The sequence below is a fragment of the Helicoverpa zea genome, chromosome 6 (assembly GCF_022581195.2).
Source record: "Helicoverpa zea isolate HzStark_Cry1AcR chromosome 6, ilHelZeax1.1, whole genome shotgun sequence".
NCBI lineage: Eukaryota > Metazoa > Arthropoda > Insecta > Lepidoptera > Noctuidae > Helicoverpa > Helicoverpa zea.
The window spans coordinates 7,458,514-7,594,221 of record NC_061457.1 but is presented as its reverse complement, the minus strand read 5'-3'; the positions used below and the strand labels follow the sequence as shown (position 1 = coordinate 7,594,221).

The following is a 135,708-nucleotide window of genomic DNA, read 5'->3' as shown; positions in this document are numbered from 1 at the left end:
TTCCTTAGGGACACTGATGAAGCCGCGTGTCACAGATAGTAATGCATCAATGTAGTAAGTAGTACAGTTGCACTGTTTCATGGTATGTACTGTAGAGCATTGTTTTATTTTTGTTACAATGTTATTAGCTCTTCAGTTTCCCTGTCTGCGCATGTACTGATAAGATCAAACTCTGGAGTGGGCGGTTTCAGATAATAAAGATGTTGACGATGACGAGTCATAGCAACGTCGTAGTCATAGCCGCACAACTTTGCACATGTTCTATTCAGAACGATGAATAATAATTGGTCACATCCGGCGTTTAAATATTTAAGTCTAGCCGAAGTCTAGCCGAGACTTTGTGCTAACAAATATTTCGGACTCATTCCAAAAACAGTGGGGTGGATGTGATAATAATGAACTTCAATTATGTAACAAATGTAGAGTGTGTTGTTATTTTTATGAAATGCACTTAAATTATAACAGATAATTGTATATGGTGATGTGTTATAAACACGTGTAAGTTTATTGCGGAGCAGGGTGCACGCGCGACCTTGCAGCATGCGCTCGCGCAGCGCCGGGGCCGGGGCGCGGAGTGCGGGCCGCGAGAAATGTGTGGCCGCAGCGGTGACGTGCCGCCTCCTTATCAGCGGATGCCGCTTATCGCAAGGTTGCAGCGTCCACGTGTTGCTGACCATTTTGTACGTTGCGCCTTCTTTTTAACTACCTTAACAACCTTGCAATTTAACAACGCATGTACCTCGGCGGACGAGGAAAATCTGTTCATAATCATTTTTCATGACTTCATTAAAAGTCTTAAGTACTTAATTGTTAAAAAGGAAGAAATTGTTCTCAACTTTATCTGATTAAGTGCATGTACGTTATCAGGGTATGACTCGTTGTTATACAAAGTTGTTAGGGGATGACCCTATGCACTTAATGAGCAACCACTTTGAACACAACAAAGGTCGGAAACGAAGTAGTACCGTTTATTTTCTGCCAATGGTTAACCTAAGCAACAAATAGCTCTTAGATATCTTCGGGTGTAACGATTTACAGCAGGTGTATTTTCTTGTGTGACCAATCTTGCATATTGAAGCTTTGGGTAAGTCTTCTTGAAGTTCTATGCGAGATATATTATCTCCTAAATTACTTAAATTTCGTATAAGCCTACAGGCATGACTAACCAAAAAGCTCGACCGAATGTACCTACAAAGGAGGTAATTACGAAAGCGCTCGTTGTCGTTCTTCGAGAGCGGCTGCATGCAGGGCTTACGGAGTCAAAACTAATTCTGAAGCCTAACAAACCCGGCGTAGTAGGTATATAAGGGAGAAGCTATATCTTACATTTTTAACATAATCTATGCTTCTAAATATGAAATTATATATTTTCAATAAAAAAAAGGTATGTTCATTGTTTTTTCATGACAATGGGTCCTACATTTTTGTATCAAGGATTCCACTGAATGATTGCAACACGTGTAACAGTTTTATTAACATAATGCGCATTTTGTACATACGTGTATAATACCTTAGCAATAAAAACAATATTATTATTATAATAATCGTGAGGAGGACCGTGCGTCCTATATCGGTGGCCTTCTATTCTTGCTATTTTAAAATATATTTTTATTATTTTATATTTAAATTTAAATAAGATAATAAAATACATAAATGACGGTAATAAAACAGTAATGTATTTGTGGCTTGACATAAACTGAATTGTGATTCCATAATTACAATAATTGTGTTGCTGGGGAGTTTGATCCACCAATTCTCCTTTCCAGCAAAAACACATAGGAAGTGGTGAAAAACGGCCGTTTTCGGGGCTTATAGTTTGTCTTTTGTAAATTTTACCTTCAAAAAGTGCTGATTTTCAGCCTACTTTGAATAAATTACTTTTAATCTTTTTAATAAATAGATAATAGTTATATTTTGTATGATTAAAACTGCGTTCTGAAAATGATGTTGAAAATTAAAATATCTGCGTTTATTTAAGCATGCAGTAAGAGTGCATGTTTGAAAATTCCATGTTTGAAGTTTCCATGAAAATTTTAAGCCAGCAACATCCAATAGTTTCAAATGCCTTGTAGATATACCTAGATGTGCTATGGATTAAAAAAAAGCTTTTTTTATGGTTATTATATAAAAGTTTTGTATTCAATAAGTATTAATTAGTAACGGCTGAGACGATTTGTCATTAATTGATTGAATATTATGAATATATTCCTGCTACCGTGTGACTATTCGTGCGTATACATATGAACTTATTTATATAAAGAAATATTCAATATGCACTTGGTGTTAAAGTCCATGACGCAAGTGAAGTGAAATAAATGCAAGTAAAATGTACACGCATTTTACTAAGTATATGTAGTGTACTGTAATGGTGTAAATATATGTATTTAATAACATGTTTATTTAGTCTTATCAAGCTCTTATGTGAAAGTAAACATGTAGAAATCATAACAAATAAATAAAATACAAAGTTGTAAAAAAGTAGATACCTACCTACATTGACATATTCTAGTCATATTTAAATCGCATACTGCAACTTTTACTCGAGCGATAGATTGTTCGGGCTCATTAATCAGAATGGAGATGAATGGAATTGCGCAAATTACAACGACCAACTGTCGACCGACTCTTTAGTCTGAGCTTAAATACATGTTTTTAAAATATTTTTATGACTTAAGAAATAATGAGTAGTATTTGTTTCCTTTGTCAAATAACACTGAATGAATCACAAGATAATTTTGACATCTAGAAGAAAGAATTGCAGCAATTCTACGAACAACGTGGGGTGTTTATTGTGATTCATATGAAGCTGTTTTTGTATTTGTCATTTCCACTTGTAATTAGTAATGTTAATAATGGCTTATTGTGTTGATTATGTTAGCAACCGGAGCGGTAGGAGCTGTTCAAGTGTCGTGTCGTTAGTTCGCATAGCGGCGAGGGCGGGCGCTGCCGCGGTCGTCTCAAGATCAAGGTCGCGCGGCAGACGTGCGGCAAGGTCACCTGCCCCCCCCCCCGCCGCCCCGCCACCCTGCCGCGCGTTCGCCTCCCGTGCCTCTCACGCGCGCAAATATTTGCGACCGTCTGTCCTCCGCGACCGATACGCCGAGGTCAGCCCGTCAACAGACCTTGAAGTAATATTATCCGACCTCTCCAGCTTGAAAGACGAGATCGTATTTTTATCGGTCACTTTAATAAACCCATACATTATTCCGTGTGAGGTATGTGTTCTTATTACCTTTACATTCTGGGAAAATTAATTTTCGTATTCAGAATAATGAAATGGGTAAAACATCCAATCCTACTGTCCTTTATGAATGTTTATTTGTTCCTCCCTCAAGAAACCAAAATAACTGGATGCTTTTGATGAAGCTAGATAGCTTAAATAAGCTTAGATAAACTTTTCAGTAAATCAGAATAATTTTTATCCAGGTACGACACATATTTCCCTCAGGAAGCGGGTGAAACCGCTGGCTGAAACTAGTACACATATCAATTATCTGGAATTTCGAATATATTCCGATGTAGGTAGTCTTCTACTCAGATTTTTTTATTATCATATTATGGTATCCCTGAGTACTATGTATGAATGATGATGCAGAAGATGTCTACATCGTATATGCAAAGATTTTTACATAAACACTGTACGTGTTTTATTATCAGCTTCAGAAGTCCCTTTGTATGCCAGTTAAGTGGTGGGGACAGTATTGGACAACAAAGAAAGAAAAATATGAATGAACTGAATAAATTAAGCAATGATTCGTCCGATGGCCTTATACAGCGACACAGCAACTGGTTATTAATTAATAAGTGCAATTTTAAAGTTGTTCCTTTTTGTTCGGTTTAAATCAGCTTGGGTCGAATGACGCGGATGTGTGTGTGGCCGTCTGCTCTCTGACTCATGCCTAAATTCAACGAATTTTATTTCCAGCTAACAAAGTACTAGGCGACAAATATTGTCATCTAATAAAAAAAATGCACATCTTTTAACCAATTGTAACGTTAATACAACGAGAATAATATTTACCTGGTAAACTGCCAAAAACAAAACGCGTCATGTTTTTTAACTTGTTTGTGCAATGATTGCATGTTTTGCCTATGTGTAACGCTTTTCATATGGTATCAGGTTTATAATTAGTTGTGAACAACAGTCCCATTCCGAGTGATCTAGATGAAAACAGGCTTAAGGCGCAGCGGAGCAATCCACGTGGAGCAATCGATGTCATTAATCTCCTTGCACTCGTATAGCGAAGCGCACAAGTTACACTGACTGAAACAATGAAAATTAAACGCTAATTAAAGTACAATAAAATAAAGTGTCGATAGGCACTTAACAAGGAACAGTTTTTCAGTTTGTTAACTATAGTCCATAGAGCCTTGAAAATGTATTTTAAATTCAGATTTGTTTGCATAAATGTATACTTTTAAGGACACCTTTCATTATTCACAAGGATTTTAAAGAAAAAAAGACAATGAATGTCCATAGGCAAAGGTCGCGTTTAAGAATATTGAGTACATTCGCTTAAGTTCACCTTGATCTACGTAAGATTTAGGTAGACACATTGTTTGTTTTCTCGCTAATATCATTTGCATAATTAGTATATAATTTTCACTATATATTTTTTAAAGGCTTATTAAATACAAAAAATATTCCAAAATGAATATTGCGTAATAAATATACATATTATTAACTTTTATTTATATTAAAAGAACTTTGTAAGCTTGCAGGCAAGCGGGGTTTTGAATCTATATTGAATTATCTGCTAGATAGTATGAGTAACTACGTATTAAGTAATACGGTTGATGATGCGTGTCGGTGGCAGTCGTAACTTTTTCATGATTGGTCTGGTCGCGTAGACCTGATGAGGCTCGCATACGCAGCATTGGGGCCAAGGTTCCTATGAATTATGTAGTATATGGTATTATTCGGCCGGGATGTGTGTCAGTGCTCCGATTTCGCGGTCATAACGTTAATAATAGCAGCTGAAGGTTCCATTCGACAAGAGAAGGTCACTTCTTCTGTGCCTGTTTCCGGATTATTCATTGTTATTCTAATTTAGCTTACACTGGCGGAATTGTTTTTAACTGCTGATAACTGTTTGTCCAGTGACACTTATAGTTTGAAGGATTATTCCATAGCCAACTGTTATTTCTTGATAGTGGAGGACAAGACTAGTTGAAGATATTTTTTACTTACGACCATTTACCATAGAAGAAAATTCTGAGTGTTTTATAATATTCAGTTTAACTGGACTTATTAATTATCTCATTGGTGCACCTTATTACGTGTTTTTCTAATTTAACATTATTTATTACATAATATCTATTTACTTGTATTATTTTATTTACTATTGAGAAAATTAAATCAAGTCAACCAATTTTATCCAATTAGTTTAATGTTACAAAAATGATAGCAAATTAATTAAAATGGTGAATACAAAGCAGCATGCATCCAACGTGTTGTCTTCGGAATGTTAACAAAGAACAGTAATTGTAGAACAGTGGCAAACTAGGACATAATATTTATATGAAAGGCGGCGAGCGCGGCGAACAGTGTCGGCAGTCGGCTGTCGGTTCCCAAATGAGGTCAGTGGAACACGAGGCATTACACTTGACCTCTTTCTGACGAGTCCTTACCTCCGCCAGACCTTCACACTTTTTAAAACGCTTTTACGAGCTATGTCGGGCCAATTAAGTTTCGTCGAATGGTCGCATTTAACAATGACGCCCCCGTTCCGACAGCATTGGGGCAGATGCAATGTGCGGCCACGCGGCCCGCGACCCTACGCGCTTCGCTCGTACACACTTGACACACATTCGCATTTCAATGACTATTGGTAGGTATTTGTTTTTTGTTGACTCACAACAGTCTTCACTTAGTTCATGAATTATAAAACATGGCTTCTACTATGACACAGACTTATTTCTTCTTTACGTACAAGATTATGAAATGACGCAATTTTATTGCTAATATAGGTACGTTCGTAGATAATATGCAAACTTCCGCGATATTACGACGTATTTGCTAACGTTATACCATGTTTAATAAAAATATGATATGTCATAAGTACTCTATATGAGTCCTGTTCCAAGGTACCTGTATAGGAATTGCAAACAGCAAGCCACGTGCGACTTGGCCGGCTTGCCTGGTATTGTTTACACTTCTAAACTTAACGAGTATACCCGGTGACGTCTGAGAACAAAATATATGTAAGCAAGGTCATTACAGCCTTGAGTTAATGCGTATTTTTATTATTTTTGCAATAACAGAATTACAAACACAAACAAGGAAGAAGTCGGGTGATCAACGTCACGATTACTATGAGGTAGATATATGTAGATTGTAGCATATTTACTCATTTGTTCATAATCTATATGTCTTCAGGGCCGACAGTGTCACTTTGTTATACACATAACTTCATACTTACCATTTTAAGTAGGTATTATTTTGAAATGGTTTGTAAAACAACTGCGCAGGCGCATTTTTTAGTACGACTATTACTACATATATGCAGACAGTGTTAATTTCTTTAGAATTTGACTTACCTAATGTAGAGTTAATGGTTCCTTCCTAAGTAGATTAGAAAGTGTGAAACTATTGTCATAGATATAATACCAGTGATAGTAAGATGCAAACATTGTATTTTTGGCACTGTTATTGCCAACTGACACTTTTATGTTATTTTTTTAAGTACACAAAGAACCTTTATCTATCAAATAAGGTTTTTGATATGGTTATCTATATAGGTAGTGCGAATTTCGGATTCACAGAAAATAACTGGGCCAGTGCTGCACCTGATAAATAATATAAATAAATATGTGGAAAACTTGTGACAAAGAACTCGTACAATATCTTCCTAGAACAACACTTTGTTTGTACATGACACAAAAAGCTCTTTCATAGATACAGCCAGTGGGCGTCGCGTCGGTTGGCGACACATATTATCGCTTAAACAAATATTTTTATTGTTTTCTGAGTAATATGGTGTTAACATTGTATTAAATTGGAGGAAAAGAGTTTCGTTTACTGATAGTTTCCTAAATTATGAACGGTTTGAATTGAAGTATTATAATATTACTTATAAGCTTTTATAGCAGGCATAAGTGTACCTCATGCATCTCGCCAGCCAAGGAAAATTTCCATCCTTGTCATGAAGGCTATGTGTATTCAAGAGTCAGTTGCAACGGTTTAAACATGAACATAGAATTTCTTATCAGCAACTAAAAATGCCCATATGAAATCGATTCGATTGATCATATCCTATCATTCCACTGCTGGGCACAGGCCTCTCACATAGACAAGGATTGGCACTTAATCACCACGCTTGCTCAATGCGGGTTGGTGATTACAGATTTTACTGTCCAGATTTCGTCAAGATGTTTTTTTTTTTCACTTTTAATTAGTCATTGTCGTTCAAAATATACTTAGGAAGAACATAAAAACTTAGAAAAGTTAAATTGATAAATGCCTGACCGACCTGGAATCGAAACCACACACTCATACTTGGAAGGTTGGTCTTTTGTCCACCAGGCTACCACGACATCGACTATATCCTACATCAATCGATGAATTCTCCATATTAGCGGAGGCGTTTTATAAGGTGAAGTGTCAACCCTGATGCAGAAGGGTAAAGTGTCGGCGAAAGTCAACAAGCATTAGATAAGGCGAGTGGACGGCGGCGTTGTGCCGGGGCAGTGTCCACAGCCGCGGTCGCTCTATCGTTCAAGATTAAGGTCGTTTCATCCACTGTCGCCACCTCTGCTCTGCGGCTATCACTGTCTACTGTTTACACTAGGATTTTAACGAGTCATGTTTGTTTCGCTTTAAGTGCAACTAGCCTGATACAATGATAAATAATTGGAACATTCTAATTGCGCAACAATAACACTAGTTTACAGTACATTTGTTGCCGGGATTTTTTAAGCTGTTGTTGACTACTCATATTTAACCATATTTAAAACTATTAGTAGTTTTTTTTTATCAGCTCTAGTTTTTGAGATTCAGCTAAGTGCGGTTTAAAGAGAAAAAACGTGGATTTACCTTAAAGAATATTTGTTTAAAAATTATATTAATTGTTAAGTTCCAAAAAACTTGGCTTTAAAGCTCTTCTCTTATGTGTAGACTTTGGGAAATGGCGTATCAGAGACCAGCAATAGTCAGACATCATATTTACATCCCAGAAACCCTGATAACGTTCTTCCATGACACGTTAATCTTGATGCATACGTTCTCCCCTGCTCTTCGCTCATATCTCCTAAATTTTCTGGAAAATCTGTCCAGATGACTGAAGAGGAAGTGAGTTTATGCTCAAATTGCATCCCATACCTCTTATTTGTAAAAGCAGGTCTTCGACAAGTTCAACATAATTTTCATTATAATTTTTCAAAATTCAATATAATTTTTATTCTCTGAAAGTTCAGGTGAATGCTGCACTGGTCGCTAAACACATGTTCTACTTCGGTTTTGCCATTTAGCTCGATTTTTGGTGTTTAAGCTGTTTATGTTCACGCTACAAAAGTAAGAGTCGTCGAGATGATTTTTCGATTCTTTCCAAATAGTTGGTGTTTTAAGTTGAAAAGTACTTCTTTTACCACTTTTCCATAATCTTAAATATTCAACGCACGATTTACAAACACAATCAGGAGCCCAAGATTTGTCATTTTTATCTAACAACATTCCAAAATATAAAAAATAAGTATTTTTAAGCGTCTCTGGTGACATTTCTACTCTTCTCAAACACATATTCTCCACGTAAGTAACAAACATGGTTTGGATTGTTCAAACACCGCCTCCTTGAACTACTCGTGTTGTAAAAACTTCACATATTTGTATAATTACAATAAAATACGTACTTCAGCGACTGAAAAAGGTTCAGAAAAGAGAAAGTCAATAACAAGTAAAGTCGAGCTACAAAAAAATTTTTGCGGGTGTAATTAATAAAAACTAAACATAAGTGAATGTTACCAGCCATTAAATCCACGGCAACAGGCAAAAAGTTTGATTTTGTAAACTAGTGTAATTCATGCAGTATACTCCATTCTCAAATCAATATCAAAGTAATTTTAATTCGTTTAAAGGCTTGGTATTACTGTAAGTTGTATTAAATTAGACTTATAGGTAAGCAGTAAATCAGCAAATGGTTATTGCTTCCCTAAGGTTAAATATTATTACTCCTTATTTAACATGAGTTGGCGCGCTGTCAATAAACACCTTCTGAACGGTCGCGAGTACGCGGAGTGTACACTCGTTTGAGCCTGTTTATGTAGTAAAAGAAAACAATTGAGGGCTACCTTGCGAATGTTTAACAAACGATGTTGCGCAACAAAAGGCGAACAATGGTAGTAGGGGTGAAATATTGCCATAATATCGAACCACAATCGAGATCGGCTGGCAGCGCTCTCACATGGCCTGCACTTGCGTAAATAATTACCGCAGCTTGATTAGATCACGCCGCCGTCATTTGCCTATCGACCTTACCTACGGAGCTCATAAGCAGTCATGAAGTTATTTGCGACTACAGCCTTAATTTCGTGAAAAAGAACTGAGCCAGAAAGGTAGACTGGTTACGAACCCAAATGCATTCAAATTCAAATTCAAATAGCCTTTATACCCAAATGCATACATAGGTTGATAACTAGTTTGCGTCGCAAACTCTGACACAAAATGACCAGTTCTCAAAAATAATACAGGTAGCAAATAGACCCATTCTGAGAAAGAAACATGATTTCATAAAGTTTAATTTCGTTACATGTCCCGGACTCAAACGGTCCTTCCTTAAACAAGCATATTAATTCCTTTCGTCAGAAATACTATTGATCCTGTCCTAATCCTGATGACTGTTTGGTTGAAAACCGGAAAGAGTAGCTTTCATCAAAATGGAAAAAGAAATTCTTCCTTTCCGAACTTAGGTTCTCCCAGTTTCACCGGCTAATATTATTATTATATGGGGTAAACATTTCTTATTATTATTATCTTGTATGTCTCTACCAGACCTCGGGACTACAGAGTCCCGGATTTTTGGGAGGCGAACGTGGGGCCGAAGCCAACACGCTGAAGCCCTTTTGAGACAACTTTAATGAAATGGTGACACAAAACCGACGATTATCCCTGTATACACTATAGAAATGTACCCAAGGACAATCCCCGGTTCTGTGCTAAACTATTGCTAACTATGGATGAAAACTACTTGGGCTATTGTGATGGGATGCTAGTGGACTAGGAATGGGGGAACTACGGGAACTATAGCACCTGCCGATAACAATGTAATAAATACACGTAAAAATGGCAGGTGGAGACTCGCCAACTCACTTACTGGGCCCCCGGGAATCAGTCGCTAAATCGTAACAAGGGGGCAACAGGTACATGAGCGGCTGAAGGGTGAGGATACCTCGGCGGACTTTAAACGCAGATCACGCGCTCCCTGTGGGTCCAGCATCACCGGCCCACTCGCCACTTACCACGAGGTACCTACCCTCCGAGCGGGCTGCTAACCCTACTCTAGCGACTCCACTCTGACCGGCCGGTGAAGGCAAGCCAAGAGGCGGAAGACCTATCCCCCGTCATGCTTCACTCCGGCAAGCCGGAGATGGGGGATAGTATACTCTCCCTGGAGCACTCGGATATATAGCCCCGCGGGGTCGCTACTCCCCGTCATCCGCCTCAGATGCCCTGCGGGGCTTATTATTATTATTATTACTAGCCTATAATGTCCCACTGCTGGGCAAAGGCCTCCCCATCCCGCTTCCACACTTCTCGATCCTTCGATCGAGTCCACCAGTCTCGACAGTAGGCGTCCAGTTCGTCACGCCATCTCTTCCGGGGTCTACCCCGCCTGCGGTGTCCATCCTGGGGTGTCCACTGGGTGACAATAGTGGCCCATCTTTCCGGATGCATACGGCTGACGTGTCCGGCCCAGTTCCATTTCAGTGTTGCCGCCTTTCGGCCCACATCAGCGACTCCTGTTCTGGAACGTATAACGGTATTCCGGATGCGATCCGTCCGTTTAATGCCTAAAAGGCTACGCTCCATTGCTCTCTGGCAAACCTTGAGTTTGGACTTCTGACACTCCGTGAGAGACCAAGTTTGTGCACCGTAGGTTAGGACGGGCAAGATACACATGTCGACTAATTTTCGCTTGAGTGAAAGGAGAAGGTCCCCTTTCATGTACTGCTTCATGGACCAGTAGCTTTTCCAGGCGTTCTCTATGCGGCGATCGATCTCCTTTTCCTGCCTGTTGTCGAAAGAAACTAACTGGCCCAAGTAGATGTACTCGTCGACATAGTGTAGAGCTTGTCCATCTACCTCGACCCTACGTTTCGTGCTGTTGGTCATTGTGTGTGTCTTGCTCATGTTCATTTGAAGTCCAACCTCTCGGCTTGCCCCGCTCAGATCTTGGAGCATGTCTTGGAGCTCTGCTGATGTAGGCGCAAAAAGAACTATGTCGTCAGCAAACCGCAGATTGGTCAGCCTTTTGTTTTCGATGACGATACCCTTGGATGTCCACGGCACAGTGAGTTTCTTGAAAACCTCCTCCAATGTGCAGGTGAATAGATTAGGAGACAGCGGGTCTCCCTGTTTGACGCCTTTTTCTATGGAAAATGATGGACCTGGGGAAAGTAGTTTTATGGATGCTGTGCTGGCTCTGTAGACTAATTCCAATAGCTTTATATAAGTCTCATTTACTTCTTGAGAGCGTAATGATGTGAAAATCGCTGTGTGATTGAGACTATCAAAAGCCTTAGAATAATCCACAAAAGCCAGGTATAGCGGTTTATGGTACTCGTTGTATTTTTCTATTATTTGGTTGAGTGTAAACAAATGGTCGGTTGTGGAGAAGGAAGGACGAAATCCGGCTTGCTCGACTGGAATATTAGCACTTGCTAATATCAGGAAATATCGTCTTTGAAAAAGCCTTAGAGAGCCTTAAAAAAGCCTTAAAGACGATATTTCCTGATATACTTGCTAATATCAGGAAATATCGTCTTTGAACAAGCAAGCAAACAAACAAACTCTTTACATTTTAAGTAAGTAGATAAAAAGATTCTAGCCTTCCACTCATTTTGTGCGATTACCTGGTTATATATTTTTTCCTATATTTGGGTATAAATTAATGAGCGGTTTTCGTGTAGGCGTCACCTCTTTGGCTTATATTGTTCTTGGTATTTCATTAATAAATTCATGGAGTGCTACTTCCTGGATATCAGAGTGGCGAGTTTCAAGTGTTCTCAGTTAGAGCATGCCAGTGTAATACTCAGAAACTATTCGAGTGCTATCGTCATGTCTTGATTAAAGTAATGAAGTGTTTGTCTGTCTGTCCCCGATGAGTCAAGGGATCACGTGGAACACATCCTAATACGACTCTGACAAGTTATAATATAACATGATGAATTTATTGTTTTATTTCGTCATATATTTCCGCGTCTGATATTTTAGTTAAACACATATGAGTGTCGTAAATTAAACCGTCGTTTATACCAGTATACGCCACAAACATCTGCATATGGCCTTCAATCTTTTCCGCAATTCGTAATCTTGTTGTGAAGATGTTCTGGTTGTTTGCTAAGTATGTTTCATAAAATCTTGTTGTTATTGTTAATACCAGAAATCGTAGTTCCTCAAATTATATAACGTAACCTTTTTGCTACTGATTCTGAGTAATGTACATGAAAAGGCGGGCAGCACATCGACCGGACCGCGAGAGGGGGACCAGTGGGAGAAGTGTGTGTGTGTGCGTCGCTGTCGAATAATATTTTTTCGCACACACAAGGTCGAGGTCGGACTGCTTGACTTCCTAGCTAGGCAGCGACCGACCTCGCGCGCACAGCCGCACTCGCCACGCGCCGCCTTCCGCCACCCGGCTATGGCTCCTCCGCCCGCCCTTAACTCTAAGGATAATCTCATTTTTCACAATAAAATCTTACTTTATTCTAGTTTTTTTCTATTGTTGGATGAATAAATTAGATTTAATTAACATATTGCAACATTCCAATTTCATAACAATATGTCCCTACTAAGACGTCACTACGTTTTATCCTTCAATAAATATTTCGATTCGACAAATGTATTACGTAAAATCGTTTATCTTTATTTTTTTATCTGATAGGTTTATATGATTTGGCAGTTCCTCATCACGTAGCTCCAGTCTACACAACACTCGCGAAATGTGTATGCGGATAAAAATATCCAGGGTCAGGCTCAAGGTCTCGCTGCTTTACTGATTAGACGATAAGAAAAAACAATGTCACTGCGATTTGGAACTTTTGTGTTAGTCAATACGTTACAATTTAGTTTACGCAAGTAATATCTAAATAAAAAAAAACAATAACGGTATTTACTGATATTTTTTCTTGTACAAGGTTATACCTAAAGCTTAGGTACCTACATGTATGAAAAAAATGTGTATATGTATGTATGTATGTATAGTAAGTATGCTATCTGCCTTGTGACAAAGTTTTATTACAGATTATGAAATCGTAACAATTTCAACCTTCAAATTTTTTGCAGTGTTTCAATAACTAGCAGCTATTCCTACCTGTTCTACTAGAGTAGACACTAAATATGTACTTATTGTTAAATGTCCGCGTTGTGTTACAAGGAACTGCAGTAAATCATATTACAATGTCGAGATTGGCAGCGCGGCAGAGCGACAAGGATGAGGTCAATGTAGCTCGTCGGAGAGATAGCGCCCGGCGCACACCTTGGGACCAAGGAAATCCTAGGAGACAGGCCGTCTTTCTACACTAGTACTTTGAATTTGTTATAGTCTGGTTAGAAGCAACGAGGTTGGTGTGTGGTAAGTTGGCCTGGCGAGGTCCATGCGGCTAGGCTGAACAGCTTGGTGGTCGGCTCCGGGCCGTTTGCGGGTGACGACACAGGCCAATGTCAGGCGACCTTGTCATATGACATTGGCGCGACACGGACGCTTCCTGTTATCTCATTTACGATACTTCGCCACTCGCGACCGGCATTAATCATTATTGGAACAAAGAATGACCACTCACGGTAATTGTAATTAACACGCGTTGACCTTGACGGACTCATTATCTCGGCCACCTCGGTCACCATACTGTCTACGTCACAAAGGACTTTATTAACTATGTACCTACGTAAACAGGAATGTTTTCCTCGATCATTGTTTTTACTATGTAGGTATCTTGAAGTTGAAGTCAGACAACTAGGAAGTTATTTTTATTCATTAAAGGCAGCCATATAAATATATAGTCACATAATAAGAGATCATTGCTGGTTGTTGTGACAGAATACAAACATTTATTATTTAGCGCATTGTTAATACAGCTTCATTCACACTTACTGCGAAAATCTAACTTTTCTTCTCATTATGAAACCCGCATTAAATAAAATTATACTAAATACATAACTCAAAAATCAAACATTTATCTTAACATTGTTTCACCATTATGTCTGATTCTAAATTGAGTTTATTTGACAAGATAATAAATTAGAAGAGATTTATATGAGCATTCAATATACATCTAGCCTTGAACGATGGTATGTCGTACAGCACCATAAACGTTAGTCTCGGTTGAACTGAAGGCCAGATAGAAATCCAATTGGAGTGCCACGTGCCCGAAGGTAACGGAATAAACCGGGGAATAAAACAAATGCAGTATAGGGCAAGATGACACGTCACAGCAATAAAGAGTGCGCAGTGAGCACTGCGCAAACATGTTTACCGGCGCGTTCTCAAAGTTCAAGGCCCTGCTAATGACCAATGAGAAACATTGTACTTTCATGTGAAGGTTTCTTCGAGGACAACAGTCGCTTTTTTTAATTCCTCTCATTGCATTAAAGATTGGGCAATCTAGGCATAAAGTATGGCACCTATCTAAACAAGCCGTAGAGGGCTACATCATATGAAATATTTTATTTAGACGCAAATAAACATGAACAGACGGAGAGCGAAGTCTTAGTAATATGGATCCCTTTTGCCCTTTGGTTGCGGAATCCTAAAAAGAAAACCACATTTTCGTCAAAACTATAAATTAAAGTGATATTATTTTAAGATGCTTTACCAAAAGAATATGAAAGCGGATTTTAATTTGGGGTATTCAACTACCCAATTGTACATACACTTACATTGCAAAAGCATTACTTTCTGAACAAAACAGTTGCGTGAAATCCGCAGGTGCGGTTTGCACCAGCTGGAGCCGACTTTCAACTGTAGCTCGTTACGGAGAACTCTGATAAACGACTTCCAGGTGTAAGGCGAATCTGAAACGCCAGCTTATTATATCATGTGCGCGATCACGTGGTTAGCTTGCCGACTGAACAACTGTTCAACGTTTCACTTGCTTGCCTATTTAGATCACGTGATGTACGAATTAAATGCTACCACGATTTGCCAAATGACACTCGCTAAACACGTTGGTGGTTTCCGATTCATGTACGAAACAAGAGAATAGTATATACTTACAGTTTAGGCGTTACTGCCGAGTGGTGCTGCTGAAACGGGCACGTGTTCAACTTAGGTTATACAGATGTACTTACTTAATTATAATAAAAATGTATGACAATCAAATATGTTTTGTATTTTCGTTTTATGTATCTACTTACTTTCTTCCAAAAGCTCTATGTGGGATGTCATTCAATATGACGTAACATAAATTGAATGTTAAAAATGTTCTTGACGTGTTCGCATAAAGAGGTTCACAATATTGAAGTAAAAAATCCTTTAGCAACCGAATGTTTTCCGCTGGTCCATCCTTATTGTGTATTTCTAAAATGAATTCGTGAAAAAAATTGAAGGTCAAATGAACATTAACACTGGCCTTGGTTTCATTTCAAAGTCTAGAGGTGATCTCAGACTCGACTTACAACAGCTTATTTAAATTACAATGGGTTTATGTTCTAAAACATCTACATGTGAATAAATACGAAATATTATCCCAACGAATTACAGAATAGATAAATGATATAAAATAAGTGAATATTGCTTAAAAATATAATATCAGATCATTAGTTAAATAACAAATCTACTTCTGTCAATAGAAACAAACATTAATTCATCAATTTCAATACTTCTTCACAGGCATTAGCTTTAAATTACAAGTCACATTATAAGCATTCAACTAATGCATTTGGTCAACTTTGAAATTAATACACAACCTTAAGCACATGGTTAAAATATTGAATGTAATTGAGCTCCTGACATTGTATGGGCTTCCTGTCTATTTACTTCACTATAGGTTACCTTCACACAAGCGGGTTGAGGTCAGAAGAACTCACCGCAGCTACAAGAACGCAGTCGTCGCTGTATTGACGTATTTTGTGAATTGATTTATGAAAAATAATATCGTAGTGGTACGATGCTTACGTTTGTACCGAGACAATGGACAGTTATGTTAAATAGCTCACATTTGTAGATAAAACCATTACTTTGTATGTGAACGTAAGGGCGAAGATATCGTAGGTTTTTACCCTGTCGAAGAACGGTAATTGTTGAATAGGAATTGTAGGCGTCAAAAAATTGGAGGGTAGCTGTCGCATTACGTTACGGAAACCCGACACCGTGGCGTCCCGCATGAGGTGCGCGGGCGCGGGTGACGGGCGCCGCTGACCCTGACTCTTGAAATAGTCTTCCGCATTAACGCCGAGAGCAAAAATATCGCATGATGCTGCTTCCAAGGTTGCCGATACGCCAACACCCCCGCCGCGCCTTACAAGGATTTAAAACTACCATATAAAGCAAAGAAGTCGACAACGTAGGTGAGGTTATTGTCACAATCGTATCGTATTAAAATATATTCATATCTACTATATCATTCATTAAAAGTTTCCTATTGCTGTTCTAAATACTGCAAGGTCTATGCAAATAATGCAGCAGAACAAACAAGTGAATGTCGGCTTCAATCCGTAGATTTGCACGGACCGTAGAGCTAGTTTAATTTAGATATCCGAATCTAATTGAATTGATTATGGTTTCGTTGTAAAGATTCAACAAACTGCCGATGAATAGTCTACACACACCCACACATACGCTTGGGTGTGACGTAATATTGGATAAATACTGTGTTGAGCGACGAGCTATGTACATATATTTGCCTTATTACGAGCAGGGTGAAAATCTCGATTAAAAGAAAAAAACATCGTTTACAAAAAAAAATTGCGCGGCTTATAAGACACAATTTAAATACTCTTGACCAAATTTGCAAATAGGTGTACAACTCTGTCGTACATGTAACGGCAAGGGATATGAATATTAAACTTATTTACGCTAACAATATTTACTTACTCTATCATCAACTTTTATAATGATATAAATGATAGTGTTAAGCAGTACAAACTGCGAATGCCACGTTAAGACCTTCATGTGACTCTGACTAAACCTTCGTGGGACCTTTCTAAATAAATCTACGAACAGTGCGACGTTTATCGTTATATCGGGCGGCATTTATTTTCAACGACTAATTTATATTTAACAAGCAATTAGTTACGTGTATTGAAGGTTACAGTTCCGTTACCTGAAAGTCGTAGGTACAATTGAATGTATAGTATCTAATAATAACCTTTTTGCCGATAGCTCTGAAATAGTTATCGCATTAGCTAATTAGTTGTTAATGTACGTTAACATTTCCAACGAAATACGTCAAGACCTTGTGTTCTATTACATACAATGCTGCGTATGTTCAGTTGTAAATCACTTGTAGATCGCAGCTGTAAACAGACTGCCCACTCGTTGCAAAAAGCAAATGTTCCTAAAAAGTGCGCCTTGAAAAAATAATGACCTTGTCGAAAAATAACTTTGTAAAACTTTTCAGTGCCAAAACCAAGATCAAATACCGACGTCTCTCCGATAATGGACAATTCGTTAAAGTATCCCGGAAATAAAACTTTTGATAGTTTATCTCAATTTATCTCTACTCAGTAACATCCAATTCAGAATTGTATTTGTGGAACTTTAAGGTCTTACATAATATAAGTAGAGCGGCATGCTTTTTTGAAGACACTATATTAAAATTTAAAATCATAACAATGATATTTAAGTGCGTAAAATAAATGAGTTTTAAGAAATGAAACACATGTGTCAGTTCAACTGCTTGTGCACTATAATATGTCCTGCAAAGCTGCCTTAGAGTGGCCGACAATCGGTCTGGACTCCAATACATATTTACAACTAGCTTCTGCCCGCGACTTCGTACGCGGATCCTGTCCCTTATGCCAGCGACTACGGGGTCAGCAAAATCAAAGATCTGAATAGTCGCAATAGACGTGAACATAGGGATAAAAGTAGTGATTCTAATTAGTCCGCATTTAAGTTGTGTGTGGCAAAAATATTACGTAAATAAACATTAAATAGATGACAAAGTCGTGGTGACTTAGTGGAATTCGTGGTGGTTTAGTGGGTAGAGAACCAATCTCTTAAGTATGAGCGTGCGTCTTTGATTCCAGGTCTGGTAAGTGCCTGCCAATGCAACTTTTCTAAGTTCGCATGTACTTTCTACGTATATTTTGGATACCAATGACCGTTATTTGGAGGGGATGTTAAACTGTAGGTTCCGGCTGTCATTGAACATTCTTGGCAGTCGTTATGGGTAGTCAGAAGCCAGTAAGTCTTACCAAGGGGTGTTGGTTTGAGCGGGTAACCGGGTTGTGGAGGTCAGATGGGCAGTCGCTCCTTGTAAAATACTGGTACTCAGTTGCATCGTGACTGGAAGTCGACCCTAACATAATTGGGACAAAGGCTCTTGAGATAATAACGACAATAATAATGAGATATAGGCACCGCAGGACATCTGAGGCTGATGACGGGGAGTAGCGACCCCGCGGGGCTATATATACTGAGTTCTCCAGGGAGTGTATACTGTCCCCCATCTCCGGCCGGTCTGAGTGAACCATGACGGGGGTAGATCTCACGCCTCTGGCTTGGCTTGGTCGTCCAGAGTGGAGCCGTCGCTAGAGCAGGATTAGTAGCCTTGCTCGGAGGGTAGGTGCCTCATGGTAAGCACAGGGAGCGCGTAATCTACGTTTAAAGTCCGCCGAGGTATCCTCACCCTTCAGCCGCTCATATCCCTGTTGCCCTCTTGTTGCTATTCAGTGACTGGTTCCCGGGGGCCCAGTAAGTGAGGTGGCGAGTCTCCACCTGCCGTTTTTACATGTACCTAATACATTGTCATCTACTAACATCCCATCACAATAGCCCAAGTAGTTTTCCTCCATAGTTAGCACAGAACCGGGGATTGTCTTTTTTTTTAACGACGTCCACCGAGGATTGTCCTTGGATTCAATTCTATAGTGTATGAAGGGATAATCGTCGGTTTTGTGTCACCATTTCATTAAAGTTGTCTCAAAAGGACAATTATGTAAAATTTGTACTAAGCAGTGACTTAACACGAAATTCAAGCGTTGTTTTATCTTCGTTATTATTTGTTTGTGTGAGAGAGAAAAGAAAAATGCGTCAATAGAGAGTGCTTATCAGATTGAACAACTTTTGCTAAAACGTCATACCTCTATATGCTATAGTCTAGCTGGGCCCCTGGAGTTCCACATCAGATGTTTTAGATCTTCAATTTGTATAAGTCAATAGAAAGTGCTTATCAAATTGAACAACTTTTGCTAAAACGTCATACCTGTATATGGTACAGAGAAGCTGGGCTCTTGGGGTTCCACATCAGGTGTTCCAGATCTTAAAATTTATTATCTCAGCTGAAAATGCTCATCAAATGAAACAATTTTTGCCACGGCACCATATTTGTATCTCTTATAGTTTTATTGGTCTGTTGGAGTTCTGCATCAGGTCTTCAAGTTTCGAAGATAAATTATAGCCTATATGTTGACCAGGCTTAATACTGATACAACAAAGAAAAAATCATTGAAATCCGTTCAGTAGTTCGGAAGATTAGCGTGTACAAACAAACAGACATACAGACATACAGACATACAGACATACAGACAAATTTTTTTTTTTGGATTTGTGCTCCATTGCTGTTTCTAAACCCCACCCAATTATTATTTTTTTAATATATTCAATGTACAGACACAGTTTTTTTACAGATTTATTATATGTATATAGATGAACAAAATTATCGCAATTTTTTTGAAAAAAGTTATACTTCATGTTCAAGTTTTTCATTGGTGATGGTACAAAAATACTATTTCACAAGTATTATATTGTAACACTAACCGAGTGCTTGACACGTGATGTCTTATGAAGGTTGAATTTTAGCACTGAACTAAGTAATTTTATCAAAATGATGATTTTTTGTCTAACGCAGAATCTTTCACGGTCAGTGTAACGAGACCGATAGCATTATCACTTCACGTTAGTGAAATCGTGACATCTTATCTGTGTTATAGAAGGTCTGGGTCGTTTTTTTTGCGAAATCATGTATTAAATTCCTATATACACATAAGTAAGTGTTTGTCATAATTAGAAAAAAAATATGGAAAATACGGATTTCATACTGCATGTTCTGCTACCCAAATTACAAACGAAACGCTTCATATGTGAGTTATTAAAATTAAACTAGTGCTAGGCGATCTTAAATTTAACATTAAGAACGATTTCAGCGGGACATAGAATTAAGTGGACTAGCAGAAACTTTAATCCACGCGTTAATCTATTTAACAGAGTGGCGACGAGTAATACGGATGCAATTTCGGAGGTCATGGCGATGAGTACTGTAACTCCGCTAATTATTTTTATCTTTGGTTACAAAGACATTCGTCGTAAGAAATTGCTGAAAACCGTTAGTTTTTCCTGGTCAAACTGTTGAATGATAATTTATTATGGGTAATCTAATATTTTACAAGCTTAATCATTAACTTGCAGAAGTGATTATAATCACTATCTTTAATTCCACTAATTTGGTAAAACTGGTACAACTGGTGTAATGATTTGAAGTTGTGATGTGGAACGAATGCAACTTAATGCTCTTAACATACTTCGTTTCTTAAAGAAGATCTCTATTAAGACATGATCAGTTGTAGGTGTTCTCAGAAGATAGGACTAAAACTGAACTAAATAGTACATAATTCATTTTACTTTCCGTTTTGAGTCACTTTTATCAGGTTGAATTCGCTAGTTGACTAAAATGCACTTAGATAGTACTTAGATACATAGTGGAGCACAATTAAAAGTATATGCAGACACGCAAGTACAATAATAAATATGTAAATACACTAATTGATTTACACGCAATTTACACCAATTTCCAATTCAGGATAAGATAAACAATCATTATTTTTGGCAACTTGTTTAGTGTCGTGTCAGCCGCATTATTATCTCTCGTGTGAAGATAATGAAATGTTATAATATGGCTTGTTGGGTATGAAACAGATGGGAATGGGGCTTTTGTTTTCTTATGTTAGGAATTTTTCATTACATATTTTACCTATTCGTGGAGTGGATCTCATGATTGCAGCGATCACGTTGCGGCGACATGGCGAGCGCACGCAGATCGCCACGTGTTCCTGCGATAACCGTTTCTGCGACGCAATCAACACGCTTCGTTTACAAACTATGTCTTTACCCTTTGCTAAGTGCTCAATTACGTAAATATGTTTATTATTTAGACTAAGCTAAAACATTGTTATTTGACCTACGCTGACCGAACGATGTCTACAAACTTTTACAAACAAAAACGTTGGTTTTTCAACTTTCTTGAAAAGTATGCTTCACTGTGGAACACAAAGCGTAACAAACAAAATGTGCGTGAAGCCCTAAAAATACGTTTGCATCACTATACTCAAATAAAAAACTTTTGTTTTTCTAACAGGTTGCTGAAATCTTGAGAAATGTCGACGTTAAAGACGACAGGGCTTACATTTTCAGGAGAATGTTTTAATTTATTATTTAGCGGGATATAAATTGTCTGCTGAAATATAAGCCCAAGTTTTTAATCGTTCTGTTTAAAAATATAATTCACATTTCTAAATTCTGACGTAGGTAAATGGGGTCGTTGCGCCCGCGGTTGTTTCAGATCGAATTTGCCTTTTGTTATAAAAATAATATAAAAAGTGACGAGTAAAGTAAGGCAATAAATTGTAAAGATTCGAGTGTCATGTACAAGCGTGAAATGCGGGTCGCCGACCGCGAAAAAACACCTCACTGAGTTTCATATTGCGCTGAAACGTTACAAACTGTAGTTTTGATACACGAGCACCAGAAATGGGGTCATAGAATTATTCATCATAGAATCGGTCATACAAATCAACGAAACAAAAAAAAATCACATTATATAGGTTCATGAAAAGTTTTAGGTTATTTTTATTTAGGTAAGTATGACCTTAATATAAAATCATTATAAAATGGGTTTAGTTCGAAACGTGACCATTTGAAAAAAGAATTAATGTGGCGAAGTAACGGTTAATCTACAAAATTGTTTCATTGAACAGTAGATATTTGACATGTGTGGAATTTTCGCTCAGTGTGGGTGCTTCGAATGACATTTTAGTGTTTTTGCTGACGCTGCAGAATGAGTTTGAACGAAATTGCTTGCAGGCAGGTCAACCTCGGTTTTCAATAACCGATCTATCCGTTGTTTTGCGATCAGAGATTGAAATTTGGCAAATGTTGAATTATCTACGAGTGCCTATGGCGTACGCACGCACTAAATACTCAGGGGTGAAAGTAGAATATTGGTACAATATTGGTTTAATTCATTCTGTGCAGCACTATTACAAAACTTTGTACTTAATCAACAGTACGAATATCTTAATAAAATAATAACAATCACTGAAAAAAAATTGACTAATTGCAGTCGTAAAATATGTGTTATTAATTACTATACTTTCAGGCTGGAGAAACTAATTTCCAATTAAGCGACACTTTATGAGCGCTAAACGCGTGAGCGGCGATGCGTGGCCGCGCGGCCCACTGGCCTGCTCTACATTTGTGATGATTGTATGTAGATTTTGTAAGTCATAAGTCAAGCCGCGAGAGTACGATGACAGCATCCATCCGTTTTCTCCGCCCATTGTACGACGGCGCGGGCGCACGCGGACTTGCCGCGCCCTGCCACGCGCCGCACTCAGAGAAATTGAGGCGATATCACTTATAATACGACCACATGTACTTTCTGTCCTAGTGGCCAACAAAGATGGTAACTACAAACCCGTTTACCGACTCTCTGCCGTTTATCGATATAATATTTGAAATTATTATCATTTCGGTTTTCAAACCTCATAATCAGGAAGGGATGCAGGTTTCTTATCACAATTAAGTTATAATTACAAACTGAAAGAATATAAACATATCGAGGTTCTTTTATTACATTAAATAAACCGTATGAAGGTTAATAATTCTTCATTCATATATTCCTACATACATTCAGATTATCACAAAATGTGTGTCCTTAGTTTTCCATACCGTGCATAATATTGGAATTTAGCGTAAATACTTAAGTCAGTCTATAATGTAGTACAATTTTATTAAAAAGGAAGAGGTCCTTTCTCTTGATATCAGTTCGGCCCCAGCGTGAGACGCGGCCGTGTTTGGCTGCTAGAAAGATTTCTCTCGCGTGCCCGTATTTGGATTCAGGTCATGTTAACTCACCCAAACCATAGAACTCTTGTTCTATGTTCAATTCTCAGTTTATTTAACGTAAACGATTTTTATACTTTTAGTTTAATTTAGGAAAATGAGCTTGAGAAAATAGATTTCACAGTTTATTTAAAACGATAATGCGTGGGCGTGAAAAACTATTAGAATGTAATAAGACTATATTACTGGATTAGAACAAAGAAAATTATCAATGTAAGCACTCAATTGTATAAATTATCAATGTAAGCACTCAATTGTATAAATCAGAGTAGTTCTTTTACGTAGTAAGTATGCTAACTTTGCAAATATGTATATGTACGAGTAACGAGTAGTGCATATTTTTTGCCTACTTTTAGTACAAAAGCACGTGTTCGAACATGAAGTGGCCACGCTGTTTAGTTTTGTTATCAAATAAACCTTACAGCCACGCTGTACTAACTTTCTCGCGCCATAGAAATAAACCATGTTTTCGTTAAGCATCAAGTAAAGAAATAAATATATATATTTTTGTAAGTGAAGTACTATTAAGTAGGTACTATATGGTACTTCTATGTGGATCCTTTAGACATTGGAACCCTCTTTGGATTTTTCAGTGTGGGAAATTACCCATTAATAAAATTCTTTCATATCCTACTAAGAACAATTGTAAAGACGCATGTCTGATATGTAGAGCCCAAAGCATGAGTGCTGATTAAACGTAATGAATAACATTAACGTTTCAGATTGAAGACTATTTACGTCTCTCAAACATGGTGTTTACAAAGTATAAAGGTACTTACACTCGTACATACATGTACGTATGTATATTCATACATTAAATTAGCGCGTGACCTCGGGACGTGAGGCGTGGTTAATGTTAACCGCTGCTTCCTGGTTAGCAACTCAAAGATCGGGAAATCGTTAGAATGTCAAGTTGATATTTTTGCACGACCATGAACACACAAGGTCGCCACAATATTTTTGCGGACGGCAACGATAATCGCGTAGAAAGTGATTCCGATCGACCGACACTTTTTTGGCTTTATTCCAAACTAACATACATAGATCGCAAGCTGAGAAATCCCTATGTTCGTAGTCCATATAATATACATTTTTTTTCTTGATTATTGGAAGACTATATTTTTTGCAAATTCAAGTAATTGAAAATTAATTAAATTTCACTCTTTTATAACATTTACTTCTCAAGTTTTTTTTTCCATTTCCAAAAGAACGATAGCTTATAATGACCCCACAGTCAAACCATTACAATGGTTTTGTGGGGCTTAGCACATAAGATGGCTACCTTTGTGATATAAGATAAATAAATATAGGCGCTGTCCGTCTGTCACCAGGCTGTATCTCATGAGACCGAATCGCACTGAAAATCTGTTATGTGTGTTAATTAGAGGTTTTACTTTTAAATATGCCTTATCCACACTACACATCTACAGTGGTTTGAAACATATTCATCGCTGCTTTACTCTTCATCATTATCAAAAAATATGTATAAATAAAAGGATCTTCATCAAAGTAAAATTAGAGGTATCTAAGTAGATACCTTTCTTGAATGTTATTTTTTACATCAGATGGTACTGTTATGAAGACGTGAAGGCACGGTGGTCGCATGGTGGTCGCAGTATGGTACGCGGAAGTATCGTACCGGTCGCATGGCGGCGGCGCGGCGTGTGCGCTCGCGACTCGCCACTATCGGTCGCTACCGGTATCTGGCCGCGTTATCTCGCGGGCACCTCCGTGGAGGTCACTCGCTAACGTCACGCTGATAACGATTTGCGCGGTGACCTTGTCGCGCGCGCCGAATCTCAAGGTCGCTGCTATTTGTACAGTCAGATAGACGAGCACCGCCCGCGCCCGCGCCGCCTGCCGCGCTCAACCATCTGCGCCACCCGGACTTGCCACTTTATTGACTATTATTTGCGGATTGCGGAGGCCACCCGGTCGGTTCTTCGTTCTTTAACTACATTTGTTACTTTTGACATTTTCGTAATGTCTGTTTTATGCCTTTAGGTAAAAAAGTGCCCACACGTCTAAATAAACAGACCGCTTCAATTAACTAATATTGATTAATGGACTTGCTCTTGACACTAATATTTTTAATAGTCAATGTCGCCCCTGCCTTGACATCTTTGTCAAATTTATTTGCTCGCATTTCTGGGACGTCGACACGTGTTTACGCATATTAGTGTTTTTTTATATAGGTATTGTTTTATATTGACGACGGAAACCTCTAGTGTCCCGCGTGTAGACTAGGTAGGAAAAAATTATAAATATTATTAATACAATATAGAAGGGTGACCCGTGACACGTCGCGGAAGCGTCCACTTGCAAATTAGTATACACTCAAGGACTACACGGACATCAATGAGATCCAATTAACGATTGTTATAGGTGACGCGGCGCATAATCATAAGTAACACATTGTGGTTTCGTCCTGTACCAGGAAAATGTTGCAATATGGTTTGGATTAGGTATCAGAATGTGGATTAGTCATTGTCATGAAAAAGTCACACACATGACGTAAAATGTAGATAGGAATATCATAAGACACCAACTATATCTATTGATTATGTCAACAAGGGAAAATGTTTTGTTGTGCCTACTTATCTTTACCATAAGCCTATTTCCTGGTTGAGTTTTTGTTTGTGCTAAATACGTGAATATTTTATGATGTTTAATTCGGCGGGGCACGGGCGAGCGAGGGCGACCGCGGCCGATCGCGACCACTCGCCGGAGCCCTGACGGCGGCCAATGTCAATGTCATTGTCGAAATCACGCCACGTGCTGTTGTAACTTGTCAACAACACCCAATTCTGATTGCATTGCATCATTCTACTTTTACTTTTAATAGCCTGCACCTTTATACGACAACGATTTCACTGACTGATAGAAGTAGTCATTCAAACCTATTCTCCCCTAAACTTTTTGCAACAATGCGTGTATTTTTGTTGTTTTTCCCAATTATTTGGGTTCATACTACGAGTACTTTTGCTGAAATATTAATATTAAGCCATATTTTTTGCACCCTGTTGAGAGGGTTGGATTTTTGAAAAAGTATGTTTAAAGCACATTTTCAAGAACCGGGATATATCAGAGTTTTCCCACTTATTGCGTTTGATTCGAATAGTGGAAGCATAGCGTGTTAGACGTAGGTACCAAGTCGGTATCTACATTAATATATTTTTAGTATTGATTTAACCTTGTGCGTGAAAGCGCTTGGAAGCGTGCGTGTAATTATTGCGTAACACTTAAATTTATCTAGAAAAGATAAAGTATATTGGTTTATTCGCGTCGGTAGAAGTGAACTCGTCGCTCGAACTTGCGGTGTGGTTACGCAACTCGTGCGCCGCCGCGTGAAGTGTGAAGTTCAATGTCACACCCGCACACAGGCACACACGGCTCGTGTACATTACGCGAACTAGATATATATAAACCCGCAGTAGTGTGAGTGCCGTAATATGTGAATAACAACAGCCAACCCGTTACTCGCCTCTATCAGCACTTCCCGGAATAATTCGCGAAAATACGATTTTCCTTAGCGCTGTATGCAACATTGATATCGATAAATATAGCTTTGTGCAAGGTTATGGCAAAGTCACACTGCTATTTTCACTTGTTATTCTTTGACAATCGTCACAGTTCCAAACTCTCTGCAGCTATCTGCATTCCTGAAACTGGCAGTCCAGATTGCATCATTACACATTGAACTATTGTTATAACAAAATTGTAACTAGTATTAACTGTATTACATCCTTGAACTTTAAAATAAATTCCTACAGTTAACAAAAGAGTTTCTATGTAATAACAACAAATATAAGTACCAAATATTATATTTCTTCAAAAGGTGTATCACTATTTTCAAATTAATAAAACCAAACCACCAACGTACCTACCACCTACTCTCATAAACAAAAGAGTCCCTAGTCCCTAGGCTGTGAAGGTTAAAATTCTTGTAAATCAAAAACCAGCCAACCAGCCATAGCGTTCAGTACCTATGTCAATATTGTATGTATCATAGCGAAGATTGCAACTGTGCACAAGTTATCTAACCTAAAATGTGTATGCACACGTGTTCATCGAGACAATTGACGCAAGAAAATACTACGAAAGAAAGTATGCTCTGTACAAAACATTACAAAACATTAAAATGTATAAATAATGTAAAGGCTCGGAAACTACTGAACCGATGTGAAAAGTTCTGTCACTGGAAAGCTACCCCCGAGTTAAATCCCAAGAGACGCGAGTGAAACCGCGGTAAAACAGCTATAATTAATCACATTAACTAACCCAAACCGTTTCAAACAGAAATCTTAATTACTCTAACTTATTTTATATGTATAGATATATGGAGTGTAAATCGGTGAGGGAAAATGTCACAATTAAAGAGCACCGCGGTAAACTTACTGCGGTTACACTTGGATCGAAATAATTAATTTAATAGCTCAACACAAATGAAGACCCATGACCTTCCTACTCATTGTTTTTCAACTACCTACACCTAGTCAGTAACATCAAACCGCAAGTAATTTATTAAATATCGAGTAAAATTTATGGTGATTTTTCCTTCATTTAAAACTAATTGGGGAAATCACGACTAGGCCACTGAAAGGCCCCATTATTTTTAAAATGCCATTTTCCGGTTTTATGCCACTCCAACTAGAAAACGTAGACATTGTTTACAGTTACATGGAAACGAAAATACATGACTAGGCTCGAAAAGGCCGTGCCTAACGATATTTGGCAGAGCGGCGCTGAGGGCGACATGAAGGGCGCCTAGGTCAAGGGCGATGGGTCTCACTGACCTACATCCTCGCTAATATGCCCTTACAAGGTCACTCCGCCCAACAGGCCTACATGCCTAGTCAACCGATTTAATTTTACTACTTTCAACAAAGGGAACTTTATTAGAGTGATGTACAAGTGGGCTTAGTCTACTTACTATATTATACCTTGTTACGTGTAAACAAAGGGCACCTTGTTGTGCCTTCAGGACTTTAGGTTATATGCTGAACGCTGGTTAATAAATAACAATATATGTTCATAATGTTCTTTTACGCATAGGTTTCATGTAAACGCTAAATAATAGAACAATTTATGTGTTTTACTGTTTTCCTGATGAAATAATGCGTATTTCCCCATTTATGGCACATATATTATATTATGTGTTAATATGATAAATAGTGGTATAATTGACTATACAAAATAACAATATATTTTTAGCAATATTTAATGCTTTACTTTCGATATTTGTGTGTAGACTACTCATTACATGATGAGTAAGATAAACCCGAAGCATTTTATTAAATAGTTTCCATTTCAACTTTAGTATTACCCTGATTTAATGCTTTCTCACGAAGCCAGTAGTGTGTTGCTCTATTATAAGATATTGCGACATTCAATGTTTACAAACAAACCATAAATCATCGGTTTGACATGTGTTCGCAACATTGTCGTGGCGTCAACGTGGATGACTCTCTAAATACGAGTATGTATGTATACTTGTCGTACACGCGGAAGAGAAAAGCTTAACATTGTTAATATCTCGGAAATTGCAGATGTTACTCCTAACTCATTGAAACAAAACATGTTTGAAACTTTGTACTTACTTGCTTGTTCCTCATGAGACGTTAGGCCACGCTTCCTTGACGTAACTGACGTATCTGTTTTACTTATACTTCGGCCGTTCAGAGAATGCGTTCCTGACACCTATCAGTTAGTCACGACTAGTGATGGGCACAACATAACACTGAGTTCGTTACCGTTCCTTCAAAATGAACCGCCGCATTATTTTAAGATTATTTTCGTTTTAAATTGGCGGAATCATTTGTTTTATATTTTAGTTATTTAAGTGGAAACCAAAAAAAGGTAATATTCATATAATAAAATTGTTTTATTTATTCTTTGTTACAAGTACATTGAATTGAATGTGCGAACAGAATATTAATCAGACTCCGATTTGCTTGAGGAGGTGGTGTCTTCATCATCATCTTCGCCTACATGTATAATTATATTATTATCAATAACAGAATCAATCCTGATATCTCGGTCTAACAAAAGCCGGGTAATCAAATAAAAACAGATCGAAAACACTTGAAAAACGTGGTCTATGCGCACGAAACGACAACGGACGACTGTTTTAGCGTCACAAAATGGCGGCCCATAACGCCATTTGGGGTTACCATTTTTAATCTAAGTATAAAAATGCGGTTTGGTCATAGTTTTATTTTTATATTTCATAAAAGTTATAATTAAGTCTTATAGTCCATTATTTTCCAATTCTTAAAAAGAAAATCAAAACGTATTATTTTATATTATAACTGTATAAGAACAGATTACGATACTTGCCTGTTATTTTTAGCACAGCACTACAAAATATAAACCGCTGACATAACCTTGTAATAGCGCAGTATAGATTTAGAAAAATATTGTTTACCAAGTTATTTGACACTCAGTTTGGCACAAAATTATAACATTCATTGATTATTGATATAATAATGTTGTTTTAATGCTCCTCAATTGTTAAAACGGTAAACAACCAGCAAACATATTTTTATCGTAACTGCAACGCCATTGCAAAGTTACGTCGTCAGTTCAATCGCGACGTGTCAGGAACGCATTCTCTGAATGGCCGAACTATAGTACACCTCATTATTTTAAAAAACAAGACACGAGACGTGGAATGATTTATTTGGACATGGTCTAATTTAATACAGGTTTAAAAATGCAAATGCTTTTTCATTTAACATTTATTATTACTTAAAATAGAGGAAGTACAAAAGAATCAATAAGATTAAAATACTTTCTATAGTAAACTATTTCTAATATTAGTCAAACAGAACCTCGTTCCAAACGTAGGTTTAAATTAGACGTGACGTCACCCCAGTCACGGCAAATCTTCGAAACGGTAGAAAATGAGTCTCGCTTCGTAACACTACGTAGAAAACGAACGCGCGGTGCATCAATGACCAAATTGATTACGTGACTTGTACGTCACTGTTGCGTTCGACTTGCTAACAATATACGTATTTTATGCACTTATGCATTAAAATAATCGTAGATTCCACACGGTTACTCTAAGAGCAGTTAATGTAATGATTGATGACATACTGGCGTTTCATTGACTTGCGTAACACTTTCGATAAATCAAATCAATCATGTTTCGTGATAAAATTAATTCATTAAGCACAGTGTAAACGAGATGTTTTTGGATACTTCTAAAATAAATGACTTCTTTCCGATCTAAGTAATTGGTTTGTCTCAATCAAAGTGTATAGAGAGGAGATTCAACTTTTTCATTCACTGTTTTACGATTATGAGTAATTTTTACGATAACTCTTACAGCCCACATTTTTATTTAGCTTTAAGTAAGGTTAAAAGGTTAGACGAGTTTAAAACTTAAAACCAAAACCTACATTACCAAAAAATACTTAAAGGGACTCACCGATGTAACGTGCCCGCCATGCCTAACTAGGCTGTTTCTCAGCCGTCTCCGACTTCAAGAGTCCTACAATATAGAGATTTAGTCTAGAGCACACACAGATATTGGTTTTGATGTTTAATCAATATTGAACTAGAAGTTTGAGGTATTGCGTAATGCCTAACATTTGAATCGCGTAGGCAGTTTTTATTACAATATTATGTTTGCAGACAATGCTGGTCGACCCCGCGGTGACCTTGCCGCGACCTTACCCCCGCTGCCTTCCCACCCCGCGGCACCCACGTCACCCTCCCAGGACACCGTGTTAGCTACGCAACCTTGGGACAATCAGGGAAGCTTCTTGAATAGATTTAATTTCAAATTCGCGACTCACTTTACAATACGCACTTTACTTTAGCCGGAGTTGGGTATGTAGGCACCCTGAAATCTATGGGGAAGTACTTTGTATCCCATCTTTTAAGGAAGCGTATGTTATGTAAAAATTGTTATCACCAGAAGAAAAATGACGTTCATCAACATTGCGGGTGGGCTGCTATTTAGCTGAGTTGTTTTGTTTTAGATCTCAATTTGACTTATGTACCTCTACATACATTAGACTTATTAGTTTATAAATTAACCCTCAATTTACTTATTTTCGTGTCACTCTGTGCAAACTCATGTCAAATAATATAATGAAAGTACTTCACATGTATGTCACAAATGCTCGTCGTTGCCTTTAGCTCGCCCTCGATTCATTGCCTCCATACGACCTAAATTCCCGACTGAATTATTATCTAAACATCAAGGCTGTTGGGGCCGGATAGGCTTTTAAGGACTCAGACAAAGGATTGATTTTTGCTATTCGAGGTCAACTCAATATTCGTTTTGGTTCACAAAACGACAATCTTGTAAGTAGTCGGAATCCAACACGGACATCACGCCATTTTATTTATCTCTTTTTCATACAAACTTACCTCAAAATATTTGAACGTTAGTGTAGTTACAATCTTACCCGTCGTTGCAATTTACATAACACACGATGTTTGAGCTATCTTTCATTGACTGGCGTTTCAGTAATCGGATGGTAAAAATCCCGTTATTTTTTAAGATTAACTTATTCATCAAGTTTCATCAGTTTGATACAAGTAGATAATGGCAAGGATTTATGAACATTTCCTGGGAAGTAGAACAACAAGGGCTTGTATTCATCTTTGTTGCGGTTAACAGATAGGTCGAGCCTGTCAGATAATTATTTCCTTGTAATATTTATCTAATCTTTATCAAGAACAGGAAATACAGGAACATAATTGCTGCACATTTCTCAGTATTAAACTCTGTACATTTTTTGTTGATAAAATTGTAACTTGTTTGCGAACAAAGCAAATACGTATGATGCGAAAGTGACTACGCGTCTACGCGCCTACGAAGTGCTACGCACAACTAGCGCCGCTACGAGTCACTTATTGTGCGTAGCAAGGGTACAGGGATAGTTTTTGAACGAAGTGCGTTGTTTCGAATTTCATGATCTTGTTTTGTAAAATACCACTTTTTACCACTTCTGGAAATAATTTAACCAGAATGTAATTTGTCTGGCCGATAAATTTTACGGCATTGTTGACATGATATGTGTGTTACTACTAAATGTAACTTACATGACAAAGTACATACCACATTCAGAATGACTAAGTGCCTTTCAGTTTACATATTTCCTAAATATATGGTCAGTAAATGAATACGACAAAATGCAACTTTTACATTTCATATGATAATTGCAGAATATATGGTTCCATTAACATTAATACATAATATATTCTTCTGGATTTGCATACAATAGTATTTTATTTCAAGGATTGCTCGTATTCCAATAATACCCGACATGTGACAACCGGTTTAATTACGTCTTGGTTAAATTATACAATTGACGGCGCCGGTACCTACTGCTACAACGTCGTGATTAAATACTGAGCGGTCCAAAATTTACCAAGAACTACATTTTGGTCTCGGTTTCAGTCGCAGCCGCATAAACAACACTCTGTATGTAGCATTTTACATCTTACATTTTCCACGTGGAAATTCACAGAACAAGGAGGTCCACTTTTTGTGTCAGTTACTGGAAATACTTAAATGCCTTTTTCCGCTGGGAGCGAAATAAGAGGAAGTTTCACGTTCCATCATGTTGACTATTTTAAACAATTTCGAAGGTTCTTCCAAGGAAAAGCAAGCTTCCAAGAAGACCATATATAACTATGGTAATATGAACAACTCCTGAAACTAAATTGTACGATTATAACATTCGCTAGTTTTTCTATTGGAAAGTTTGTAAATCAAAAGTCACCTTCATTGGTGCTGAGTCCATCACGATGCTGTTTTACATGCAATATAGTTGTGTAGATAGTTGCAGCTTGCACGTGGACAGTATTACGATTTTCCCTGCGAAACTATCTGTACGACATTTGCCCTTTGGTTCACTCTTTGCCCACCCACGGTCTCTATAAATGGCATGAAAGCAGTTCGTGAGAGATGTGAACTTTACCGGGGAAATTCATTTTCTAGTTAACATAGTACCTATTAGTGTTTGTTCAACCTTCTCACCTGCATTAAATTAAAAAATAGGCAAGCATAATATTATTTATTAATCAAAAAGAACTTCGAAATTTAACAACAAATAGTTTTCGGTCATTTAACTGACATACTTAGAAAATATAATTGCTGGATAAATATAATTTTGTCTTACGTCAGGGCCTAAGCGTAAAAAACCTACATCGAAAAATAAAACCGGTTTCACATCAGGACAACTTGGCCACCATAACTTATGATCTGACTGCTATACCAACAAGATAATGTATATAAATGAAACTGGGTATAGTTGCTCTTTACGGATTACAAAAGTATCAAAACAACAAACACGAGTGAAAGAGGATTTTCATTAAAGGTCCAGTAGCATCATCTCCCCATTACGTCATAAACTCCTGCTGCGAGCTACCAGCAAATATATCCTACCTATCGGAGCAAAAGGGGGGAAGCTAACCTATGTTCAACAGTTGACATTTACGCATTTCGGCCTGTTACGTAGCTAGCCGTGCTAACCTGTGCCATTATTGTTGTAACTCTTATCACTCAACCTTTGAAAAATCAGAACTTACATACGACGTAGGTATTTATTGCGTATGTATGTATACATAACCGAAAAAAAGCATTAAGTATTTATACAATTATTTCTCCGGAACGTGGATAAAGGTCACGTCCCACGCAAATCTAGGGTGTTATCGGGTGTGAGGGACGAGGCGCGGGCGGTCGGGCACGCGCGGGCACGCCGACCTTGCCCGGCTGTGACTCTGCGACCTTGGAGCCGACCGCCCGCGCCCCGCGCGCCCCGCCCGCCCGCCGGGGGTGGCAGCGCCCACCCGCTCGCCCACGCTCACCCCTCGCCCCTATCTCCTGGCCGCCCACGCTCTACACCTCGTGCAAAATTTAATACCTACCTATATATCACTGCAAGGGCTCATGTAATATGCGCGGAAATAATAATCATCATACAAGTGACAATCAGCGTTCGAGGCTCTCGAAGCGTGACGAGATCAGTTTCAGACTTCCAGAAAATATTTATTTTTTTATCATAGCCAATGTACGGTACATCATATTATATATATACATCTTATAATAAAGAGTAAAATAGTTATTAGCTTTGCTGATTACTAAAAAGTCTAGACAATATGTATAATCCTAATATTATTTATACGTTATTATTTATGTAAGTGTCCTGTTTCCGCGTGAACCGAGGCCCAGCCCGGGTTCGAACTCGCCGCTACAAGGTCGCGGGCAGCCTTATTCGGGGTTTTCCGTATACCTAACGCCCCAAGGTCTCTGTCATTGACTATTTACAGTTCAACAAATATACTTTGTATAACAATGTATAGGGAACAAAGAGCTCATTTATTTGTGTCATTCAATGTAACAGATAATAAAAGTAAGTAAAAATTATGTAACTGACATACAGCACACATCTCCATGTCGATGTACCTTTAAGCATATAAAAATACATTCAGAATTGATATATACTAGAACGAGTTATAAAAATGCTGAAACAGAATTTTCCATAGCTACAAAATCGATAGTTTGAAACAGGTAGAAGCCTGCATGGAAATTTCTGGTGCAATAATTTCCAGGAACAAGATGGCGGTAAAAGGATTATATAGATAGGTGTTGTAGTGGAGGCTGCGATGCTGGGCGCGGCGTGGACGGGGTGGTCGGAGTGTGAGGCAGGGCCGGGGTTACGCGTGGCAGAGCACGGGCGGACGTTGCATCCAACCCGCGCGAGTCAAGTGCACGGCCGCGCATTGCGCCGCTGCACCCGCGCCAAATGTCATGCGCCCGCCGACCACCCGCCGGTCAATAACATCGAACGCCCCGATATCCTGCTACATGTTATGTCGTTCAACGAATCCAGAACTATCTATCTATTGAAAATTTAATTTATTGTTACTACTTTATACGTTACTATGACACATTATGAGTATTTAGGGGAATTTATCGGGTTTTATCGACTTCCATGAGATATATGAGATGCCTGAAAGGGATGATTTTATTTTAGATTTTATTACAAAATACAATGGATACAACATACGAGTTAAGGATTTCCCTCATCATAACGAATTGACAATAGTTTACAACAACTTCGGCACAATAATGAATATCACTGCAGATTACATACTTACATATTTTGAAATAAGTATTCAGCATTTCATGATGAAAGAATATACCTATTTAATGCTTCGTAAAATGTAATTGGACGTCTCATGTTATTTACAATTGATGTATGTGTGTCTAATGATGCCGCCGTATTTATCGATGTATTTATAGAACGATATCTTTAGCTTCATAAACTTTCTTAGATCATACCATAATATATTTTATTTAAACTAATAAGCAGTTTATTAAATGATTATAAATATGACTGTTTACACTGTTTAAAAACTGTTACGTGTTTGTTTAATTAAACGGGCACCAGGAACTTAATTCGGTGTGAACGCAGAATTAATATAATATTAATTCGATTTCTAGTTTTCAGACGTCGTTATTAAAAAAAATATATCTTTTTAATTTCAGAGAAAATATGTTTGTGTGCAAAAATACAAAACTTAAGCTCGGAGAACTACCTGTACGCTCCGAGCTTGAGTTTTGTATTTTTGCATACAATTCACGAACATGTAAAGAAAAGAATGTGACTATTTATGTAGATTCAATCTACTGTGATCTTGAATACTTTAGGTAAGCGGAACTACGATCTATGTCGTTTTATAGTTCCGCGTGTAAAAAGGAAATCACAGGCAGACCGAGCAATCGGGTTCATCTGAACTAAGTCGATCAAGAACCGGCGCCTCTAAGTGAAATATTTTCCATATTAATTTAGATATTAATGTCAGAAGAGTGGATTTATGAGGTTGTTACCTTGAGTTCGCAGTTGTTTGATAAGGTTGTAACCTCAACAGAAGTGGAAGCGGTAGTGGAGTCCGGAAGAGCTGCGGTGGGTCGACGACCGCCCTTCCTCGTTGTGACGAATCATTGCTATGTTAAGTACTGCCATTATGTTTACATGGCCTTCGTGTACCAAAAATAAGCGAAGCGTGCACGTTTGTATAGTGATAACTTAGATGATCTTCATGATCTAACTCTTTGCTTGACGATCTGGATTCAGACATTGTCACTTCTGTCACTCTTGTCCCAGAATCGGAGCTGCATTGTTGGATGTAATAGTAATATTTATTTTGTTCAATGCATATGCATTGCTTGTAATTTAATTGAGTTTACTCAACTATTGACTTGGAAAAATGATTATCGTGTCCTAAGCTATTTTGAAAGAAATTGCTAATACGTAAGTCACTGTAATTTCATGTTTCAATTCAAGAAATACACCTTCATAGGTGTATCTGGTTATCTGTGTATCTGGTTATGTGCAAGTGGAGTACTAGGAAGTACTTTACTGTGTATGTTCACCATAGTTTCAGTGTTTGTTAGGGTTTTTTGCTTATTTCATAGGAATTTGGGAATAAAATGCATACATAATTTTTACAAGATTCTTTTATTTTAGTTCGACAACCTGTCATTATATTAACAAACAAATGACTGAGCACGCTCACATACGCACATACAATACACACAACAAACACACCGCGACCGGCGCTGCATTGCATTTATAAATTACACTTATATAGTCTTAAATTATTTTTCAGTCTATTGCGCTCTCCTCGTCCGGCGCCGGCCACGCACTCACGCGTCCTAATCAAATTATCACATATAATATATTAAAACGATCTGCGAACGATTACTATTAACTAGATTATTTAATTTAAAGTAGGTCGGGGTGGGGTGGCGGAGACAAGTGGCTCCGCGGGCCGATCTCACGCCTCCAACATCTGTGGCATGAAGGAGCGCGGCGGCGACGGCGACTTCTTGGAGAGGTTGAGCGGCGCGTCGGCGTCCGACACGTCCACCTGCAGCGCCATGACGGGCTGCGGCGCGGGCGAGGCGCCGCGGTAGCACGTGAGCAGCCCGCCCGTGCGCATGGGGCACTCGGGCGCGCCCGCCTCGCCGCGCCGCATGTACTGCTGGATGATATCGGTGCGCTTCAGCTGCTCCGGTGTCATGCGAGGCCCTTCCATCAGGCTCTTGGCTAGCACGGAGTGCGTGGAGGACAGCGAGGCGCGCAGTGGGCGCGGCGAGTGCGCCGGGTGCGCCGGGCTGGCGGGGTGCGGATGCTGCGGCGGCTGGGTGGAGGGCGCTGGCCGCACGACGCGGGCCTCGGCCTCGCCGGTGTCACGGCGCATAGCACGGAACTTCTTGTGAGGTTTATACGCCTCGTCCATTAATGAAGTGGTGTGGTACAGCGGTGGCGCTTCTAGCACGCGTTTGAGCACAGGCATGTCGTCGGCTGAGGGAGGTGGCCGCCTGTCGTCCGTGTGCTCCTCTAGGGAAGATCGCGGGCTTGAGCATCCTGATCCGGGGCCGACTATCCTTTCGTGCTTCTCATTTCCGGACTCGATGCCAGAATCAGTTGGCGAATCAAGTTTACGGTATCGTGGAGGCGGGCGGACTGGGGTTACAGTGAGTCCGTTGTGAGCTAGATGTGCCACGCCGAGTGCTTCTTCATCTACGGATCCACGAGAGTCGAGTCGCCGGCGTCCGGCCAGGGTAGCGGCCAGAAGAGGCGTGCCACAGTCTCCGACAGCTTCGCCGGATTCGCTGCTGGACACAGACCCAATGGGGCTGCGTGCTGACTCGTCGGCGCCGGAATCTCCCCATGACATCACACCCTCTTCATCGGTCCACATCTGCTGTCGTAGTAATTCCTTGTGTTCAGTTCGGAAAACTACTAGCTTCTCAGTATGAAGTGTGCTGAGAGTGCGGAGGTCGGGGAGGGTGTCCATTAGTTCTCTGAGGAAACCTGGTCGGTCAGGTCTGTTCTGGGCGACCACAGTTTGCAGGCATGCCTTCAGACGCGCATGCATTCTTTCCACGAGTTCTACATTGCGAAGTCCCGGCCTGTCCGGAGTGATGAGCACTATAGCGCAGAATAGACCGATTTCTGCATCTGTTAAGTTCATAGAGTTCATGCGTTCGGCGAATTTAAAAGTAGAATCCACAAGGAACCTTGCATTGGCGCCACTTTGTATGGAGTCCCGTTTCATGACTTGGCCGTTTAGACAAATTATACTATTGAGTGGCGCGTCAAACATACAGATTAGCCGCACAAACAACGCATCAAATAGTCCACTTTTGAGCAGCGTAAACTTGTCATCCTGCGTAAGAAGCTGGAAGCCTGGGATGAGGCCAGCGAAGTCTATTACGCCACGAATAACGTGTGCAAATCGCTGAGAGAATTCCTTCTCAGACTGTAGCTCTGGCGCCGGGTTTAGCGGGCAAGCCTAAAACAAAAGAAAATATATGTTAAAATTGGTACTCCTGCTGTAATTGTTTATAATTATAGGAGTATATACGTCATATATTGTGAATTAGTTTAGAGTAAATGCTTACCAGAGTGGGTTGCGAGTAGGTGGGACAGTCGCGAGCACGTGCGCGCATAGCGGCGACACGATCTCGCGTGAACTCGCAGGTGTCGAGGTGAGCGCGCACCACTCGCGCCAGCAATCTCGGAGCATCATCGAGCTCTGCGGCCGCAGCCTGCTCATTTGCTCGTGACGTAGAGGACTGCTGCATCGCTGCAAGGATGCGCGCTTTCTCGCGTTTTGGAACACGTCCGAACCGCACGGCTGTAACAAAGAAGACAAAGTTTAATTTATGCTCAAATCGTCAAAGTGTTCTTGGGCTTACACTAAGAAGAGGGCACATAATGAACTGGCAACTAACAACGGGAATGTTGCGCAAGGTCGTGACTAAACATACACTGGGTTGCAGCTGTCGCTGAGTGCGCGCGTGTGCGATTGCATGGCCGGCCATGTGCACGCGCAGCTGACGCCGGGAGGGTAGAGTTCATCGGCCGTCGCATCGCGTGGCTCACCCTTGTCTGGCTCGGCAAGCCTTTATAAAAGCCGAGGGGAACCCTGAATGCGTCGCGGTTAAGTGAACTAGTTCGAATGACGAGTGACAAAGCGCGAAATGCGAGGTCACGGTAAAAAGTGTTACGACTTTCTCGCGCTAGGCCCGCGCTGGACCAAAATGTAGTATGCGCCGAGGGCGTGAGCGGCGCTTGCGGCGTTCCTGCGCGCACGTCGGTGAAAGTGTTTGCGTGCACGCCGCGCGGTTGAAAACGAAAGCGGAGAGCGCCCTCTCGCCATTTCTCCTGACTTTCGCTGCGCGATGTGGGCCGCACCAGATGCACGATCCCATTGTTCACAACCGACATCGCTTTTTTGTTAACTATGCTCTTTATTTTTATTTTGATACATTGATTTAACATATTTGGTACAATAATAGAGTTTGGCATTTATCTTACTTGAAATACTGAAATTGCTTTTGAATGGTTGTTATCGATGAAAACGAAAATAATTAATTCAAGTTCTTTGATTTGCGCATTATTTTATTTTTTTAGTTTTTTGATAAAGTTATTTTTCAAAGAAAAATTTTATTAGCATTACTGGAATATCGAATTAACAAGTGGTTCTTCCGTTGCGTTTATGTCTTTTATTTAAAGCATTGAGATATATTTGTTTATTTATTAAGTTTTTAAAACTTCTTAGAAATATGTGTAAATAAATACAATAAGATTGATATGCTAATGTGGATAGTTTATACCATAAATTTCCCAAGTCGCTCTATTGCTGATTTCATAGTACATTTACAATTTACAAGGCGTAGCAAGTTCTCGTAGCACCGTGCTACGAAGTTTTCACTTAAGGAATAAAAATATTTTTGTTTGAGAATTTATAAAAATGACAATTGTTGATTAAATCATAAATGCCATGTAAAGATACCTACGTGCATTGTGATATTTCACCACGCCGTTGAGGATCCCCTTGAGGATTGGTAAATCTTCTCCCATGTCTGATACCATTACAGTTTTTCACTAATACTAGTTCACAGCCAATGGCCACTGATAACTTAGATAAGTTGGTAACTTTATGTAGTTTAAGACTAATTTAAATTTTAAAACGAAGTAAAGTGTCACATATCACATGAAGAATATTAATAATTTGCACATTCACTGTAATCCAATGTGTAGCAGTAATAATCCAATAGTGTTCGGCGCACCGCGATGTAGTTAGCGGCGTATAGTGGAGCAGTCACCGTGAGCAAGTATCGCGTACTCGTACCGAACTGAGGAGCGACTTAATAACATAGCGATAGCAATGAGGGCTGACGACCGGTGCGCGGGCCGGACTCCCTCGCACTGCGCCGCGGCGCGCGCCGCGCCAACCTTGAACTTGAAGCGGGGGGAGCGCGGCGCGCGGGAGGGGGGCGCCGTCAATAAACTCCGCGCAGGCCCCTGCCCCCGCGCCTGCCAGCCCCTCTCCACTACTTGCGCCACCTACCGTTGAGCCTTGCTGATTTGACGTGACATGGGAATATTACGGTCGCTTTCCAAATTCAACCTCTTGACAAATACAACCGAAATCTTAAACAACATTGCGTACTTGCATATTTATTTCAATATATATGTTGCATTTTTGATGCCTTAAATATTTGAATTATTTATTTATTTATACTTTTTGCACAATGCACTTTTTATAATTCACAATAATAATTCCAATTTTAAACTTCATTATTTGATAATTCACGGGAACTGTTTCATGAATAATTAGTGAAGGATGAGATTTTTTAAAGTCTAGGCATCAACCTTGTGCTGCTCTGTTTCCGTGTTTATATTACCACAGCTCACAGGTATTACTAAATTACTACTAAGTAATTACTTAATTAATACTTTAGTTAAAACTTGTATTTGTCTTGCTTTTTTACCTATGTACCTGTATATTTTTTTGTTTTTATTAACTTGCTTCTAATTTTGTAGATTATGTATTTTTTAATTGGTTTTGATTTAGTGGGATCAATGTTTAATCATATATTAATATTTTCTTTCCAAATCATTTTCATTTATATTCGCAGTTTCCTTTAGTTCCAACAAAAGTATACTGGCGCTAGTGTCACACTCTACTTGAGCGCCATCTGTTATCGAGTAGCCGAACTACATTCGACATGAATAGCATTAAGTAATCTTGCACAGAGGACGGATTTCTAGCATTCAATGTTGATATTTGTTTATTTATTACATTTATTTTTTAGATTATTTTTAGAAATGATTTAAAAAACAAAAAAGTATTTTGTACATATTTTGTGAATTGTTACTTTTGAATCATGGTTGAAGAACTTTGAATTAGAAACAAGTGTATTAAGTAGGTATTCCTGAAACTTGTAGTATCCTAATCGGTAGAGTTATCAATTAATTCACGCGTCATGTTGAATAACAATTACTATCTCTGATGCACCTAGGGAAACTAACTTGAGTTCATCGAACTTCATTACGAAAGTGAAAATATAAATTTCACTCTCGTGCTTACGAAATGCGCCTTTCTCTGCTTTCACCGGCTCAGCAGGCGGCGCACGACGTTGACGGAGCGAGTGTCGCAACGAGCGGAGCGGGGCGGCGCTGTATAGCGCGGGCGTCGACCCGCTTAGCGTGCGCTCACCCGCGCTTGCATAACCGACCTCCCACACCGCGAGCTACTCCGCCCCCCGCGCCCCGCGCCCGCGCGCGAAATAGGATCTGTCCGCAGAGCAGCACGCGCGCGTTGCACGCCAGCGCGCTCCTTAGCCACACTTGGCGACCACGTTCCACCGACCTTCCCGTTGCTAATTGCGTATGCATATTGCAACCCAGCGTATGCCCAATGATATGCGCACGTAATAATTGTCATATCGCAATTAAAATTGAATTTAATTCATACGAAATTCACTATAATAATAAACGAACCAATGACCTATCTCAATTTTTAAGGGTATTAAGACAGGTTATTATCAACAATACTAATGAAAATGTTGGTATGCGAAAAAGTTTTTAATCTTCTTTAAAAAAAATATGCATACGATTTAAATTGGTTTTTAAATAAATTTGACAAAGTCATTTTTGTATCAACATTTTCATTAGACAAAATATAAGAGGAAAATGTCAACTTACCATCTCTGCTCATGCCTACTGCGATGCATTTTTTCAATCGGCAGTACTGGCACCGATTTCTGTTGATCCGGAGGATTGAGCACTGTTGATTTTTCGTGCAGGGTCTATATTGGATCTTCTGTTGGATAGACCGCCTGAAGAAACCCTGGGGATCACAGCGGCAATTAGAGTCGCGCTCGCTGTCGGAGCCGTCGTCGCTGGAGCAGCCCGAGTCGCTGGACTCGCGGCGCGCCTCCAGCATGCTCACCAGCACCGAGTGCCGCTCGCGCAGCTCAGCGCCAGCGCCACACGACATGTTACGCACCATTCACTACCACTATTGCCCACTAGCACCACTACTCTCCACGCTAACAGTGACGCGATGTGTACGTGCAATAAGGCTTTCGCGCACTGCACCGACGCGGATGGCGGTCGACAGCGGACTGTGCGGGCGCTGCGTCGCGCAGCGCACAGTTACCCGCGCGACCTACTTGCCGGCCGCCGACCCACCCGAGAAAGTGAGAGTGCCCCCGGCCCCCTCGCGCGCTCCTAACGGTCCACGCCGCTCTAGAATGCGTCGCCGCCGCTGCACCGGTGCGCCGGATATAGGCCGGGCGCATCCCGGTGGCGTCGCGGCGCGCGGCCGTTCACCCCGGGTCGTCGACCGCTCGATTGCACAACCGCGGAGGCTCCCCCGCATTCCCCCCGAGCCCGGGAGCTGGGCTGCAGCCCGCTCGGGTCGACGACCGAATCTACGCCCGGTGACGTCAAGCATGCGTCACGGCCTACCTCAATGCGCGCGCGCTCCCCTAGGGGCTGCACTGATCCAATTTAATTAATGGATCATTTCACCACATTGCACTTGTGCAATTTATCTATGTACATGTTTCCGCTCTAACATAATTATTACGATGTTACAATTTCGTTTTGTTTTCATTGTATAAGTAACGTGTGATAAATGTTACGCTAAACGTGTTTGTATGCTAAACGTCTGATACCCTTATTAATGATCTTTTTGATCTATTTTGTCATCACAACAATTCAATTGAATTACTTCTCGAGTAGGTAGCATAAATATAGTAAATAATATCAAATGTGGGTTTGCTCTACAAATACGTAAAACCGTTTCTTACTACGTGGCTTAAGCCTCGGATTAGACACGTATATTAATTTGATTGGCATGTACTATTGTTATTTGGTAATGTCCTAATAGAATGTCGAACAAGCAAGCGCGGAGGCTGGTGCGGCAAGCGAGCGGCGCAAGCGGGCCGCGCGGTGTTCAGGTCGGTGGCCTAATTTCGCGCTGCCATCGATCCATTGTGCGCTGTGCGAGTGGCCCATAATTGGTCGCAGCGCGGGCAGTGACCGGCCGCACGGTCGTTGACCTGCTGACGCGAAAACAAAACCTTCCCCGCCCGTCTCTCCGAACTACACCTCGCGAATATGTACCTAAAGACATCTCCTATCTACTTTCATGTTCAAAAAATTAACGAATCGCGTTGAGAGAAGATACGCATTAGTAAACAATTATTGTTTAGCTTGTAAACAAACTTTTTAAACATAAGTTATCGATCTCACTACGTAGTAAACAATACCTACTCATTGTGAAATTGCAAAAAAATTGTTACGTATAGACGTCTTTCTTAAAAATTATTTAATCTTAACATGTCAACGACCGCTGAGTAATTAACACGGTGACTCCCTTTCGAGTTCTAAAAAATACCAATTCTATATGTGTCCGATACTCACTAAATTCCATTATACTGTAAGTAGTTCAATCATTTTAGGTCATTTTGATAACGTGATGACTCAAATATGATATGTATTAATATAATGCACAAAATGTATTGGCACGTGTAGATACATAACATTTTACACAGTAATTCTTCTATGTAGATTGTTAATAATTGTGAGTTTGTATTTTATTTTGTATCATTTTTTATTTTTGTGTACAAGTATCTTGGATGACGCAAAGATTTCTGACTGTTGACAAGTGACGGCTTCATATAACTAGTTCTTAGCTATTTAATGAGTCACGTAAACGGGTTTGTATATATTTATATATATGTATATATAAATGGCACGTAGGTATAAATAAATGGAGTTAAAGCGAGGGTTTCGTCAACAGTATGTGGGTCGACTCTTCCGTCACAATCTCAACTGGCAAAACTTCAGTTCATCGCCAGCGTGCTTTTGCCAAAACGAATTTATGATTAAGCTTAGAGTTAAAAGATAAATTACATATTTCTGAGTGTTACCTATAGATTTGAATGCCGCATTTTATTGCATTAAATTCATATATAATACAAAGAACCATAATACGATTATCTCCATTTTTATAGCGCTGAAGCTGCAGCGTAATGTTTATAAGTAAAATCTATTCAAATTTAGATATGTTGAAATCTAGTCGCTTGACACTTTGACATGATTGGCGTGTTTGACTGAAAAAGCTTTTTATTTTATACCTTTGTCATTGGACGAGTTTTTTAGAGTGCGGTTGTTAGTTGTTAGCAGTGACAAAGTCGGCTCGGCGAGGTGTTGCCGCGCGCTGTGACGACGGTTAACGGTGCAGCGGACAACGACTCCGCTAACACCAGCTCAGGCTCAAAACATGCTGACGCATTGCATCGCTATATTTCCGAGGAAGCGATCGCCGACCGGCCGCTAACAGTCCGCTTTACGTGCCCGATGCCCGCCGGCTCGCAGATGTTTACTTGATAACACACGTCTGACTCACGTCATTGTGATTCATTTCCCGTTCACGTATCGCTGTTTTATTCTTAGTAACTAACGTAACTTCTAAAAGTAATCCGTGTCCCCATTGCATTACAACAATTTAATATTAAGAAGTTAAATTATAAGAAGCCCATATAAATGTGGGCGCGGTCCAAATATGATTCAGCTTTACCGCAAAAACTGTAAAATGAATAGGTATTTGCGAACATATAAGGAAAAAATCCTCCACATTTAAATCGTTGTGGCAATTTATTGCTACGAATACTGCTGTAGTGTACAAGTTCTACTTATAGGTATTTGAACTACATTTTGTACTTAGGATTGCAATTTTAAAATATTATTTATGTAGGTATATTTACGTAAACAGAATAGCTTGACATCAATAGAAATATGAAAACAAGTTGTTATTGTTAATTAATGGGCGCAACTGATAATAATAAATTATTATAAGATACGCTTCGCCCAAAACATGCGCGAATATACCTATCTTAGTTTTAAAAAAGACACTGCATGTATTATTTGTACATTGTATATATATTTAAGTCAAGTTCGAGTGTATACATTATGTTGAACAGGAAATAATAAACGCAAACGTTACAGTCAGCGCGCGATGTTCTCAATAAATAATACGACTGCTTGGGGATCAACGAACTTATGAGCTGACAGTTCAAAAATAATGTGGGTTACGTTCACGTAGCGCGTACATTCGATGCCCGTAAAAGTTGTTTACGGCGAGAAGAAGCGGCGCGAATGTACGCGGCGTCGGGCGCGCAAAGCTAGCTAGTGAGGTCGACGCCCGCTCGCCCTACACCGCAGAATTGGTGCCGAAAAAATAAGCGACCCACAACGGACGGAAATTATGTCGGCCAACGACGAGAACAAAGAAGTTGGAGAGCTCTTCCGACATAGCAACCGTACGCTTGACTTGATTTCATTAAGGATCATTTAATCACTGCTTCGTATGGTCAGAAATGAAGTACCTACATATTGCAGATTAATTACCGTATTTCTTGCGCAATTAAGCTTGGACTGTTAATTTCTAAACCGTTAGCCTAAGTAATTTTAGTCAGTAATACAAAAAAAAGAACCTAATTAAATAAAATCAAGAAAATCTTTTAAAATTAAACGCTATAAACTCGCAACAATTGGTTGTAAAATATTTTTTTGCATTGTTCTGATTAACACCTACTGTTAAAACATAAACTAAGTTTTATTCACTTTATTTCAGATAGTTTTTCTCGCTTTATCCGATTTATTCCGAATGTACACATTAGATTGAAAATGTTACTTAATAAATAACAGCAAAGTCCAGAGAAAATGTTTTTGAAAAAGGTAAATAGTAACCCGAGTTCGTTGACACCCATGCGTACGGTCGAACACCTCGCATCTCATATCGTTATAAAAATTACACGCTCACTCGTCATTCATTCAAGTAGTCTCCGCTCGTAACCGCACGGAGTGGTGGCAGCACTGTCACGATAAGCCTGACGCGACACCTAGTGGCGAGTAGCCGAACCATTTATATCAGTTTCATAGTTATGCCGCTAGCTAGCGCTTGAGTCGACATACTGTGAGGATATAAAAATATTTGTTTTGTTTTTATACTTTTAATTTTCTTGATTTTTTAAAAAAATAAAAATAAGGGGTTTATTGTAATATATTGGGGCACATTGAACATGCATAGTAAGACAAGTCACAATACTTCAAAGTGCTAGATTTATAGTTATGTAGTACAATATCTCTATATTATTATGACTTCCTTATAAACATACACTAGCAAATTAACTCCACTTCAATCTAAATTCGATTTACTGAATTGTTGAAATGATCAATGATCAATCAAATAAAATGTAATCTGCTCTTGAACCGTGCTCATAAAAGTACCAAGGAATTACTCATTTTGTACCCCATTGAAATTCATTCTTACAACATAATAGGTGTGATACTTTCTTAAATGAAATGAGACGTGAGCTCTGCCCCCGGGGGATCGAATCAATGAGCAAAGAGGATAATAAAATGCATGTCCGAAAGTAGTGTGTAAAGCGAGTCACAATGCAGCCGACATCCACGGCTGTGAGTGTGAAGGACATGCTTTGTCCCAAGCCTGTCTCGGACGAACTTGTAACGTACAAACCAGTTTACTCTACACTTGCACTTCTATCCCCGTCTGCTTCCTCACTTTCACACTAGCGAACGACCTCTGTATTATTACGACTCAATTTATTGCTATACATGCATTACAGATTTGAGCAACCTTCAAAGGAAATAATAACTATAAATTTATTACGAGTTAGGACTTTATAATGTGTATTAGGAAGTAATTATGTTGACTATACTGCTCTCTGGTCACGTAATTGTCTACTTTCACTGAAAATAACCTTTAGCGTTAGTACGTGATAAAGACGTTTCTCTAAAACCGTCGACATTCAATAATATGCAATTACACGTGAGTTTTTCAAGTTCTCATTTCCCTATTTGTATAGGAATGTAGAATGTTATTTTTTACAAAATATTTAAGGACAGTAATGATAAAGCTATCTGGTCGAATAAAGTTCAAAGTCCAGAATATAACATTACATGGGATGTCCATTTAAAAAGGATGTTTCCATGCATCTCAAGTATTCGTTCAAGTGCTTTCGTTTAAGGGTCGTCAGAGTAGCAGGAATGAGGAGTCACGTGCTGCATACTTAAATGTTTTATGAACGTCGACGCGGCCCTACAACGGATATTACTTTTATTTACAGCTATTATGATTGACGTGAACTATTTGTCACTTTAACCTTATCACTAATATTCGTATTGGCCGGTGTATCCGCATACCTATACATGAATGCAGGTTTGACTTATATGAACTGATCAAATATAAATAGCGACAACCGATTCCCGTGTGATTGTTCCACGCAGGTATTGAAAATAAAATGTTTAGAATTAGGGCGCAGGGGTCTGACCGTCGCCCGACCGAGGCCAGCAGGTACCTACCCGTACCCGTTGACCCAAAAACCATTCCTAATAAAAGTTCACATGAGTTTTTTTACTTTTAGTTTTTTATCCATTGTGTGACAAATGAATATTGTGACGCCGACTTCAAAGTGAATCAAATTAACATTTAGTAAGGTCACCTGGTTGGTGTTTGTGCAGAGAGTGTACAGAGATTGTGTTCCGCGTGTGGTGACCTTGGAACTGGTACTAACTGGCACCTGCAGTGGAACAACAGGGGCGGAGGGGGCACTCTCATGTCACCCGTACACGTACTTCCTGCTTCAGCAGCCCAGACTACCCGTATGCATTACTCAATTATAATGGGACATGCTCTGAGCGTTTCCCTTCGGAGCTATTTTAGTTTAACGACGCACTAGTGGTGGCAGTGGTAACGAATTATACGTAGGTGCTGGTGAGCATACTTATACGACGACTTATTAATATTACTGTTATTACAATTATTTACAAATAAAGGATATTTACCTTGCAACCTTCACAGGAATGCACGCCGTAATGAAATCCACTAGCTTTATCACCGCAAACGCGGCAAAGCACCGTAGTGCCGTCAAACTCTGCAACAAAACACAAGAAACGGTTAAAGAGAGCTACACTCGTAATTCACGATAAATTTTATGGGCGTTTGAAAGATTACGGCGTTAGTTAGCTCGTGCCAAACATCCTGAGTTGTGTTACAAGGCGGCGAGTGTAACAACAAGCGAGAGCACGTGACCTCGCGCCATGTGCCGCCGACGTCCACATACTCACGCATCACTCATTTCTGATGAGCTGATCAGTCAGTAATTTAGCATATTTATCTACCGAAACCCAATAAAACAGTTATTGAGAAATTTTCAGCTTAATTTCATAGATTTTAACGTGCCTTTCATTCTGTATTTTTTTTTGTCTAAGAGTTCTAGTTAAGTTTATTAGTTTATATTTAAGAACTAAGGTATCTTAAAAATAAGAAACCGTCTATAAACTCGCCGCTCAATGTAGTTAAGTCTGATTTTATCAGTTGCAGTACACGTGAGGCTTGATCGCGTGCTTATTAGCTTGGTTTTCGTTTCTACTCATAACATTACCTCACGATAAGAGATTTTGCAAGCATTTTTATTGCTTTCTGATTTGTGTGAAAATTAAATGCATAATACCTTTTTACTGCAGCAAAAAGTGAATTGCTATGTTTGTATTGACATTGAATAATACCATTTCAAGTAGATATTGGCTGTATGAATGCTCATATTGTGATGCATTGTAACGCAGTTCTCATATTGCGTGCCTCAAGGTGACAGACAGTTTAGAAAGTTTCTCAACTACAAAGTCGATGACCCCATCTTCGTAACAAGCAACAACGTAACCAAATAATAACAAAGTTAGTCAAGCACGTTAGCTACACGTAATAATGTCATCCAATATTTACTTGCCTAAATAGGTCAGATTTAACGAGTATCTACAACATTATTATCCAATAAGTTAATTGTAAAGATAATTAATACGGAAGCGTTATCGCCGAGAAAAGACAAATTTGAAAATCATTAATGATGTTGGTCATAATAGTTAATAGGTCAGTGATAGGCAGTGAGCAACAACAGGTGTGCCGGGCAGGCGCGGGGCCCGGCGCGGGGCCCGGCGCTCGGCGCGACCAGGAACTGGTTCAGCCGCCCCGGACTGCTCTCACTTTCCTCTTCCAGCCGTTTGTTTATTTGTTAAGGGAGCTCGCCTTTTGGAAGAAACTTTCTATTTCTGGCGTGCACCACTCGCCGCGGGTCGACGTTCGACGCCGTCGCTTTCTATAGTTGTTACTTTCTTTTTTCTAGAGGAATTATATGGTCGCCCTCAAGGCAATAATTTCGGCCTCATCTCTCGCTACACTGTCAGTGCACAATGATGCTCACACCGGCTGGTGGGGAACACAATAGAACAGGGAAAGCAACGTGAGACGTAACTAGTGCAGTTGCAACAGAGTCAGTAGCGTGCAGCCATTTCTCCTCGTATGATGCAACGCGCGCGTTTTTCTGGGTGGCGTGTGTGAGAGTCGCTCGTTCGTTACGTCAATTAAAAGGCGAGGAAAGTGCGCGAGAAAGTCTCTCGTCCACGTAACGCGAATGCCGACCGAGCGTGCAAAACACTGACGCGGCTATTCCGACCACTGCGGATCTGTGTCACGGCGATGTTTGTTTGTAAATACTTTGTGCTTGACACCAGTCAAAATCACGTTTAAAACTTCTATTTCCTTGTCATATAACACGTCTGTTTTATGAATTCCTCGGAAGAGTGGTTTCTCTTATTTGAGTCTAATAATTGTTAATTAACCTTGAAGTCTTACGGCTACGACTTGTTGATCATAAGCGATGTGCGAGGAAATTATCTTGAGTTAGGTACCTGCATTCAGTGAAAAGTAAAAGTGGCGTGGTGAGGCAGTGGTTGTCGCCACGTTGAACCTGCTCGCACGCACCTATTACTTGATATTACAACTTTTCTTACATCATGGGAAAAGAAAAAAAGATTTAAATCATTATTTAAAAATTAGAAGGGGTTGTTAGCAATATCAGTCGTGTAACTTGTGTAACGGTTAAGCCTTTGTTATTTACAAAGTTTCACGGGAAATAGCAGGGAGGTAATCGATAAAGAGCGATAAGATCATTAGGAATCGATGGCTAATGATATAGAGCCCCTGCAGCCGCGACTCGCCCCACTGATTTGTCCTGAGAACTTAACTGTTAACATTGTTGTACCTACCTCGCGTATTGTGTAATGCAATTTTGATTGTTTTCGTTGAGCCCTTTCGAGCGGAAATGTTCAACAATTCATCAATCACATATTCGTTCTGCAGATGATTTGACATTCGATTGTAAATTATTTCGTCGGTATATTGTTAGTATTGTACTCTTTCATTTTTTTTTTAATGAAATCATTAATCAGATTTTCTGAATTCGTTGCAATTATGCTGACATGAAATTTTATATTGTAGGTAGGTTACATTGTACAAACACGGAATAAAGTATTAGTCACATCTGACATTGACAATGACCTTATTTTGGGCAATTTGAAATACAGTAGTGTATACCCGGTGATTTTTTATCTCATTTGGTTCCTATTTTTATTCATACTTTGAATACCTATATCCAAAAGAGAATATGGGACAAATATAAGAATATCATAAAATGTAATCAATGTTGTTAATGTAATCGATTTTAATAGTATGTACTACCTATGTATTTTTTTAAAATCTAATAATAATGAGACCTACGGTTTACGTAAGAACCATCGAAATAGCGTAAGCCATAAGCTATATGTGTCAATGAAAACTTACGTGTATTAAAGACAGAGTACAAAAGTAATTGTCTAACACAAATTCTATTGATAACAAATTAAGATGACAACATATTATTACAACATCGATAATGTTTTAATGTAAATAAATAAACAAGTAAAATTATTGTCTACCTATATGCAATTCTGGTTCCCGTTCCTTGTGCGCCGGGCTCATCATGTTATGGTCAGCCGGCGTAGGCGCATCGTAGCGCCCGTAGCTGCTATCAGGAGACATCACTAAAGTCATTTATTTATGTGTACTTAAAAACTAATTATTTAGTCCTCGTCCGCACTGCACTACACGTAAACCACATAGAGCCCGCTGGCTTCAGACATGAAACGTCCTGCGCGCTGTAACACTGAATATAGGACAGGAGTGCATGGGCCTGGCGCGCGGCCGGCACGTCGAGGGATGAAGGTCGCTCGTCCCGCGATATAGCCGCTGCACGCGCCGCGTGCGTCTCACTCGAGCTCGATCGACGAACTGAGCGAGTGCCGCGCGCGCTCCTGCTCGAAGCCACGCGAGTCTCCCCTTAAGAGTGAAAGTCTGCAAAAAGATCAGCGCTTCGTGCGATACAATCGGTTCGACGGCGAAGCGTAGCTGGCTAAGCGAAATTCGCCTTTATCGTTCGGCTAAGCCTGTCGTTCTGCGCTTCGTAGCGAGGATCGGCGCGCTTCGAACTCCGGTCTCCGAGGTCATTGCCGCGCCAACAGTGGACCAATCACGAGCACGCTCAGACGTGCGCGGCGAGCGATTGGATGGCTGACGGCTCCGCTCCCCGCGGCCCGCGCTCCAGCGCGAGTTCGAAGACCCGAACCTTGCGGCTCACCGCGGCCAAGGTCGCGCGAGAGCGGCACCGACAGAGAGACCAGCCGAGTGTTCGAGTGGGACGTAGCCGCTGCCGGTTGCGTCACACTACAAAAATATTTTTGGTGATGGAACGCGAGTGAACTTGAACACGAAATCGAGCTAATGGATGGCGAGCGCGGTGTAGGTCGCCGCGTGACGGACTGACCCGCTGCCGCAGCGCCCTGCTTGCCTGCTTCCCTCTCAGCACTTCCGGGGTTTATGATAACACCCACTTGCGTACAGGACGATCTACAACCTTCGCTACATACACAAACACGCGCCTCATCATTACTACACAGTAATGTAGTAGTTAAGTATTACAGCAAAAATATTTTTTTAAACCAAACGTAAGACATACCCAAAACGTGATAAAATACCGTGATAAGTTTATTTTTAAGCTAAATTCTAACTCTGAACACGTGACGAGGAAGATAGGGAAAATCATTACAGGCCCTAACTAAATTATTAGAACAGAACTCCTATTGTTATAGTTATTGTGACTGCGATTAAAACTAGCAACATCATAAGGAACTTTGTGTAACTCAGCATAATACATGTTACCTACCTTCTTGTAATTGATAAACAAGTTTCTTTTAACAATAGGTACATAAACACGACTTTATATAACACTGACGTTACCATTGTTGTGATAGCGGAAGATTCATTCTTATGTAAAGGAGCATTAGGTGTTTATTCGCTTGAGCAGGTGGTTATTTACGCGAGATAAAACGAGTGGCGGTGGGCGTCGCGGCGGGTGAACGACCTGGAAATTTTGGCGCAGGCCGGTCAAGGCCACCGGCACGCGGCGCGCAGGCGCTCTTCCACTCAGCCCACTGACACTGGACTCCACTAAACTTCTTTCTCTCAATATTTTTTCCGGCGACACAAATTTTGTATCGCCCAGCTAACCGAATCAAAACAGCTCTCAATTTCCTGTCTTCAGTGGACAGCATTATTGAAGTAGTAAAAAAATTGGCACAATAATACCTAGGACGTCAACAAATTATACTGTACACAAATTGTTACGCAATGCTTTCGGGCTAAATATAATTAATACATTATAAACATTTTCGTTATTATTCAAGATGTTGGTAATCAAGTTATTTTGAGAGAAGCAATAACAAAGTTAGTCCGAAATGGTCTACATAATATTTTTGACACACAGGAGGCCAAATATTTTTGCAAAGAAGAAAAAAGCTTCGAAAATGTATCAATATTGGCAAATCAAGGAAACAAGAATCACCTATTTAAGCTCTAAAATATTTTCTATGGCTTGAGTAAAGGGTTCCAATGTGCTACTGAAAGGTGTTCAAGTTTTTTCTTAATTTTTTACCGTGGTTATTTCGCTTCAATACTTTCCCTTTTGCACAAAAGGAAATATTTTAAAGGGTTTCGCAAATATCCTCCCACGTGTTTACTTTAACCATTTTTTGCCTAAGGCAAAAAAATGGCAAGTAATGTAATTGAAAACACATACTTGATATTATTATTTTTTAATACTTTTTGTAGTAACTAAGTAACTATTTATTTAATTAATAATGAAGAATGACTAGTGATGACGAAATTGAAATTTCGTAAACAAAACACACCATTCGTAATGTATTCGTTGTCTGTTTTAGTTATTGAATTCAAACTTTCTCAACTTTTTATTTTGTAATTATTTATGACGATTTAAGCTAAGTATTATATTTGTCCCTTGATCTCTGACATCAAAAGCAAATACAAAAAAAGCGAATGGCGACATGTGCGCCGATTAAAACGTGAAAGTGAATAGGAACCCAGTTTTTTACTTCCTTCCGCTGCCCTCACTTTTAATATCGGGGTGCGAATATCAAATTTCGTAGTCGGCCCCTTACAGAAACTGTAGCAGTGGACGAAACGGACTTTAGTTCAGTTGAAATAGTGTTTATATTCCAATGATCAGATCCGTCAAAAAACTTAAAGCCGGCATCGTCAGTCGGTAGCCACATGTATACATAGTTTTGTATTGTTCATTGTGACCGCAGTTGGTGAGACTTGATGATCCCGATTGATTGGACATTTTTAACGAAACATGTAAAAAGTAGACCGTATGCCATATTGTTTGCAATTTATGGTTTCGTGTTTTTTGTTTTTCCGTAGCAGTTTTGTATCCCTGTTATACATTATAGAATCCACATTATTACAAAACTTAATCCAAAATAAATGGTGGAAAATTATTTGCTAAATTCTAGTTGTAAATCACTGTACTTAACATTTTAGAGAGGACAACAACACTTAGTTTGAATTTGTAATTATATGGCTCGCCAATCCATAGCTTTAACGACCATTATTTAAAAAGTCGTTTAACAAATAAAAGGCAACAATAACAAGGGCCGGTCGGCCTTTCCTGGCCGGCCGAAGGACACAGGGACAAAAGCGAGCGTGCCTGCCCAGCCTCCGGCCAAACGGGACTTAGCACTTTATTTACTACGCATCTATTACAGAAACCCATAAATTAGCTTAACAACTTCTTATAGAATGTGATCAGTGATCCCTTTTCACAACTGACAACCGCAAGGGCAATTTGAAATATGATCCATTACAATATGAATGAGTAAATATTTGAATACGCAAATAGAAAAGTGACGTGATGTGTTGTGACGATTAACTTTTGTATCCATAATTTGAAGTGTTTACGTGAGAGAATATTATTATGGAATTTTGTAAAAAGAAAGATTTTACTCAACGTCGATTAGAGTTTAATTGTAAAAGTTTAATTCTCAGCGCGATGCGATGTAAAAAAATAAGTCGCAATATTATTGTAATCGAATGCTGGCCTGGATTCGCTGGAAATTTCTACGAAGTCACGAGGAGCATCGTTGGCAATTCGGTCGGGACGGAGTGGAGTCCGAATGTTTGCAGCGGACATCGCGCGGTCAAGGTCTCGCTGAGACGGCGATTACACCCGACGCGCATCGGAAACTCGACCCGCCTGCCACACCGATTGTTATTGTAGCCTTATTTAGATCATTATTTATATAAAAATCATTTTGTAACATTTGATTGAGGGAGTTTTTAAGTATCTAAAATTGGTCTAGTCTGCCAAGCCGCTGAGCTTAGGGAATTTAAAAATGATAGGTTTTTTGTCTCTAATATAAGAATGAAGAAGACTGAGAAGTTATTTTGCAGAGGAAGTTAACATTTATTTTGCTTTGTGATACCGAAAACAAGTTCATTTTCCAAGAAAGATGAAATATTTCTAGGTAGTTACATGTATTTATGCGAACCAATAGGTACAAAAGTTGTAAAAATCAAAATGTATGTATCTAGCGGTGTCGAGAGGCGAAGAGTCCCGAGTTGTAGCGAGTTTTTCCGAAGCAGTGCGAGGTCAGCATGAGTCAATTACCCCGGGCGGGCTGTTACGGCGACGACGCCGTCGTCGACGACATACACTGCACCCGCGCAGCCCATACAAGCTCATTACAGCTCAGCTACACCCCACATATTTTTATGATATAATCGAAATCAAAGAGAATATTGTTTTGTTCTATTCCATTATTTCCTTGTTAAATTCACATGACATAACACATAGGAATTATGGTTTATTGGCGAATTGAACTGATACCACTTAACGTGATTGATTATTTCAAAATCAATATACGTTTATATTATGTCAGGAAATAATTCATTACTGTATATTGTATTTCCTACATATTTAAATTTAATACTGCAGGTATATCACAGTATTTGTCCGGCAGAGTATTATTACCGTGAATAAGCAAGCATGACATACAGGCCGTGTGATCCGGACGCTCTCAATCGTAGTTGACCTCGGCTGATTCGGCAACCCGTGCCAAGGCCAAGGTCAATTTGTCGGGTGTGTTCAATTAATAGCTGAATGCGGTGACGCCTGGTGCCCCACCGGCCGCGTCCGCCCAACATATCGCTTTGTGTGGATCACTTCAACACAATTAATTCAACGCAGACAACACGGCACACAATGCTGCTCAGTTCTCGATTTGGTGGCAATCCCTATAAGGAACTATAGAAGCCTAGTCAAAATGCAAACAAAACTGACCTGGTACTTGTTTTAAAGATGCGTAAAATAATTAGGATAACTTGAAGGTAACACTCCGTAGAACATCTTTTTATTTCAATGTTTTCTTCCACTTGGAATAGGATGACGTAACGCGACCTTCGGATCATGGAAAAAATAATAATATAACACGCAAATTAGAGGTTACATTGACCCCGACGTGATTCAATACTTTGTGCTCATAAATTGTATGTAGAACCTAATTATGTCTGATATTTTTATTCTAATGATGTTATTTATATTTCGACAATACCGATCGGTCTGTCTACGTAGGTTGTCTAATAACACCAACCTCTAAACATGTGAACGGCCCCGCCAAATAAACTAGGAGCACTTCCTCGTTCGAATATCGGAACATGTCAATGTCAAACTGTGCTGATTTAGCCGCAATGTCAACCTCAAGGTAACGCCGACATGAGGAAATTTGATGTTAACCGAAACTAATTGTGCTGAACATTACGTGCAACTTTTGGCATTTATATTTGAAACAGTCTACTTCAATAGCTTAATGTACAGCCTTACATTTGTGACAAAACAATTTCCTGTACCTGTATTATATGTAAGTAAAAGGTTAATTAAGATGAGGAGAGCCTTGAAATAAATCAAGTTATGGTAAACAAGAAGGGTAAATTAAATATTTTTATGTTTGTGGGTAGGTTTCTGTTGATGAAGGATCCTTTCTCCTTTCGGTCACCTCACCTTGATATTTGCATCAAGGCGAGACTTCCTGCTCTGTCAGAGGACGTCTGCATATTCTGTACACATCCTACTAAGCAATGCGGAATTAATATAATTGCTGCTTTGGCTTTGATCAACTTGGTATAACTTTAAACAGACAAAAAAATAGGACAACGCATGTTCTCCATCGTTGCATATCGAGCGAAATGGCAAACGCGCTAAGTAGAGCATTAAAATCGGCTATTGGTCCAAGTCTGTAGAGCTTTGAGGTTGTTTAATTATACGCTACAATAACGTAACGTACAGCGAAGTATAGGAGAGGTGTTGCGCAGCGGGGGCTTGCGTAATCAGAGCATCGCGGAGTCCCCTGCGTGGAGTGATGCGCCTCGTTGTATAATGTTGGTGAGGCGCCTCGAGAGCACTGCGCCCGCGCCTCGTGGCGCTGCAATGCGTTGCACTACTCACCTACACTCCACACTGTGCGCAACAATGAGGAAGTGTAGGCCGAACATTTCCTAGTGTTACATTTACCTGCCCTCATGTTCGGCCATTCAGAGAATGCGTTCCTGACACGTCGCGATTGAACTGACGACGTAACTACATTCATTGATTATTGATATAATAATGTTGTTTTAATGCTCCTCAATTGTTAAAACGGTAAACAACCAGCAAAAATATTTTTATCGTAACTGCAACGCCATTGCAAAGTTACGTCGTCAGTTCAATCGCGACGTGTCAGGAACGCATTCTCTGAATGGCCGAACTATAGCTCCATAGACCGCTGTTTGACTTGTATATGATCATTTTCAATTATTCGTTAAACACTAAAGATTTTAACTATCTTATTGACTAGATACTGCGTAGTTTTTCAAGTCAAATATTTAGGTTATGTAAGCAGTGAGGCGCTTATTTTTTTTGTTAAATCGATGTCAGCAAAAAAGTCAACATGTTATTCTGGATCAATCTGAATTTCTTACATATTCGATGATCGACTTGAACTCGAACTAAATACGTTAAATTTACATTTTGATGAGATGAAGTTAGAGTCTCAGTTCCCAATCCGTAAACAGATTTAAATAAGTCAGATCTATTTCCTTTAACAAATATGATTTTCATCAATTCCGTTTTGATTTAAAGTATCTACCACCATACATTGTGTAGGTGTATCTACTACCTGCTAACTAATTGTTGTTTATTTCTATTTAAGTTTTTTTAATTACTCCAATGTTATGCAACTACATGAAGATGGCACATTAGTAAGATTTGTGTAAGTAGGTAATATGTGTCTATCTATATATGTCACTATCATCAACGTATTGCCACTTCCTTCTCGTGAATCTACTTATCTATCGAAACCTTGTCTAGTAGTATCATTTTGTAATCCATCCGTTTAGGTTATCTCTTATAAATATTAATTTCTGAGAACATTTTATGAATTGGGGAAAACGCACGGGAAATGTGGCACGCGGCAAAAAGTAGCGGCCGGGGGCCGGCGGGGCTGAGCCGCGAAATATTGCGCAGCATTAACTCCTGAAAACGTGTCCGAAGAAAGTTCACGGCCGCGCGTTGACGCTACCACCTGCCGCGCCCCGCGCCCGCACCGCCGACACCCGCCAGCCTCCCGCGCTCTGCCGCGCTGCTGCCGCGGCCCAGCCAGCCCGATCCATCGTTATTGCTTCCTACATGAATAACCCCTTACAGTTACAGTGAGCCATATCAGTCCCGTAACACTAGCCAAAGACGATATGACCTTCTGTAAGTATTACAAATTATCAACATGCAATACCTATCTACGCACTTATAAAAAGTATGGTGCAACGTATTGTTAGTTATCGATATCTATCGCAAAAAAATTGACATCCTTAATGTTTTATCGTTTCGCTATCGCAGTTCAAGGCCTCGCGGTGGCCGATAGGAGAGGGTTATATTTGTGTATGAAGGATGATCGATTCGCTTGTAGCACATGATATCTAGGCTGGCAGCAGGAGCTGTGAGATAGAGTGGGCGGCGGGTAGGGGCCGGGGAGGCATCGTGGCCTTGGCTCGTTCGTTGGCCGCGGCGGGCGCGCGGCTCGTGTACCGGCCGCGATAATTTCGGCAGTTGCGCGCACGAGTCTACTGACCCCGTCGTCGTTGTTTGCGACGCAAATGATCCCCTTGACTTTATTTAAATCACCCACTCCGTCAACCGCTCTAATAGATAGAAAATAAATATTAAAATGTCACTCTGTTAGACCAAAAAAAGTAAATCGATAGAATATCCATGCATTTATACACAGCCATGTATATTTTTTTGTTTTCTACCAGAAATTGTTTGATTACTTGCCACAAAGAAGTGTAAATGACTGATTTCATACTTTAATGTGATCGATACCTTATAATGACAAGTGTGAAAAGAAAACTCAGTAATATGTAGGTAAGCTTCATAACAATCAGTAAATAAATAAAATCATTTTCAAACCAGCAACTTTCAGTATGTCTTCATAATCAGTAGATTCGATAACATGTATGATTTAGCTGAGTTACCCGTATGGCTTAGCATTCAGTGAAACGTTGGATTAAATTAATTAATTGATCTTAATAACGCGTTTGTTTCTTCATTTTTGACTCAAATATTCGTCGGGATTTATTATCGAATGTTGAAGTGAAATATTACTACGAGAGTATTATGCTCCTAGTCAATCCTCATGCGAATGATATTTGTAATACATTTAAAATTTAAAGAAATATGTGTATAGATAGGGTTCGCATGTTTCTGAAAAAATTGAACTTTTTATATTTTTCTAGAAGGCTCTACACTATCTGGCGTTATTTTTGTTTTATTTAATAATAGTAGGCAATTCCATTAAAGTACAAACCGCACCCTTAGAATGAAAGTGACTTAATTCAAAATTCCTGTAATACTCGTTTTTGCAATAAACTGACCTTAAAAAGCATAATCTATAACCCTGTAAATAAAAAGAGACCTATTTCTAACTATAACAGAGACTACGCTTATTTCGGTCTCTTTCACTGGTTCCGCTATTCGTTTACGCATATTGTGTGAAAGAGCCAGAACTAGTATTACGTCAGATGCGCTTGCGAGTGAACATGTAAAACATCGGCGAATCTCAAAAAGTGTCCGTTTATTGCGAATACTGCCACGGTAAGTTACACAATATTTTTTGCCATAAAGTGACATTTTGATTAATACGTCTTTATAAAACAAAATATGTAGGTAGTATTCAGTGACCTTTTAAGGATTAGGTCTATTTAGTAAAAAATAATTATAAAAGACAAACGACACTTATAATAATAGGTCTGTCTATGACTAAAGGCATATTCATTATTTTTGTTATTCTTAATATTGAACCTGTTTATTACTAAAATTAAAAAGTTTAAGTTGTAACTTTTTTGGAATATGCCCCTATAATATTAAAGTTGTGTGGTATGTTAAGATATTTAGGTACACAGAGCCACACATCAGTGTATTCAGATCTGTGAATTTCTACAATTTATTGATCGATGCTCACCTTAAACTTTTCCAACACGGTACGATTTTATTAACCTGATGTGGCTTTTTTCCTACACCGTTTTACTGCACTCCAACCCGTATGCATCCGACAGGACACCCGCCCACTTAACATAATTGTATTGGTTTTTATACCAATACTTTAGCATCCTAATGATATCGCTTGGGAAGTTCTTGATATTTTCTCCATTTTCACCACAATTTTCTGCATAGGCAGTCGTAAGATACGAGGTCGAAAGCCTTGGAGAGGTCCAGAAAACATGCATATACAGGTGTTTTCCTACTTGTATAGTATTGAACAGTCTGTTTGAGCCATAGTATAGCTGTTTCCGTGGATAAGATTGGCTTAAAACCAAACTGGGCATCGTTAAGTATTAAGTACTTATCCAGCTGCTGGTCAATCAGACTATCCAACACCTTTGCAATGATGGTAGCCAGGGATATAGGCCTGTAGTTGCTCTTTTTACTCGCATCTCCAGTTTTATTCTTAACAATAGGCACAACAATAGTTTTAAGTAAATCCGCTGGAAGATACGAGTGACTCAGGCACAAGCTAAAAAACATTGCTAGCACTCGCGGTAAGTGCTTACCAGCATGCAGCAAATGCTCTATACTTAGGCTGTCATGACCCAGCGACTTGCCTCTCTTTAAGTTGCGTATGACAGTAGCTACCTCCCTGCCACTAAACCATCTGTGTGGGTGGGGGGGTCTGAAGACATGCCTAATAGGCATGTCTTCAGACCCCCCCACCACCTCAAGCCCACCAGACGACGTACCCAGGGGAGACCCAACCCTAAAGGTTCTACTAAATAGGTTGGCGATATCACCAGGATCACTAAGGCCATCAATACTCACAGGCAGACCCGACCTTTGATTCAACCTGTTCGTGGCTTTCCAAAAACTACCATAATTCTTTGCGTCATGATGACTTGCAATGATGTCCATTTTTATTTGGTCCTTATTATTTTGGCACCATTTCAATTTACTTTTAAAAACCTTTCTACTTTCCACCATTTTTTCATATAAATCACCATTTTTCGGTCTACCAAACAACGTCCAGGTTTGAAAATCCGAGCCTGTCTGTGTGCGTCCTTCACATGCTTATTCCAGCCCGTTATGTAACTCTTTTTGCGCTGTAATCCGTTCTTACAGTTACTTGCGATTGCACCTTCATAGAGTATACGCACAATTTCCGCATAAATATTGTCTAAAATAGTTTTATTTATTTTTATTTTATTTTATTTATTAAGGCAAACCAACAACATATACACAAAAACAAGTATAGTTACAAAATTTCTTACGTAAGTATTTACTGTGTGAATATGTCACTTACAGGTATGCACACCATTTACAATAAGTTACAGAGTTATACTTATTTATACCATTACTGCAGTCAAAACTATGGAAAATGTTCCTTAATTCTACATCTAGTTTTACTACATTCAGTAAATTCTAAGGGAAAGTCTACATTTTTCAAGAGATCATTACAATAATTGCTATATAACTCAGTCTGCTGCAAAGCTCTGTCACCCCATGTTACTTTGTTACATTTAGGAAGTGCAACTTTTGGCCTTAATAACTTAAGATCACACTTTATAATTAGAGGTAAATGGTCCGACCAAGACACGTCATAGAGCACACTAGCGTCTCTAACAGTGTTCCACGCCGCGTCTGTCACTACGCAGTGGTCTAACCAACTAGTAGAACCATCTCAACTAGCACACTAGTGGAAACAGCAGTTCTATTTGGCAACTGTTAGCTGTACAGTAGTGCTTTAGGGGTTCCGAAAGTATCTTTAAGTTCTATTATTGCTTCTGTAGCTGCTCATAGCTGCTCATAGCTGTAAATATCACTAAAGGCAGCAGAAACTGAACCAAATGTCACTCTGGGTTTTACAAGAGATCATTCTACAACCCATTTGCAGCCTACATCTTTAAAAGAGAGTTCAAAAAATTATGTTAAAGGTTAAAGCTGCTAAAAAGTTTCTATTGCCGCTGATGTACGCGTTAGAACTGCATAAAGACGCTAATTGTAGACTTTTTAGCGGAACTGTTTAAAAGATATATTTATCACTTTTCTGCCACTAAAGGTTTCATTGCAGAAGTGATTTGTTATTTTGTGCAGACTTAAGTAGGAATTTGATCCTCTGTTCTACTTATAGCCAACACAAGGCTCCACAATAGAAGCAGGAGGTCAATAGACATTGCCTGCTCATTTGGATACATTCTGTTATTTTATTCACAAACACAAGCAAAGGTCCCGTAGATTTTGTTTTCTCAATTACTGATAACGAATCAGTTACTTGAATAAATGTTATTAAGACTGAAATAAATAAATACATTCAATTTTTATAACATTGCATTTTAATTTAATACCCTATGTCCAAATAACTTTCAGTATGACAGTGTCTTATTATTTATTGTGTCTACGGAATTATTACCAATATGTGTCATAAACAGACTTAATTCTTAAAAAAACATAGAATGGAAAACATAATTTTGAAATAAAGTGACTTAATTTGAAACTACTTTATATTTTATGTTAAAATATATATAAAAAAATACTATAAACATAAATTTGCATTGTCATTGTGATCTCAAAAGGCTAATCCACAAATCTGGTAAAAATCAATAGTAAGCCATTAAAAACGGAAGAGATATATTAAGATGTATTAAGTAATATAATTTTTTGATGACGATTTTGCTCATTTCCCACAAATTGCATTTTTTGGATTCGGTCACTTTCATTCTAAGGGTGCGAAACGTAGTTCGCGGAGAAAGTGCTGCGCATTACCTATAACCAACTTTCATTTTATAAGAGACCGGTTTCGATAACTTTTTTCTACAAAGTGCCCCACGCTCCGCATGGTATATGCATAAACGGACACATAATATAGTATTGTTATTTTATGCATTACTTTTATTGATTAAAGATGCCAATATTTAATTAATATTATAGTTTTCTACGCCAAGTTCATAGAAACAGTGGAGTTATCGATAGTTGTGGCGTGGCTACTAGATGACTACGTGACAATTTCAATTGCGGCCAGGTTAAATTTATTCGTGTTAAGTATGGCTTTGGTAAGTCGCAGTCCATGAAGCTGATTAACATCATTTACTACGACCATTCTGCGTAGGATGCCACAGCCATTATTGGAATTGCTGTAATTACACTACAGTAGAGAATAATCGGCTGTCTATACATGATACCTTCTCATTTAGTCTTTAGTAGCGGGATTGAAGTGTAATATCACGCACAGTGACCTCTTTGTCAACAAAAAATAACAATAAAGCAGTCATTCAACTTGGCAATATGTATTATTAAAGGTAGTTGGAGGCGATGTGGAGTTTTCTTTTATTTACCGAAAATAATACAATGGATAATATTGGAGCGGTTTCGATTTTCGCCAATCAATAAATTGCGTGGTCGTCATTGTGAACACACTTCCTCGTCTCCCAGCTGGCGGAGCGACGTGGCATCGGGTGCACCTTGTTATTAGTAAAAAGTGGATCTGTACAATCATCTGCATTTAAATATTTTCGGTCCTTTGTGGTATGTTTTTTATAAGTGGTATATTAGTGAAGTATTGGGTACGCATGCCATACGCATGGCTGCCGCGTGCCATCCGACGCATGTTTGTGGCTTGTGTTTGGTAATAATAGTGACGTAATGGTATGCCTTAATTTTGTTTTATGTATTTAAATTGTTACATAAGATTCGGGCTTATGGGGCAGTAAATATAGGCGAAGGGAATCGCATTGGGGACGTGGGACTAGCGGAGTCGGCGACCGCGCGCCCGTGCACTCAACTCTGCAAGTGCGTGTAACGGTGCACCACGTTCTTGCTGTGCCACTCCACATTGATAAAACTAGAAAAGGATTTCTGCTAAAAACTCTTATAAACATCGAATCAAGGATATTAAAAGTCATAATCTTTTCGTCCGTCCCGTCTTGTGTTCTAACTCGAAAGAAACCCACATCACACAAAAGCAGGTAATTGTGTCATTGATTACATGGAAGTCGAATGACCGCAAAATCAAAAATTCATTGTATGTCATACAAAAAAATCCTTTTTGACTTGGCAAACTGTTTTAAAGTGTTCCTGGCAAATCACCTTAAATGTCAACTTCATAGAAAAAGTTTTTGTGATTTTTTTTTTGTTTGGTCACAATTGTCTTAAAGGGTCTTTTCTCCAGTTGAATGCATGTATTGTTTTTACGAAGGTCCTGAGCGGTTTTGTTTAGAGATTTGGGTTAAGGAATATTGTTGCCGGTCGGGTGAACGTAAGTATCGTGACCCATATTGTCAATGGATCAAGGAGCAACGAGCAAATTTGATACCATCTGCTGACTAAACAATAAATCTAAAGAAATCGCTAACCCTTACTCCCAACTTCCTTTCAAATTCGATTTTAAAGGTTGAAAATTTTTACAATCCGCGTAAAAAATGCAAGCAGAATGGTGCTCTTCTATTGTCAAAAAAGCGCGATGCGATTCGACCTACCCTTTCTTTTCATCTCGGATTTCAAGAACAGGTAAAGTCCAAGTTTTTGCTGGCTTTACATTATTGTGCAAGTTTTGCGATATCTAACTCTTCTGATGTACAAAAAATAAACGATTGTTTAATCGAAACCATTTTGGAGACAAAAAATTCGAGGATTGAATCTTTTACAAAAGTTTTTTAACTTCCTTTTGTTAGTTCAGTTCGTAACCGACATTCCCAGATCGTCGATGTATTGTGTCGATGCTAAAAGATGTCGGCCGAGGGATGCCCTTACAAATATTCCTCTTAATGATAAAATATCAGCGGGATACCGTGCAATATTTTCACAATATTGTATTCTCATAATTTAGGTTTTATTTTGAAATTCTTTAAAAAAGTTATATTTACACGATTGATAGATATGGTTTTTTATAAATTTTGCGAAAGCAACGATATTTTATATTTTGCATAAGGGACTGTATCGCTTAAAGAAGAGTAGATCATGTAAAACAACAATTTGAAAAGAGAAAAAAAAAAACTTTTTCACAAGGAGCGCAACAATAGTCCAGTCCCTTGGTAATTCCGCTATTTAACGACAATTTTGTATGTGGTAACTTTAAGTAATCAGCACCCAAATAAAGTAATGATTTCTATAGTGTTTTGTGTTGGCGATTTGTTTTCAATAGCTCGGCGGGATTCTCGGACATTACTTGTAATACAAAGGTTGGTAACTTGTTCTTTCAAGAGAATTTCTGTTGTTTTCCTCAAGGTGCACTCGGAACAGGCGTGGCAGGGGCAATGCGAATATCCATAATATTATGTATGCGTATGGAGTCCAGTTGGCATTAGTAAGCATGATTGCACGACAATCGCGGCGTGATGACGGCAGGCCGCGAGCCGCGAGCGGGCATAGGGCGAGCCCCGTTAGGACGGGGTGACTGACTCCACCACTGCAACCTGGTGCATTGTGCTCTAACGAGAACACACCATTATGTGCAATCATATCAAGCGAGCCAGCTAACTTTACCTCCTTACGAACTAACTTGAGGACGGCCGTCGGTCGGTGACACTTACCTGTAACAAGGAAAATCAACAATTGTAGCACATTGCCTTTATCATAATAATTCAAACGATGTCCAGAGTAAAGTTAAATTAAACTGCTCACAATGGCCTGGACAGATAGTCAGGAAAATGTACAATGAAATAAGCTTTGGTCGTTATTTTTATGGTCTGTGTCGAGGCAAACAACGAGGCCATTCACACTCTACATATCACTTTATATGCTAATAAAGGTATTGTTTCTAAGTCAAAGTCGATTAAGTGGCGCGCATACATTACATACTATTTAATAGAATTTTGAAGTGATAAATTTAGTATTTTTCTGTGGTGGCACAGGAAGCGGTAAGGTCAACGCACGAATTGATGTCGTTCACTGGCGAAGGTGGCTACTGAACCTGAGGCGGGCGTCCTTGAGCCGCCTCCGAAATCGCCAATAACCAACACAGACATGGTTACTTCACATCTCACCGTGCTGTAACGAGCACACACAGCCGCTATATAGCACAAGAATGTTCACCCACACACGCGCAAGCTTCATCAGACGCTGAATTCGGCTGCTAACACACGCAAGCATAGAGTCAACGAACCGTAATGTGAAAAATGATTCGTATGTGAAAATAACAAGTCACATTTATCAACTGTAGCGGTGGAAAAAATTAATACACTTACTTAATATCGAAATTACATCAAGTTAACCGCGAGTGACGTAGTCCTGTAGTCACGTTCGTAGCGTTTACTAAACATGTGACACTGCTCAGATCGAATCAAATCGTTTCGGTTTATAGAGATAGCGTCGCAATTTGGGGAAAGGACTCATTCATATGTATCATTATAAACGATCTGACCGGAATCTGAATCTGTCCGGAGACGTTGCACAAGCGTTCTATTAATACAATCTTCCTAATTATTGCGAAAATGATGACTTTTTTATTGTTAAACTTGGCATTGAAATGAATCTTAAACATATTATTGTATGTATTCGTACACTCATACACACACAAGACAGACAAAAGCTCCGTCTTTGAGGTTACAGATTTCAACTAAGTATTTAAACAGGCAAATCTGAACTCAAAGACGGAATGACTAATTTCCGGATAAACTGCGATTAGTAATAGAACAACCGGTGAGGAGCCGAGGTCGGCGGGTAATAATAAGAGTTATATATTTGGTGTGTGAGGCCTCGGGCCACTGACCGCTGCCGAATCTCAAGGTCTGCGAGCATCGCGCGGTAAACAAGTGCGACGTACCTATGTACACGTACCATGTAGCATGACTTATATTATCAAACCTGCCTACTACACGTGATCTAATGACAGCGTTACCAATTCATTTCACATTTCACTGATAAAGCCCTGTCTTTGACCTTTAAGCCGCCTATCAGCCTACTTAATACCTCTGCAAACGTCAATAAGTGTGTTTGTTGTTTTCTAAGAATTTGTTTACGTGACTAGAAATGGGTTGAAATACTTTTAACGTACTGGTTTTTTATAAACACACATTGAAGACGCAATTTATGTAAAATAAATTTAGCCTTGAATTGAGAAATAGACATAGACTGCCAAAAGTTCAATATCGCATGTAAATTCAGTGCTATCTTTATACATAAGGGTCACATATTGCTGAATGTTCGTATTCAGTAGAGCATACATAATGTCGATCTAAAGATCTTTAACATTAAGTACATTTCAGCATACACCACAGTACTATTTGTTTTTTTTGCTTTTAACCATCGTTCTCATGATTTGTCAAGTAACACTTATGAGATATGGTTCAATGTATGGTAATGTTTTGACATAGTACGAACCGGATTATAAAATTCAACGAATCAAGATGTCATAAGTAAAATTAACATTTAAACGATGTAATTATAACATAACCAGACGTTACCACATCATAACATAAGCTGTGCTACGAGATTGCTACGGGATTGCTACGCAGTGCTACGCTTGTAGACCGGGCGGAATGAAGTAGAGCGGGAGAGAGTGGTCAACGAACCGGACATTTTCGACTCAATGTCTCTGGGAAAAGCGACCGCCACAATTTGGGGAAATGGCTCATCGGTTACGGGGCCGACAATACGGGGGCCGCGGCATGCTTATGTTACATTTAACCTAGAATATTTTATCAGTTCTTTTGGTTTGGTTTTATTTAAAATATCCAACAAATGTAGACATGACTTCATGACTGTTTATCGTCTATTGTTCCAAAAAAATATGTGAACAATGCAATACGTATTTTCTTTCTTAGAACAGCCAACTACGAACATTCTAAAGCGTACGTGTATGTCGAATTAAATTATTTTTATCAAGTTCAATGACATTTTATCATTTCTCCTTGAATTTATCGCTATTGTCTGCCAAATAATTGACATGCCAAACTGTATTTGTAATTTCTACAATGAAGTAGAAATCTTTGGTAAAATTTATTTCATATTATGTCTTTTTAAGCAGAAAACTATTAGAGTGGCGTGAGTCAAAGCGAGCATGACGTAACACACACATTCTAGTAGAAAATAAGAAGTGGTTAGTGGCGGCGCGCACATGTCGCAGTCAATGCCCGTGGAACTTGATCTTCGGCTAGTTGTTCCTGGTTCACGGTACGTCACCTGCGGTACCATGCGATCGAGTGTCATACAAATTAGCGCGATTTTCAGGCGATTGCGCGACAAAGTGCCGACACTGTCGTCTGATGTCGATGCCCTCTTTGAACTTTCCACTCGTTAAACTTGATTATCGACACACGATCAGCGTAAGCCGAGTTATACCGATTATGTAACAGGTGACTCGAGTTTCTAAAACTTATAACATCGATTTTGAGTGTTTATCATATTTTACGATGCACATTCATAAGTTCATAACATTCAACTTTTCTTTTTATGTTGCAACGAAATATGATTATTGTGATTAAGTACCAGATGTTGTATCAAATGGAATTCAAATATAGAATTCAGTATGATCCAACCAAAATATTTTCCCACACTAAAGTTTCCCCCCATTGTGCTGTTAATCCAATCTGCAGCTAGAAACTATTTTCCCGTCACGTGCGACTGCGCGTGCACTAAAACTTGGCAGTATATATTCATTTTCCTATATAGCATGTAGGCAGTACATAGGTAACGTCCATATACCGGTTTACGTGTTCCATAGTTGCTCGTAGATAATGTCATACGCATGCGTGTCGCGTAATCAGACAGGATTCGCACGGTGGCGAGTGCAAGCGATGCATCGCGGGGTGCAGCGTGCGAGCGGGACGGAGCGAGTTCAATGGTATTTGATATAGTGCAATGGAGTTCTTTAACCCCTTAGCCTACCTGCGATTCTTGCGAATGAGGCAGTCCGGCCGTTGTCCCTGACTGCACCACTATCAAGCACGTATCTTTATAGGTCGCTGCTAGGCGCGGTACCGATAGCACAACAACACTACTGATGCACAAATCTACTTCATTTAATAAGATACTATTTTTAAAACTAATTACGTTTCTTACACTTCTTGTTTATGTTAATTCTTCAAATTCATTCTAACATAGTTTACTTAAAAAAAACGTTTAATTATTTTATATATTCTTGTCTGAAAGTACATAAATTGACTAACACTTTAGTGAGCATTTTTTGATTCCAAAGAATTACTTCGATTTCTACATAAATATTAAAATTATGCAAAATAAGTAAATGATTTCGACTAGACTTCTAACATCATTGATTTAATTGCTTATTACAAGTTTTTTTTTTTAATATAAACTCAACAATACTTAGGAAAATGCGAAAATAATATGATCGCAGTATTTGCAGACTGCAAACTAGTGATGTAACCAACTGGTCATGCCAATCACGTCGGTTAGTAGCTAGTCGCATGTCAACTATAATCTAGGATTTTAAAAATTCGTAGCAGGTGTGTAGGAGGGGATCGCGACGTGGCGGGAGGGGTGAGGGGCGGTACTGGACTGGTTTCCGTTGTTTCGCAATAATGCGGGTTCAATGACGCCTCCGTACTTATAATTGCCGGCGTGTCATGAACGAGCAGTCGACCCCTTCACTCGGGCCATGTGTCCGGCCCTGAAACATCTTAACCAGTGATAACGTAAACTGTTACGCTCTACATACGGCGCGGGATAAAAAAGGAGCAAAGCAACCAGTCTCGATCGTGCCAAACCAACTGTAACCGTTTTACCAGATACCAATACAACTAAATAGTCATTCATTTATACGACAGTCAATGGAGTTCGTACTAGAATTTATTTATTTGTGTTTTTGAAAATTTTAGTGCGTTCTTTCAAACCGAACAACAACTTTATCTAATGTTTCGTAAATAGAACACGCTTCCTAATTATTGACCTTAACTTTCGTTTATAATTTATTATAATTGTTGTCCAGAGATAAAACTTCGATTGTTAAGGGCAAACAAGCTCCCAAATAACGACACGCTATTCATGCTGACCTATAAAACTGATAACGCAGAAAGTAAACAGAATCAATAAATAATTCATATTATACCGAATAAATAGTAATATTGTTTTGATATTGACCTCTTAAACTACGTTACTTTAAATCTACAAAATTGTGAAGTTAGAAATGCTTTATTTATAAATGTGTAAGCCGTCACTGGTTCGGGTGTTTTCAAGACGACTGAACTGAGCAAGTAAAATGTGTTGAAGTAGTTAGTCGTGAAAGCTGTAAGTTGAACCGGTGGCGGCGCCGCGGCGTTGACCTCGCGCCGCGAACGACGACCCACCGCGCGCTCGTACGCCGATACAACCAATTTATATTTCAAATAGTCTAGCTAATAGTCACACCTGATATAATACACATGTTAATAACTGCATATTGCCTCGATACAGCTACCCCAGCCGCTACTAAATAACGACCATTACAGAGGGCTTCATGTTGCATGTAATTACGATTACCTATACCGATACGATTTATGGCTTTGCAATCATTAAAGTTTTATAATTATTATACGTATGTAATAACAAGTGTTATTAATTTATTAGCAACTGCTGTTTGTTGAGTATATTTTGAGTGAACACGTGAGCTTTGTGAACACATTACAATATGAGTTGGATATGTTGCAGTTGTGTTGTTGTGGTGTGCAGCGCAGTGTTTCGTAACTGGCGGCCGTGGTCGATGACTCCGAACGTTCTAGTGCTCACATCTCTCCGCGTTACGTAACCGCGAGAAAGTTGACATCCGCTTGTAGAACGTTCCGGCCAACATTTTCAGCCGAGAGTCAACGCACCGCGATGCACCCCAATTAGCACCGGCCGTGCATCTCCCTCAAATAACGCATACTTGTGTTCCACACATGAAAATGTCGTAACATATGAAATACCATTAGAGTTTCAAGTTTCCATCCATTTCAAAATAAGTTTGATAAAATAAACTTTGGTTTCTAAGCCCGTATATTTATCGGTCAATTAATAACCAAATCAGTTATCAGTATTTCTATTTGGACAACTGTGAGTAACATTGCAAGCTAATAGAACACACCGTGACGTCCAACGATGTACTTCCTGAACAACATAATTTTAATATTACTAAATGTGTTGACATTCAATGTTACATATGTCCTGATATAAGCCATAATAATAATAACTCGAGGCCGTAATAAAATGTCATTGTCACAACGTTATCAAAATCGAGGACATTTTTATATAATTCTGGGTCATTGTACCGAAGCGATGTTTTGTTCAGCTTATCGTAGCTATGCTATCGAGCTAGCAATGTATGTCACTGATAATGTACTGTAGCCTGTTCCTTTGTTTGTTTCAACGAAAATACTTTAACTTGTATAGTTACACTGTGGTTTCTGTCTTCGAAGGTAAACGTAATGAATAAACATTATTTCATATTGTTTTGTCCGCAATTTTTCAGTGAAATTATCAAGATTGCTAGCAAAGCATACGGTACTTATTTGGTCGACGTGTCTGACAGATATGTTTCAAAGCGTCCGTGTCAATGGACTTCTTAGTGAATTGTCATGAGTCAGGCTTGACGTACCATCACTGTGTAGCGGAATCTACTGTGTGACAGCCAACATTAACCGGCGACGTCGACACATGTACAGGCCGAACTCAAAATAATTATGTCTTCACACATATTCTAAATGAGCGTGAAAGAGCGAACTGATGAGGATGACACACTGATGAAATGGATCTTTGTAAGTGATTTACAGAAAAGAGAGAGGGTGACCATAAACACGAGTGTGCAACTGCAACTAGAACTTTACTGTACCTTCAACTCAGGTTCACTTACAAAAAGATTTCACATTGTTTTAAATATTTAATGTGGGCATTTTTTATAATTACAGTTTCGTAGGAAAATAATCCATTGTTGCTAAATTACCTACACCGTTAAAGACAGATTGTGTGGCTGACGCATTGTTTTTATGAGTTATTTTTATCATTAATTTAGTTGTCACATACGCGAGACTACGTTACACTACAGGCTTAAGAAATAAGTCATTGTAGTTCAGCGCTTAGTACGTATAAGTATTATTATATTGTGTAGCGAGGTATCGCGATGAAGCCGGCGTCGAGGGTGACTGACCCACTCATGGTAGATATTTGTACAATTGTGTTTGTAGATTCGCTCCAAGGACGGCGTTTACGTCACCCGGGGTAATCGACTATCACGGTATGATAGAGATCGTGGCACTCGAAAATTATCTTTATTTCATTCGAATAAAGTAACAAATACTTATGTACGGAGAATAGCGACGCTGGAGATAGAAATGTAGATTTGTTAATTTGGAGAGACTATATTCTAGAGGTCAATAGTACCGGATGAAATCAATAACCACATTGCTACGTTCTATAAATATGTATGATGATCCAGGGACTTGCTTCAAATGTTAACGATCTATTTATATGGTGATAAACTTGTTATAGATATTGTAGATTAGATCGCGTGCAGTGCACGTAGCTGAAGTGGAGTCATACAGTGTCGCACGGCGCGGCTGCGGGCGGCGCGGCTGCCGCGCGACAATGCGACGACCAGCCGGTCATTAACCCTTCGCACCCGCCGCCGGCGTGCACCCTAACGCACAACCCTCCTCCCGACGTTTTCCAGACAACTTTTGTAAATACCCACGCGCCTTACTGTCCCCAATCGCTCTTAGTGGCAAAACTATGCGCCGTATTCATTATACATATTTGGTGTCTTAAGTATTGTAGTAAGCGAGTGACTAGGTTTAGGTAACCGCCTACGATACTACGATGTTACGTGTGACTACAACCAAAAGAATGACAAGAAACGTTACGCAAGCTATTAATGCCGATGACATTATTGTTACGTAAATAGAAGAAGCGCACTGTTTTGTAGGGCAACACCCTGTACATGATCAGATCTCACAGTGTGTCTGAAACTTCAGTTATATATAGGCTGTTCGAGCTAAGTTGGCTTAGCGAAGGATATTGTAATAGAAAGCACAGTTAGTTGAATGGTGATTACGGTCAGAATATGAGTGATTCGAAGGCTGCTCATCAATTCAGGACATGTCAGTGGAACCTATAGGCACGCCTGCACAGGATTGTTCTAGACTAGACTCATACGACATACAGTTACCTAGCTAACGGCACCCAACCGTTTCCGCGTTCACGCAATCCCATCACCATTGTGATTTATTAATAAATATAATATATTTTAAGTTGCACTTCATTATGAATTTATGGGAAATAATTAATAAGTACTTATTTAGGTATGGTACAATTTTTTATAATATAATAGACTCTGGTTTCCCAATTAGCATTTAACAATTAAGGTGTATTAGAATCTAATCTGATACAATGATAGGTATTGGTAATGGTATTACTCATGCGTTATTTATATACAAGCATTTAAGTAGTCAATATTTTTTTATATAATCAGTTATCATTATCATTAAATTAATGCTCATTCGGGTCACTTCCTGTAGGTACCTTAAATTGTAATCAGTAATTTTAAAATGATAAACAACTTCCTACTTTTAGTCTAGACACAATAAAATCCAATAAGAAATAATTAAAACATGCCTTATAAGACCATTGAATAAGAATTCAAATAGTATAGGTAATCCTATTGGTTTCTGTAAAGCGGAAAATCCGCGCACACAAATAGGGCGCATAAAGTTGTCTAAATGTCTGAAATGCATAACTAACAAGTGTGTAAGGTCGCAGCGCACGCTTTTAGTTTTCGCGCCACAGTTAGCCGATATAGGGGAGTCGTGCACGCATCGGCCGGGCAACGACCGCGGGAACTTGTAACTACATCCGCCCGCTCAGAACCGAACAGACGTAACAGCGCCTCCGACTAGCGCACTTACGACGTTGTTTACCCGCGAGCACTCACTGAGCGCTTTGAACCCACACTCCACAGGGCACAGGCGTTCTTCGCAATACCGATAGACCTTCCGCATTATAACGTGCCTAATATAAATTGACAGCTCACTCTATATATCTGTCAAAGATCTTTATGTACTACAAAAAATACTACAATTACCACTATTACTTAAATTGAATCATTTGTCGGTATGCTATTGTGTAATTATTATTGCTTTTGAAGAATTGTGTTTTGTAAACAAGATTACTTAACATCATTCGATCATGACGCATTCAACGAGCTTTTTGTATTTTAATCACTTTCGTAATTAATTAGCTCGTGCTAGAACTTGTCTTATTAACATATGTTCGAAAATAGATTGACATAAGTAAGTCAACTTCCTAGGAAAATAATTTGTGGTAAAAGAATATGCAAACAAATTATGCGTATAGTCTACCTATAGTCGTATACAAAAATCAAATAATCTAAGACAGAAAGTATGAATGTTAACTTGGTGAGCTGTGAATGCCCTTTGCCGGAAGACGTCATTGCAGCAAAGTCATGCTCGGAGAAAGGCCTAAGAAATTTCCCCGCGTTACGACATCGCGCCGAGTCAACCGCTGGAATTAGCGAACGGGCAATACGATGGAAATGGAAAATCGCGAAGTGCAGCGGGGAGTTGGGGCGGCGGCGGTTCAGGGAGGGGGGGGGTCCGGGCATTCGCGTGCACTGGCCTATATGCAGTGCGACGACACCGGCGCCCGGGAGCGATGCACTCTCTAAGTACATACTCGTAGTGCCGCGTACTCGACGCACACTAAGGCACACACCTATTTTTTTCTATGTGAAGTTGTGTAGGGCGCCGTCAAGTCTCTCTTTACATAAAAAGTTTACTTGAAAAGGAGACTTTCAAAGCTGAAGAAGATTGAAATGGTGATGTACACGCAGTACAAACACACGTACGTCTTCTATGCAAGTCTCTACCATCAAAGGAAAGTTTTACATGACAAGAAAAAGATCCTTGCGGAGAAAATGATTCCTTTGAGTTCTGAAATTTCCATCAGTTTTCCTCCTTGCAGAGAGGCTTAATACGATTTCCAACCTAGCAACCTGGAATTTCGTCATTTTCGGCTGGACTACTTGCAAGTAAAATTACTATACAATTTAATACAAGGTTGCAAAGTAAGCCGGGCAACCAAAACTGACAGATCGCATTCACCGGAAATCCCGCCATGCGCGGCAGTCGGCGAGTATGAAAAGTTTTACCCATAGCAAGTGACACTGCACTTTACGAATGCAAGTGGCGGCAGATAACCGTAAAAGTGGAACGGATATTGGTGCATTACAATGGAATATGCATGCGTGCGATGGAGCGGGGTGACCGCCGCGCAGGGTGCGTTGTCGTGCCGGGTTCCGGTCCGGCTGACTCACGCACCACCGACCTCAGCTTACCATAAGCTGCTTCATTGCAAACGACGATGACCCTAAGTGATCTCGACTGAAGACTGAAAAACTTGGGAATAAAACTGCCTTGGCTTCAGCACGCCAGCGGATTACATTTATTTGTTTATCAAACTCTGTGCCAATGTTTACTATGCTCTAACCTGTCGTACAACTTGCACGAAAGTTTGCAATTGTTATATTATACGTACTGATTGTACTGTGTACTTGTACCAATAACACCATGTTACATTTTGACATGTCGTTTTATACTATATTTATATTTTGTTTATGTAATAACTGTAATTTTATTGTTAAAATTACCAAACGAAGTTTTATTTACGCATATACCACCAGGTGAAAATTACATGGTGTCAATATATTTAAGATCCTTTCCTTTTAAATAAAATGTAGGAAATCATATTAACAAAAAGACGACGTCAAAAAATTTTGCTCCGTCCTTGTAAAACTATTTAATTCAGTTAAATATTAACTTAATGTACGTATTGTAATAATAACAGCAGAATTAATTTTAATAATTTATTAATAGCCTGTTCATTTTAAATTGCAAGATCTTATCTACAGAAAAATGTTGTAGTAAAGTTAAAAGTTAATTGTGTAATTATCATGCACATAACTGTTGGATGTTACACAATTCAAGACTAGCTAAAGGAATTCGATAACGTACATACAAAGAGCAAAGTTCAATGACCGCTTGGTAAAATTTCAAGTTCAAAAGGTCAATAAATCATTCAATAAATAATAATATAGGCTCACCTGCAGGTTGTTGTTGCATCTGAATATTGTCACTATTAGTAGTCATGGCGTTTATGCATCGGGATTTTAATAAAAGTTTAAAATGAAATATTTGGCGTAAGTTAGTGTATGTGAGGTTATAACCGGCGCGAGATCCAACAACGGTTTGGCGCGAAAGCGAGCAACGAGCGTGGGGTGAACGCGTGGGCGAGTTACGCGCATGCGCCCCCGTGACGTCAATGGACAACCCCCTTGTACACCCTCCCGGTGCGGCGTAGCGAACATTTAAATCCCACGATATTTTTAAAATGTGAAATTTTGTTGTTAAAATTAACCTTTCTTGGAAAGGTCACTCCGTAAATAAATGTGCGTAGCTACTAAGATTTAGCATGAATAACAAGATGCATTAAATTTTCCTAGATATTCATTATCAGATAACAATAAGTTCAATGAACTGATGTTCTGATTATGGCTCTTACTAAGATTGACTTAAATAAATAGATCATCAATTATGTATGTACGAGGCAATACAATTAAAGCAGCTGATATAACTTCTAAGCTACCTAATAAACACTGTTGAACCTTTTCCCAAAGTAATGTAAATGGCAGGTAATGTTGTTTGCGGGCTGCAGAGGAAGCTAGTGATGTGGGCGCGAGGGGTCGGCACAGTTCACGGCCAAGCGGCGCTTCACCCACCGCCACCCTACGGAGCCACCCCAGCGCTCTGTCCGCGCGGCCTAACCAGCGCCGGCTATTTTTAGGCCCCAGCTTACATTTCAGGTGAGATTTAAGTAACAAAACTAATGGGCCAGAGTGGATTTAGAGCACTCATCTCTCAATTAAGTAGGTAACTAAATATAGAACATAGGCACATAAATTACGCTGTTGTTTTCTTCTACTAATACACTTAACCTGTGAAACTTCTGGAAAATGATTAGGTACTCTGAGAAAAAGTTACGAAGGTACCTTGATATTTGTATCTTTTATTTATTTTCATAGACTAATTCTGATATCCGTCATATAACTTCAAACTTTATATTAAGTTCTTTCTTCAGTAACAGTGTAATTTAATAATTGTTATGTAATTCATAGTGCAGTATTCTAATTTTCTTATCCATGTATTGTATGTAAATATGCATGGAATCTTAATGAAAAAATCTATTTCAAAACAACCAAAAATTATGTGATCTAATGCATTGAGAGCTGTGGACGATTTGGCTCACGCGGAAAGCTAGCGACATCTATCTAAACTGTTTCAAACGTTCTACTCGACGCTAGATGGCGTTATGTACAGTTTATTTTCTATATTTTTTTTTGTAGTTATTTTTTTAAATTCTAATACTCTTTATTGTTAAGAACAATGTTTGTAAATATAAAAGAGAAAAATATAGCTTGGTTAAAAAAAAAAAACTGCAAATTATTATATTTCAAAATAATGTATCATACGATGATTTATTAGCTCAATCTTTATAGGTATGTTACATTTGGCAAGATTTTAACAAATATAATCTCAAAAATAAATATTAGTCTGTGAAATTAGTTACAACAATGCGAGCTCTGGTCATTGGCATTGGACTGTCATTGTGCGCTAGTCTAACGGTTCATTTTCATTTAATAGATTATTTCTACACAGTTTTTACAGCTGTACCTATTATATACAGCTGACAAAGTGTTATATACTATACTAAATTAAACAAAGTTGTCTACATATATAACTTTATGTGAACGCGTTTGTTTATAGTTTGAAAGCACACCGAAAACATAACGTTCTAATAAAAGAGTTTATTAGAGTAATTCGTCTGGATAAACATTGAGGTCTCTCGAGCCGATTCCGACACAGTAGGGCACACAATTCGGATGGCCCGGAAAGTTCGGCGGGTAGGTAGGGCTGAGGTCGTCGACCTCGCTCCCTAACCTACTCTGGCAGTATTTAGAGCACGTAGGTCGTGCTCCCGCTCACCGTCGATACAGCCTGCCGCATCTAGGTCACCACTGACTCATGATATGACCCACTATACTTAATCATCAGCGGCTAGAGTAAGCGTAAAGACTTCTTACGCATTCGCTAATGCTCGTACATGCAAATTTAATTGAATACTACTCTATGGCTTAATAGTTTGTAAGAGCCTGCTACGAAATTCCATAGTTATGTTGACAGATGCAGGCAGTACTTCGCGGGAGATATAAAATTTTGGGATTTTAGATGAAGCTATTAGTACAAATTATGTTATTCATACTGTCAAATACTCATATTTTTTATGTAAATTATAAGCAAAAACCGAGTTAGTTTTTAAATATAAAAAAAATATATAAATAAACATAGAAATTATAACGAGCGACGTAACATTGATGTAAAGTCAATGAGTGGGAGATTCAAGGTGCGTTTTATATTTTCAAGGCAAAATAATTCAATTGATAGATGGCACACATTCAAATAAAGGTCTCTGGTTTAAATGTAGGTACGTTTGTACTCTTTATTATTGTAAAAAAAACCCAATGTTACAAGAAACAAATCGTGTGGTAAATGTATGTTGATAAACTAGTTCCAGTTGTAACTTCTGAATTGTTGTAGATCTTTTGTAATTTGGCGTGAATTGTTATATAATAGCAAATAACTAGTGACGCTGTCCGTTGTTCGCAAGCCATGATAATGTGCTAATTAGTGAAACTATTTCGGTGCTATGTCCTGAATATAATAAGACTACACATCTATCTATTGCATCTGTTAGTAACTGACACAGTTACATCAAAAGCCCCAAAATATTCAAGGCTGCCTGACCTAGGTATGTACAAATGTAAATCATGATACATTATACTATCTATTCTTAGTAACGAAAAAACTTACATCGAACTAAGTCACGACCCAGTATTTGTATAAAAAACATCAGTTAGTAGAAATTACGGACAATATTTGAGAACATGAACGGATCATACAGAAAAAATGAGGTAATGAACACAATGTTCGGTAGCCTCCTCAAATGTTTGGTTCGGTGAGTGGCGCGGGTTAGCGGGTTACCAGAGAAATATAACACGTATTTTAGATCATGGGTGGCATATAATACGGACACTGTACAGTTTTAAATATGTATATTTAATGTCAGAAGTGACTGTTTTCGGCTGACCTTGTGAATCACCGATTCAATGTAAGATATTTTAGTATGTTTGCTTCTGACATCTCCTAGACTTCCTCAATAAAAGACGTAGATGTTATCCTGTAACCGAAGCTTGGGTCAAAAGCACCGTTTTAGTTAGTCATTTCATAAAGTTGTTATGTTGAAACGATGGGTATTTTCCGCTGAGTGTGCCTGGACGAGAGGTCCGCGCGATATGACGCGAGCGCAGATCAAATTGGGGTCAGGGCGGCGCGGGCGTCCCGTGTCGGCGGCGCGCGTTGTTCCACGCGCTCCTCAAAGAGATGTCAGCAACCCCAGAGGGGCCCAGCAGGGCCAAGGCCTGCCGGGGCTGCGGGTTGTTCGAAAGAGGTACCGCGGCCCTAGCACATAAGGCCTACGACGGAACACGACGGCTTTTAGTCAGTAAGAGTCTGACACTCCCTCACCGCTGCTAACCCACAGCGGGAGGGGTCATTTGATGATTTTTTACGTCGTTAAAAAAAAAAAAAAAAAAAAAGGGCGGCGCGGGCGTCGACCCGCAGCCTCTCGCAGCTGCCCCCCGCCCCCCCGCGCCCGCCACCCCGCACCGCAACCTTCTACCACCCCACTACCCCCTAAATATATCCACATGAAACTTTCGCTGAAGTTTATGTGCTCATTATGATTATGATGATGACACTTTTATCGTTATTGCCATATTTATGTAGCAATTGTAACAATATTTTGGTAATTGATTTCTTTTCGGCAGATATAACAATTAAGTATTGAAAGATTATTAGGTACCGTTTTTAATTTATTTGCATGCGAAGATTGCTATTTGTTTCTTTTTTACTTCACGAAGCATAATGATTAGTTATTACTGATGATAATTGTATATTTGATTGCGTGCATTCCAGCAATAAAGTATAGACTATCAAATAGACTACCTAATTACTTAAATGTTTATCTATTTATTTAATTGTTACGTGTCGACTTGTACAACTGAATGGAGATGACGTATTAATTAAAGATACGTAATGTTATGTTTACGATATGCAAAAGTTATGAGTACCCGCCTGCATAACAACTTTCTTTATGTTGCCAATCGAATTGAGTTAAACGAACTCACTCTTTCCTATCACATACTTTCAACAATCATCTAATTCATATTCATTAGGTGTGTATGACTGCTTTTTACATAATAGAAGATTTACTCCTTCTACATTGAGTCCGCGTCACAATTAATTGATGAAGTCTAACAAAAGCAAACTGTCGCCTATTGTGAATGATACAAGTATTGCAATACATTTGATGTGTACAACGATTTAAATTAAACTATTAAGGTTACCTACATACTTAGTGTGACGTTACAGGTACGGATTTAGTGTGATTTAAACAGTTATTTGTGTGTGGGGAGCGCGGCGCGGGGCGGCGAGCGTGACCCAATTGCAGGCGGGTGAACGAACTCGAGGCCTTGATCGCAATACCGACTCCGCGCCGCCCGCGCACCCCGCGCCCTGCCCGCGCGCCTCGACGTCACACTGCACGCCACACGCAACACTTTGTTTCATTATTATTTGTTTTAAATTCATGGCTCATAAAAAAATAGATTTTTACGGTCACACTATATTTGTAACTGCGTTTGACAAACAATGTGTACAATTAATATTGCAATGATTTATTGGTTTTATTCATGCCATTGTTTATTAAAGCTATAATATAGGAATTATTTATGCGGATTTTATATTAAAATATAACATTTATATTAAATTAGAAGGTAATTAAAACGCTGAAAATATTTTTTTTCAGCTAATAAATGTTTCTAAAGACTTTAAAATACTATTCTAATATATTCGCAATACCCCTAACCATTAGGGTAAATGAAAAAAATAAAAGATGATTTAGGAACTCATAGTTACTCATTCTATTTAGGCTCGCAGTCATGAGTAAAAGAGATAGTCAAATCTAGTTAGCGACTGCGCACTCGGAATAGAGCATGTCTTACGAAATACGGATTGTCGCTATTCGCGGCTATGGAGTTGTGGCGAGTGAGAGTGGGACAACAGTATTTCAAGGCTTCATGTAGATTATTATTAGAGTATTGGCGCTAGGTTATTCTGAAGCGACCTAGATAGCGCGCGGGGCCGTTGACCGCGGGCCCTCCGGCTGAGCGCGCGGCCTCCAAACTAAATGGCATTCAGCGATGGACTCCACTTGCGAAACTCGGCCCGACCATGATGTCGACCAGATACTCACTCGCTCCTCTTTGCGAATCATGCAATCACTATTGATTGACTAATACATGTATTATTTGAACGTGAACTGCCTTTACTTAATAATTACATTACCACGTTCCCATATTTGTGCAAAAACTGGACTATTTTCAATTATGGTTTATAGGTCATGGGAAGTTTAGCCGGGAGAATATTCAATTCGATGTAAAATAAATCCCACCGACAAGATTTATTCTATAAAATTCAGAGACTCTAGTAAAGAATTAACTGAATACTCGTACGTAATACCTAGGGTCTTGTTACGTCAACAGCATATAAGTAATTGAAGAAAACCAGAAAATATTTAAATCCGCCTCTGTGGTTATATTACCAGTAGAAGCGAGGATACAAAGCGGCGGAGGGGGGGGGGGCGGTGATTAGCGACGTCGAATATAGCCGGGAAGGCCGAGGGCAACGAACTCCGCTTGACCTAGATCGGCGAGCCGCGCCGCGCGCCCCGCGCCCGTCCCCTCGCACGCCTTCCACACTCAGGAAAGTGAAAAGGACATGCATTCTTTTACCCTATCCATTATCCTATTATTATTTAATAATACATAACACAGTAAATAGTAGCAAGTCAAAATAAATAATCGGCAACGTCGATGATAATAGAAACGTAATTGTGAATCACTGTTATCATAATGCAATTGTCGTTTCGCAAAATATCTGGAGGCAGCACAAACTTGAGGGTCATCCAACATTCACATCACAGTAACATGAGCACATGTGGAGGGTGACACTTGACAGGTGTCATGATCAGCTGATGGGCGCTCACCTGCGAGGACCCTGCCGAGCAGCACGTCGGAGTCAGTGGGGGGCGCGGGGGGCGGCGGCTCGGCGGCGCTGGGCTCCAGGAGGCGGCGCTGGCACTCGGTCACAGTCATGTCGGGCAGCGGGAGCGGCGGGAGACGCATGAGCCGCGCGGATGGGGCGCGTGCGGCCGGCGGCGGCGTCAGCGCGAATGGCGCGCGGCGCTCGCTCGCTACGCCGCCCGTGGCGCTCGTAGCCGCCGCTACGCGCCGCCCGCCCCTAACAACCCTCACTGCGCCGCCAGGCTACCAGCCTACTCCTACTTGCATGCTACCCAGCTTGCTTCTACCACCTCTACATTTCGATGTTATTGTCAATGACTTCCATGTCCATGTCTCGTTAAATCTTTATCAATATTTATTGAAATGACTACATCAACTGGTTACGTACATTTTACCTATAAATAACGAAACGATCTATTTCAATGCCAAACAACACTCGACAAAGTACTTGTTGATAAGCTATTATTAGTTTCTGTGTGTTACCAGGAAAAATAACTACTAAAATATTATTTGTTACAAACTCTATTAATAAACTTTTTGAATTATTCTTTTTGTGCAGGAATAAACAAATTGTAACTGAATAAATCAGAATACTTCACTGTGGACAATAAATAAATGCCGAAATCTAAACACGTGAAGATCGGAAACGCCAGCAACCCAGTGAACTGAAAACCTAAATCTAGAATTGGCGAATGATTCGTGAGCAGAGTGGCCAGTTTATAGGCCAAGGCGACCAATTAAACTAGGAGTCCGCTCTGACCGTGCATTATTACCCGCTGTAAATATTACGGTTTTACGACTTTCAATAATGAACGGACGCTTTAGATTTACGACCAAAGATACCTTCGATCTTTTATCTTTAGTGAGTTGATCCGCTGAGCGAGCGTCATCGCGCTCCTGAAATACTTGGACCGAACTGCAGACGAGACTACGTGAGGGGAGGCGTGTAGGTACCACTGAAACTTCATGTTGTCAATAGTGTGACCTGACTGACGATATCTTGCAAGCGCATCCCTTTAAGAAAGAATTTTGTATTAGTTTATGGCTACAAGCGTATGTTGGGTAATAATCCAGTCTTATTTTCGGACTCACTGAAGTCACCAATTTAGGCTCGAGCTGAATGTTGAGAAGATGGTAGATTGAAATATCACTTATCGTATTTTTTGTTCTACATTTATTTTCAATCAGCTTTAAAATAACTGTCATGAAAGCTGCAAATGCAGCTCCAATTATCAAATTCTTACCGTTCCAATTTTGAGTCTTATTCCTATAACAGTAAAGATGGTAATAGAATAACAGCAGCGAGAACAGCAATCATTGGTCCCAACATACACGTTTGAGTAAAATATGCAAGCATCAGTGCAAGAGGTCAGAGTTCGGGTTAAGCTGAAGCCGGGCAGCATCAGGTCGCGCTGACGTCAGCAGCGGTCATCTACCTCTGCACCCCCGCGACCCCTCGCCACTCACCCCCGAGCTCACCCTCGCTCCACATTCATGCTGCACTGGTATCACCGATTTATGCATTCAAATGACATCCATTTTTAGCTTGGAGAAATTTATGTGACTTCGTAGAGTACATAAAGTATTCACGTTGTTGCATACCTCATAGATTATAGCTAGATATTGTGTCCTACTTTTTCTAGATGATCTTTTATTTAGTAGGAAAAACAGAGAATTTCTAGATCAAATGACGTCAATTATTATGAACAAAAACATTGTTAGAATAAACCTAAAAATGAATGTTAATCTAGTACAAGAATGTAAAAAGAAAGCCAAGCAAATCATTGTTACATAAACTCAAAGTGTGATCTTAACAGTTCTAGCAATTTTCATCGTGTACCTCAAACAAATGATAATTTAGTACCCCCATACTGACATAATGGTATCTGTTCATTAACATAATTTAACTTCAATCTCTCAAACCAGCTGAATGATAAGTCAACTCAAATCATAACTAAAAACTTGATTTCTAATTTCCCACGATATGGAATTCTTACTGACTCTAAGACCCGTCCATTAATTAACTGACAACATTTGAAAGTAAGGGAAATATTATATTGTTAATTAACTAAAAGTATGCAATATCATGACGAAAACTCTTGTAAACAGTAGTAACTCAACCTCATATTCAAATGCATAGTAGCTTTGTAACACAGTTTTTACATAGCTTCTTTGTAAATAAACATAGAGCAAGTATGCGCGGATACAGGTTGGTACATTCTAGACGTTTATGCAGTCCTACAATTAACTGGAAACAGGCTTAGAACTGGACCCGCGAGGTTCTTGACCTCAGCGTGGAAAGTGGACCATAATGACAACACCACTTTCATTTTCGCACAACTCTCACCAAGCGACGCGAGTTGAGATCGAAAGTGTACTACTTTAGTGGCTGCGTGCGCGCATCTACCCCCCGCCGCCCGCACCCCGCCCTCGATTCAACTTTCCTATGTTGGACGCGCTTTCTTCTGATAGCGCCGCAGCGCGAGCGGCACTTGTGCAATTCGCTTTCTAATTGCATTGTGATTGCAGTGTGACTGATGACTGCTAAACATCATCTCACTGCCCCACTTTCCTGCGCGAACATATTGTCTATTATAATTGAGTGCCGCCATTAATACATCTCATTTATATCCCAAGAAATTGTTTAGAAACCTTATGTGGTTCGTGCATGCAATCAACGCAACTATTTAGAAATATACACAGATCAAAGCGATTATTGATATTAATAATGGAGAAGACTAGAGCATTAAATGGATTTTCAATTTCTAGATAAATGATCCGAAAGTGGACCTAATAGGACAGTAACGAAACTTTATTTAGAATTTACAGGATTTTCCCTGTAATATTTTTGGCTGAATATATTTTTGTACACAGATTCATCAATAAAACTGGTATAGTTGATGTGTCAGAGGTCATTGACTTGCAACCGCAGTTATAAAACAATTAAGGCAAGTGGGACAGGAACACGGATTTTCAATATTTCAATAAAAACACATGACGCAAAACGGACACGAGAACGTGTATGCTGACAATAGAAGTCTTGCATTGCTGACATGTTGTACCTACTCGCTTGTTTACACACGTTTGTAATAAATATGATATGTTTATATGTTACGGTCATTGTAATTGTGTTTTTGGAGTAAAGATTGAAATATGCTTGTCTGCAAAATAATTCATTGATACTCGATAGGATATCTTGCGACATACATGACTGTCTTGATTTTATCAGCTTGCCAAAAAATTCAATGTATGAAAAATTATTAAAAACAGATTTTTCCTTCCTCTTGTATTGAGTAACGCCAAATTATATCCACTTCCAAATATTTTAATACATTTAAATTCTTTAACAAATTGTAGCAATACCTCGGTGGTAACAATTCGAAAATTAAACAGTACAGCATGGCGGAATGTGGTCCGATCAGTCACGCTGGGCTGCTAATGAATATGGAAACATGAAAATTTCGCCTACAAATGTTCGCGTCCGGCTGTCCGGGATTACCGGCCACATAACTGGGCCACTCATCAGTTGACTTGACACAATTTAGAGCAGAAAACGTTAAATCATCAAGATTACAAAATGAAATGACGTTCATAATCCAAAAAGTGAGGCTGAACAAACTAGTAGCACTAGCACTGAATGCTCTAGTCTGGTAAAGTATCCAATATTCCTCAAACAAAATTATGCGTCATGTCTAGGTACGAAAAGTATAAAAAAAGTACCATGGTTATAACAGTTTTACTTTTCATACTACAGGGAAAAGTTTCGAAACAATAAATAAGGTCACACACAATGACGACCACTGGCAGTGGTTTTACAAATTTCGTTATAACTCTTTGGCTTGGTCGCTGGTTTCCTGTCATACCATCGTGGCCTATATACGGTTGATGGCCGGTATTCAATGTAAATGAACTATTTTCTTGTGGGTTTCACTCGTGCATACATTGTTTACGTGTCACAGGAAGTGGCTTTACAACTGAACTACATACGAGTCGCTTTTGTCTCGGCTAACGGGACAGTGTTTATCATTCAGGGTCGCTCGCTTGACTCATTTTATTTACTCATGAAAAATTATAGCTGAAGGCCTTCAATTACTTACGTTATACCTATAATTCGATTTTTAAATATTTTTCGCGGTTGCTAACGACTTTTTATACAGCATCTTAGCACTGGCACCTTATTATGAGGGTTTTAAGTAATGGATGCTATTTAAAAAAGAAGTTAGATACAAGGATGAAAATATCATTGAAAATACTCCAACAATGCTCCCATGTGAAGAGTTGCTTTGCTTTAGAAAATAACGATGTGTGTGAGTTTTATTTAAAAACTACAAAGACAAAACGACCCTGGCTTAACTTTACTTAGTATCAAATAGAAATAATTATATTTTCATAAAAAATAAATGGTTTACTTAAAAGTAATATCCGTAGCAGCCCTACATGCAAGCCAGTGGCCGTCACAAAGTCTGTTTTACACAAAAAGCTCGTCGCATGCATCCATATTTAACTTTTTGTTTCTTTTTTCGTCCATAAAATATGTTTACGGCGCACTATTTTTGTATACGTACGTTACGTATTCAAACGCCCCTAGGCAATGAATTCGATTGTGTCAGATAATGCTAACTGTGTCGCACCGACGATCTAGGTTTTGAGCACGTAACTTTGTTGATCTGTATGAATGTTGGCAGAAATGTATGTATGTCAAAACGTAAAGAGGGCGACAGCGCGACCCACTCTTGATGTTTTTTTTCATCATCGTATCCTGAAGTATGTAATGGTAGAGGGTTTAATATTGCTGCTTTAAGAGCTTTTTGCAAATTCGACGCCTCGTATAGAGTTACTCTAAGCAAATCTTAGGAATGAAAAGTTAAATAAAAATAGGAGCTGTTCAAAATAAACATGAAGGTAATGTAATAAAACAATCGTTACGATTAGCCAAAGTTCTGCTTCTGTAACGTGCAGCATAATCTATTTAAGAGCAAGTGATCGCGAAGGCCAATTGTGTCCCAGTACAATGGCATGTCCTGTCTAAACTGAAGCGATACGATTTATAATCTTTTGTGCATGCCCGGTCCCATATTGTGACCTTGTATGAAAATACTGAATAGAAGGTATGTAAGCATATAAGTATGTATAATTAACCTCATGAACTGAAAGTAACGCCAGATGTATTGAACAAGTATCAGGGCAGTGGCTGGCCTCGAAAGCGTTGACTTGTGAATGTGTGAACCCGTTTTTTTATTATTTTGCAGGGAATTCAATATTTACGAAACAACATACTTGACAATTGTTAAAAGCTTTTCACAATGCCTACATTACACATTGCTATTGCTTACATATTTATATACTATCTATACTAAACATAAAAATAAAGATGATATAAAAACACATACTAAATAAATTAATGCACTTATGTTATAATTAGTGGCCTGCAAAACTCCAATTAAAATACTTCAAAACTTTTGGTTTCTAATTCTAAATAGCTGGAAAATCTTAAATATTTTTGTAAACCTTTCAAATTTAGTTCATTCTTCTTAGACAAACATGTAACTTAAAATTCTATGAGTATTTGTCACCTCCGATGTGCAGTGCAATGTGTGGACGTTTTTCTTTGCAACGAAAAGTAAGAGGTTCGGCCGGGCCTGGCGGCAGCACGCAGCCTTGATCGCACTGAATTGGCAATATCCTGGAGCTACGAGAAGCCCGATTGGCGAAACCTTGCGACCTGCAAAAGTCGGTCGATGAACTCAGCAAGGCCGGCCCGTTGCCGCTTTCTTTGTTCGTGCTGTCGCAACCCGGGCCCAGCCACAGCCTCGGATCACTTTATTAAGCCTTCACTCATCTAAATTATAAAGCTCATAAACATTGTCTACAAACATTCCCGATGGCCTCATTTGTATGTACCTTGCTGTTGTAACGACCAATCTATAAAATCCCAAAATGTTTTTTTATTTAAACCAAGGAAATTGTACCCGCTAGTATTTCGGAATCTCTTAACAACAGTAAAAAATAACAAAAAAGAATATCTTTTTAAAATCGGTCAATGCAATTGATATCAAAAATACCATCCTCATAATTTATTACTCACGGAGTGACCCTATCGATTCGAATAGTTCTCAGTATTGCTATGAATCAATGATTACAGAACATATGTTGTATACAGGGTTGCAAGATACGTCAATTCCCTTAGCCCGTAGTTATAAATATAACATTGTAAAATATTTGTAAACGCTTACGTAAGCAGCACTTGATATGTAGGCAAGTACGTTACATTTACGTAAGATGGAGCCTATTCAATCACTAGTTACTACCGTCTGCTGGTTACATAAACCACGCGTATTGCTCACGGCTCTTCGCTTACGACGATAAACGCTTTCATTGTTTCCACTAAACTACATTATGAAGGTATGAGCTGATGATGTCACTTTGAGGAAAATGACTGACCTGTTTCCCGATGGGACTGAAATATGAATAACCTTATATGCTTTATTATTACCAAGATGATAAAGCTCTATGGCTTGCACATGCATGACCTACGAATGTGGGAATTATGTGCTGCAAAGAGGATTTTCCTTGATTATTATTACCTAGTGAGATTGGGGACAGTGTGTGTGTAATTGAGTCCATAATAATATGTTCTTGGAAAGAAAACTCATAAAAACCAATTACATAATAAGTTTTTCATGAAAACGTTTAGGCAAGCTTAGATATAATTAGATTGCATAAAGTAGCTGCAAATCCATGCCATGTTGGTTGTAGGTAAGGTATGTCGTGTGATCGGGCACAAATAAAGGCCATGCATTTACATTTGCTGCCTGAGCGTTATTTCGCAGTTATCGTAATAGGTTCCATGGCCAAGTTGCAAAAAGCAGCGCGTGCGCAGGTAAGCCGTCGACGCGCCTTCAGCATTGGAGGAGCGGGAGGGCGCGGGGACGAGGAGGGCCACTTTCACCCGGCGAGGCTGCGCGGGCGTCGACCCCCGTTGCCCTACTCCGCTGACCCACTATGAACTAACCGAAACACTATTCACTTTCATTTTACCGAGACTATCATTAGGCTCGAGGATGCGTCTTACGCTGCCTCGTCACTGTTGCAGCATTATTGCGAGAATTTATGTTCATTTTTTGCTCTCGCTAATGTAGCGATGGCGTGGCGTGGAGGGAGCGATGCGCCTGCGGTGCGGAGATAGTCGACGAGAGTAGAGAGCTGTCGCTGACGGCGGCGGCTTGCGTAACACTTGTTATTGGCGAGAGTGAAAGTGGTGAGCTGCTGTCTCCATACTAATGAGCGCGAAACGGGTGCGTTGGACTCACTCCGGCATATGCAGCACTGGGTTAAAGTGTCACACGACGACTTTCCGACCACTTACATAAGTTATAACTTTTGCTTTTGAGTAGGGAAATTACAAACAATACGCACGGACAGTGTCGTTGTTTGTTTTCAAACAGTTGAGATTACGTGAGCAGACTAGCAGACCTGTTTGCGACTTATTACCTAATTTAAAACTACTGCAATCTATAACAATGCGATTTGGAACATTAAATGTGCCTGAAGTCGTTGTTAGGCTGGTATGTTACTATGCTGATCTGCATGCCTGCATCGTAAAACCTGTTACTGGGTAAATACTGATATAAAATCTCAATTAAGATTTATAGCTTTATAACTTATACTCGCAAATGAGTTACACGTAGTTATTATAAACACAAGTATTTGAACCAATAAATCTACTAGATTATTATCAAACGTCATGGATTTAAATTCCGCGCCAATTTGTCGTTCGGTAAATTCCGTGGGTGTTCGGGCGCACTCGGGCTGGCGTCTCTCGTCGTAGCGCTCTGCAGCGACCTCGAGCGACGCAGGGCAACGAACGCTGACTAGGCCGAATGTATTACAAAGTCCGAGTCGGCCGCGGCCGCTCCCTGCCACTCTGCCTTTGAGATCCAGCCTAGGCTCGCCTCTTACCGCACGCCGATACCTACAACCTATGTCTGTTACTCATTACATCAAGGTGAAACAAACAGCCAGTACCTTGTGCTTTAATAACTAGCTTTCAGCAGCCTAGTGCCTACTACTACCCATTGCATTGTTGGCACCAATCGATTAAAATAATTAGGTTTTCTAGAAATAAGAATTGCTCTTGAACTGTAGAATCTTTTATCAACTACAGATAAAAAAGAGAATGTTACTTCTTGTTGAGATAACCATGAAAGTCTATAAAAAATACGACTAAGTAACTTAGTCACAGAATCGACAAGGTTCAACAGTTCTAGAATCTTCTCATTAAGTTTTTCAGTGGTGAGCTCATTTAATTTCAGCGTTAAGATAAGAGAGCCAACGTGGATACAAAAATAGCCTTTGTTGTTTTTCATTTATTTTAGACTGACAATATAATGAACATTTGGGTTAAATTTATATTTTTTTGAACGGGAACTGTTACTCTATATCAACAGCATAATGCACATGCAGGAAGTTTAAAATGAAACAAGCATCATAAAAAATCATAACAGAACAAGCTCGGCCCGTCCCTTCACGCACAATTTGTCGCCGTTCATGGAAATGTTGTTGTTTTGTAAAGGGTGGGTGTAACGCAGTTGTAAAACAGGTCACAACATAAATTATAATGCTGCCAGTTCACTGACTTCAATGGTTTTACTTTCAACAACGACAAGACATTATAATACATTACATGTACAATCAGAAACATACACGGACCGTAAATCGTAAACACGGGTCAGAGCCAATCCCTTATTGTGAACGTTTTATGATCAACACGTTTCCGGTACGTAATACGCTGTAATTAAACGCTACGTTCGTAAATATTTAGAATCTACTTCGGAAACACGATTGGTGTGGCATTGGATTGTGATTGTATTTGTGCTAGCTGCCACATATTATATACTTACATTTTTCATCTGTGTTTCCATGGAACATTGTCATAATGGTGAGCCATAATGTAGTAAAAGAAGTTTTTTTTAAATTGGTTAATAATAAGGTACTGGGTGGGAGCATGTTTATTAGGCACAGCAGCAAAGTGCAGCAATAATCCACGGGCTGTTAAATTTGCCAGTGTTAGAATTTGCGCGCGCCGCACGTTCGCAAGATAAGTCAGTCAGGGTCGGCGCGGTGCCGACGGCCGGCCATGCACCCGCGGCTTGCGACACCGCCCCGCGCCCCGCCCCGCCGCCCGCCAGCGCCTGCCGAGCTCAGCCAACATAAACCATGGGGAAAACAACAACACCCACGCCACTCTGCTGACGTGTCCTTACTAATTTATTATGAATGCATATTGCAGTGCGCCAGTTCCAAAATGTTGCAATTTATTGCGAGCGCCTTGTCTCTACGTGAACAAACTTTAAGCTAATTACATGTCTTTTCAATCCCTATTTTCGAGTTACGTGATTTATTGAATCCAAACGATGTTTACAATCGAGCCAGACGTAAAGAGTTTGAAAACAAACGATCAACGAACGTTAACCGCTGAAAAAAGGAGAAACCACTCCGGTTACTACAGCTGCTTACACGGAATTTATGTTGTTTACGTATTCCCTTACAACGGTTAATAAAAGCACTTACAGTTCATGCACCTTCGGTCGTTTACATGAGTTTTTCATGTAATTTATCAACCAACGGAAAAACTCAATTTGTGTTTTTCAATTTGAAGCTACAGGTATAGCCGTTTGAAAATAAATAAATAATGATAGTAGCTGGGCAACCTTTTTATGTAAATTCATCTTAAAGCTTCATTGATCATTAGATTTATGAAAGCTCGAGAAAGTGGTTATTGGAAATAGTGTGATTACGTAAGAGCTACAATCGCGACAAGACAGTCGATTCCAAGCAATTAACGTAAGTGCGAATCAGGAGAGAAATTAATAGGTAGCATTTGGAGCGGGTTATGATTACAGGGTGGCAGGCAGAGTGGCGCGGCTGTGGAGTGGCAGTGGTGTGGCGGTGGTGTGGCGCGCAGGGAGCGACCTATTTGCGGGTCGTCGGCCGGACTATATTTAGCGGCGGCTCCCGACCCGCGCGATGCATCCTGCACTTATTTTCCATTGCATTCGTTATTGCAATAAATTCATGTACGGCTCACGTTTTCAGAATAATCCCCTTCACATTCTTATGTTTACTTTCAAACGTGGTCGTGTCAATTTATCTTGTAAACATTAGTTTTACGCCGTTTATTAACTGTAATAGATAAAACTTTTACAAGGCTAGTAAATATAAACAATGGCTGTCTAACGTTTATCAGTGTGTTGCAAACAGAAACCGAATAAAATTATGTTCATATTTTTAACAAAAACAACTTGAATGTTTTAATGGAGTTTTCAATAAACAAAATATTTCAAAATAATAACGAATACAATAAGGTATTGGTATAAGTGTCGGCGTACAACAAATTACTTACCTTTCAAGATAACCCTTAACTTATCGAGAGCTTTTCTGGAACGTTCGCGCGGGGGAATGAACTGTCACTTACCTGTAACAAAAGAAAAGTTATCTATTAGTAAAGCATATGTAGACAAGAAAGGCAACAGTGAGTCGCGCCACTACACAACACACTATTTGGGTCACGTTCTGAATTTATGAAACTAAATAAAACACGAGCTTACTCGTAGAATGTTCTAAATGCGTAAATACTTGTCTTTTATATGCCGTTTCTTAATCGAAGGGAATTTAATTATAATTCCATTTTCCTCAATCAATTTCCTCGCTTCGTGAATCAGACCACTCTACAGATTAACTAAACACCAGTTACTTATATTTGAATTCCCGGAATAACCTGAACCTATTATTATCGTACAGTAAAACACTTCGAGCTAGCTCGCTGCTGTTGAAGTCAGCGTATTTGCCTAATTGATCAAATACATGTAGTTCAATATTCACTTTAAGCAATTTTGCTTCTTATGTTGATGATTTTTAGGTTGAGAGTCGTGTAAAACATGATGGCGCTCGAGTCATTACGTTGTCATCGTCCTAATTTTGCAGTGTCCTCGTTTTTGAGGTCAGTCTCTATCGGGGCAACGAACTCGTGCCCTTATCGCGGAGGGAGGAGCGGGGCGCGCGGAGCAAACGGCTTCACGACTCTCGTTGTACACTCAAATGCTTCTATTCTACGACAGATGGCGCTACAAAAAATACTACAAGATTTTTTTAATAGGTTGCAAACGAACTATTTTTAAATAAAAGCATTTTATATAAAAATAGTAAATAAAAAAACATTGTAATATTTTTTACGTTTCGCTTTTTAAATGTTATGATTCAAGTAATGCATTAAATCAATTGCGAATTACAACGTAACAAGCTAGTGAGCTACGTAACGTAGATTAGGTGGTGCATCCCTATCGGGCGATAGTAGTGGGCACGTCAGGCGGCGCATACGGCCCGTAGTAGATCGTAGCGAGTGCTACGCACACAGCGGCGGCCGGCTACGTAGTCTACGGGCGCGGGTCGTTGGCCGGCAACCGGGGCAGCCTTGCTGTGTCCTCCGCGCCCTATTTCTGTCGCCACGGTGCGCTCCCCTCCCGTACTCCATACCCCTCACCTCCCTACACAGATCCCCAATGCTGAAAATTACTCCTATTTATTTACATTTTATTAAACTTTTTAACTTATGGAAAACTTGCTCCGATCACGGGAATAGCTTTTAGTAACTTTTGAAATTATGATATTACAAGGCATTAAATTAACATTTGTGCAAGATTACCCGTAGTAAAAATATAAATATATATTAAGACATATAGCAATTTTTGTGGATTTTAATAATGAGTTCTACTGATTGAACATTCTTGATTTCGAGTTAAATCCGTTCTTAAAGCATTAAATAAAACACGCGAGTAAAACATTCAGCAAGTGACTGTACATAGTGTACAGTTACCGCTTATCTACCCGTGTTAAATAATTGTTTCATTGTTTTTGAATAACTGCTAGGAGTTAGTGACTACCATGCGCGACACATTAACTTGTCATTTATCTCAATAGGTGTTATGAAAACGTACCCTCAATGTTCTTACGTGTGGCAACGTCTTCGTAACAAACTTTATTATTAAAGGCATTGTATAACACGTTCGATTGTAATCAAGTGTCGTCAGTGCATGACACTTATGTCCGTATACATAACTACACTCACACACACACGCGCTATGTGTGAGCTATGTATATGTGTGACGTGGCGAGGCGAGCGCCGTGTGACGTGAGTTGCGTCAACTTTTACTCGCACTTTCTCGGTCTGCGCTTGCGCAACTCTTCTATAGCGCAATACTGGTTCACTCGCCTCGCCGCGGTGACAGCATTTCTCTTCCACTACTACTCACCGACGATGTCTACTCATCGCTACTAGATATTTACCAGAGGTATTAATCTTTACAACATTATTATAGTAACCACAAACATGATTTCATCACTGAAGAATGTATGTAGCGACGGTTAACAAGCTTTGTAATATTTACAATATGACCTTAAACTCATTATTAAAATGGTCTCAACACAAACAAAGAAAGGAGTCCAATTAGTTAACATAGTGTACGATGCGCTACACAATAAGTTGTAAAAAGTTTATTTTTGTATTTATCACAGTGTAATGTTTCTGAAACAAGAAATAGAAACAATTCAATGAAAAGTTAGTGGTAGGTAACGGGACGGCGGGGGGAGGGACGGCCGCGAGTGGAGGGGGGAGCACGCGGTACGTGCCCCAGTTTCGCGCGGGTGCATGAACTCTAACGAGGTAAGGCCACCGACCGAGGCGAGCGTTAATGTAAATACTACCTTTCGGTTATCGCATTACGTTACGTTTTAGCTTAAAGCGCGTTTTGCTTGATATATCGTAACGAAGCACCTATCTAGTGATACCACATGGAGGAGTTGGGCGTGTGATGCTACATCCAGCTGCGACGCGACCTTCGCAATTATCGCCCTCGCGAGATACAACACGCTCCTGCACTGAAATGCCTCTACATCATGTGGACCACATTACAATACAGTAACAACGAGCTTCTAGAACAAACTTGAATAATCTGTTAAACTATTTCTGTATTAAAAAACTGAATATTTCAGATCCTCTAAACCGACTACAGTCACAAAGAACGTATATTCTTATATGTGTTAAGATAAATCATTTAAATTCTTCTTTCTATAGAGATATATACAATAAATGTTGTACTGCAGCAATATGTATTTGAATAGCATTGACCGAATTTGCACAGCGCCGCTAATACATACCCACTGGTATTAAATGCCTTCGTTATTCCAATCACTATTGTTATTGAACTGTAATTGCAATAATCCCTAATTAAATACTTATCGTTACTATCATCATTAATTAGCTTGATGTACCATTTGGCCACCTTTTCAATTACTTAATATATAAAAGTATATTTTTATGTCGGGGATTTTTACATCTAAATGATGGGGGAATGACGTAAGAGATATGAAGTAAGCGCGTCAATGTCATTTTATCTTGTCGCGAGTTACCATATGTGTTTATTGCAGATGCCTTAATACGTAAAAATGTATAATTTGCATATTAAATAGGTTCGAAGTGTTGTTGAGTCGGCATAGTTGTGTGGCGTAGACAAAGCTTCGCGTACATGTAGGTCATCGGGAGCTGCACACGACGGTATTTGCGCATCACAAACGCTCGCTATCTTAAAATAGATCTCAACAAAATATTCCTACCTTCGTTATATTTTGAAGCTGTGACGTTTTTGTGAATCATGTCAACAAATTGATTGTATTTGCAACCTGAAATGCACTCGTCATTGTTATACAGTTTTTCAGATACTTCGTGATAAAAAAACATACAGACTTTGTATGAATAATAAATCACCAGCCGCATCATAAATTGTCAGGAAAACTTTCCTATCATAACCCATTTAACAACAACGAAATATATCCGTCCGAAATACGCTCAGTCAGTTCGAATTCATGTTAAGCTCTTCCGACATCGTAACGAGCTCACTTTTATAGGTCACAATATTATTATGGTGCTGTAAAACAAGTCTATTTATACAGGACTGTGTGATTATGTGCGACAAAGGCAATCGAGTGACAGGCTCATGAATAATACAATTGTATTGGTATATAGGTCAAGCCGTCGTCGGATACGTAAACAGCTGTAGTCACAGCTTGGGGGGACGGCGGAGTAATCTTAGCTTAAGTTCTTGCTTTAAAAACTAGGACAGGCCACCAATGGAGACGCAACCGTGACGGCCGTGGATGGACAAACTATTATGAAGAAAGACCTTTGTATGAAGGCGCCATCGCGAGGAATAGCACACGATTTCTTATCGCAACGAATTGTTATTCTAGTTCATAAATATCCTGCGCAACAGGTGGGAAAATGTTGTTTTTATAAATAACAACACAATCTAAGCACAACAGTGAATATAAAACTTCGCTTAGTAACTGATATCAGCGAGCGCTCGTGTACGGGTGCACTAACATTCTTCTCTAATAAACAATGTGCATATATTGTGAAGGGTAATTCATCATCAACACAATGCATGTGTGGAAAAGTAAACAACCTGTATTCGGGACAATAAACTACATCAAGAACAACCGATAATTCTGGTCGATAGTTAAGTAATTATCTCATTATGTTTTGAACAGCATTTATCTTGAAATTAGCGTTCTGATGCACGCATTTGCATTGACTACGAAAACAGAAATGTTTCTTTAGTACTGTAGCTGGATGACTTTCGATACGGTTTGAAGGATAAACAGTACCTACGTAAGCCCACATAGATAAAGGATATAAGCTGACAAGCGATCCAACTATGTAGAAATATAGCAAACATCGTTATCATTAATGAAGCATCAAGTTATAACGAACTGAGGCTCTTCGATAGAAATAAGAAGTCAAGTCTTACATACAATCAATAATTGTGTTAGCTTATTAATGAGATATCTGTATACGTCTAGTATGATATTATACATGTGAAGCTTAATGCTAGAGTACCTAGGCTAAAGTGTATTCCCACAGATAACACAGTACAGTAGAACAAAAGAGTTAAACGAAAAATGTTTGTTAAATATTTAACGTTTTAACTACCTCATGCCAATTACAATAGACATAACCTTCACGATTTGCTTATTAAATGATATGTTTTTACGACTGTTAAAATAATTAAAAGAAAGAAAGAAAGTAGAAAGTATTTTAAAAAAAACAAGTTTGATATTGAAAACCTTGACTGCCGAATTGAATTTAAAAAATATATTAGTGCAAGTTCCATTTTTAAACGTTGCTTGAGAACAAAGTGTCAGCAAGATGCATTGGCATACTGTTATTGTTTATCTGTGGTATAGTTAGACCGTGTCACTGGAGGTTAGATGGTCACCTCGCCCCCCCGCGCCCCGCCCCCGCGCCTGCCTCGCCTCGCAGGAGCAACAAACTCTGCAAGGTTGCGCCGCGACCGACTCCGCTATCGCTGGCTACAGTTACGATATCGCCCGCCCTTCTCCGACAAACTACTTTATTTTATTACATTGCTGTCATATCGATATTATGTTTGAAGGTCTTAAGGATTATTACACCTTTGTTTGTACAACCTTTAATGTACAGTATCTTACAATATACGTAGTAGATATGCGAAAAACGTCGAAGGCTTTACAGGTAATTTTTTTTATAAGAATTACTTTAGTTTTGAATTTGAAAATATCTTTCCTCTTATTTGTAAAATATAACGTTATATAATAAGTTAAATTTAATAATTAATTGAAAATTGCAAATAGAGAAACATCAACATTTATAAAACCCAATAGACAAACACGGTAAAATTAATAAAGTTCATTAAAATCACATTAAATCAGTCAATCAAAAGTTCATCAGATTAAAATCAAAACAAACAAAGTACTTAAATAAACCATATTTTTAATACATAGCAACTTATTTTGGTATTGTTCTGGATCCATCTACGGTTTTAGTTTCAGACGAAAAGTACACGTAGCGCCATCTGTGGGCGAGTAGCGGAACTATTGGTGTCGTAACCTCGTAGCAAACAGCTACGAAAATACTCTCAGTTCAACATAGTTTTTCCAGCTAATTATTTTAAAGAGATATTATTAAAAATATGTTTTGCAGACGTACAAGAGAGTACATATTTTTACTACAATGTTTTGGAGTCTAAGTGTTCTTAAAAAAAAGCAAAGAACCTTTTATTTTAAGAAAATTGTCTTTAACTTTCCCGAGTAATTTGCGTATAACAATCTAGCTCGAGACGCTGGTACACGAAGCAATAAAGAACGATAGGCATCATTATAATATTCTATTAAAAACCCATTAAGAAAAAGAGATCGCAAGATCGTACGGGGTTACTGAGGTACTTTAGCTACCTTTTATGTGACTGCATAGTTTGTGCCTGCGACTTAGATTGTATGACCTTACAATGAGTCTCCGTTGCCTCCGTACTGAGAACTTTAGAACTGAAGGTTCTGGAATTCTAAGAATAAGTGTAGTTTATAAGTCAGTCATTTTTAACGGAACATGTGATACAATAACAAATAATTGTTGCTTATAATGTTTAGAGATTGTATAAAACAAAGGTTTGCAATTTAAGTTCCACAATTTCAATTCAAGAAAGTAACTAAAACTATTTTTTTAACACAGTAAAAAACAAACAAAAAATAAAATACAAAATTTATTTTAAACATGTTTCAAACGTCTGTTTAACTTTTGTGGATACTACTGATAAGTTTCTAAAACGAAAAGTAACACCAAACTAAAGAAAGTTCTTTATAAAAAAGAAAGCATCTTATCTTTGCTTAGAAACATTACACAACTTGAGTTTACTGACCTCTGAGATTGGTGTCCACATGTATTATGCTTATCCGTTAATCGGTCACAGACTTACATCACGGGATAACTAGGATGCTGTTAGTTTTTATGTTAATCCCCGATAAGCGTGGAAACCAGGCCGGTATCTCTAGAGACGTGATTGTATTTAAACTGCATATGTATATAATTATTATGTCTTTCTGTACGTAGCTTGTGAGTACTACGATACGAAAGCAAACGCAAAAATAAATCAATATTTACAACAAAATTGCGGGCAAAACAACAAAATTCGTCCCGTTTCATATTTATATTTAAATCCAAAGACTTAAAAATAAAAAGGTTGTATATGATTATACAAAAATACCCATAGCGTTGGATATGAGTCAGAACGTCATTTTTTGTAAGGGGAGCGTCGACCGCGAGTGTGACGCATTTGTACGTGCCGTTCGAACACGCAACACATCGCAGCGCTGACGTAGGCCGCCGTTTTATTTGTTTATAGGTACCGATCCGGATTTATAACCTACATAATTTTATAACGAGTGCTTTAGAGTGCGTCGCCCGATAGCTCGGAGACTTGCAGTGCAGTATTGATGTTACTTGTTGAGCGTTAAGTACGTCATATGATTATCGTTGAAATATCGTATAGGGCCCAATATGTTACCATTAATATAACTTTGATGGCATAAACGTCTTTCGTAACACTACACAAAAGATGTGCATATGACATCTGTGAATTTGGTTCCCTGTCATTATCTAGCGTCAGTATTGGACTTTCATTTTAAAAAATATGTGTTCTGGAATATAAGTTTATGAAAATCAGTAATCTGTACGTATATGCAAAACTTGAAAATGCAAAAAGGTGATTGTGAAGAAATATGTAGGTACCTTTTGAAAAATAATGCATAACATTTCTAGAGCTCTATTTATAAACCCCAAATACCAGCATTTCCAATCCACGTTAAACGTATACTCTATTTATTATACATCTAATCATAAAAGAAAACTGTTTCATTTCACTAAACGTATCAAGTAGCGCCATCTCTGAAGATTCACTTGAAACTTCAAGTTGCATGCAGCCTTCAAGTGGCGCCATCTAGTGGAATTTTCCGAAACGACGCAGGCTGTATAAGGTTTACGTTTGAAAGAAGGCCTTGGAAACGCTACTAGATACCGCTTTTCACAAATACACTCGACCAAGCTTCGCCGAATAGGGAGTTTAGCTCTGAGGGGGAATTTGGTACAAGTTTTGAAGCGCGGCTTTCTGAACATTTAAAAAGCTATTTAATTAAAATTAACAACGAAGAGATTTCTTTTAAACTCATATGCCTTTTATTTTGACAACAGAAGTAAACTGAAAATATTAACTTTTATTTAAACTTTAATCAGACCGTGTTCGTATAGGTATAAAAATGATTATGGCGAGTTTGGAATATGTATGGCGAGTTTTATGTAGAATTTAATATGCAAAAAAATCTACGCAAGCTAATATGCTAAAAAGCAGCTTCCTTTTATATAAGGGTACAAAGTCCTAGTAATAGGTGTAAGTAAGGGTAAGAAGTTTTCTGAGCACTAACGATTTTTTATGCAATTATTGTCGAAAATTAATTGGGGTAAATAATAAAAATTCTACGTACAAAATTTGATGTTATAGCTTAAATTGTTTCAAAAGTTTTCCACTAATAATATTACGATGTAACAAAATTATGTTTATTATTATAGTGTGTGTATCATAAATGTTACAGTACAAAGCGACCAAAGAGGGCTCCAGGTGATGACACAATGTAAACAGTTTCCGTCACGAGAGGACGCGCTAACTGGGCTGATTCAGCAGATTTCAGCTCTGTTGATAATTTGCACATATTGTGTGCTGACTTCTAACTTAAATAACTACGTAATGTAACCTCCAGCCGACTTTCGGACTATCGTCCGGAACAAATACACGACTGACCTACAAACACTCGCGAACACCGAAGATAATATAAGCCATCCTTTTTTAACATCAGTACTTCCACATGGTGCGGAAGAGATGGAGCCTCTGTTCTCAATGTCAAGTTCACCGATTATTATTAGTGCTCAATGCCACAAAACACACGCAAGCATTATGGCGGATCGCCGGACGGACGAATACACTGTAGAGGTGATTTTTCTCTAAACTATGCTATAATTACGAACAACCACGTAACTGAACGCAAAAAATGTTCCACATAGCAAAGCTCTCGTCACGGCTAACGAGCGCCAAATCAAAACTCACGAAAACATTAAAGAAATGGCCCTCAGCTGACATCATATTTTTTTGACTTTGATTTTATTTACGGAACAGCTAAATATTAGGAAGCGTAAGATACCTACTTATTACATAATATTTAACCTTGTTTTTATGATGAATGTTTACATTTTTTTTATTTGACAGCAGAATAAACTAGAATTATTTTCCGGAAATATTGGAATCAGCGCAAAGATTGTAGCTTAGTCACTGTGGCACCTTTACCAAACAGGAACTTCTGTTGTTTGCTATGATATATTTACATTAGTGGATGATTATTTCATGAAATTATATCAACACCGTTCAATAATAGTACCATAAACATTTAACACAATCAATACGATTTATTAAAAGAACTATTGACATAGGACATGGTAGTGTAGTAGCCGTTGAAATGTCACATTGGAATTCTACGTGGAAGCCACCCATATTGATATGACCTTATGATACCGACCAGTTATCGCACATTCATTATAATCCCAAGTACCTAATAATACATTGCTAAACAGGTGACGTAAACTAACCACAACATTCTGAATTTTTTGTGGCGGTTAATCTACGCAGTATAGAATTTTCTATCTTGATTGGTGTAGTGTAGAAGGTAGTAACAACAAATATTTATTAGCTAACAAACCAGAGGTGATATTTATTAGAAAAGAAACACATTAAAAAAGTGACTAGCTATCACTTTAACGTTTATACACGAGCTTTGATAAAATTATATATTTATGTCTAGTAATCTTAACCAATAAAAAAAAAATATATAAAAGAATTTGGATTCTTTTCTTGGTGGTAAATTGCCATAAAATGAAATACTTCACACACTCGGAAGCACGTAATTTAATGTATTTATAATGTTGTTACCTATATTTACAATAGTGTTTACCGCCAAATGGCAAGTTTCCAGCGAACTTCCGCCAAAATCTAACTCTACGTAGTATTTCCTGAAATGGTCTGAAATTTTGAAGCTACAAATAACTCAATTTCGGCTGATCATGCTATTCATATTGTGATTTGACTTAGATTCATTTCATTTCAAATACATAAAGAGCATTTATGTATATTTATTTTAAACGTTAACTTACCTACGTCTTTTTGGTAAAGACAAATACCGTCATATGAATTATTTAATATAAATAAGTACTTTTCCATGTGCAATCTAGGATGCGTATATGTCAGGATATTCTTTCGCCCTTCTATGGTTACTATGTAATCAGGTATAAATTATAATAAAAAATTGGGTTGAATAAATGATAAGTGGTGTCAAAAAAGGACATCGCTAACTTATCATTTGTTCTTAAAGTCATTCCGGTCACATTGTTTTAGCTTATTTAGAATCGAACGGAATATATCATGCTTTTATTGATATTGTAATTTACAGCTTGTGATATTTTTAGACACGTAGGTTTGTATGGTGTGTGATATCCAAATGCATAACTAATTAAAACCACACCCAATTTTATAGACTGAAAGGTAATCGTAGTGCGCAGTTTGCTGAGAATGTTCTTTTTTAGCATAATCAATGCAATGATGCAGTTTAGACCTATTACAAGACTGGATGAGCATTTAAAACTATGTAAAATATTACTAAAGACTGATTTTTTCTAGATGATATAATATGAACTCTACACTAGTATAGTTGTCATAACATGTTTTTAAACATATAGTAAAATCTGCAAATCAAAACATAAGGAACGTAAAATTACTCACATTGTGATCGTGACAGTGAACTAACCAGAATTGGGGAAGTAATGGCATCGAATTAATTCCGGAGTGCAGTCGGTTCGGGGGGTGCGTCGCCAGTCGCGCCACGCATTCCCGTGCAGTATTGATCGACCGTGAAGTGACTCACGCCGCCCTTGCCCGACATTCAACCTACCCACCCCACCAACCCCCCATTGCACACACTCGATTGCTATAAACGTAAATATTTTAATACGCTGTATTTTTAAACAGTCTGCAGCTCAGTTGTTTCTTTTGGGTTTTCCTACGATATTTCCTTACAATTTTTTAGTTGGTTTAACTAATTTAAAATACAGTCTCTTTCTTTACTTTGTAAAGGGTCTCGGCAAAAATAATTTACTTTTATGGCTAATATTAAACAACCCCAAAGCTTAAACTGAAGGGCGAAGTAACAGTGATTACGATTAATTATTGTAGCGTGTTTTGAGGAAATGCAATTTCTGTTCTAAAATTAGTTCATGAATATTATCTTGATAATGTTTCATACATCTAGAAGGCACGCACACAGCTCTGTACAATCGCTCTCAGCCCCCTCGTCATACATATCTTCGTGTATCTTGGCTATAAGCGAGCTACCCTCGTGACCAGGGCACCCTACTAACTTTTATTTCGTTATTAGATCGAAGGGATAGTCGTAAGGAGGGCTCAAGTTTTATTCCATTTGTTCCGCGTCTACTCGGAAATCGTGGCGTAATAGCTCGAAATAACAAAATACATTTATTAAATAAACGAATACAGAATATGCTCAAATTCTCTTACATTTTACTCGTAATGTAAATAGGCTTCTTGTTAGGTATATGAAACAAAAATGAGGGGTATAAATAGAAAGGCGTTGTAATTTATTAAACAAATAAACATAACCATAATTTCGACTGTATCGTCTTAGGACTTCATAGCACGTGTAAAAATCACATAACATTTTCATTCTAAAGTACCCGGTACAGATCATCAAATAACGTAAACAATAAGTACATAACATGGAATTACCTTCGTCTTGAGTCATCAATAAATGATTAAAATGTTACCAAATGTTGATAGCTGCAGCTTCCTAAAGTGCACAGCGAGATTATTCCGATGAAGCTTTCAGCAGAATGGGTGTGCAACGTACACAGACCACGTGGCTTCACTTTTAGACCGGACTACGTTTCAGTCTACAGGTTATAAATAACACATATTTTGTGGTATCGCAGTTCTGGTGCACTAAGTTTCTCGAACTAGTGTTTTGGACTTTTGTAGGAGCTCAACAAGGTCATAGCAATTAGTGTTAATAAAAAGTTCGCTGATATATTTTTTTATTTAACATTAGCTATAAAAATTTCTAATACAATTAATTTGATAAGATTTAGTTAAGTAACTGAAAAGTGTCGTCGTTGTGACAGTGCAGTTGGCATACACTTTCCGTTGCGCGAGGGTATGGCTGACCGGATCGATGCCGCCCCACGTTCACGGTCAACGCCCTCCGCCCGCCCTACGCTTCCGCGTCACCGGCGCCACCGCGCGCCCTTCCTCACCCCCGCGCGCCCCCGACACGCCACGCTAAATATAGGCACCTCGGTCCTACACGACCCTTCAGGCCGCAGTTACGAAACGCAATTAGTTTCACTATTTTGAGAGAGACAGGCATTTCGTCTCCACTTGCAAGACAACTTCCAATCTATAATTAGGTTAGTATGCACACCCGGGTTATTCGTTATTATTTCACTGCATATGGAGTTGTTGCATTGGTATGTTGTGCATGTTGAACACCGATTACTACAAAGATTTGTTCTCTTTTTTTACGCTCCTACTGTGAGCTTTTTTGTAAACATACCCAAGCAACCAATAAAAATCTTATTGTGTTAACTTACAACTTACTTAGGGTCAGTCCATACTTGATCAAATATAACGGTACCGAAAATATAATATAACTTAAGAAACAAAAGGTTTTCAGGAGGGCCATCAAGGTATCCATACTTCAACTTTTAAACTTTGTTTAAAATGTCTCGGACAAAGATATCGATAATAGTTGTACCATTGGATAGAGCAGGAAATCCCAACTCCAACGACTTACATAACTCAATTTCGTCAAAGTTCACCCTGAATTACTTCATATTTTCACTGAATCATTTCAACTGATCAATTTCAATGAAGCATTTTTATTTTTGTACCCTGCAACTTATTGAAGAAACGCAAACATATTCTTTTAATATTTAATGTACTATGTATTTTGGTTTCCTACATCAATACAGTAAAATTTAGGCTAGGATCGACTAAAAAAGTGGTACGAGCCAAAGCACCTTTTACACAATTCTGAACTTCGAAAAGCACAATATTTACAAACAAGAAAAAAACTGAAAAACGTGTAGGTACTTCAACCGTTGTATAACAGCTTACGTACAAAAAGTCTACGCACTTAACACTTTTATTACAAGCTCAATCTAAGTTACGCTTATTTATAGGCATGTAGTTCAATATCACAAAGGCCTGTTACAAGGAAACTGCCTATTGTTGTTAATTCATAGACGCGACAATTTGCGGACTTTCAATGACTTGTTTAGGTTGGAATAAGACGCTCCGGTTCCCGGGAACCGGAGCGGGCGCCGTGTTACTCGACCATCGGTAAGGCTTTCATGGAACACGCTTGTGTACATATTATAGGGTTAGTAGAAGACATCTAATGCACGCAATGTATATAGGCAATATGTATTTTGTTATATTTAGACAAAATTTAACTAAAGCTGACATAAATTCCTATTTAAAGTACATCAAGATCAATAACCCTGCTAGTTTTCTAATTTGTCTGATTACATAATATTTTTAAACACGAACTTATTTTTAAGTTTACCCTAGGAAGATAAAGGAAGAGGAAAAGCTTTTCGATTATATTGATAGCGTACATGAAAATGTTTCTTACTAAATTATAAAAACCTTTTTACTACATTTGTGTTCTTTCAATATTATTATATCAGTTATGCTACATTATTATATACATGCTCATACGATTGCCTATAGATGTAAAAATAAGAATCTAATGCTACAGGCGTAGTAACTGCGGAATAAACAGTCGGGACGAGTCTGGGCAAACTCGGGAACTAGATTAATAGCGTGGAAAGTTCCAGTAGGTACCCTAATGTAGTTCACTTGGAGATGCTGACGCAGTAGACTTTACAATTGAGAAATTTCCACCATTATAAAGTCAGCAAAAAGTCTTGTTCTTTCTACAAATTGTAGGTAATATTAATTTGGTGTTCTTTAGGAGACAGGGTTTAACTGTCTTTATATCTTATACATTATGTTTAAATTATCTTATAAAAACCTATTTAACTAATTCATATCAATATCTACAGATAAAATATTCAAACTTAAATAAAGTGAATCAAAAGTAGTAGGTACTTTAACATAAGGATAAAGTACTAAGTCCTAAGTTTAAATTAAAGCAGCGGCGTATTTAAAAGTAGAAGTAGATCGCAAACTTTTGATAATATTTTATAAGATTTCCAAAATTATGTCTTGCTTGTTTCCTTTTTAAAACATTTTTAATAAAAACATTGCTGTACAAAATGTCTGAATTGTAATTAGGTTAAAATGCGACGCAATTGCTGAACTGAAGAAATATCGATTGATGTTGCGAAAGCATCCCCTGCAGACAGAAGCTCACTAGTACATTCCGCCACCCCGACACAGTATAACTACGTTATAGACAAATAATACAAAAACTGCGTCTGACGCGACGAGGGTCCTCAGACATGCTCTATACATATCTATGGATATAGGTACATTGCAGTGAGTGGGTGAGCAGACTGCAGGCAAAGCCAACTGAATCCCGGAAAACTACCGACCCAGTCTAGACATGGGGGCACTTCCCCTCGACATCGCCCCGCCGCCCGCACCCCGCTGCCCCGTCCCGCTACCCTGGCGCTTTCACCACCGACTTGCAGACATTATAAAAAGAGAACACACTGAAGCTTTTGAGTGACGCGGTGTGTGACATGCGAACAAAAAACCTCGGGAAATGGAGATGAAAAATTATAAAAGGTGTTTTCACGTAGCATTTGAAATGAGCGCTTTATGCTTTGGTATAATGTGCTCTACTGTCGCAAGTTGCAACAAAAACTTCGTAGTTCTTGCCGCTGAGGAAAATTTTACGTGCAACGTAACAACGTTTTTACGTTTTCAGTCATTGAAGCATTTATATACTCATCGAGATACTGTTAGGAACCTGTATATTGTAAATTACTTTTTGCTCGTGTGTTTAAGATTAATAACTCATATTATCGATTTCCTTATTCGCTTAAAACTGTACGTTTTGTAATCTTTATCCTACAGTTGAATCTTTTTACATACATTTTTATTGAACATTAGAAAATAAACACCTATTCAAAGAATTCTAATTGTTTATATAAAATTGCACGTATGCGCATCCACCATTGCTGTCACCTTGAATTAGGTAGACAGTACAATATGCATGATTGACTGTGCTGCAGTGGGTTAGTGAGAGTGAATTACATCCGAGTGGGGGTGGAAGCCGGTGCACAGCGCCGGGGGCGGCGGGGGCAGACAGGGAGGCGCGGTGGTGTGGGGCCAGACGGGAGAAGCGACGCACCTCGTTCCTGCACCAAAGTGTAGTGTAACCGAACATACACAAATATACGCTTGCATGTACCGACTAACCGAGGGTAATCGACGCTACAATACAGTCTGCAACATTGCAAGCCAACGGAACACGCTTTTACCTCGTTTCAAAGGCTTTTCTCAACGATATTTAAAAAGAGGACTAACTAGATGTATCTACTCAATGAACATTTAGATTTCCATAGATTTTTGTTGTTTCTAGGAACATACGTAATTTCAATATCGACTAAGATGTAATCTTTAAAACACAGACTAACATCTCAACAATCGGGTGCTGAATTTGAATCCTTCTCCTAAGTTATCGGAGTATACTTACGTAAGGAAATTAAAAAAAAATGGCGATGCAAAGAAATATGCAGTTCGATATATGTTTTTAAACATACCTGTATTCACTTATATTTTCTTCGTTTAGTTGTAGCTTTAGGAAAATGGTGCGAGGAAAAGATCGTCCGTATTTAGAAAAATCAAGGAAACTTTATTCATATCATAAATAGCGAATAAAATAATGCTTGTTACATAAAAGAAAATAAATCTGAATATAGCGAAATAAGTATGTTTATAGAATCAATTTCGACTTGCGATACAGAAGTGTGGATTAGTCAGTTACGCTATTTTTGGCAGATTTCAACTATGGTGATATTATATAAGTCGCTATACTTATCTGTATCGTTTTGAGTAATTTGTAATTCTTTGCAAGCACTATCAATGTATATGTCTGATGTTCTAGATAAGTTTTTAATTATGTATAACTACCTACCTATTGTATTTTACCTACTTTTGAAGCTATTAGTTTCATAAACGGAACGGTGAAAACGAGCACAAAGATCTACTTCTACCTATGCTCAAAGTTTCAGAAATGCCCAAATAGTGTTGTTTTTCTAGTGATCTTCCGTAACATTATGACTCTATGAATTGAATTGGAAACAGTATTTTCATCATGTATTAATATATTTCATCACGAATAGAGATAGGTACTACTCACTAATAAAAAATGCGAATCTATGCCGTATTTTACGCGGATTAATATGCTAGATAACGAATATCGTGGTGACATATTCACGGTTATTCAAACATAAGATAACAATGATAATATAATTGATCATAAACAATACACAACATCTTTATCCATTCTAATTAGTTTCCTCTGTCATAATAAAGCTAGACCCTGCCTAGCACACCCTTCGCAAAACCCGCCACTTTAACTTCTGACCAGGAACAATTACGATTGTTACGTAAATAACAAATGACTGTGCTACATTATTATCCCCGAACTTTCTCGTATAATACGTGTGGAACACAGATTTGTATCGCAAAGAGGTCTAATATATACGTATCTCTAATACGTGGGTATAATCGAGTTAGATAGCGTGTCCCTGACCGACGGGCCTTGGCCGCGGACGTCGACTCGGGGCACCCGTGTCGCAGCCCTACTACTACATCTCATTTCATTTTCACGTTATACTGAAAAGCTATCAAAAACATGTGATCTGATGGCCTGCGCACAGATTGAGATGTATTTGACTGAATAAACTCTATTTACGGTCTGCAAGACTTGTAGACTTGTGGAACTTCTTAAATTAATGATGTTTGAAGTTATCTTAGTTTGTTTGCAAAGTTTGAGCTAATCTCAGGAAGTATCACACCAATTTGATTGAAAAAAGCTATTGTTTATTCCGATGCGCGAAGTTTTTCCCATTGGATGAGGATGCAACAGCTGTTGGAAGCCAGTAATAATAGTAAAATAATTTAAAATGATATTCAGCATAAATCAAATTCAGTATATAAGTTTAGAATAGTTTCTAGTGAAATTTAATTTATGTACTATTGCTATACACTGCAGAGAAAAATTCATTCGTAGAAAATTTATACATATACTTTATTAGGTACACAAATAAAATAACTTCGTGTGATACAAAATCGACTTGGGCTCGTAGTAGTGTTAGGATTTTAAGGATCTTTCTCCCGCCATTGATCGCTGCCAGCTACGGAGAAAATTCTACCGCTCTCCTATGACTCACTGAAATGAATTGATCTCATTTCGACATCCTTCGCAAATGATCCCTTATTTAAAAACCTATTGATAAATGTCTCTTTTATACATGGATATATGTCGATTTCACGACAAAGGTAAATTATAAAGATACCTAAATAGAACTGTATTTGCTCGACTTCGTCGATATAATTGATTGTCATTTCTTTAAAAACTAAAAAAAAAATATTTTTTTTTGTTCTATGCCAGTAGGAAGCATAGTAATATGATTTCCTGCTAAAAGTTAACATATGAATATGCTCGATGTTTAGTTGTCATTGGTTCACGCTTAGGTGGAGATTATGTAATTAGCCTTGAGGGAGAAAATTGATAAAATACAGATAAGTTGGTGTAGTTTTCCCAGGGCGGGGCGTGCAGCGAGGTCAAGCGCCGGGCGCGCAGGGGCGGGTCGTCGGCCGCGGGGCCGGGCGGCCCGCGGGTCGCACATCAGTATGCGCAAACGCAACACACTGCAAAAACTGACCGCGCCTGCGCCCGCGCACCACTGAATTGATGCTACATGCTACATCGCTCCATTATCATCTTTACTGCCAGCTATCTACGTGCGTCAAATATTTAAACTGGGTTACAAATGAAAATAAAAGTCACAATGCGACAATTTAAAACTGGATTCATTGCGGCATTCAAAGGAAAATCACAAAATAATATGTTTTTCTTATGAGCCAAGATATTTTATATAGCATGTGACTCTTTTAAATTGACTCGTACACAAACAACTTGTTTTACATGATGGGGCAAACAGCTTTACATTTTCTTTCAAACAGATTAACCGATCATGTCATTAACCGAACTTGTAAAAGCGTCAGTTACGAATGTAAAACCCTGCCACGAGTTCATTTCACTTAATTAGGCATGAATGAATGGCGCAGTTCTATACTTAATGGCCGTTTACATAGAAGTAGAAATGTATGTAATTACATGGAGCAGTGTTGCTGCAGGCCAGGAACTCCTGTGGAAGGCTGGGACAGGTTTTCCGGATAAGTAATTAGCCACCTGTTGGTAATGGTACGTGTGGTTGGTACTTGGGCAGCAAGCAGCGTCGCTTAGCTGCACATTTTCACTCGCACTTTCCACTCGGAGTCGATGCACCCCTAACATACTCAAGTGCTCATTACACTACTCGCTGCATTCCAATATTTACGACTCAAGTTTATCATTTTCTAAACAACATTTACATAGTTAGAATGAATATAACGTCTTGTTCTTTGTTTTCAGACATTTTCTTGAACCGAAAGACTTTTGGTTTAACCAATAATACAATTTTGGGAAATTATAATTTTACGTGTTGGAGTTTTTGTATGTCATAAAAATGTTAAAAGTATCAAGTAAAAACTTATTGTTTGCTCAAATGAAGCGAGGTTATAAAAGTTCAAAATGTAAGGTGTGCAGTGTCGGTCAGCGGTGTACATTGACACCGTGAGCTCCTCACACCCTTTGCTCACTGTATCGCAAATCGTTCTGAATTCACGTATGAATTTTAAAATATTTTTTGTTGCATTGAGGGTAATGGAACCCTGAACACCTACGTACAATGTTACATTTACATCAGATCCACATTATAAGTACCAGTTAATCAAATAAAATGCTGTTAAACTCGTAATCTTAACATTAATTGTAAAATGGTATTTTTTTATAATCTGAAACAAATTCTTCTACCCCTAATGTATCAAATTGTGTATGATGACTAATCATAGCTTGAGGCTCAATAGGGAATCCCAGTATTGATCAAGACACGTCATTTATTCTCCCTACGGGAAAACAAGATGACACATCCCAATTCCCCAAAACGAAAATTGTATTGCCTCAGTTACGCATCCACATTTATTACCAAATACGTTCTAAGGGAAGGAAATTACTCAAACATTGATCTTCGTCCTAGTAACTTAAAGCTCGATTTAACCACCCAAATGGCCTCTCTACATGACCTTTCTCGACATCGGTCCAGAATACTTGCCTAAATGGTACGTGAAAATGAATCAATACTCCATTTATTGAATAAAGACGGGTAAAAGTATTGATTTTCACCTAGAAAACAAATTTTTCAGTGTGATCTACGCTCGTAGCGCGGCGTAGCGGTTGACTACGAGTTCTCTCGAGCATTCATCGGCGTCGTCGCGTTCACTTGCAGGTCACTGGCACTGCTCGGCCACTGCACCCGACTTGCTTAGATACTTCTAACATTGCAGGTTTTTTTCTATTGCTAACATTCCCAACCCGCTGCGTTCAAACCACTTTTATAACATATATGCCGAGCTAGCTAGCACTAACTAAACTAGGTACTTGGGTGAAGGTTGTTGACTTTCCTTTTAATATTCCTTTTGGAGATAATATAACAAAAAATATTTTAACTAATTAGAACCAATTAATCTTTATTATTTTTACCCCAGTGTAGCGTACAGTTAAATGCAGTTGTATTTAGTTTGAAACAGTTCTCAATGCTAGAGAAACACGTGCTAATGAAATACATTGTACCAGTAATGTGTTTCATTTGCATTTTCACTCATGTAGGTAGATATTATTACAACCAATATAATTTATAGCTCTAGAATACGGCTGTATTTAACTATTTTAATTAGTAGACACTTGAAGAAACTTTAATCCGAGCTTAATTTATGTTTACTTTTAAGACTGAGTCGAAAATGGAAAGTTTTTTTATGGATAAAATGTTTTTCATTCACCCTTTTCCAACTGCAAATCATATGAATGGTATATTGAATAAGCAGATAGTTTATAAAATATTTGGTAGAAATACCCGTCATAGAATTGACTCTCCATTTGCATTAATTCATATTTCAGTGTCATTAAAAAATCAAAAAGTGTTATTGAATACTTAGTGAATCTTATGTAAAAAATAGTTATTAAAAAAACGATGAGTTTAAGAATTAATATGAATGGCAAATGCAAACAATAGGAGTGCACGCTGCACCGCACAGATCACATAATGAATCACTTTCGCGGCCGAGTTGCGCCGGCGCAATGGAATCGCACAGAAAGTGCAACGCCCCGATGAACTTCGCGCCACTAAGTGGGCCGCGCAAATACAAAAACTATTGGGAATTGTTTGTCAACCATTTGTTTGTTTTGCATGCTTTATCGAACGCGTATCCCTGGAATTATTTATAAACTGTCCTCATTATCATTAATTTATACAAAATTGTGTTAAAAGTTGAGCTTTTCAAGTATAAGCTCTAACCAGTTTGGATTAGTAGTTGATTATATTTATGTCCGGGATCCTTCTGAAATCATACATTAATAACGAAACTCGAAATAAAACTATACGCTCCGAGTCCAGCTATGCATTGAAGCTCGCTATGGTTTTTTACATGGTGGCTTCTCACATTACAGGTAAGTCGTTAGTGAAGGCGGCGCACGGGAGCGCTCGCTATCTAACTAAGCAAGCATGCTCTGAAATAGTCGGGACGGGATCTATTTCCCGGGCAGCTGCGTGCGTTCGTTGCCCCTGCCAGGGCGTTAGAAGTGCAACGATCTCTGCAATTATCGCTGCGCCCGCGCAACTCTAAACTTGAACTGCGAGCAATGCGCCGAGCGTGCACCTCACCTTCACTGCTTAGAAAGCAACGCCTATTACGTCTAACGCTCACTACTGCAGTCTCGCGTAATAACTGACTTGGAAACAAGTAAAAGCGAGAGCACTATGCATTTCAATATTATACGTTATTCGATAAGGAGTTTTGCTAAGTTTCCATCGGCATCCGGTCGGTGCAGGTGATGTCCGTACATTGTTGATAATGTTCCGTGATTTGTTCCCACGCTTTCCCATATTCAAACTCGTCCCGATAACAATAATTAAACTGTCTCAATGACAATAAAGAAAAATATTTGCATAAGAGAGTGTTATGATATGCCAATCAAATTGGGCTGTATACATCTGCAGGCTGGACATTACAATCCACTCGCTGTTATTCAAAACATTTCATCTGAATGAAAAACTACGTGTTGTATTGAGATGGCCAGATGTCCTCGTAGTAAATTCTATACGACTATATTATATATAACTACAGCTTCATATTGTCATTGTAAGTGAAAAAAGCGAAAATCTATTAAAATATACATTAATCATCAGTTCTTAGTGGAGGGGGAGGGTGGTATCTAACATTACTTCTATCAAAAAAATCATCGTATTTTCCCAATAAAAACATTGATGTAATATAGACAAATAATCATAACAGTATATTTACGCTATAAATAGGTGTATTCGGCACGTGTATGTACAGATGATATTTATAGGTTAAAATAATACATAATTATAAGTATTGTAGTACATATATCGCTAGCGGGAGAAAAGTGCATTGAGATCTCTTGTAGCGTCTTGCTGCCCTGGTACTCAGTTGCACTGAACTGCATTCTCGGTCGAGCGCCGCGCGGCGTTCTAACTACTTTTTATTCTAATGATATACTACGCAATTATGATTTATGAGTTTGGAACTAAGAAGGATTAGCTTAAAGTTATAGAAACTAGCTAAAACATACTCTAATTTAAACTTTTTAAATAAAATTTAAAGGTAATAATTGTTGACAACAATAATAGCAAAAGTACAAAAATATCCCGAACATAAACTGATTATACAATTGACAACTATACTAGCCTTTATTCAATCAATGTTTCCATATTATTTCATAGTTTTTGAACCACCTACCAACCCTCATACATTTGATCCACCCATACATTCGTAGGAAAAGTCACTAACATCATCATGAACTGTTAAGTTTCACTACTATCTACTAGGGCAACTGAACGAGCGAAGAGTTTGCACGTGCCAAGAAAATGGCGCAATGCATTCGCATGCAGTTCGAGAGAGGTAGCCTTGCCCACGAGTGTGAAAGGGATGCAAACATCGTGTGCATGTGTGCAGCTACTGCCAATGCGATTGTATCTTGTGTAAAGTAAATTGCATGATATTACGTCTGTATGCGTTTCGATACGTTCACAGATTCGATTGGCTGTGAACTTTGTTGTAGTGCATGTGATAATATGTTAGCTCTTCAATGTCATTAGCAGACGAGTTTACATGGAACTAAATGCACACAGTCACTATAATAAAAACTAAAAGAAACGATACACGTTGAATTAGCTCTATTTTGTAATACACTTTAAGTATAGTGTAGGAGGCACAGCGCAATACGTATTGTGGTAGGTCATGTGCAAATGCAACGTGCTAGCGTGTTCTGTGGTATAGATCACGCTACATTGAAAATACTATCTCAAGAGACATCAGGAAAACTCACAACTGAAATTTTATTCAAGCAAGCTAACGCAACAATAAAGAAATTCACTATATTGGTAAAGATTATAGATTTTTACCAATACAGTGATGAAGACGATTTTTGTAGAGGTGAGCCAAATCTATTTCATTTATTGTTTGGTAGGACATTGAAATAACAAATCGTATGATTGATAAAATGATCATATAATAAATAGCCTGTATGTAGCTGGTGCACGTATAAAATGCATTCGGATTATGTACTTGTGTAAGTGAGTCGACGCAATTGACGTCGTTGTGACGCCGATAGGGCGACGTGGACTGGCGATCGCCTCGCGCTTTATGCACTCCTGGTAACGAAGGTTCTCATACTACACAACCCTTTTCTGGTCCTAAAACCATCGCAAAAGGACTTGTTCTCTCTTTATTATTTTGCGAATATTGCTAGGTTATTTTAAGGTAAACATTTGTCTCTCAGTTTTCTTGACTTATACGTACTACATAGCTCCTACCATAAGATTAAACGACTGTATGGTCACTATAGTGAGTCACGATCCGTAGGTGCCGTGTGGACTCAGATAGGGTAGTAAAAGTTTTCTGTGTATTCCAATATCCACTATTCCAATGACTCAATGTTTTCGTACCTATATAACATCTAATATTCAACCATGTATCATGTAACATACATACATTATAACGTCCGATAATGTACAGTTATCTGATCAAAATAAATAATATAGAATATACCTTTATTTTTTCATTTCACTGTATATTTTTGTCGGTTTATTTCAACGTATTGAGTTTCATGAAAAATCAAGCAACCATTGTTGTTCGCAAGACTTGTTCATGATGTAAGCAACAGCAGTCTTATTAAAAAGCTAGTGTATAAAACTTTTATCCCACTGTATTAGAATTCTTCAATGGCAGCCCAGTTTGAATGTACGTGGCATGTTTAGTGAGCTCTTTATTTTTATCCGGCGGTTCGTTGACCCAATCCTCTGACAAACAAATGTGTAATCATTATAGAAACATCTCGCCTCGTCGTCTATCCAGACTAGAGACTTTAAATATTCAGCTGAAACAGTCTGTAAATTATATCAGTTTTCCATAATTTCCAGCTTTTATATTTTATTTTAATGTAAAAATTTTCGAAACCTTTATAGAAATAATGCGTTTAAAAGCCGTAAATTGCTCTTCAGAAGCGGACAATTTAGTTTCATTAGTTGTGAACATTTCACTTCCTAGTGTAACGCGGGTGGTGCTCCAAGTCCCGGGGAAATGCTCTCCCTGCCTACGCGAGCATCATGTCCTTGGAGTTGGCCAAGGCCGGTGTTCAGGGTGGCGGGGGCCTCCTACTACATCGAGGCTTTTGTCTGTGAATAACCTTGTATCGAATACGTACCACGGTAATTTTATTCACTCGGCTAAAATAAATAGTGATCGAACGTAACTAAATCATTGTAACACTTTCTCGTATTCAGACTATCAATGTTTATGTTATATATTATCATAAACTATAAATATGAATGCTAAAAGAAGATGCCAATATCCATTAACCCTTTAGGCTAATATTATTAACAATCACAGGCTATGTATAGTGAAGTCGTCTAGCAAACTCCAAAAATAGCGCTCTCAAGTTTAAAATACACGAGAGGGTTTCAGAAATATAACGCCAATAAGTAAGTAGTACAAACAATCTAAGGTAATCACTAACGCAATTACGCATGTATATGTAGATGCACTTGATAGTAGTAGTAAGAAACCTTGAACATGGATATTAAATTCAATTCCGGGTGCATCCCGGCTGGGATCGATCGGCCGTGACCATGGCAACGCGGAGCGGAGTGCGTGGGTCAGGGGCGCCGCACCCGCCCGCTTCCATGTTCGCTAGTCTAACACACTTATACAACTACTAGTTCCTACTCCCGGCGCAACGGGCATTACAGAATAGCATAAGTTTTAATGCGTACTTCTTACTGTTCATATAAATCGAACAAAATTCTTGCTTAATTAACTACAAAATAACGAATTTCGCCTACATGTTTTGCATGATTTGATCATTCATTAGCCATTTTGGTCCCGATAATTTAACAACCATGTTCCTCTGGGCTACGCCCGGAGACATGACCTACAAACGTTGTTACTTGTACACTTTTTTTCTTTCAGACGTTATTATGTCTGTCTCTCCGTAATGGGTTCAAATAAAACGATGCAGTTTAATCGTTTCGAGTCCCCACTAAATATTGCCACGTTTCATAAAGAATTAGCATCTGCGCCAAACTGTTTGAAATAAAAGAAAAAGTTAGAGCCAAAATGTTATTTCTATTAATCAATTTAGCGTCTTCATTTTATATTATTTTTTATAGACAACTATTTAATAAGGTTCTCATAACACTGTAATGTATGCTAGACGAATATGAAAGACATCCAAGTAACAGATAGCAACATTACTATTATCCACGTGTCTATGTGCTATTTACATCAATGTTTACAGGAAGAGTTATGTGACGCATCTAATGAAGCGACTAACGAATCAACGATAGCGGGGTGAGTCCTTTGTCCACTGCTACCATATCACGATGCATACCCACGTCGCTTTTGAGAAGATATTCTCTGAGACTGCACACCTCACGGTTGTGGAGCGTCTTTGCATTTAAAAAGCCTCGGCCTCCACATTTCCGTGGGATGTACAGTCTCATCACCGACGATCGTGGGTGATGCATTCGTTCTGCGGTCAGCAGTGTGCGGACTCTCCTATCCAGGGCATTCAATTCAGTTTGGGTCCATTTGAGTATGCCGAAGGAGTGCATCAGGACTGGCATGACCCAACCATTATAGGCGCGAACCTTGTTGCCGCCTGATAAGGAACTTTTTAGAACCTTATTCAGGCGGCCAAAGAAACGCTCCCGTAATGACTGTTTCATGACAGCCACATTGATGCCTAACCCCTCCGCCATACCCAAGTATTTATATGTATCGTTTGCGGAGAGTGATCTCAGGTTTATAGAATCTGAGAGTTGTACTCCCTCAGATTCCACAATTCCACCTCGCTTTACATGCATGACTGCACATTTGTCCACACCGAACTCCATCCTGATGCAACTACTGAAATTTTCATAATAATTCATAAATTTCATAATGATGATTATTATTATGATACTTATACCTAATCGTGATAATTTCATCCTATATTCAAATTCAAAACAACAAGCTTCATGTTTAATTTTTTGTAGATGCTGGTAATAGAGATTACTTCAGAAATACTGAGAATTCTCAAAACTCCCTTGGTCGGGCGCCAAGTAGAGGCCCACTTCAATTACCTTGAGAAAGCCAGTTGGTTTGGTACGTATTGTATTTCTTTAGTTTCAGTAATAAATCATACAACCGTGGAAAATACATGAAAATAGTGTTGCCTTACTTATTTAAGCCTAGGCAACAGATAAATGATACAATTACAAATATTATGTCCGTAATGGAAACTCAAGTATACCAAACAAAATGATCTGACAGTATCGAATGTCAAGGATATTTGTATGAATGCACTATTGAGATAATATATAGAATCGGGTGACTCAAATTTCAGTACCTACTATCTTATCCTTTCAAGTAACTTCCTTTTGTATCTAGTTCTGTAAGAGTCACCAGACTACTTGCATGTGTTATGTTGTTATAGGATTAATAAAGGCACTTCACCTTGAAGCTACGACCGTGATTTTAAAAATGGAATTAATTAATTAATCCAAGAATCTAAGTAGGTATACCTAAAATGATTACGTTATGTTTTTATTACGTTAAGGCATAAGGCACCTCAAACAACGTTTGTAACATTGCTGATTTCTTATCAATGACCTTCACACAACTCTCGGACTTGCACAATCAAACAAATACGAAAGTATAATATTAAATGTACATTTTCTGTTATTGTCTAGGTCTTTAAAAGGTAATGGAAATAAGAATTAAATTAAGTAGGTATATTAATAAAAAGGTAGTATTACTTAAAAGTTAACAAGCAAAACAGGAAACGAACATGAATACGAAAACAGAACATTTAGGAAACTACATGGTTATTAAGATTATTATGATCGTATTTTTATATAGTAAGCTGTAATACCCATTGTTAGCGGCGATACGACACCTTTCATGAAACTGTAATCGAAAATTGATGGAGCACGTGCTTCGAAAATATGTGTGGCCATGACCTCTGGTCGGTCACAGCAGCGAGGGTGGAGAGGGCGCGGGACGGGTTCAAAGCGAAGGACAGCGCGCGCGGCGGGCGGGAGCGGTGCCGGGCCCGGGGGGCGCCCACCAAACATTAATACACCTTTCACAATTTCAGCGTTTCCATACCAACTGTTAAAAGCCTTTCAGGAAAACGCCTCACCAAGCAATTAGTGGATTTACGAATGAGTTGTTATGAAACAGTTTATAAGTGTTGCGAGTGACGCTTCGCGACCTCGGCCAAGGTTGCGAGCCAACACTTCCCTGTGTACTCAGTCGTTTATAGCGCACATACTTATGTAAATCTATACATGGTACGTTGAATAGAGCAGAGCAATCAAATCACATGCCCGTTTATTGTTTTCCGGGATATTTTATAATGAACTTGTAAGATACCTACCTGGATTATTTTTCGCTTTAAGTATTCAGTTTCCGCTAACGTTTCCGCTTCTTGTGACATTTATTATGACTCGGTGGATAAATGTTTGCTTTACTTTATTAGCAATATACTTTGAAGCATATGTTTATGTTGCAGAAATTGTAAACTGTCCTTCAAGAAATATTATCGATCCAATGCCATTTAACAGGGTCGTTAAAAATGACGCTGTAGTTAGACGCAGAAGTCCCATTATAGTATTATAATAAAGTATGATAAATAATGAGATATATATCTAGCTAGTATCAGCAGGAAGTAATTTGCTCACTCAGAAGGTTATGGTGATAACACATAATTTGCGCTATAGTTGAATCTTCGCACACTCATACATTTGCGTAAACGTTTTATGGCTGAAACCTAGTGGAAAGTATCAAATCATGGCGAATCTTTGTTTTTGGCTGCTTGAAAATTCACGTACTTAGATAGAAATGGGAAAAACTTCTAGCTGCCATCAAAAGGAACATTTGGGTATATAGGAAATCTGTTGTTTTTATTTGACGTGGTATATGCTGGTGGCAATTTATCACATGGGAGGAGCACGAAGCATATCGCGTGACGCATCTGACTGATTGCTGTGAAACCGTTTAGCGCGTCCGAGAGGGTTCGCAAACAAGCCAGGGGTCGCGCGCACCTGCTGCGCCCGCGACGCTGACATTGCCAGATAAGATACGGCTATTATTTTGTCAGTGCTATCGGTCCAATGTCACAGTGACCTTAATGACACCAAATGACGCGCCACACACGTTCCTCACAGTGACCTTGCGATATTTATCTAATCTTATTCGCGAAAATATTGTTAGCACGATTATATTCCATATATGTCAGTGTTTACATAGTACGTATAGGTATATAGAACAGAACAAAGGAGTTTCAAGAATATTCAAGTTCAGCAGTAATAAGATTTTTTTCTAGATAAGTAGAGCACCCTGTTACATGTTACAATTGGAAAATCCTTTTATTTATCACAATTACCAAACTACCGGTTAAGTTGTGGAAAATCTTCATAAATAACGTATAAACCTTTCTGTTAACATTGTAAAGCTGACTTATGTAGATTAGGTAATAAGATTATTTTTTTTTATAAATGTATTAAAAAATGTATACCAGTTATCCTTATTGCTGTTCCAAGCTATGTATTTCGTATTACTAATGAATATTTTTCTTGATCATTGTTGATCGGAACTTTCACTGGCTGGATTTTCGTATACATGTAGGTATCCAGAATAAGAGATGTGTTATTTTTTTAATATACAAATTGCACAACCCTGCATGTGTGATATACATATACAATTAAACGTGAGAAAGCCATGTAGAAGAACATATTTTTAGATGACGGATCACTACGGAAGAGACACGTGCATTTTCCATCATAAAACGTGAGCACGTTTTTTGTCATTATGTTGGTCAGCAGTAATGCAAAATGAAGAATACAGATCTGGTTTACCAAACACTTTGAACCTCTAGGCTGTGTTAAGGGATGATAATCGTAATTATGTAAGTTATTGAAAATTTTAAATGAAACTTTAGTAAGTACCAATGAACGAGTATACGATGTCAAAGATGTAAACTTGCCAACAACTTGCCTAGGATCTAAGTAAGTTGAAACTTGAGTTGTCTCTGGCAAAATATTTTCACAAAAAATCTCGGTAACTTCCTCATACATCCACATCTAATTTTCCGTGAACATTTTTAAATCATCATGCAACAATATTGCAATACTTTTCAAAGTCTTCTGCCACCCACCTAGACATACGATAACAATAGAAGTTGGTGTAAACCATGTTCAGATTTTCCAAATTTTCTTTTTGCGCTTGTGAGATGATGATGAAGGAAAACAAAACAAAAAATGCAAAATTTTTCAAAGTCTTCTGCCGCCCACCTAGGCATACGATACAAAATAGAAGTTGGTGTAAACCATGTTCAGATTTTCAAAATTTTCTTTTGGCGCGTGAGATGACGAAGGAAAATAATACAAAATATGTTTGAGATAACCGTATATGACAATTAATCAATGCAATAATATATGTGTCGTATATTTAATAAGTGCGACCTTCACGACGCGTCATCACCCGGAAATCATAGTGTGGCAGTAGTACGCTGTTACAATTTTCCGAAGCAGGAAGTATGAATTCACTGCGGCCAAGGCGATGTTGAATTATTATACGCAATCATTTTGTTATAGGTATTACCTGATGTTATGAAGGTTACCGCAAATGTTACCTAAATACCACTGGATCTTCTTTACATCTAGTTAACACACAACTTTATTTTTTTCTGCTGATTCTCGTTCTATTAATTATCACGTATGACATTAATGTTTCTACTTCTGGTGTGGGATATGTGTTTAGTACATATAAATAAACAATTTGCGAGTGACCATTTTGTTTTATTTATAATTTATGTACATTATAATAATATGATTTAAATTCTTAAAAAGTATAAAAAATAAACGTTGTTAAAAGTATAAAAATTATAGTGCAACAAGGGATGGAGGCCATCCCTTTATATTCGATTACTATTCCTAAGTTTTACTTCAAGGACAGAGAACTGCCATGCTTTTACAAAACCCACTATAAAAATGCGAGGGTCACATACGCATCCTAGGTCATAGGTAATTTCTACAACCCTATTCAAGGCTATTTATTTTTTATAGCTTTTTTATAGATTCGTTTGAAACTATACATTTTTATATAGGATTTAGAAAAAGTGGGAAAACATTGAATGACGGCCTCATTTTCCCCAGAGAGACAAGAAAGTTTCTTTACGCATATACGAGTCTTAGAAAGATATGTATATTATAGTGAAAAAAAATATTTTAATAGGGTTCTTTAATTGGCTACTATCTCGATCGAAATCAACATAGTACTTGCTATGCAAAATAATGCAGTGCCATTGCTCGATGGAAAACGCTCAAGCAACAACCGCACTGTGAAATTCAAAAGGTGTTGCATTTTCTGTGGTTGGTGCATTCGAGGAAATTCTGGTGAATAGTATCATAGCCATCTGAATCCCTTTCTATCAGTGTTTTACTGTTCGTTTTAGTTTTGGCATAGTAGCTTTTAATAAAAACAATAATTTTTATATTCTACTAATTCTTACTCATTTCATACTTATTATCAGATTTTCAGATCCTTTCCCATAGAGTAGGTATCTTATATATAAAAATGAATTGTTGTTCGTTAGTCTGACTAAAACTCGAGAATGGCTGAACCGATTTGGCTCATTTTGGTTTTAAAATGTTTTAGAGGGCCAGGGAAGGTTTAAACTATAAACGATTTTTGTTTAAAATATAACGAAGTTCGCGGGATCAGCTAGTTATGGAATAAAAAGGACCAAACGGAGGACTTCATTCATTTGTTTTCGAATCACTTTAATCATACTAAAGATGATAAAAATGTATTTTTAGCTTGAAATGAAAACTGCTTAGGCATTATAGAGTTGCGTAATTGATTCAACAGATTAGGATCTGTTGGTAAAAAAAAATATGATTCGATATCCAAAACCGATTTAAATAAAATTTATCCGGTTGTGGGAATTAGTTCTCTCGGGGCCTGGGTGAAATTGATAAAACGCTAGTTGTATTATTCGAATATTGATTACGATTATGTAGGTACTCAAACTGTTTTTAAGCACAGATATTGTCGATCAACTGGTACTGGTATAAGTTTCTTTGTACACAAGTTCATTGACATTTTAACACATATTTAGACAAACATTTAAAAAACTGACTACAGCAAAAAGGTGTAAGAGGTAGCTAAGGATGAAATAAACTTGAGGAATTAAGATTGTAAGAAAAAAATAAGAATATTTATTCATTAAATAATATTCTTAGTGCGTCTTTACAACAAGTATTACTGGGTCATTTTAAATATTTTTTTAGAAAAACGTGGAAATTATGAATTACATAAAAGTCACCACAATATTGAAAAAAAAGACATTTCATGTATGCTGTATGCAAGACTGAGATAATAGAGGATAACGGAAATACGTACAGACTGAGATTATATCAGAATGCACTTCAACAATCCTTGACAATCGTCTTTAGTAGGAACTGACCTTCACAATGCATATCTTTTAGAGCTTCATTGACAAAAGGTCATTCAAATTAATAATTATAATTTAATCGATAATCGCGTTTATTTTAATTTAGATCTAGATGATAATCAGAAAACAAAGCTCTATTTATGACTTTTTTATCCCTCAAAGTACTTTCCTAATGATTTTAATTATTCTGGCAATATTTTATAATTTTCTCCGTTTCCATTGACTAAGTTAGTAAGTGATTCGTTCAATTACTACAGAAATATTTTTTTACTGACAGGTTCATTGTTAATATCTCTATTTACTATCTCGTACTCCACTGAAAATTATTTATATTTAGTTTAGGTCGCTATATTTATCTTTTTTTTGTGTTAATTGACATTGTTCATGATTACAGCAGACAATTTAGATTCCTTTTTACGTTATTATATATTATTTAATTCGCGTAATTGGAGGTCTAGAAACCCACAGAGGCAGGGGAACCAACCCCACACCGTAAAGGAAAATGAATGGTGGGTTTCCTCTTACCATTTTCTATTTTTCAAATATTATTATATGCTCATACCTCAAATATTATGAATAGTAAATCAAAGGAACCTAAAATTTTTAAAATTAACCTAAAGTTTAGGAATTACTCAAACTTGGAAAAATCATAAATATGTAGGAACGTGAGTGAATTAAATTAAGCAACTATTAGGTTAACAGACACGAAACAATGCAACAAACATTTTGTTATGTTCGTCTGTTACTAGTTGTTTTGAAGTATCCAAGGTCAAAGGTGAATGAAAATATATGAAAACTTCCGTCAACTAATTCTGTACCGGTCTTTTAGGAATCTATTTACAATTTGTAGGAAAATCTTCATACTTATTTGATACTGTGTAGGTACGTTTGTTTATGTTTTGTAAAGTTTTTGATTTCTTCATTGGTGCTTGAATTACGTAGGTACCTACCTACGTTGTTGTTATAAAAATTATAGCATCACGTTAATGAACACGCTAGTGTCTTAGCAAATAAGTAGTACTATGACGTGTGAATTATACTTACGTATGGAAACACATTATTTTTGTTTTTAGATTCCTTGTTTATTCCTGTTGTCTGATGCCTCGTATCACCTCTAGGCGTTCGACGTAATCCTTCATGGTAATTCACCGTAATGTTAATATTAATGTTATTATAAAAAGTACTATTACTTACCTAAATCTGGAATGGAGCTGGATGGTTCCTCGAAGGACGGGGGCTTGTGGAGACGCGGCGGCGGCGGCGGTGGTGGCGGCGGCGGCGGACGCATGCACTGGATGACAGAGTGCGTGGGCGCCATGCTGGGCGCCGCCAGCAGCACGGGAGCGCGGAACTCCTTGCCCGGGGGCGCCGGCAGCTCCAGCCTCCTCGCTCCAGGCAGCATCTCCGATTCGTATACTATGTCCATCGGCTCGCGCTTCGGGGACAACTTAGGATAGCACTGCATCGTTCCTTAAATACTGATTAATCACTACGTCTATTAAATTGTCTATTATAGTCTCGGAAAACTTTAATTACCGGCTACTATAAAACTATCAAATTCTTCACATAAGTTAATTCACATGCAATACGGAAATCTTCTTAGAGATGGGACATTTCAGCGCATTGTTTACGTGGATCGTACGAGAAGTTGAAGGGCAAGTGCCGGGCGCCGGTAGTTCGAGCGCGGTTTCGTGCGTGCGCGGCGCGCCGCTCGACTCGCGAGACTCGTTCGCTCGCCGCGGCCAACTTTCTCTCACTGGCGTGGCGGGCGGTCGCAGCCGGACGAAAGTGAATCTGCAGCGTGCGCCCCTCGCCCTCTCCCGCCCTCAGGTGTCCCTGCACCGCCCGCCCAGCGCCGCCGCCACCGCCGCTGCAACGCCCATCCGACATCAACTTTAACCTTAACTGTGACCTTTACGGGAGTGCAATGCACTTACGATACATAGCACTAAATTATACAAAAAAAACTGTAATATATTTTTTTATACAAAATTCATTCGCGTATTTCCTTATAATTAATATTTTAATCACAAATAAACCAGGAAGAATTTAAAAAAGCTAAGCTAACTGTACCGCAACACTAAAAATAAACCAAAAACGATATAACCTTTATGCATCCGAATTAATAACGGTGCATGTCGCCCTTGAACTTGAGAACAGTGACGTATGAATAACGAGGCCAGCATTCAATAATTCAACGTTTAAATCCACAAGCACTATGTGCTTAATTATGTAGTACTTACAGTAGATTAATTGATCCGCTTTTGAAATGCTTAGCTTAACAAAGCAGCGAAGGTCGTTAAGAGTACCCAGTCACATACTCTTTTTCATAAAATGGGATATAAGCATTGCTCGTTTTGGATAAATAATAATAATATAATATTTTTTTAAATAATATAATAAATTCAAAATACGATTTACATGTTTTGTCATAGTTAACATACGATATACATATTTCTCGATACATATTTGGAGCCACTTCAAAAAAGGCATAATTATACTACTGTAAAGTATTGTTAAAAAAATTATTGAATGTAGTTGACCTCCATACCTAAACAGATTAAATTAAATACAACAAACAAGGAACTTATTTTATGCGATTAATATTGACTATTTATAAATAAATGCAACTATCAAAAAACGTTCACTACAGCGGTATTTTAAATATCACGAATTAACTGAAACCAAAAAATATGATAAAATTTTTCTATATAAAATATGGTTCTTATTTCAAAAGATTAATGTATATGCTACAATAAATACGTCCACAATTACGTTCAAGGTTCTAAAAATATTTTATATAAAATGGCGAGATAAGTCAAACTTCCTAACGCCCAATGAAAATCTGTATACTTCCGACTCTTGAGGTTCCTCAACGCAAGAATATCGACACAGGTCCCATCCACCAAACAAATGGTCTAACCATCATGCAAGGGAATACTGATATGTCGTCTAGCTAGACTCTTTCTTCTGCCGAAAGTAAAGTGTTCAATTTTTGTACTTATTCTAAAAAAAAGAAAAAAAACTGTAGTTACATTCCTCATTTTCATCCTTTTTGTTCAATCCATACCTAATTATATATATGCGTACTTATTCATGTATTTTAGTTTGTATGTGTACCTAACATCTAACGCGGTGTCCTGCGTGAGCGACGAACGCGACGCGACGCGACGCAACACGACGCGACGTAATGCGACGCGATGCTATACGCGACAGATGTCCTACGTGATTTTGGTCATTACTTCTCAAATCATGGAGAAGTTGTGTTACAATTTTGCTTGAAAGTTCATATTTAAAGTACAGACAGCAACAATCTTCCAACTTGTTTGTACTAATAAACGATTTCTTTAATATTTATGTTTTTTTTGTCCCACAACAATCAACGCTTCTGAATAGTTCGCGGTGTCGCGTCTGGTCGCCCTCAAAACAAGTACGCGTTACGTCGCGTCTCGCCGCAGACTGTCACATAGGCCGCATGTAGGGAATTCCTTTGAGTTGATCGCGTTCGTCGCGTTCGCAGCGTCGCGTCGCGTCGCGTTCGTCGCTCACGCAGGACACCGCGTAATCTGCAAACGTTATTATCAAGGATTTCTAAATTTAAAATAACCCGGTCAGTGTTAATGTCAATAGATAAGACGTAACACCTATAATCATTTCCGTGAAGGCAAGGAGTGAAACTGTGTTCTCGATCGATGCTCACTGGTCGAACAAGCACGCTTGCTGATAACAACTGATAACCATCTAGTAGATAGCACACCAACTGGACACGAGCAGAACCGTTATGTGCTTTATTCAACTCTTTTTATCGCTGATATAAGATAATACACGAATGTTTTATCATTGTCATGACGTGCACGATAGGATATTTTGTGAGGCAGATACAGCATGATCCTAACTTATTAAGGTCTTCAGTATGCATATAATGCATTTAAATATTATTTTTTATCTATAACTTTCCTTATCTCCAGGTGCTATCCAAGTTACACTATCACCTCGGTTTACTTAGAATGGAATTGTACCAGTATATCTTATTTTGTTGGATATCTATTCATACGGTTCTCTAGCTACGCTTATGAAATAATGTAGTGTAAATAAACTTGCTTTATCCACTCATTAAGAAAATTTCACAGTTTCAGACCAAGGAAATTTTTACAGTTTCATTCACTATAACTGTTAGAAGGAATAGTAGGTGAACCAATCCCATGCATGGTACAAATATTATTTGCTATCTTTCTTCAGTTACAAAAACATTCAGGTTTTATAAAGGTTCTTTATACAAATGTTGTTTGTTACTCTTTACTATACCTAATTGTTGATATATGTATATTTAAATATATGTATTTTTTAAAATGAAAAAATAAAGGTAGCATCCTATTTCTTGATAGCAAACTTCATTAATGCGACGAATGTAGTTCCTATAAAAATATTTATAATCCAGCTCCTTTATGGCTGGGTTGCCGTCGCTGAAAGCTGAGGGGAAATGCAACGGCATTGACCGTGCACTAGTAACACCGTACGCGATCACCAATACTACAACTGTACATACGTACCTACTCTTGTATGCGAATATAATCGCAATCTACCTAATTTTAGTACAAAAATCAATACTGAAATCCATTGCATTTTCCAATATATATGAAATTCAGTTTTCACTCGACTACGCATCTTAGCAGTATAAAAGCATATTGGAACAAGTCAAACGAAATAAGTTATTTGGAGGTCTAATTTGTAATTATTTACTATTTTTCAAATACGGTCTAATGCTCTTATCGGTGCGTTATTGACAAAATACTGCAAAAAAAAAAAAAACAAAAAAGGAATTAATCGATATGAACTACGACACAAGCCTTTGTTACACAAAGAAAACAAGCGCATGTAGCAATGTTAAAATTTTCTCCAATTTAATACGCAGCATTTTGAAACATAAACATGAGTGGGTGCGGGGGTGTTTGGGGTGTAGTGGCATTAGGCGCGAGGTGGCTCCGGGGAGGGGCGGTGCAGTCGCAGGGTGCGCCCGCCGCCGGCTCACGGATTCAGAGCTCACCACTATTTTGGCGAGTCTCACTGAACTCTAGTGTCATCCACTGTAACTTATTGACTCCACATCAATTACGACGCAAAAGCTTAATGATCTTAATGATCTTGCCTTTACAGATGTATCACAGAGTTGATAGCGCTATCAGCATTTTTACTTGATTTACGATTTTGAATTGTGGAAATAAACCCACAACATTTTCATTTGACGTAATAAATGGTGTAAGTGCCATTGTTGTTTTAATCATGATGACCTTAATTAGATTCTTATGATTACTCATTATGTATATTGTAAATACCTTAACGATCATATCTACTTATATCATTAATCGTTTTCCTGTGTACGTACAGGAGACCCATATTCTTTATAATCAGAAGGATTATAGTTCGGTTTTTTTTTTTTGTAGAACGGAATTGATAGCAAGATTAGTTGGTTTTATCGATAGGTTTTTATGGCTTAGTGTACGGGAGTGAAAGTTGGATGGCATGGAAGGGCACCAGGACACGACGCGATGGGGTGCAGTCCGGGGTGGCGGAGACGACAGCGCCGCGCATGCGCGGGCGAGGGCACGCAGCGCTTCTGCCGCGACCTGCGCTCACACAGACCATCCACATCCGACATTGCTTTCTTCCACATTTTCCTTCATTATAAATGTACCACTACAAATAATCATAGATCGATCTTTTGAACTTAGTTAATAATGGATAATAATGGCGTCCACGGCCGATTTCGGCCACGGCGGCTGTTCTCATTTAAGGAGCTCAGCCAGCTGCGCAGGACATATTATAGTGCACGAGCATTTGCGCAGACACAGGTGCACTCACTATTCCTTCACTCTCATAACCCGATGGGACGGCAATTCGACACGACCGGAAAGAGATCAGGCGCAGGACCGACATTTACGTGCTCTCCGATGCACGGGTGAATCAATCACCAACTTCCAGACTACGGGCTGCTTTGTGAAAGCTTAAGAAAACCCACAAAGCGATTTCGGCCCGACCCAGGAATCGAACCCGAGACCTCGAGCACAGCAGCCGCGCTTGCGACCACTAGACCAACGAGGCAGTCACTTAGTTAATATCAAGGTTAATTAGCAGGAAAAAAGAGGTTATCTATTCATAACTAATGCTGAAAATCATTTTTCAATCTGTCCGGAAACGGTTCAATAATGTAATTGTTTATAATATGACCTCCACAATCCTACCTACACAATAAGTTACGTACCTAAAATAGTAAGGTTCATTATTTGTTATATAAAAAAAACTATCTTATCTACCGCTATTAAATATGTGCCAAATACAAAGCAATATCAAGGCCATAGTCAACACAAACGTTCAAAGATAACGATGTAAGAATAACCATAATATTGAAATTTTTTCAGATAAAAACCTCTTGACATAAAAATATTTTGTCTCCGGAGAGTAACAACGTACCTATTATTATATATACCTGCATATCACATGAGTCAAATGCATTATTTCGAAGATTGCCAAGGCGTTTTTTCGAATATATGAAGCATTCTTATAAATTAATATTTGTATTGTACTCCTCGTGGGTTAACAAAATGAATAACGAAAATTTTATTTTTATACAAACTTAAATCAGCTTTATTTCTGACAATTGACGTAGCCTTATTTTACTGTAACAATGTTCACAATAAACAAAGCGATTCATAACTCAAGTCCAATGTAACTCTTTGAAGGAAAACAACAACAGAAAAAGCTTAACACGATTCTGGTAGCGTTATTCGTTAAACCGATTCGTTTAACCGCTTCATAGACGTAGATTGCAAATATGAAATAAATTATTCCCACACAAGTTCAGTTAATTATAGAACAAAAGTTATCGCATGATAATATTGAAAGGTGGAATATTCCCGTTGCGTATAACTTGCATAGCGTCGGTGTGAATGCGGCCTGCAGCGGCAACCGGCGGCGTCGTGGTCTCCCCGATCGATATGCAACGTCGGGACACGTATTTCTTCTCCTAGACATAACAGGTCCATTGCACTAATTCACTTGACTCCACCCCTTCGACATTATTACAGATATTTTTTTTATACAAGCTACAAAAGTGCGTATAATTGCCAATTATTTTTCCATTCATGAAATACAGCGACATATTTTTACTTGTCACTTAATATATTTCTAAGACAACGTAAACACGTTTCAAGTCACAGATTACCACTCGTGAAACCAGTTGTCATCCAATTTATTTAGACGCATCAAATGTCTCGATGTTGTTCAGTTCGGTTATTTTTGGTTGAAGTGATCTTTAAATTTAATATATATTTGAAGCTTTGTATTGGAACCTTGAGAAGTGCAGCGGTGGAATGCCCTTGTGAGGGTACCTCAATGTCGGGCTCTGGGTGCCAGTCGACGCCCTCCGATTCACTACCCCCGGCCATCGCACTCTACCCTGCACCACTACCTTGACTATATTAAATTGCCACTTTGTAAATAAACAGTGCCTTATTATTTCATATAAAATGCGATATCTCACGCACAGATCTCGTAAAGAGGCTAACACGGCATGCTTTGAGTACAGCCTAAAGCTTATTTCGAGCCAGAAGGGTTAATTGCGATAACATCTACAATAATAATAAATAAAACAAAGACAGCTGAAACTAGTGTAATTCCATTTCAAAAGGTTCATTGCCTAGAAGAAATAAAAATGTAATTTTTAAATTTAAAAGAAATCTTTGAAAAGCTGCTTTAATTTAATCGTTTACTTGAAGTAAATAAACACCGCGTTTGGCGATCATGAAATTAGAAAAATCGTACGATGTGCGCAGTTACGGGGTGTGGTGGTGTAGTAGTGTAGGGTGGGAGGGTGTTGTTCAGCGCCGAGGCTGAAGTCTTCGCTGTCGTTGACACGGCCCGAGGACAAACTCTCCAAGGTCGCTCGGCCCTCAGTAATCCCTTTATGAAAGTTTAGCTAACGCCAGAAATGGATGCAACCGCTCATACAATTGTATAAAACGTACTATCGAATAAACAATTTCAGCAAAAAGTTTGGTAACATGTAGGTCGTTTTCCTTTGGAAAAAAGTTATTCCATGTAGTTTTGGGTTACTTGATTGACTGAAACCTTGTCTAGTTACTACATTTTAGATCTTAGGAGCAGAATATGTATTAGGAAACCTCAAACTGCTCCAGTTTTATTCGAAATATTTTTAAAATGCCTTGTTTCATGACCCCTGATTTAATTTAGAACTTCTTAGATACTTCTCGAACAACACAGTAGTTCAGTCGTACTGAGTTATTCCCAAAAAGCTTTCCCAAATCAGCCCAGAGTATCAAATTTCTGTTGTTTCTTTGTACTTTTACACACTCTATAAAATTATAGTTTGTTGTGCTTAAATCACAGTAAAGTTCTTACCGCGATTACGACCTTGAAACATCTAGATGTTTCATCAAGTAATGCACTGCAGCTCTTGAAGATTCGAAGAGTCAAAATTTTGGAGAATTTTCACTTATAATACCACAAGAGCTTCAAAATTATCGGGTATTTTCCGATAGGTTCGTTGCAAACAAATGAAGGAGTCAAGTTTTTCAGGTTAAAAAATAACGAGCGCGAAGCGCGAGTGATTTTTCCTGAAAAACTTGACGACTTTATTTGTTTGCAGGGAACCTTGAGGGAAATGCCAGATAATTATGAAGCTCGTGTGGTATTCGGGAGATTATTTTTCCGTCCCAAATGTCGGCCACAACCTGTCAGTTTGACGTAGCAACGACCAGAGAAAATATTCAAAAAATTTTCAGTATAATACCATGTAGGTTGTACCACGTGACGTCGAATGGTGCAATTCTATTGGTCGATATTTGGGTCGGAAAAATAATCATTATAATTTCAATTTCTGACTATTTTGAAGGACGTCTTGGATTCAAACAGAGCAATGAACGTTAAAGTTGGCAGCACGGGCCGTTGAACGCACTAGCCTTAGGGTGGCTATTTTATAAAAACGTTTCAGTATCTATAAAATACATTCTAAGCTACGTTCCTTTATTAGGAGTCAGGGCATCAGTTGTGTTCAGTGGGACTTGATACACAGCACGGAATTGGAGTTAGAAGTTCATGTCGCGTCTTATTGATTCGGAGTGACTAATTTTTCTCAGCTTTATAAAATCAGATTCCGCCCGCCCTACAGTTCTATCGACTTTTGAAACAGAAGTCGAAATAATGGATTAAAACTGCATCAGTATCTTGATTTTTTGACAGAAGATATAAATGTATATAATTTATGCTATGTGTTCAAATATCTATAGATTCTTAGTAATGTATGATTTGGAGATTAAGTGGTCAATGCTTATCAAGCAAAGGATGCGGGTGAGCTGCTGACCACAGCTGAGGCAAAACAACGTGGGGACACTTCAACCAATTCAAGTCAGATAGACATAGCATGTGACATACAATTGAGCAAAAAGCAAAAACTAACTTTAGCAAAGGAAAATCAAAAATCAAAACTATTATATTTTTTCTCCATATGTTTATCGAGAAGAATATATTTTGTTATCAGAAAGTGAACGAGTATAAGTTAAATCAGATGGAAAAATGAAAACACATACCGACCGCCATTGGCAGTGCGAAGACCTAACTAGTTTAACTACATCTAAGAACAATCAATACAGCTGTATTTAAATAAACTGGTCATATAACAATGCTCAATAAACAATGAACGAGACATTGTGAAGGTCCTTACACTGCAGGTTCAAGGCTTGTCGGCCATTACTTATTGCTATCGTTATCACGCGTCCTCGACTCCTGCGAACGAACACTCTGCACATCAACTGACACCTACTTATAATTACAACTTCCAGTACATACATTATTTGTTTACTTGCTATAATGCCTTATCAAATTCATCCATTACTTTATGGGGCAATCTTGAATCTTGCTTATTTCTCATTTAGATGTGTTAAGTGTGCAAAGATACATTAGACAAATAAACAATTGGCAAATATTAATTAGCTGCAATACAAAAAGCACCTCTATGTTTTATTAATGTATTATGTTTAGCACATAATATCGCTAACGAGATTAACTTGTATCTAATCGAGTTCACCGACCTCGCCAAAACATGTTTACTTTCTTATTTCAGGTCAATAGCAAATTCTAGAATAGAGGGGGCTGCAGTAGTCTGGTGGCCCCCACAGTAAGGGTGGAAGGAGGGTTACGGTGCATCGTACGAAAGGGCAACTGCAGATAACGCAGGCAGGGCCCAGACAGTCAACGTCCCGATGCATTCCCGGGCCCGCGCCCCGCTCCGCCGCGCCGCGCGCTCCAACGGGAACCCGTATCCGGCGCGCACCGCACCACGCTTTTTGCGACGCTCCCAGCGCCGGCCACCGCTCGCCGGTCTCTCTCAACTCTCCTCACTTCGTTGAGCTAATGAAAACGATTAATCGGTTGCATACTTGAGACAATGAACACACTCACCCTATATATTCATATTTGTGCCCATTTGTACGATTTAGTTCATGCTCTGAAGACGAATGCACTACAGTGATTATGCATAGAGATTAGAAAAATATGTGATAGTCTAGCTAAGACTATGTTGACACAAATTGATTGCCTGTCTAAAGCAATAAATTGACATATTTTTTAATTTATTAAAGCTTAACTGTTATTTCTTGCAATCCAATTGATGTTGAAATAAATGCCCTTAAATGATCTTGGCAAAAATAGCTAAAATTAATTTGAAATGAATAATCATGCAGTTCATTGCCCTCTTTCCATCTCGGTAGGAAACTACTTTTGAAAAGGGCAGCTACACTTAATACTCTTTAGGTATTCTTGGTGACTTTCATAAGTGCTTATAAAGGCCGCTAGGCCAAATAAATGATTTGACTTTGGCTTTAATATCGATGCAGGTACAATTGGCAAGACATAACAAGGGATTGATAATAATTCGATTATTATTTTCAAAGTCTGACAGACTTTAGTTTGAGGGTTGTTGACCTGTGACCTGTGTATATTGGGTAGACAATATTTTAGATCTAATTTTCATCACTGAAGAGAATAGTACAAGACGAGTCAAAAATAAGCCAGATATATGTTAGAACAGATAGAGGTTTCATATCTTAATTATTTTCTTCTTCCAGGCAGATTCAGGAATGCAATTTTCAATGCATGCAAAGAAATCTGAAACCTGACTAAGTAAGTTGAAATAATCATAAACAGTAATGCCGCTTTCTTCTAGTGGATACCATTCCTCGTTGTCTAATAAATTCCTTTGTCTGTCTAGAACCCTAGAACTGAAATATGCAAATCCCCAATTTTCTTTTTAAGGTAGTCTTAATTATGATAATAATTTGTTGGTTGGCGGATGTCTTTCAAACAGCCTCTTTTTTTCATACTAAATACAATTCAAAGAAAATCAATACTTTTTAGAGTAAGATCAGACATTGGTTTTCCTACTTCAATAATGTGCTTAATTTAGAAAAGTTCAAATCGACTGAAATTCTGAAAAATTACTA

The 135,708-nt window shown here is 38.5% G+C and overlaps 1 protein-coding gene and 1 long non-coding RNA gene across 4 annotated transcripts; one reads left to right on the top strand and one right to left on the bottom strand.

The window, feature by feature from the left end:
* Positions 1 to 36,966: 36,966 nt before the first annotated feature.
* On the bottom strand, positions 36,967 to 125,886 carry LOC124630992 (ecdysone-inducible protein E75). 3 transcript variants are annotated; one of them, XM_047165057.1, is made up of 5 exons: positions 125,390 to 125,886; positions 48,710 to 48,798; positions 42,533 to 42,677; positions 38,938 to 39,173; positions 36,967 to 38,828 (listed from the first exon to the last, which is right to left on the bottom strand). In XM_047165057.1, exons 1-5 carry the CDS (start codon positions 125,658 to 125,660, stop codon positions 37,305 to 37,307), a joined length of 2,265 nt encoding a protein of 754 aa, XP_047021013.1. In that variant the 5' UTR covers positions 125,661 to 125,886; the 3' UTR covers positions 36,967 to 37,304. The 3 variants fall into 3 exon arrangements, with proteins under 3 accessions (XP_047021013.1, XP_047021014.1, XP_047021016.1); XM_047165058.1 differs by lacking the exon at positions 125,390 to 125,886 and adding an exon at positions 51,674 to 52,049; XM_047165060.1 differs by lacking the exons at positions 42,533 to 42,677; positions 48,710 to 48,798; positions 125,390 to 125,886 and adding an exon at positions 40,339 to 40,766.
* On the top strand, positions 115,263 to 134,903 carry LOC124630993. Its single transcript, XR_006984463.1, has 3 exons — positions 115,263 to 115,629; positions 118,731 to 118,839; positions 134,331 to 134,903. It is a non-coding gene; the product is annotated as an uncharacterized LOC124630993 (long non-coding RNA).
* The last annotated feature ends 805 nt before the right edge of the window (positions 134,904 to 135,708 follow it).

What these genes read in the sequence shown, in the direction of transcription:
- LOC124630992 (XM_047165057.1), bottom strand. Translation starts at nt 125,660, where the DNA reads ATGCAGTGCTATCCTAAGTTGTCCCCGAAGCGCGAGCCGATGGACATA. An exon ending in CAGCTCCATTCCAGATTTAG is followed by an intron (nt 48,799 to 125,389) that starts GTAAGTAATAGT and finishes GTTTTGTTGCAG; the next exon opens with AGTTTGACGGCACTACGGTG. An exon ending in CCTACTCGCAACCCACTCTG is followed by an intron (nt 38,829 to 38,937) that starts GTAAGCATTTAC and finishes CTTTTGTTTTAG; the next exon opens with GCTTGCCCGCTAAACCCGGC.